At 43.1% G+C, this 144,179-nt stretch overlaps 2 protein-coding genes and 1 pseudogene across 2 annotated transcripts; all 3 read right to left on the bottom strand.

Moving 5' to 3' along the window:
* Positions 1-19,431: 19,431 nt before the first annotated feature.
* Positions 19,432-20,517, bottom strand: LOC147901392 (uncharacterized; annotated as a pseudogene).
* Positions 20,518-43,063: 22,546 nt separating this feature from the next.
* LOC147901391 (aspartyl protease family protein 1-like) lies at positions 43,064-48,050 on the bottom strand. Its single transcript, XM_087376377.1, has 10 exons — positions 47,289-48,050; positions 47,046-47,187; positions 45,408-45,652; positions 44,927-45,154; positions 44,662-44,797; positions 44,488-44,555; positions 44,281-44,383; positions 44,081-44,138; positions 43,460-43,531; positions 43,064-43,364 (listed from the first exon to the last, which is right to left on the bottom strand). The coding sequence occupies exons 1-10, from the start codon at positions 47,633-47,635 to the stop codon at positions 43,159-43,161; spliced, it is 1,605 nt and encodes a 534-aa protein (XP_087232503.1). The 5' UTR covers positions 47,636-48,050; the 3' UTR covers positions 43,064-43,158.
* A 25,369-nt stretch (positions 48,051-73,419) lies between these two features.
* Positions 73,420-135,215, bottom strand: LOC147901390 (uncharacterized). The gene is made up of 7 exons (XM_087376065.1): positions 134,820-135,215; positions 128,991-130,259; positions 128,698-128,790; positions 100,905-101,005; positions 100,718-100,764; positions 74,182-74,258; positions 73,420-73,942 (listed from the first exon to the last, which is right to left on the bottom strand). The coding sequence occupies exons 2-7, from the start codon at positions 130,227-130,229 to the stop codon at positions 73,583-73,585; spliced, it is 1,917 nt and encodes a 638-aa protein (XP_087232191.1). The 5' UTR covers positions 130,230-130,259; positions 134,820-135,215; the 3' UTR covers positions 73,420-73,582.
* Between the last annotated feature and the right edge of the window lie 8,964 nt (positions 135,216-144,179).

Raw genomic sequence — 144,179 nt, 5'->3', positions numbered from 1 at the left:
TAGGGTGGGTTTGTTGTAGCAGTGCACCCCCTGAGGCATAGATACAATACAATACAAATATGCAAATACACTTGTATTAATGCAAGAATTCTATTACAGTACAAATGGTTCGTGGTGGCTGTAATACTAGAACACAAGACTTACACTCTCACTCCAACTCACTCACTCATGACTCACCTCGCCTTGACACATGAGTATATGAGCATAGCAGCTCACACTCAATCCTCATAGCCTCTACACAACCAAACTAGTGTAATATGGGGAAGAGAAAAGTAAACATAACTCTCTATTTATATATATTAAGGCACTCTACTTTGATTGAGGTAGTTGAGCTAACGGCCTTCCTAACTCATTTTTCACAATTGCTGGACCACTCCTAGTGATTGACTCATGTTTGCTCAAGCTAAGGGGGCGGTAACCCCCTTAGTTCACCACCCTCTCCCCTCCCCTCCCAACTAGCTATGCAGTAACAAGGAGCCCCACAGTCCCCTGTTCCATGCTTAATGGTTTTTATTTATTTTTTCGGGTCCAAGAAGGGAGGGGGTTGGTGAGGGGATTAATCCCTTTATCCCCCCCTGCCCCTTGCTGCTTCTCCTTGCCCTTCCCTACCCCACCCCATCTTTTTAATTAAATTAAAAAATATTTTACAACTAGTTTTTATAAGTTAAATTTTTACTTTAGATTTTTCAATTAAAATTCTTATTTATTTTTAAATCTAAATTAAGGCTTAATTTTCTTGTTTAAAATTTATCTTTAAAATTAAATTTAGTTTAAATTTAAATCCAACGGTCCGCACTTAGAGGTTTATGCCAACTTCTAGCCTACAACGTTCCTCTGGCTTCTCTCAAAATAATTTTCAACACAAGCTGATAAGGGTCACAGTCTCGCCTAAATAGCCAACCTCGAAGAGCTCATTGAGCCTTTCACGAAAGGTCCAAGAAACGTGTCAATCCAAATCACGTGTGAAAGTTATGCTCTCTCAAATAGTCCTCACCATGTCCCTCATGCACATGTAGTGAAGTGAATCAGGCACCCCCCTTGAGATGGCCTCCCAGCTCAACCTACCCCCCTCTATTGTCTACTCCCACAACCCCAGCCCTCCCACTTTAACATGTGTGTAGGAGTTTCCAACCAAAGGCACAAATGGGACACAAAATATAAAAGAAAACTGGAAGTTTGTATTGAAAGGCATACAACATGAGAAGTTAGAGCCAGTCAATTAAGTTTATTTTAAACTTTAAATTAACTTTAGTTTTAATTTTTTAAAAATAATTAAAGTTAAGATTAGTTTAAATTTAGATTCAAATATAAGTATAAATTTAGATTTATGTTTAAATTTAGTTTAGTTTTTAAAACATTTTTAAATAGTTTTTTTTAATATCACCATGTCCCTTTTGTGAGCACTTGTCACCACCTTTAGGCCTGCTTTTACCTCTCCTTCTCACTGTAGTTCTGCTCTTTCTTTTGGCCTCCCCTCATTGCCACCCTCTCCCCATCATTGCCGCCCATCCCTCCTTCCTCGATAATTATAGTCATCAAGTATAAATTTTATATTATTATAATTTATTTTATTTTTTTTTAAGTTTTAAAATTTTCAAGATAACTGTTTAATTCATTTTTCTATGTTAACACTTGTTGAAAATCTAAATATTTAATCTATTTAAAAAATCTAAGTATGAATTAATTTGATTGTTCTAAATTTTTGTAACATGGCTTTTTAAAAATATTTAAATATCCCTTTTGGTTAGTGCAATCACCTTCTTTTTGGCTCCGTGCCTCATCTCTCTCCCTTTCACCTCTCTCCCTCAAGATGACTTACATTTAAAGAGACTTATTGCGATGGTTGGTCATTAGTTAAGGTAGGATTTTGAGAGTGCTCTGCACTCCATTGACTTTCTCCCTGGATTTGGCCGTGTATATGAAACTCACAATTTGGAGTGTGCCTTTTTGCATTAGCTGAGAAAAAAACATCATATGTTTGAGTTTCACGAAGCATTTTTTGCCTCTTCTCGAAAAAAGGTGGTGTTCAAAAACACCATTTTAGTTTAGTTGGAGAAAAAGTAAGAATGCAACACTAGTCCTTGATATTTTGTCGAGTGTGCAGAACTTGCAACCACAAAGCAATGGTTTGCAAAAAAAAGATAAAGAAAAAAGATCAATGTCATACCTTCCAAATATTTGTCAATATTCAATTAAATTATTGTTGTGCAAGGAAAAAAAAGTCATGCTTTTCAAGTACCTTCACTCCATTGTGGAGTCAGCATCAGAGTCAGAATCTATTCTATGAGACAAATTGGATAAAGCTCGCTTGCGTGCAATGGTTGGTATCTTCACCTTGATGGGGAGGTTGCTGCTCTTTGAGGAAACCTTCTTTGAGAGGTTACATTTTGGAACCCATGACCATACAATAGCATCAACAGATTCCCAATGTGGAGGATCACCTTTATTGCACATCCAAATCTTGTTCCAACAATCTGCATACACCTCCTCAATTTGTGCATTGTGTCTTTTGCATATAGGTGCCCAATATTGTATGAAAACCTTCTTGAAATTTTTAGATTCATTATCCTTCTGTACATCAGTTTGAGCAATGCCTAACCAAATTGGGTAAATTTTTTCTGCTGGTCGGACCAAAAGAAAGTGTCCTTTTTGTACATCAACCATTGGATCAAATGATTGTTTTGGCTTTTTCCTTTGAGGTCCACAGTAATGATCATTCAACTCTTCAATTCCTTGAAACTCATCGTTTTCATTATCAACTACTTGCACACAATCAATATGTTGCGTCTTTGGCCAAAATCTCTCGTACATGCCCTCTACACTATTGTTTGGTTTATCAAGCTCATCAATCATGCTCTTCCAGTACTTCACTACTGGCTTGTAAAACTTTGTGAAAGATGCTTCTGGACCTTGCAAATGTGCCCATTTTTCCCAAAAGCGTACATACTTCTTCACATACTTGAACATGGTTACATAAGGTGGCTCTCCACTTGGTAGCATTGGATGACCATCCGGATGTCTCTTCCACAACTCAATGCCACCTTCACTTGGTTGCCAATCTAATGATCATGGATGCACTTTATATTGCATGATAGAAACTTCATTTCACATAAAGAACTGAAATTGGAGAGGCTTTGAGTGTCCCACTAAAGAATCTTTCCCATCACATAGGCATCCATCAACATAGCTCTTGAAATCAGGGACTTCCGTTACCAAAAATGGCATTGGAGAAGACTCCTCACATTGTCTAAAAGTATCCATGAGATGTGCAAATGTCAATGTTTGGCTAGTTCTTAACCTCTCTGAAAACCTGCTAAACATTGCATCAATATCCTCATGTGTATGCCCAACCATCAAGAATCCCAATTGAATTGACTTGAAAATCCCTCGAGCAACAAGTAATGATAGGTATGCAAACAAGTACCTATTCTTGTTTTCAGAACCACAATTATCCAACTGCAACAATAGGTGTTCGGGTAGTTTCTTATAAGGATTTTCTTGATGGGAACTTCCAAGTCCAAGGTCTTTGAATGTTCCACCCACTGCTCCAAGATGAAGTTGTTGCTTGCCATTAGAAACAGAGTGAGAATCCAATGCTTCTCTTGAGGTTAGTGCGTTTAGCAGAGCATTGTCAGACCTTGGCATCCCATCATGTAACAAATCTCCAAGTGCATGGTTATCAAATCTTTCAAGATTTCTCAAACACAAAGCCAATGAACCAATTGTGAAGTTAGGATCCGACGGCCACAAGGATAAAGAAAAGTGGCCATAACGTCCTTGACCATGTCCATGTGTTATCATGCCAATCAAAGCCACTGGGAGCTAAAAGGATTTGTCTGTGTCCTTTGAACAATTGCGTAATCTAGGGATGGATGTCTTCTTTTGGTCCATCTTATCATGGATAATGCACAAGTATGTCTGAGGATACATTTCAGAAAATCCGCGCCAAGTGTAGTACACATTTCTACAACTTTTTTGTTGTAACATGTGCTTTCTTCTATCTTCCATCAACTATTACGTTCATTTTGGCATTTTGTCGCTGCAAGCTGAGCCTTGATTGCACTACATAAACCACACTTAGAGAATTCACTTGTTTTTGACAAAGTTACATGCTTGAATTCAGAGTTCCATATGCGGTTGAATGTGGAAGTTGACATCTCCTTACAACCCAAACTATGCTTTAATTGCATGTTAACTTCATAGAGAATATCAACTTGCTTGTATACATCCGATATCACCAACTGTGTTTCCCTTGATCCATCCTGAAGTGTTCTACTTTTGTGTGGCATACGCTCGGAATTGTTATCCACAAAATCTTGGATTATGGCTCTACCCAGTTTTGTGTGGTCCCAACCTCTCCGCACGATTCCTTTATTACCATGTATGCACCTTCGTATACCAATTTCAAATTGCTCCCTGTATCGATAAAATGTTGTTTTTGGAATACCATGCATTTCATACCATGCTCTACAACAAACTTGAATACCATTCAATGAAAAGACATATTTGAACTGCCCATTGTCATCTTTTCGACAGGCAACCCCAAGAGTGTCATATACATAATTGGTGCGAGCCTCCAAACTTTGGCCCAAATACTCTATGCGTAATTTGGATATCATTTGACGATCGGCAAATTGACAACAATTTTGTTTACAACAATCAATCATAGATACTTTTATGACTGCATCCCTTGTGAGTCTAGATGATGCTAATGGCATGCCATGTTTTTTAGCTTTTCTCTTTATCATGCAGTAATGCCTCTTTTTTGTGGATTTTTCCATTGGGTCCTCATCTTCCATGTGCTTTTTCCCAGAACCACTTGAAGAATTCATGGTGTCATCGATTCTTAATGAAGTTCCATCTAAAAAGGTTATTTGTGCAATGGGCCATTTTATTAAGTGGATGGTATCAATGCCTGATACATCATTGTGATACTTTTCAATTCCCACACCTAGATTACCTTCACCAAGCATCTCAAAATTTATAGGTTCAAATGGGTAGACATACAAAACAACACCCTCTGCAATGCTCTTGGTTTTCTGCTCATCCCATATTAAGACTTTCTTGTCCTTCCATTATTCTCGAATGGAAAACTCATCATATTCACATAGAGGTTCATCGTCAATGGTATCTAATGTTATATCATTCATTGGTACAATAGCTCCATTGACATTGTCCACACAACTCATTGATCGTGCTTTCCAACGAACAACACTACCCAAAGCCTCATAGACTAAGAATGCATCCATTGTAGGAAATGGAAGAAGTGCACGTTCATCCATACAAATATCGATCGCCACCGATACATTGTTTTCTCCCAAGGGCACACCTTGGCACATGTCATCATGTGATGTAGAGAATATTGTCCCAATGGCAACAATCTTTCCACTGACAAGCAAGTTGACTTTAACCCCCACTTTCAATGTGGCACCTGCATAGTACATAGCATTTGTTATAGTTCAATATTGATATCTGATGGTGTGACTTAGGATGAAAATGCTTTACAAGATTTCATTGGAAGACCAAATCTTCCTAAACCTTGGTGCTTTGAATTTTAGGCAGCAAAATTTGGCTACATGGCCAAATCTTCACAGACCATGGTGCTTTGAAAGGGAGATAGCAAGATTTGTCCACACAACCAAATCTCTCGAGATGCTGGTGCTTTCAAGAAGCCATCAAGATTTATCCACACATCCAAATCTACTTAGACCTTGGTGCTTTGAAAGAAGCCCACAAGATTTGGCCACATGGTCAAATCTCCCTAGACCCTGGTGCTTTGAAAGGAGCCAACAAGATTTGGCCACATGGCCAAATCTCCTAAGACACTAGTGCTTTGAAAGAAGCAATAAGATTTGGCCGCATGGCCAAATCTTCTCAAACCTTGGTGCTCTCAAAGAAGCTAGCAAGATTTGGATGCACGGCCAAATCCTTCAAGACCTTGGTGACTTCTTTCAAAGCACTGAGAAGATTTGGTTGTGGCGTTCTTTCAAACTTGGGGAGATTTGGTCGTGTGGCCAAATCTTGTAGGCTTCTTTCAAAGCACTAGGGTATGGAGAGTTTTGGCTGTGCAACCTCCTCTTGCATGCTTCTTTCAAATCACCCGGTTCTGGGAGATTTGGCCGTGTGGCCAAATCTTTCAAAGCATTAGGGTTTGGGAAGATTTTGCCGTGCTGCCAAATGTTGCTAGCTTCTTTCAAATCACTAGGAAGATTTGGCCACATGGCCAAATCTTCTTTCAAATCACTAGGAAGATTTGGCCACATGGACAAATCTTCAAACGTTAAATTTAAAAATTGAAGATCCAGATTTTAAAATTTAAAATTTAAAGTTTAAAATTCAAAATTCAAAATTTAAAATAAAAAATTCAAATTTCAAGTTTCAAGTTTCAAATTTTGAAATTTAAATGTAGAGATCCTACTTTCAAAAAAATCGTACATGCTTTTCATGATTCATGCTATTATACTTTAAAATCATACTATTACTTTAAAAGCAAACTAGAAAGTCTAAAACTATTAAAAAACCAAAACTTTAAAAGGCAAAGCTAAACAAACCTTTTAAACCAAGCATAAAAAGTAAACCTATGAGAAGGAATTGAATTAGTCTTCATGGGGGATCAAGTGCTAGGCTCACCTTGTTCTCTTCCTTCCTAGATCTCCAATGTGTACCTAGGGTGGTTTGAGAGCTTTAGGACGTCTTAGATGGGGTAGTTCTTGGAAAACACTCCTCCACCCTGCTTAGCTAAGTGCAAGCAAAAAAGTTCAAAACTATGTCAAAATAAGAGGTCCCGGGAGGCTCCCCATCCCAGTTTTGTCCTAACAATGTGTACTTAACTATGTAGGTTTTAAAATTCCATTACCAATTCAACTCTCCATAGATTCCACACACAATAGTTGGATTAGAAAGAGGTCTTTTTTTTTTTTTTTTTTTTGCTCTTCATGCTTTTGGGGGGATTGCTCCTTCCCCCCCAAAGCATGCTTTTTTGGGGGGATTGCTTCTTCCCCCCAAAGCTTATTTTTGGGGGATTGCTTTTTTGGGGGATTTCTTGCCTTATCTTCCTTCCTCCTCCTTGTCATCCTTCCTCTTTTCCTCCGCACAGGTTTTCTTCGCAGTTATTCAATGGCAGGTTCGTAGCACTCAGCAGGCCCATTCTTCTTCGCCAGCGTGACTGCCAGTGAGGCTTCCGTGTCGTCAACAACAGTCTGGAGCTTCTCCTTTTTTGAGTTAATCTCACGAAATCCCCTCTTCACGAAATCCCCTTTGGGCAAAATCCCCTCAGCTCCTACGATTGCTTGAAATCCAAAGAGCACAAGCTCACAAACAACAATGGCTACTCAATCATCCAAGTAAGAAAACGAAAGAAATGGAAAGTGTACCTAATTCATGCATGTTCTCCATTTTCTCCATTTCAAAACACCACGATTTGAAAGAAAGAGTCTTGTAAAAGTAGGAATCTCGAAGTGTGATTTGAAAGTAGGGTCTTTAGTATATGATTTGACTTTCATATCTTCAAATTTGAATTCTGTATCTAAGATTTTGAATTTTGAATTTTAAATTTTGAATCTAAGATTTTGAATTTTTCAGATTTGAATTTTAAATTTTAAATGGGGAGATTTGGCCATGCGGCTAAATCTTCTGGCTTCTTTCAAAACATACAACATTTGGCCGTACAGCCAAATCTCCCTAGACCTTGGTGATTTCAAAGAAGCTATAAAGATTTGGCATCACAACTAAATCTTCCTAAACCTTGCTGCTTTGAAAAGATTTGGCCACACAACCAAATCTTCCTTGACACTCGTGATTAGAAAGAAGATAGCAAGATTTGGCCGCATGGCCAAATCTCCCTCGACCCTCGTGATTAGAAGAAGCTAGCAAGATTTGGCCGCATCTCCTTAGACCTAGGTGATTTAAAAGAAGCTAGAAAGATTTGGCATCACAACCAAATCTCCCCAAATCCTGTTGCTTTGAAAAGATTTGGCTGCATGGCCAAATCTCCCTAGACCCTTGTGATTAGAAAGAAGCTAGCAAGATTTGGCCGCACAGTCAAATCTCCCTAAACCCTCGTGACTTATAAAAAGCTAGAAAGATTTCACATCGTAGCCAAATCTCCCCAAACCTTAGTGCTTTGAAAAGATTTGGCTGCATAGCCAAATCTCCCCAAACCTGGTGCTTTGAAAAGATTTCGCTGCATGGCCAAATCTCCCCAAACCTGCTGCTTTGAAAAGATTTGGCTGCATGGCCAAATCTCCCCAAACCTGGTGCTTTGAAAAGATTTGGCTGCACGGCCAAATCTCCATAGATCCTTATGATTACGAAGAAGCTATCATGATTTAACCACACACAAATCTCCCCAATCCCTGGTGCTTTGAAAAGATTTGGCTGTATGGCCAAATCTCCATAGACCCTCGTGAATAGAAAGAAGCTAGCAAGATTTGGCCGCACAGCCAAATCTCCCTAAACCTGGTGCTCTGAAAAGATTTGGCTGCACGGTCAAATCTCCCTAAACCTGGTGCTTTGAAAAGATTTGGCCGCACGGCCAAATCTCCATAGACCCTTGTGATTAGAAAGAAGCTACCAAGATTTGACTGCACACAAATCTCCCCAAACCCTCGTGCTTTGAAAAGATTTAGCCACATGGCCAAATCTCCATAGACCCTCGTGATTAGAAAGAAGTTAGCAAGATTTGACCACACGGCCAAATCTCCCTAAACCCAAGTGATTTAAAAGAAGCTAGAAAGATTTGACTGATTTGAAAGAAGCTAGCAAGATTTGGTCGCACAGCCAAATCTCTCCAGACCCTAGTGCTTCGAAAGAAGCCCACAAGATCTGGCCACAAGGCCAAATCTCCCCAAACTTTGGTACTTTGAAAGAAGCCCATATGATTTGGCCACACATCCAAACCTCCCCTTCCATTGCTTTAAAAGAAGCCCATAAGATTTGGCCGCACGGCCAAATCTCCCTAGTGCGGCCAAATCTCCCTAGAATCTAGTGCTTTCTCAAATCTACTACTATGTCTAGTGTCAATTCTAGATTCTATTTCAGATATGTTTATCGATAATGTGTTTTGTCTAACATTAAAGATTATAAAGATGATAGTTTGTATATTGCTTGGGTCTTTTACAGGAAAGACACAAATGTGAAGAAGGTTGAGAAAGTTGTAAGTGGATTTGCAGAAAAAAGCATACCTTGGTACTTTGACATATATAGTATTGAGGGAGCACAGTTGACATGAGTTCACTTATTTGTTTTGTTACCTAATAAAAGTGCATACACTTGTGTTGGATCGATACATCAAATCACTGAAGATGTGGTTGGAAAAGATTGATGCCATGATTCTTGATATTGAAGGACGAGCTATGCAGATCAAGAGAGATGCTGCACTACAAGAAGAACTTTATATGTTTATATCGACAGAACAGCCTTCTTTAATGTTAAAAAATTGGGATGAGTGCAGATTACATTTTAAAATTACTCTAGAATTGTATCATCGGATTCGTGGTTGCTCTGACTCATCGTTAAAAGTGAAGCTTCAACAGGGCAAGGAAACTCCACCATTGCCTGATGTTGCAAAGGGGAATCTGAGGTGGATTATGGGACAAAGTGAAGGTGTAAGTCATGGACCGAATTCCACCCGGCCTTGGAGGTTCTACATAGTCGGTTCAAACATGGAGGGAATGGAATTTATACATAATGTGTACCAAGAGCCAATGGCAATAGGGGTTGCCTTTTTGGATGTAATGTATGGACCAAGCAGAAGTAGAAATCGGAATGAGGATCGCTTTGAGTGTTTGTTGAAAAGCTTGATGACAATCGCTTCTCCCCCAGTGCAATTCCTTCTTGTGGTGTTCTTGACCATGGATCATGTATCATGTTTGAAGAATGCATTAAATAAGACATGCGGACAATATAAAATACACTTCAGTTGCCTTAATTTTGAAACTACAGATATATTTGTCACTGGATCTATGGATGGCTTAATTGCCTGTGTAAGCAAGGAAAAGCATTTCAACGATATTGAGCGCTATACCAATGCACAATGTAAGCCATCAATATATGTTGCAGATGAAAAATATGAAAAATCAAGTGGTGTAGAAGAATCAGGTGATGAGGATGATGATGACAAGGAGGAGGATGATGAATTTGACATTGAATTATCCTTGAAAAGAAAACGTTCAAGTATCATGAAAGACATGATCATGGGTTTCTGTCGAGAAGATGAGTATGTATTGGACTTGTTCTCTGAGGGGTTTGCTGCAATAGAGTCTCTTTCTTGTAAGAGGCGTGTTGTTTCAGTTGTTGAGACTTATGAGGAGTTGGCAAAGGTTGAAAGTATATGTTGCACGTATGCTTACAGTAATCATGAAATTCGACAATGGGCTGGCTTGCAAGAACCAATATTGGCAATAGAGGGGGTACCAAAAGAAGATGATACAATTGAAGGTGGAGGGGATAAAGAAATTGATACCATACCAGGACAAAAAGAGCTTCAACCCTTCAATGAAGAGCAGCGTGAGCATTTACAAAAACACGCTTCAAAGTTTTGGGAAACAGAAGAGGAAGCAACAGGTCCTTGAAATTGTCCTTTTATATGGTGTTCGTGTTTTCCATATGTTATCTTGATATATTCTCCATATGATGTATTAATTTTGTTCCAAAGATCTTTTAATATTACTTGGAAATTTCTTCTATCTCATTGCCATAATTCAAACATTCATATGTATTCTTGAATATGTTTAATTTTTTATATTTCATGAAAAGATGTGTTTGCATGTTGTAATACCTTTGGAGTGTGATACACATCCAAATTTATTTATGAGTTCATAAATGTTAAAAAGTGTGTTGAGTCTTGATCGTGATGAATGAATTAGTGTAAAATGTTGTTTCTATCCTTATTCACTTCATATGAATGCTCAAATATGTTTTGGCCGCTTGGCCAAATCTTTTCTTAGTGGGAATACTCGGGCAATGCTAGATAATGTTGGACTCCACTCTATCTATTATGCAAAGGTTTTTGGCATTATAAGGATATGTAGTTTTGGGGATTAAAATAACTTGAAAGGGTATAGATTCAACAACTTTAGGGGGTATACTAAGCATATGAACATGAATGCTTTCTTTTTTTTAGTATTCCAATTTTGTTTTGAAAAAGAAAAACATGAATGCTTTCACACAAACAAATTGCATTGAGAGCACACAACCTAAAGTTTGACAATTTGGTTTTCCATCTCAATATTCTGTTTGTTTCTACTTATGAATTTCATTTCCTTGTTTATCAACAGATATTGGCCATCTCAATTTCACATCGCTAGAAGCATTGCCTGTACATGTGACACCTGATCCAATGATTCATTATGTGCCTAATTTGAACATTAGCATGCAAGTTCCAAGCTCAACATGGTTGATTGAAAATGTTGAGGATGCAATGTCTGCAGTTAATGTTCCATTGACAAATGTGAATGCAAGCTTAGAAGGTAAAGGAGAAGATGCAATGTCATTGTATGAAGCCAAGGTGCAGGAAGAAATCTTAGAAGGTAAAGGAGAAGACATAATGTCACCCTCAGAAATAATGTCAAAAGAGGTGATAACAAAAATAAGACTAGCAGTGATAATAGATTTGAAAGGGTTATTGCTCGAGCGTTGTTTTTCGAAGTCAAATAAACATATGAGCTTGCACAATGGGAAGCATTGGCTTGTTCTCCAGGCTTGTTCTCCATCCTGGGTGTTTAGAGTTTCTACAATGGTTGCTCGATCACTACCATGTTGGCATTTGGTCCACTGCAGGAGAAAAGGGCATGGTGCAACACATGCTGGACACTTTGGAGCATCATGTTAACAAAAAGTTACATTTCTTCATGGTTTGGGGTGCAATGGCATGCCACAAGCATACAAAGAGTAGAATCATTCGACCAGATAGGATGAATGTGGACGCGGAGTTTAAACCATTAATGAGAGTGTGGTGTTGTTTTAAAGAGGAATGCAAACCAGCAAGAACAGTGTTCATTGATGTTTCGCCTTACACGGGTTGTGTTAATCCAGCAGAAAATTGCATTTTCCCTATAAAATTTGATATAGATTGTGGTGATTCTAGTTTGCTTCATGAGTTATTACCATACCTACAGATGCTAGATAATGCAGTAGATGTGCGCAGTGCCATCTCTTCTAACAGATTTGGTCAAGCTCTGATTGTCGAAGGGCATGATATGTTCTATTATTTTCAACCAGTGATCCTTGAATTCAAAGAAAAAAACAAAGAAGTTCTCGAAAGGATGAATGTCAAATCTCATATGTCTACTCGTAGTTCAAAAAAAGACACAGAGAAAGGTATTACTTCACCTATAACCAAAACCAGAGTGAGAGGGACTTGTCCTACTACAAGAAGTATGGTGCATGCTCAACATGTTACATTGAATGAAGAGGAAGAATGCATGCTAGGAAAAATTGCCAAAATGGGGCCATTGAAAGATAGTGAGGCAAAACGCTTTGCTATGGTTCTTGGATGCAAGGAAAGGGGAATCACTGCCGATGCTACAAGGGCATTCGTAGCCAACTTGATTCAATTTTATTGCATAGACAACCCTTAGGGAATGTGAGTGATCTTGTTAATTAGAGTTGTAGACACAAATGCTCAACTAAAACATTTGTACCTACATTCTGATTTATATTTGGACACTATTTGGTTAGATTCGATTAGCAAAACATTATGTTTCAATTTGTTTTGTGAAAGAATTAATAGACATTGAGTTAGTAAATTGTCCAAAAAATGTTATGTGCTTTGTGATGTGAGTTTGTATTCCTCCACTAAAATAATGATTCTTTGATTTTAAACATATGATAGGTGTTGCAGATTGTCCTGAAAAGTTGAAGAGCTATCTTATTACAAATTTTGATCCTGCATCCAATGGCTTATGGAAACATAAATTGCCCATACCCATTGAGCACGTGTTCGAAATGGATGGCATCCATTATGAAGTAAAGAAATCAACAATACCTGGGGCAGGATATGGTCTTTTTGTACATACAAGCATCAAGAAAAAACAAGATTTGATGGTATATAATGGTCCAAAGTATGATTATGATACTTGGAGATCTCTCCTCAAGTTTTTCCCAAGGATGAAGACTTATGGAATGTTTGAAGGTCCATTCATTGAGCCATTGACAGATGTGAAATGTATTGTGGGAGATGTATTGTATGGAAACATTGCTAGATATATAAATAGCTCAATGTATTACAAAGAAAGAACAAATGTTATATTTGTATACATCCCTAAACTACCACCTTGGGCTCAAAAGTCACAAGGAAATTTGAGTGCCCATGGCTACATTACTGTGCAAACCATAAAGGATATCTCCTTCGGAGATGAGCTACTTTGTGAGTATGAATACTAGTATGGAATTGTTAATGATTATGTTAAACGATGTGGTGCAAAATTGGCTATGTGTCAATGGTTTTAATTATAGCTCTATTGTGATGGAGATTTTCATGAGCTCTATTGTGATGGAACGGTGTTTTTGAACACCACATTTATATGATGGATGTCAAAGCTCTACCATAATCCTATTGCATATGTCAATACTACAATTTATCAACATAGAAACATATGCATTTGACATTAATTTGATACATCTAATATACCAAATAAAAATTAACAGTTGTTGCAGGTTTAATTTTGTTTTTGAAGACCACAGTTATATGATGGATGTCAAAGATCTATAACAATTCTATTGCATATATCAATACTGCAATTTAATTTACTCCAATGAATCTTCCTAACGCAACATCTATAAATTGGCTTTTGTTTGTGGTTTTGATGCATACGAAACAACAAACATCTTTCTTTCATTAGCAAATCAACAAATGTTTTGGCCATGGAGCCATGTTCACATCTATTAAGGCCTTTTGCCATAGCAACATACGGAAGATTTTTGCTTGGGTTTCTAGGAATTGGGAAAGTATTGTGCATGGTCCTCAATGGAGCTAATGTTTCAATAAAAAACATCAAATTTTACTTTTGAAGTGACTATATTTTATTTCGTGGGAATTGGTATTTTCCCAAATTCTCTAATATAGTGTTAGAGACCAAGCAGAGGGAGAGGGAGAGAGGGGGGGGAGTAAGAGAGAGGGGGGGGGATCTTGCTGGAGAGCCTGACACAGAGAGAGAGAGAGAGAGAGAGAGAGAGAGAGAGAGAGAGAGAGAGAGAGGCTTGGGGGGAGAGAGAGAGGGAGAGGGAGAAAGTGTACAAAAGAAAGCAATATGGAGGGTTGGGAAATTCCCAACCCTCCATATCACGTTCTTTTGTACACACTCTACACACATACACCCACACACACACACACACACACACACACACACACAGAGGATCATGTCTGGGGAAGTCTAGAAAGCTCAATTTGAGGATCATCAGATATTACTGTTTTGGGGTTTCATGGAATAAATTGATTTGCATCTCTCTCTCTCTCTCTCTCTCTCTCTCTCTCTCTCTCTCTCTCTCTCTCTCTCTCTCTCTCTCTCTCTCTCTCTCTCTCTCTCTTTGTCTGTGTTTGTCTCCTCTCTGTCAGTTCTCTGTAAGCTTCCTTGAAAAGGGTTTATACACACATTCAGAACTTGGTTTCATCTAATAAAATGATTTGCATCTCTGTCTCTGTCAATCTATCTCTCTTCCCCTTTGTCTCTCTCTGATTCTCAAATCCCCTCTGCCTGTGTCTGTGTGTGTGTGTGTATGTGTGTGTGTCTCTGTCAGTTACCTGTCAGCTCTCTGTTAGTTCTATTTCTCTCTCTCTATCTCTGTCTGTTAGTTCTCTATTTGTCCCTCACTTCTCTGACTATTAGTTCTCCCTCTGTCTATCTCTAACAGAGAGAGAGGGGGGAGGATCTAGTTGCTGAGGAAGATAGAGAGAGTGGCAGGGAAGATAGAGAGAGAATGAGACAGACAGAAAGGGGGCATGGGGGGGTCTAGCCACAGAGGGACACTGTGAGAGGGACACTGTGAGAGAGGGAGGAGAATCTGGCTACTCAAGAAGATAGAGAGAGGGGGGGAGATAGAGATAGAGGGAGACAGAGAGAGAGGGGGTGGGGGAGGTGGAGCTAGAGACAGAGAGAGAGGGGGGGATCTAGCTGCTGCAACTGCATAGAGACACACACACAGAGAGAGAGAGAGAGAGAGAGAGAGAGAGAAGTGAGAGAGATATGGAGAGAAGTGAGAGGGAGGACTGAGAGGGGGAGAAGTGAGTGAGAGAGAAAGAGGGGGAGAGAGAGAGAGAGAGAGAGAGAGAGAGAGAGAGAGAGAGAGAGAGAGAGAGAGAGAGGCAGACAGGCAGACATACAGACATACATAAGTGAGGGGTAGACAGATAAATGAGAGAGGGATAACTGACATCCATAGAAGTGCGGGACTAAGAGAGAGAGAGAGAGAGAGAAATAGACAGAGAACTGAGAGAGAGAGAGAGGGAGAGAGAGAGGGATATGGAGAGAACTAAGAGGCAGAAGTGAGAGGGAGAGAAGTGTATGAGAGAGAGAGAGAGACAGAGAGAGACAGAGACAGAGATGAACAAAAAGAAAGCGATTAGGAGGGTTGGGAATTTACCAACCCTCAATATCACTTTCATTTGTACATTGTATATGGTTTGTAGAGAGAGAGAGAGAGAGAGAGAGAGAGAGAGAGAGAGAGAGAGAAGTGAGGGATAGACAGAGAAATGAGAGAGGGAGAACTAACACCCGGAGCGGTGAGGGACTCACACACACACACACACACAGAACTGATAGCCAGACAAATAGACATAGAACTGACCTCCATACAAATAGACATTGATCTGAGAGAGAGAGAGAGAGAGAGAGAGAGAGAGAGAGAGAAGTGAGGGAAGGAACTGAGAGGCAGAGAAGTGAGAGACAAACAGAGAAATGAGAGAGGGAGAACTGACTGCCAGAGGGACACAGAGAGAGAGAGAGAGAGAGAGCTTCAAAATTGTGCACAGGTAGAACTTAGAGAGAGAGAGAGACAGAGACAGAGACAGAGAGCATTTCCTTTTTATGGTGTTTTATTTGCTCAATTGGCATTTTCTTTGCTCAACTTTGACATCTCTAATCTGTGTTACAAATGTGAATAAAGTAGTTCAAATAAAAATGATTTGTTCAACTGGCATTTTATTCATTGGCTTCTCTCTTAAGTATAGAGACTTTTGGCATTTTATTTGCTCAACTTTGACATCTCCAAACTATGTTACAAATTTGAATAAAGTAGTTTGAATAAAAATGATTTGCTCAACTGGCATTTTATTAATTGGCTTCTCTCTTAAGTATGGAGACTTCAAATTAGTTGACTTTGCTTTTTTCTCTCTCCCCCTTCTTTATCTCATTCAAGAGAGGGAGAGATAGACAGACAGGGATAGATACAAATCACCTTATTCCATGAAACCCCAAAACAAGTAGCAGGATAGAATTGTTGGGTGGGGATGCTAAGGAAGGAAGCATAGCAGCTTCAACCTAGCATCTGCAAGTGCCCATGTATTTGTCATTTGGCCCAAGCGTGTTGACCTTGATAGATTAATAATGCTAGAACTGATTGCAGAGTTTACTCCATGCTATCCATCAATAGTTGCATTAGAGCATAGAGGGGATAAAAGTACATAAAACTTGATACCCTTTTGTGTTCTATTCATGCCTGCATTGTGTTCTGTCATGCCTTTCATGAGAGAGAGAGAGAGAGAGAGAGGACTTAGGACTTATGTTTTATGATCTCAGGTGTAGTTTAGCATAAATTGCAATAGCAAGGACGAAGGCTATTGTCAGGAAGATGGACAAGGGTTTCCCGATAGCAAAATTGGCAACATCTAGAGGACGGGATTCACATCCAAGAAAAGGAAATCCAATGCATCTTCTCCAACAAGCAAAAAGAGAAGATTTACACAGAAGGTCAATACTTTAATGGAGATAAGAAGGGCCCAAAAATCCATGGGACTGTGTATTCCCAAGGCTCCTTTTCAAAGGCTTGTTAGGGAAGTTTGTAATGATATGAACTTTGTGGGCCTTGGATACCGGTGGCAAAGAACAACTATTTGGGCATTGCAGGTAGCTGCCGAGGACTTTTTCATAGAATTTTTTCAGGATACATTTCTTCTTGCAGCCCACAAACATAGGGTGATAATCATTGCAAAAGATATCACCACTTAAAGATCATGACATGGAGATACGACAAACTTTTGAAGGCTACAGATATGACAAACATGAAGATGAGAGACATTTTGCTTATACCACCTACTCGAAGCCAAAACAAGATGAGGTGGCTATAGAGGAAGTCACTCAAGTGACTCATGGAATAAAAACAAGAACAAAAACAGCCTTCGAGAAGGTGCAAAGGATGAAATATAAGGACACCAAGCATCTTCGTACCTCTGGAAAAATATAGAACTGCAAAGCTAGAGCTACATGTTCTCGAGCATCTACATACACTGGGACCTACTGTAAGGATAAGTTTTGCAGATGCAGAGTCAATCAAAGAGTTTATCCTAATAGAAGATTGTCTCAAAGCAATCACAGACAGAGCAGGACAAGTTATCGATATAGTTATCCTTGTAGGACTCAGGTAGGTTTTTATTTTTATATATTGATTTAGACAACCACTTATTTTGAACACTATTCTGAATTCCTCTGTTGATTTGCAGCTTACTTAGAAAAAAGTTACATGAGGAGATTCAAGGTATGGTTCATATTATAAACCCAGCTATCTCCTTCAATATGAGGGATCCCAGGGAGCTAGTGGACTAGCTTGCGAAGTGGTTCACATATTACAATTTTGAATCTGTGACCCTAATTATCATCCCTTACCATTCAAGTAAGTGAGTAGTAAGTACATTGCGTAAGGAGCTAGATTGTTATTTTCAATCTACAAATGCTAATCTTTACTGCATTTGTCAAATAAAGTCGACATTGGAGTTTAGCTTGTATACATCTACCATCAAAAGAATGCTTCTGCTTCAATTTAGTTACACATTCTCATCCAGAGATCAATTTGTAAGTGAATTTTTGAATGCATAAAATAAGTATCATAATTTTTTTAAATAACATATTATTTATTTTGTAGAAAGTTGTTCACACTCACATATGCAACTTGTAGTGGTCTGAAGAGACTATCTTTTGCAATCAATTTCTGCGAAAAAAATTCATCTAAGTTGGGAGCAATTGAACCATTGCACTTGGACGTAAGACATAAAACCCTTTGCCCTCTCAGTAGTTTTTTAAAATTTATTAGAATAATTTTATGCTTACAAGTGACTAGATGGTTCACAGACACCACAACAGTACGATGCCGACTCATGTGGATGGAGGGTCCTTATAAACACCAAGTACATTTTGGAGGCTTATTTGTCAGGAGATACAGTGGGTTCTATAAGTACCATTATTGATGCATTTAAAATTTATACATAACATAAATATAACACAAAACTTGAAACTAAAGTCTTGTTTGTGTTTTTGTAGATGATAGAACAAAGCTGTGATGATCAATTTATATTAAACTTCAGAGCTAGGATGATCATAGATCTCCTTCAATATGCCTCCTCGTTACCACAAGAGAAAAGCACCAAGGAGGAAAGCTCTAAGAAATTAGATGAGGGACAAAGCTCAAAATTGATGGAGGACCTCACTCCAAGCAGGATGAGGACCCTTTGACAAGACTAAAGGACCCTGAGGCCCAACCTCAAATGCCTCCACAATCCACTAAACTTGGACATGAGGCCCCTCATGCAGCCCCTCAATCTACTGGGCCTAGACTTGAGGATCGTGAGTCCCTTCCCCATCCATTTATTGATGTTGGACCTGAGAATCCTGTACAAACTTCAGAGCCTCCTAGTTGAGTCGAGGAAAATTGTACTCTTGGAAGTTTGTAATGCATAATGACGTTTAATGAAATTCATCTATATACCAAACTCTAGTTTGTAATCCATAGAGCAAGAGAGAGAGAGAGAGAGAGAGAGACTGACTTGACTCATGAATATGGATGTATCTATTACAAACTTTGAATGACAAATTGTTACAATACCAAAGGAACTTATTCTCCATTGTTTTTGGTAAATAATAAAAAATATAGTTACAATGCTAATTATGCCTATAACTTTAGAGCCAAAACTATAGTAGAACTTCTCTGATTCCAACAATATGATCCTGGAAAGGTTCAACTACTAGAGCGAAGGTGAGATCAAAACATGGAAGAGAAGGTGATGTATGAGGAAAAGGCACAATAGAAGCTCCTTGGTCAACCTTCTTCATAGGATCATCCACAATTGCCTGAACGGCACTGATTGTCTTCGAGTCATAGCATCCACCATCGCCTCAACGACACTGATTGTCTAAGAATCATCAGTTTGTTTGACAATATAATGTATAATGTTTATCCGTTGCCTCACAATTGTATACTATGAAAATAATCATTTCGTACTTGTAATCATGAATTTTGAATTATCTCAATAATTCCATTTGGGATATCTCTACACAGAATTCTCCTTTCCCTTTGCTCCAATACCTGTCAACATGTAGTGTAAATCAATGATTTGTTCAAGAATAAATAAAAAGCATTGAGTCACATTCAACTCTTTGTTTACCTTCTTATTATTCAGAATGAATGAGAATCTTTCTACAACACTACCCTCTGTCTCCACTTGAATGTCCTGGCGTAATTGAGCGAGTGTGCAGCATTGTCTGAGTGATATAATTCCCAATAAATTATCATTCTCGTTAATGGTGATATTCAGTGCTTCATTCTTAGGACCAAAAGAGTTCAAATCTGGATCCATTGGAACTAATTGGTTCCCAATCATTCTACTGTGTTTATAGTAAAATGTTAATATGAAAATTTGAGTGGCAATCATGTACTTAAGTTTAATGGAGTTGTGCACAACCTCACAGTATACTTGGTTGGATGTTATCATGTCCCAACCATAATCCAAGAAGTCAAGAATTATTTCAGCACCATTTGCATTATAAGTGAGCATCGTCTTGCAAATCTTGATAGAAAATTTATTGAATAGATCTACAAAGACTGTTATTGGCATGCAAATAGTTATTTTGTTGATTCTACTAGCAATCCCTAGCCGGATCATTGTATCTCTGAAAACCACCTGGTTTTATACAACTCTGTTACAGCACCATGAGGAATTGGCCAATCAATGGTATTCCATACTGCAAGAGCTAGTTTCTTCAACACACCATGGGTGTTGGGTTTATCCAATATTTGGTAAAAATGATCATCGAAAAAGACTCTTGACTGAGCTAATTGTGCTGCCGATCTACCTTGATATTGCAACTCTCCTATGGACCCATGTAACACATCCATGGATCCTAAAATGCATTCGGTAGGTTGCCACTGCTCATCAGATGAAGGATATATATCTAAAAATAAAAATAAAGACATTGAGGTTCAGGAAATTCTCTGATTATGAAATAAAAATTTTCAATGAAGTCACTTACAATTTGGCCTGTGTTGTGGAAGATAAGTTGGATAATTCTCTCGCAACACAAGCTCTCTATGCATGTACACATGTTGAACCAATATTTCCTTTATTGATTTCATCCCCTCCTTGGTTCTAAAGCCTTTCACCCTACCCTTCCAAGATGCCAAAAAGAGATTACTTGAATGTGGCTTCTTCCTTTTGTTTGGTTGCATGAGCACCCAACTTCCTTTTGATACATTAACAGGAGCCATCCAGTGTAACCTTGTTGGCAACATCGATGGACGATATAGAGGAAAGAGGTCAATGAGTGAGGGAGCTCACGTCTATAGCTTTGTCCTCGATAGTCTGATCAACATGATGTTTGGCACAAGAAGGGTGTTGATTATCGATGTATGCCATTGAGACTAGTATCCAAACTTTTACTCGAACACCTAAAACTCAATGGACATATCAAAGAGCACGCATTATACTCTAGTCTTGCATAAGCATGAACTTCTTATTCTAAACTTAAGAATATTAGCAATAAGAGAGATTGATAAAGTAATGAAATTGTTCTCATACCTTGCACTTCGATATTATGATCAACAGAGCTTCCTAAAAAACTAAGACCATTAAAAACTTTCAAAAGTTACATTCCATTCTACCTTTAGGGTGTCTTTTGGTCAATGCACTTCTCATGGGTTTGGACCTTATTCTTTTGGTCAACCTCGCTTCATCCCACATTTGCTTTGCTAGGTACTTTTCTTCAATGAAGCCCTTTGTTTTGGGGCTCAACATTGTTCCAAACTATTATTAGAGTTGTGTCCTCATGGCTTCAATCTCCCTCTATTAGTCATGAGGGCCTTCAAGTTTTTTCTCCTCCTTGCAATGGATGGTTCATCGCACTTGTTCAATAGATCCCAAACAATGCATGGCCCCAATCTTTGTATTCAATAGTATTGGTACTTAGCCAACTTGAGGCCAACTGGTAGTATATTATCAACTTTGTTTCTAGTTGGAGTATCACTATTTTCATGGGGTGTAGTAAGTGTTGCTCAAAATATGTGAGTATTATATCATGTGAAGTTCTTTCTCTTGATGCTCCAAAAAATTACCAAAATAATCCAAACCCTCGAGCTCAGCCCAAGAAAAGCTTGTGAAAACATGAAAAAGCTTGCAATCAAAGCTCACAAAAATAAAGATCCCATTTTCATGATTTTGTCCAAGAGCGTGTTTTGGTGGTTACCTACCACCAAACCACCTCTTTGATGGTATCCAAGAGATGGCTTGGTTGTGGGATACCACCAAACCACTTCGTTGATGGTGTTCAAGAGACTAATTTGGTGGTTTGCTACCACTTCTTTGTTGCCTTTGCAACACAAACCTTGATGGGCTTTTCCCTTTTTTTTTCTATCATGGTTGGACTCTTGTAAACACTAAAGTGTTAGGCAGTATATATAAATATTGGCCTATCATGTTGTGTGTGGTGTGAAAAGAATGACATGGACACAATTAGGAAAATTTGGGGCTCATTTTGGGGCCCTGTAAGAATTACACTAGGAGAATCTTCTCTCAAAAAGGTGGGCATGGATATTTTTTTGCAAATTAGCTCAAAACTTGTTGGACTCGACATATTTGGATCCTACTTGTTGAGAGGTTTCTAGTGGTATATACCATGATGGGGTTTGGACATGGGGATGGAAAGATACAAGGAAGATTCCTTTCTTCTAGGAATCTTCCAATGTAACTACCAAGTCTGACAAGTTTTGAGCCATGCCCATCTTTTTTGAGAGAATATTCTCAAGTGATATCCTTACAAGGCCCCAAAATGTGTCCGAAATTTCTCTAATGTCTCTCTCTCTCCCCCTCCCCAAAATTTCATAAGATGCAAATGAAATTCAAACAATTTGCGAGGAAACATGATAGCCAAATTTTGGCCTACACTATTGCAAGACTACGTATGATGTGCTCCTCATACTATGTGCATTCTCTCCATAGCTACAAATGTCCTTCTTGTTTGGAGAAACTCGCATGTTTTTGTGCCAGAGCAATGTCACTACAATGATGACTTCCTCACTTCCTCTATGCAACTAGCTAATCTAAGCTATGCACCCATTTCACATTATCGATGCCATTCCTCAAGTTAAAGAGTATGATCTCCTAAATGACCGTTATGTTGCTACCTCAAAACCACAGCTCGTGTTAAGGCATTTTTCTTGGCATTGTATCTCCCTCCACATTTGTTGCCAATGTGTCTTCCATTGCCATTTGGATATTGTATCATCGATTTCCATGGCCTTCAACATCCTCCTTGCACCTTGACCAGTTATATCCACACTTCTATCTCGCAACTTCTGTTTAGTCCTCTTGCAACCCATGACAAACCCACCATACCGTATGGTTTCTTATATTAAAAAATGTAAAGAGAACAAAAAATGAGAAATGATTTCTGCTATTAAACAAGCTAGCTTGTGAAGAGAAACAAGGACTCACCTGAAAGCTTCATGACATGAATAAAAATTTGTGCATGTTCTACCTTCCAAGAGAGCTCGAGCAGCATGAAGAGCCACAAGGGAAAATGCCCTTGAGGAGCACAGGAAAACAATTTTAAAAAAGAATCAAGGAGGGATGAAGCCAAGGTCATGGATGTATAAGCAAATCAAATTCTGGGAGAAATCAAATTTTGGGACAATGTTCAGGTGACACGGTGATAGGGTAGGACAAAGGTGACGTGTGTGGGAGAAGACAATTTAGTGAAAATTTTGAATGCAATAGCTGGAGTTATCAACATTTTAAAAAAAAGGGAAATGGCTTGCTAGAGGGTTTGATTCTATCAATTAAGAAATGGAACCACCTTTGACATCCTTATGTGCCTCATTGCTAGGTAGTGACTCAAAAAGGAACCACTGCAAGATTTGAATATCTCAAACCCATTTTCCCTAGTGATTGGTTCTCGTTGGGGTACGATGGACATAGAGGGTGATGGCGATAGTGATAGAGGTGATAGTGATGGCCACCCTCATTCTGCATCTCCTATCAACCCCCTCAACATCGCCTTTGATGTGCCTTGCCATTTTCATGCATCACCTGACTTCTTGTCTAAGTTTCCTTGTGCCTTTATGGATCATGCTCCTCTTCGTCTATCAGTATGCTTAGATATCACTGACGAACTACCTTTCCTAGCATTATCTCCTAACTCCTTGGAAGAGTGTGTTCTACCTCCACCGAGATATGGAGCTTATCCCAGCACCCATGGTGGGAGAGGAGGAAGAGGAGGAGGCATTGTGTGCCCCTCTACACACATGTAGCTCAAAAGCCACAGGGGGGATTCTTCAACTTCCCCCCAAGATCGCATTTTGCTCCTAGCCCTTCCGGTGCAAATGGTCCCTTGGCCTCAATAGAGCTACACAAAGCCAATGCAGCTCCTTCTCCCCAGCACAGAGACGGGATTCGAGGTAGCTATGAAAATCAAGCTCCCTCAAGATCCATTAGTAGATCAGCCACTTCAAGTGGTGAAGGAGGAAGCAAACATAGTGATAAAGATGGAGCTAGTGGAAGTGGAGCAGACGCATCTAGAATTGGGTCGACAGAGGTAATTCAAACAAAAATGAACGAACAGCAGATCGTGTCAATCCTAAGCAAGCTCTGGGAGAGTTGAGGTTCTCCCTGTTGAGAGTTCACGCTCAACATCATGTGATCATGTGTGCATAGCACCATCACGTGATCATATGTGCAAAGCACTAACCTTATAGAGTGCTATAAAGGAAAGGGTTAGATCCCCTAACCCTAACCCTAAAAGGGTTTGTATATATTCTATTTTTTCAACTAAATCTAGTGTACAGTTAGTCATTTGTGGTGTGCTCTCTAGCTATGCCCTCTCTCCTCATTTCCACTCTTCTCCTCTCCCCTCTTCATATTTTGTCATGGTATCAGAGCACCCTTGCCTTCCGCTGAGGTATTGCGATTCTTGAGAGTGCGAGAGAGATTGTGAGATTGAGAGTTCTCTTGAGTGATTGTGAGATCCTTCCCTTCACTTTCGTTGAGAGAAATTTCCGTCGATTGAGAGGAAATTTCCGTCCATTATTCTTTCTTTGAGTTCTTAAGAGATTTCATTCTTGAGAAAGAGAGATTTCTTCATTCCATTGCAAGAATCCAAGAAGTTATTCTCCGAGTGAGAGAGAGATCATTGAGGGATTTCATTAAGTTTCATGAGAGATCTATGCTGAGAGATTTCTCTGAGAGAGAGAGTGCTTAATGCTCTTACATTGAGAAAGAGAGAGGTGTGACAGTCTGGTTCTAACTATTTCTCCAACAATATTAGGCCTTATGCCATCAACAATATCAGCAAGGGAAGCTCCAACATCCGGCTTCCAACAATCGAGACTAAGATCCAAAGCGGCTCCAACACATGCTTCTCCACACAAAGTTTAGGCTTGCATAGCGCATCCATAGCTGCCTCTACAGGAGCCAAGCTTTTGCCAAAGCCTCTCCAAACATCTCGCTGCTCTGGCTCCTGTGCTCAGCCCTTCACCAACAAAGCAGTGCCCAGCAACTCTCGGATTCCATAAACGAGCACTCCATCCACTGCTCCAGCTGCCTCCATCGCCATTTGCTTCCAAAGCAAACGACCAGCTGCAGCTCAGCCTCAGTGCCAACGACCGGCTCACATGCGATCAGCGACTGACTCCTTCAGCATGCTCCCTCGATGAGCCTCCCTAAGGCAGCTCCAACAACCATAACCTTGGTCACGCTCCAGCCAACAGCCCCTACTCCAACGCCAACAACCAGCGCCAGCGCATTCGACCTCACAGTGCACCTACAAGCTGCTCCAAGCCTCACCCGTCAAAACAACACGGCCTCTCAACACTCGGAGACAGAGGTGAGCCCTCCGCCTTGGTCTTTTTCATAGCGGGGCTGCCTCTCCATCATCCATCACCAACGCTCCAACGAATGGCACCTTCAATGACTGCTCTCCTATGCATCACACACAGCTCCCTCCACAGACCACAAGCGAGCTCCTCTGATCAGCCAGTGCTCCCGAGCTCCAGGCTCCTTTGATCAACTCCTGCGCGGCCTCGACGGTAACGAGGATGGAATCTATAAAGATTCTATCAGAATCTCAAAAGATTTCGGTAGCCCTTCTATTGACACGTGGCAGATTGAAGTTAACCCCGGTTAGATTGGGGTAGAGGTCTCTAGTCAACAGAGTGCCATGTGGGAGATAAGCTCCAACCTAGGTCAGGGTAAGTTAATCCTAGTTAGATTGATCATAGGTCAGAGAGCTTGGTCAACATTGTGACATGTGGCAGACCTTATCTGCCATGTCATTGCCCTCGCTCAGTGTGCCACATCAGCTAACATGTCATCATTGCCACATCAGCTACCACGTTAGCTTACCCACATCATCGTGGCCATGTCATCAACCACATCACCTGTGCCACATCATCATGGATTGCCACATCATCATTGACTGCCATGTCACCATTGCCACATCATCTGGCCATGTCATCAGTGCCACATCATCATAGCCACATCAGCATTACCACGTCATTTGCTAACGTCATCATCTATGCCAGCCCAGCTGTCTAGTCAACACTGACCTCTGCAGGCACACACAGTGCTTCATAGTCACTGCATGTGACCACTTCTACCACCTCAGCATTGGGCTCCACTGGCACACCTCTTGCTAGGCACAGTGCCACATCATCACTACATGTGACTCACAGTGACACATCATCATTGAGCACATTTGCACTCCTTTTGCCCCTCCACCTAGATCAAGTCATATCTCTTGATCCAGGAAGAATTTGAGGTCGCTCCAAAAAGGAAAGTCGCTCGTTTTTTTGTGCTCTATGCGCTCGTCACATCATGCGCACATTTTGGCACAAGTTACACTCACATTTGAGCCTCTCCAACAAAACCACTTCCTTCACGCACATTTGCCTCTACATCGATGCATCTGACCCAGCACTTAAAAAGAACAAAAGAAAAGAAATTATTTGCTGTTCTCGATCGACGGTTGGTTTAGATCTAGATCAAAGTAGACTAGATCGCCATAGAGGGGACGCTTTGAATCTCCCCAAGTTGCCAATCTAAGCCATGCCCGAAATTCTCGACTAGTACCTACTCGGAGTCAGTCCATACGCTCACATACGGCTTCACATCATTACATTACCTGAAACCTTACGTTCATCAATTCAGTGAGCAGACTTCAGAGAGTACAAAGGCATTGCATATTGTTTCAGTGGGCAGATAGCATTTGATTTCATGCACACATGCCACCATTGTAAAGCCTATTCGGCTATCTCATGGAATCGTGCACATCATTTCAGCCTTGTAAAGCCTCTTGGCTATTCCCGGCATCATTGCCACAAGCCTTGTAATACAGATCAGATTTTATATACTGCAGTTCTATCTTCACCGACAGTTCAGAGATTTCACTTGGCATAGTCAGTGTATTTGCAGTTGATTCATACAGAGATTTTCACGACACTTTTGAGTACATTTCTTGCACCATGTCGACTAGCAACCTCAATTTGGAGGCATCTGCTAAGCTAGACAACTCCAATTACGGTACATGGAAATACCGAATGGAGACCATTCTTGTACTTCAGGACAAATGGGAGTATGTTGATGGGTCTACACCTAGACCATTGGACGATCCAGCTACCAGTAGCTCTACTCCATCTGTTGTCACAGCACCAGCAATAGGATCTACATCTACACAAACAGTTTTCGCACCAGTAGCAAATCCTGCCATTGCCCGAGCTCAGGCAGAATGGGATAAGAAAGACAAGTATGCCTATCACCTGATCAAGCAGAATGTGCAAGATGTCATGCTAGGATAGCTCAACACAGTCAAGACATCAAAAGAAGCATGGGATATGTTCGCAGCTCTCTACGAGTCCAAGAACACATCCAAGATTCTCACCCTGAGAAACCAGATCAACTAGAGTTTCTGCAACAGTAGTGAGATTGGTCATGCTTATGTACTCCGCATAAAAGACTACAACAATCAACTTGCAGCAGCAGGAGAGACTATGAACCCCGCAGAAATGGTTCAAGTAATCTTGAATGGACTAGGAGAGGGATATGAGAATCTAGTCTAGAGTATTGCCATCCAACGGCAATTTTCGACACTGGAAGAACTTCAGTCAGTTCTACTTGGTGAAGAACTCAGGACTCAGGCCATTCAAGCACGTAAAGGTCATTCTAATGATCAGGCATTCACAGCTTCAGATAGAAGCAAAGGCAGAGGTAGACGTAGATCATACCAGAAAAGTGGTCATCATCAACAAAATCAAAGTTAGAATCAGCATCAGCATCAGCATCAGCATCAGCGACATCAGAATCAGGAAAGAGGAAATCATTCCAACCAATGAAGATTCCAAGGATGAGGGAATGCATCCACCAATGTGTGAAACATTCAGTGCAACTACTGTCACAAGTTTGGACACTATGAAAGAGATTGTTGCAAGAGGCAGTACGACCAAGGCGGTCAATCCAGCAGTAATCGAGGGAATTCTCAAGGTAGAGGAAATCATCATGGTGGACATTCTAGTCACAGTCATTTTGCAAATGAACATGGAAATATGTTTCTTGCAAGCGAGGAATTGCATCAGACTGATACAGTGTACCTAGACACTGATTTCAATCCCAAAGAGGATTACAGCTATCAAGTCGACCAAGTGGAACAGGATCCTTGGTATATTGACAGCGGTGCATCATCTCATATGACAAATCATCAGGAATGGTTCACAGAAATGAAGCCATTAGAAGGATAGAAAAATGTCATCTACACAGCAAACAATACATCGAATCCAGTTCAAGGGATAAGTGTTATCCCTATGAACAATTTCACTGGTACGAAAGGATTAGTCAAAGATGTGCTCTATGTTTCGAAGCTCAGTAAGAACCTTTTGTCAGTAGGTCAAATGACGGAACACAATTACAAAGTCATCTTCGACGGTGATGAATGCACTATCAGAGACAAATCCAAAAGATGTCAGCTAGTAGCAAAAGGTGTCAAGGAAGGACGCTTATACAGAATGCTAGCTACAGTACCAAATAAGCATGCCATGTCAGCTCAAATGCAACAGATGCCACTATCTGCAAAATGGCACAAGAGATATGGTCATGTCAACTTCAAGTACTTGTTAGATCTCAAGAATCAGAATATGGCAATTGGGATTCCGAAGCTACAATTTCTTGGAAAAGTTTGTGAAGCATGCTGCTTTGGCAAACAAAAGCAAACCAACTTTGTCAAAAGTACCTCTCGTGCACGAGGTATTCTTGATTTGATACATACAGATGTATGGGGTTATGACCAGAACCGTAGCATCAATGGTTCACTTTACTACTTGACTTTCATCGATGACTACAGCAGATATTGTTGGGTCTACTTTCTGAAAGAGAAATCTGAAGTGTTTTCCAAATTTCAAGAATTCAAAGCCATGGTAGAAAACCAAACATGCAGAAAGATCAAGGTCATGAGATCAAACAGAGGAGGTAAATACATGTCTTCAGCATTCATGAACTTTTGCAACAATCACGGTATAGGAAGACAATTCACATGTGCAGATACTCCTTAGCAAAATGCAAGAGTTGAAAGGAAGAATGGGACTTTAGCAGACAGTGCTAGAGTAATGCTTAGTGAAAAGCATCTTTCGAATCAGTATTGGGCAGAAGCAATAGCTACAGCAAACTACTTGCTTAATCGGCTTCCTACAGAACCGATATAGGGTATGACTCCTTATGAAGCATTCACTAGACACAAGCGACACATTGGGCATCTCTGCATATTTGGTTGCATAGCATATGCCCACATACATGATGATCATCGCAGGAAATTGGATGCAAAGTCACGCAAATGCATCATGGTTGGCTACAGTGAAGAAAGCAAAGCATACAAATTGTATGGTCCCATCAACCGCAAAGTCATTATCTCCAGAGATGTAATTTTTTATGAGGAATCAGAATGGAAAACCTCACCTACACAGGAGATAGAAGCATCGACTTCATAGTCATCTACAGAACAGGTTGATGAAGAAGAGCAAGAATTGTCTGCAACACCCCAAGCAGAGCCACAGCAGCTGAGACGGTCTACTAAGGAAAGCAGACCACCAACCAGATTGACATATGCTCAGAAAGGCAAAGCAATTCAGGTGGAAACCACCAACTATGCTCTTATGACTACCATCATGGCTACAGAAGAGCCAGTGTACTTCGAAGACGCAGTAGACAAGCCAGAATGGCAAACTGTTATGAATGAAGAAATGGATGCTTTGTATAAGAATTATACTTGGGAATTATGCGACCTTCCACTAGGAAAGAAGGCCATAGCAAACAAATGGGTATACAAAGTGAAGTACAATCCAAATGGAAGTATTCAGAGATACAAAGCCAGACTAGTTGCAAAAGGATTTGCACAACAATATGGTCAAGACTATGATGAGACTTATGCTCCTGTAGCAAATATGGATTCCATACGGTTCTCGATATCACTAGCAACACTCAGCAAATGGAATGTGTATCAGCTTGATGTCAAGAATGCATTTCTCAATGGTTATCTACATGAGGAAGTCTACATGCAACAACCAGCAGGTTATGTTGAACCAGGAAAGGAGAATAAGTTTTGCCATCTCAAGAAAAGTCTCTATGGCTTAAAGCAAGCACCCAGAAGTTGGTATAGTAGAATTGACAAGTATTTTGCTGATTTGGGATACATGAAATCCAATGCAGATCATACTCTCTACTACAAAGTTCAAGGGGAAGACATTACTATTGCACTTTTGTATGTAGATGATCTGATTGTGACAGGAAGCAAGGATAGCTTCATCAGAAAACTGAAACAAGACTTATATGCAGAGTTCGACATGAAAGATCTTGGACTTATGCACTATTGTCTTGGAATTAAGTTTTGGAGAGATTCAGATAGCACATTCATGAGTCTCAGCTCAAGTATGTTGACAGTCTCCTGAAGAAGTTTCATATGGCAAATTGCAAGATTGCAGCCACTCCCATGGAATAGAGTTTGAAACTTACTAAAGATTCAGAAAAGCCTACAATCAATGACAGATACTACAAGCAGCTCATCGGGGATCTCTTATATATCTGAAAATCACACGGCCAGATATTTGTTATGCAGTAAGCTCACTAGCACAGTTTATGGCAAATCCAAAACAGTCTCATTAGAATGCAGCCAAAAGAGTCTTGAGATACATAAAAGGTACAAGACAGTTTGGGATAGAATACAGAGGAAGTCATCCACGGTTGCATGGATATTGTGATATTGACTATGCCAGAGATCATGAGACCAGGAGATCGACACATGAATATGCATTTTTCCTTGGTCAAGGTGCTATATCATGGTTTTCACACAAACAACCAATTGTTTCTTTGTCTTCGACTGAAGCAGAATATAGAGCACTCACTACAGGTGCATGTGAGGCTATATGGCTCAGAAGACTATTGTCAAAAACAGATTACTTTGATGAGTCAAAGCCAACAACAATATACTGTGATAATCAATCGGCTCAAGCATTGGCCAAAAATCCAGTATATCACTCCAGGACAAAGCACATTGATGTCAGAGAGCACTTCATTAGAGAGAGAGTATTACTTGGTGACATCACACTACAGCATTGTGATAGCAAAAAAAATGTTGCAGACATCTTTACCAAACCACTCGGTAAAGAGCTATTCGAGAAACACCGACTAGCTCTTGGTTTGACACAAAGGAAGGACATTCCCATTAAAGGGGTGTGATGGAATGTAATGCTCAGTCCTTCTTCGATTCCCCAAAATCATCATCTTGAGGGAAGGCCTACTTCATGATGTTGATCTTGAGGGAAGGTGTTGAGAGTTCACGCTCAACATCATGTGATCATGTGTGCATAGCACCATCACGTGATCATATGTGCAAAGCACTAACCTTATAGAGTACTATAAAGGAAAGGGTTAGATCCCCTAACCCTAACCCTAAAAGGGTTTGTATATATTCTATTTTTTCAACTAAATCTAGTGTACAGTTAGTCATTTGTGGTGTGCTCTCTAGCTATGCCCTCTCTCCTCATCTCCACTCTTCTCCTCTCCCCTCTTCATATTTTGTTGAAGGTGTCACGCTGCCAACAATCCCAGAACCCAGGCATGCTCCACAACAAGATGCTGGTAGAACACAAAAGCTTGATGGAGAAAATTAAGCAGCTAGAACAGGTGAGATAGTAATGGTCTTCCTAGATGACTCCCTATTGCATGACTCTATGGTATGGTTGAGAACAATGCTTTAGTTGGCTTCTTGCCTAGAGTCAGACCCCCACTTACCTTTATTGAGTCCTGGATCAAAATAAATTGGATTAGAAAAGGAATCAATGTTTTGAATGTGAGATTCTTAAAGAAAGGCTTCTTTGTTTTTCTTTTTTAGAAACCTAAGATGGCTTCTAGAGCTATGCAACATGGTTTATGGACCATTAGGAATCAACCTCTTTATCTGGAATGGTAGTCCAAAGATTTCTCTCCTGGTGCCCCTAGATCTACCAGAATCCCTGTTTGGGTGCAACTCTACCTGTATTTGTGTAATCAACTTCCCTTTCTATGTTGTGGGTTGGGAGAAGTGCTGGGTGTAGAACAAGAGGACTTCATTAACCCAGGGGAAATCCTTAGATCTGCATTAAGATGGATATAGCTAAGGAGACTCCCAAGACTCATACCATTCTTAATAGAAATGGTAGTGTTTATAGGGAACAACCTCTGAATTACAAAAACCTTCCCCGATCTTGCTTTTTGTGTGGGTTTTCCACCCATGTGGTAAGAAATTGTCCCTTGAAGAGGGGCAAGGTTAAAGAAGATGAACCCTTTGCTGCTAAAGAAGATACCCCTGCTGAAAGGTGGATTCCTAAAGCTCAAAACCCTCTTGTGAGCAACCAGAATAGTGATTAGAATGGCACAAGAGTTAGTGGTAAGGGCAAGGATCACAGCCTACCACAAGTAGCAAACAAAAACTCCTTTGAACCTCTCTGGATAAAGAGGAGAGGTTAGAGAATAGCAACAAAATCAGTCAAGAAGATAATATGGTGATTGAAGCTGGGTGGTCGAAAGAGTTTGAAGAGGATGTTAACAGAGAGGATGCAATGGAAGAGATGGAAGAGAGTGAGGAGGAATCAGAGGAAGATCAAGGGAAGGGTACTCCAGGCATCTCAGCAATTCAAGAGGACACTAGTCAAGGTAAGGCCTTCACTTTAGTTCAACAGAAAAGAAGGCAATCCACAGCTGCTACAGTCCAAGTGAACAACCCCAACCCCAGGGCTAAAAAGGGGTAGAAAAAGAATGTCAGATAAAGTTTTCACTTTCTTGACTCTAAATGTTAGAGGGTTGATGGAGCCTGATAGGAGTGAGGAGCTAGCTTTCTGGTTGAGAGCTAACTCTTTATCTCCTCTCTTCCTAGCATTACAAGAGATCAAGGCGGATGCGTCAATTTTACGAGCAAAAACCTATGAGCAGGTTTATCCGAGCGTGTTTTTCAAGAGATTTTTAAAAATGTTTTTCTTTAGGAAACATGGTTTTTACACTTTTATTTTCACTAGAACTAGATCCCTTTATCATAAAAATATACAGACTAGTCACTCATTCATTTTTACACAACATAATTTTCTTATTTAGAGACATCCCTTTGTACCCCTGTTATTACCTTTAAAAAGTGTTGATTCCTTTAAGAAACATTCCTCATAATCACTCTCAATGTAATAATACTATGCATATATAATTACTTATTAACACATTTATATCATATGGAAATATCTTTTTAGTGTTTTTATAGCATATTTATGGACATGTTTCTAAAGAAGTTTAAATTACTATAAATAAGTATTAACTTGGGCTTATATATCACTCTCATAAAATACATGTAATATTTAATACTATATATGGAAGATTTTCCAAAATATAACTTCATATATGTGCTCAAATGGGGTGTTCCGATCAATTTGAGTGGTTGAATGACTATATTTGGACATTGGATATGAAAGTTATGTCACTTTTAAAAGTGCTGTCCAAGGTAGTTTCGCCAGCGAAACTACCTTGGGAGACTTGCCTCAAAGGGGTTTCGCTGGCGAAACTACCTGGATGGCTTGCTTCAATGAGTTTTCTTTGAACAAACTCTTTCATGAAGATAGGTTGAGAGAGGGTTTTCAATGTCACCCCCTATTAAGTAAAAGTTGTAAGAAGGATCATAAGGGAATTTTCATAGAGAAGTCTGCTCTACATGTGGGTTTCTTCAAAAGCCATCCCATTATGCTCTCACCATTCCTATAGATTCACCTAAAGATTTTTGTATAAAATAGGCATTGCTATAATACTTTGCATATTTCTAAGTGAAACTATGTTTTCTTCTGATCGATTTTTGCCATATTTATGCATAGTTGGAAGCTTTTTTTTTCCTTCGCTCGGACGCTCGGAAGATTTCGCTCAGAAAATGCTCGTCCCCAGATCAAGGCTTGTAGAGGTACTCTAGAAAATAAACTAAAAGTGATATTAGATAGAAGAACTTGGTACTACACTATGATGAGGGTAAAGGGGGTACAACTATTGGAATATTATCTCATTACAATGATGGTATCCATAAGTTATTGTAGATGACCACAACAGATGGATAATGCTTAAGTGTTGCATGAAGGAGATTAATTTTTCAGTTATTTCTCTCTATGACCCTAACTCATCTTTGGAAAGGAAGGGATTATGCGAATCTTTACAGTGTGCAGATGTGCAGATGGTAACTGTATTACAATGGGGGATTTAAGTATGGTGGAATGCAAGTTAGATAGATGGCTGGGAAGGGAACATGCATCAGAGGCATTAAATTACTGTCTTGGGAAGATTGCAACAAGGCGCATTGATAGTTGGTCAATGTGGGATCAGTTAGGATTTCACTCTTGAGAGAGTGAGTTTGGCAATGCCAAATCATTGGGGGTGAGAGGTGAGATGGTCACATATGATTGTACATTAAGGAGGGGTGTTGAAATGTGCAATGTCCAATTGTTGGGATATTGTGTTGGTACCCTAGAGGGGTATGTTTGTGGGAATTATGGTAGCCACACAAGAGGATGTGGACTACATGAATGGATGTGGGACATTGGGCACCACAAGTTGGATGTGGATCAGAGGATGCCACACAGTAGGCTTATGCCTTGAGACTCTCTATATAAGAGGTCTATCATTGTATTGGTCATCAAGCATTGGAATACATTGTTGAGTGTTTCCTACGTTGTTGTCTCCCCGTTATGGATTTTCTTGTATGGTTCAATCCTCCATACTTGTTACACTGATCTCATGTAGCCCTAGGCTTAGTGGCGGTCTCATTCAGTTTCTTAACATGGTATCAGAGCTGGTAGTCCACAAGCTTAGGCAGATTAGTGTGTTTTCTTTCATGTCTTCTGTATAGAGAAAAATAATGGCAACACTCTATCATTAGGGAGAGTTTCGTGTGAGATTATGCCTTTGCTGGATTTGGAGTAGCCCATGAAAGAGCCAGGCTTGAATTGAAGTTTTCTACTATGAGAAAAGAAGACTGATGCAGGTTGTTGCTGCAAAAGATGTTGCTGCTTATGGAAGATGCAAAAGAAGATTGTTGCTAGGAGGAGATTGCATTGCTTAAAGAACATTTTGCAAAGTTTGAAGAAGAGAAGGACACGCTGGTCAGAGAAAAAGAACAGGTCTTGAAGCAAATGAAGGACTTCGAGAGGAAGACGGAAGAGCTACAGGAGGAGATTGCATTGCTTAAAGAACATTTTGCAAAGTTTGAAGAAGAGAAGGACACGCTGGTCGGAGAAAAAGAACAAGTCTTGAAGCAAATGAAGGACTTCGAGAGGAAGACGGAAGAGCTACAGGAGGAGCTTCTTATGCTACGGGAGCAAAGAAAGTGCCTCGAAGAAGAAAAAACTGGAGGTCGTAGTGAAGATTGAAGCTGCCCAAGGAGGAAGCTGCTGTCATCATTGAGTTGCAGCAACGAAGCTGCATAGCCCATTCCGGAGAGATTATACGACTTGATATCGGAGCGCATCTTGTATCGATTCACAACAGCAGCAGAAAGTAGCCGAAGCAACACAAGGAGCTGCATCAAATCTTTCTCGACATGGTTGTGCTTGTAGAAGCCCAGGGAGAGCAGCTGAACGACATTCAACATCACAAGAACAAGTGACGATCTGTAGTACGAAGGCCGCAGCGCCGACCAAAGCGTAAGCCGAGCAAAGAGCGAAATAGACACCATCTTGCAGGGAGGTAGAGATGTTGATAGTATCCCACCAGCTACTGTCGAGGAGCTACCGAGGAGCCATGGATGGGGAAATGCAGGCGCCCTTCTACATTGCAGGAGGGAGCTCCTCGCACAGATCTTGCAAGAAAGAAGTAAAGAGAAGTGTAAGCTATGAGAAAGGCACTGAAGAAGAGTCACTGAAGAAGAGCATAACCGCAGATTGAAGGAGAACTCGACATGACGGCACGAGAGCAGCTGCAGCAGGAAAAAGATTGATGGTAGAAGATTACAAACATGGAGCCAAAGTCCTTAGGGTTGGAACCCTACCTATTACAGCCACATGCACATTATCCTTACTTTATGCACCTTAAAGCACATTATCCTTACTTTATGCACCTTAAAAATCCCTTTTGTACAAGAAATTTTTTCTTACGCCTTGAAAAATTGGCTCAGCATTGTCTTGTATGGCAAATCATGGATATGTTGTACTATGACCGAGATTACTGTGGGTGCCCGGCATAAAATGGATGTAATTTTCTCTCACCCATGTTTATGAGGGTCCTCTGCCCGAGCCCATGGGTACTCAAAAAGATATTTGATTGTGGTGTGCAGGAGTAGTGGACATTGATGATGCACTACTTGGGTTGGTTCCTTCTCCCTGACACATGGGGTGTCTAAAAAGCACTTGGGTGTCCCGCCCACACAGCATGGTGTGTAAAGTGGATGATAAGGTGTTTAGGTTGCTAGACACATGCACACACATTTGTTGAACACTCCAATTTGTCATTGAGGGGGAGTGTTGAGAGAGTGAGTTTGGCAATGCCAAATCATTGGGGGTGAGAGGTGAGATGGTCACTTATGATTGTACACTAAGGAGGGGTGTTGAAATGTGCAATGTCCAATTGTTGGGATATTGTGTTGGTACCCTAGAGGGGTATGTTTGTGGGAATTATGGTAGCCACACAAGAGGATGTGGACTACATGAATGGATGTGGGACATTGGGCACCACAAGTTGAATGTGGATGAGAGGATCACATAGTAGGCTTATGCCTTGAGACTCTCTATATAAGAGGTCTATCATTGTATTGGTCATCAAGCATTGGAATACATTGTTGAGTGTTGCCTACGTTGTTGTCTCCCCCTTATGGATTTTCTTGTATGGTTGAATCCTCCATGATTGTTACACTGATCTCATGTAGCCCTAGGCTTAGTGGCGGTCGCATTCAGTTTCTTAACATTCACTTGGTGCAACAGTCAATGTGGGGACAAAAGAAGGAGTCTAGATTGGACAAGTTATATGTCTCTCAGGGTTTCCTGAACAATCACCTTTCCTTTAAAATAGAAACTTTCTCTTCTTTAAGTTTATGATATCATAAGCCTATCTCACTTAGATGTGATTTTGGCTATGTGAAATGAGCTCTTCTTGGTTTAAAGCTGACCCTAAACTCTTCTTGTTGAAGAGTGTTCAAACTCTAATTGGCAAGGCTTGGAATAATTCTTTCTAAATTTCAGCATCAGAAGCTTGGGCATTGGCTGTTCATGATAGTCAAATCATTTTAAAAACAGCTAGAAAGAAAAGAGCCAAGATTAGGGCTCAAAGAATGGATAGAATTTTGAACAATATCAGTATTTTTGAACAAAAAGGCAGAACTGGAGATGTGGAAGCTCAAGCAGATTTGGTAAGTGCTAAAAAGGACCTCAAGAAACAAGAATAGATCACATTAAATGATTCTAAAATATTTAGGGACTGGTGGGCAGGAAAGATAGATAGAGCCACCAAGGAAACTTTCAGAATAATCAAAAGAAAGAGACTGCAAGAGGAGATCCCCCTTCTTAAAATAGCATATGGCTCCCACTCTGCAACTATAGAAGACAATGCTGATTTTATTCAGCAGCATTTTCAAAACTTACTATCTAGTACAATCACCCTTAATGAGGACATCTAGAGAGCTAGACAGCTCTGTCAAATCATAAGAGAGAAGGATGTCAAACGTTTTGATATACCCTATTAGAAGAACGTAAGGAAGCTGTGTTAGTTATGGAAGATGGTAAGACACCTGGGGAAGATGGGCTACCTATTGAGTTCTATAAGTCCTTCTGGGAACTTAGTTGGCCCTTATCTTTTATTGCTATGGCAAGAAAGCTTGGTGGAAGGTGTTGTCCCCCTTCACATTAATGGGGGCATTATCAAATTGATCCCTAAAGAGGGCCCCAAGGATGAGCTTAAGAACTAGAGACCCTTAACAATGTTAAACTGCAGTTATAAGATTTTTGCAAAAGCTCTAGCTCTTAGGGTACAAGGCAAAATGAAAGAGTGGATTCTCTCTGAGAAAAAAGGATTTATTAAAGGAAGTCGCCTTCTTAAAGCCATCATTAATATCTGGGAAGGATGTGAGTATGCCAAAGAAACTAAACAGGATATATGCTTTCTTAAAGTAGACTTTGACAAGGCTTATGATAAACTGGAATGGGATTTCATAATCCAATCTTTATAGGACATGGGTTTGGGTCCTTATTTTGTGTCAGATGGCAAGCTTCTTCTCACTAATGCCATAGCCAAGGTCAATGTTAATGGCAAGATGAGTGATCCCTTTTTTCTGAAGAGATCGATCAGACAAGGTTGTCCCTTAGCTCCTCTTTTGTTTGCAATAGCAGCAAATTCCCTTGGGTGGCTCGTCAGAAATCAAATCCAAGAGGGAATCCTTAAAGGGAGTGAACTTATGAATGGTAAACAACTGGTCAGTCAGCAGTTTGCTTATGACACCACTTTGACCCCTAGAAATACTGATCAGGATATCAATTGTGTGATGGATTGCCTTGAGGTTTTCCGTCAAGCCTCAGGATCCTCAATCAACCACTCCAAAACGGGATATGACACTCTCAGTGGTAAGGAGCAAGGGATTCTTCAATAGTTAGGATGTCTCAAAATACAAAAGGGTACAATCTTCAAACTTTTGAGCATTCCAATGGTCTTTGAGGTCACAATGAAACAAAGGTGGGATTGGGTGCTGGATAGATTTCAAAAAAAGCTAGAAAAATGGAGGAGCTTCCAAGCAAACTTGGCTAGAAAAAAATTGGTTCTTAATCATTGCCCTAACCCCATAGCTATTTTTTATCTTTCCTGCTGGTCTCCTTCCAAAACAGGTCTTGACAGATTTATCAGGTTGTGCAGATCATTCTTGTGGGGAGGTAACAATAAGATATCTAAAGTAAGGTGGGACTACTATATCATGCCCAAGGAAGAAGGGGGGCTAGGGCTGATAGACATCTCATCTGCTACCAAAAAGCTTTGTGCTACATGGATCAAATCTCTATTACATCCAGATGTTGACTGGGCTCAGCTATTAATGAGAAACATGAGACACATTAACATTAGACCCTGCAGGGCTCCCAATTGGAAGAATTATCCTTTTACCTCTGCATTTTTAAAGCGTGAACCCTGCAAGACCAAGGGTAGCCCCCTTTGGAAGTCTATCTGGGGTGCCTTTGAAGATACAAAAGCTTTTCTACAATTCTCTAGCAAAGGGGCATTTATGGCCATTGCTTCAGTATGGGTGTCATCAATTTTTCAGAAGCTGCACATTGACAGATGAGTAGTTTACAGTGGCATCCATTTATACAAGAAGGGAATTCAATCTTGGGGATGGTTGTGGAACAAAGAACTTTTCAGATGGAAGACATGGCATGAGATCAGAAGGGAATTAACCCTAACATTAGGGATTGGTCATGGGGAGATTGGACTTATGGAAAGGAGAAATTAGTTGGAAAGGAGGTTTTGTCCTTTGCTTACATAAACAAGTCAATTGGGTAGGGTGGTACTCATTATTGCCAATACCTACACCTAATATTGACATGGATGATTTATTTAGAACTCTCAATGCCATATGGAATCTGAAAGATGATAGAGCTAAGTGGTGTGCCAGGTTCCATAGAATTTGGGTCAGAAATGTGCCTGAGAAAATGTGTTTCCTTACTTGGCTTATTCTTCACAAAGCAGTGTGGACTAATGCTAGAGGACTCAGAATTGGTAAGGGAGATGGTAAATGTATGAGATGCCTAGACTCTATGGAGGATGTTTTTCACTTATTTGTTGCCTACCCCCATGCCAGAAGAGTTTGGAAGTTCATTCAGATTGAGTGTGGAGAACTTGTGAATTGGAAAGCTATTTTACTAGGTGATGCATGCAAAGTAAGGCATTAAGGCATGAGCCTTGGTTTTAAATCCTTAAGGGCCCATGCTCTGTGGTTCATATGGATCTCTAGAAATAATTTTTAGTTTAATCATAAAGATTTATGTACTGATGCTCTGTTTGCTTCGGTGGGATAGGATAAAAGATGTCTTGACTTCTTCATTAGTGCCTACAACCTTGAACACCAAAGATTGAATGCAGACATTTCAAGACACAAATGCCATTGTTTTATTTCAGATGAACATTCCAAGCTGCCTAATTTCTTACAGAGGAGAACATCAACAATTGGACCTTCCACTCAGACTCCCTCTTCTACTTCTGGCCCTTCCTCACAATCTTCTGATGGCCCCCTCTAGGTTCCTCTTGATTTGGCTAGCTCCTCATCAGCCCAAGTTCCTTATACTACTACTATTACAATTACACAGAGCCCCCTTGCTGTTGGTACTTGTTCATAGAGCCCCTCTACTCAACCTCTGCTACTACCACTTATACACATTCCCACTCAGTTGTTGTTGGTCCCTCTCTTCATTCTCATGTGGATAGCCTCTCCAACCAATCCCCCTCTATGGATGTTGACACTTCAACTCAGCTACCTGTTGCTTCTCCTGGCTCCTGCATTCAAGTTCCCTGTGATGGCTTCTCCATTCAGTTACCCTCTACGCTTTCCAAAATTAGGGACTTGTTGTGGTTTTACCTATTTCAAAAAATGATTTGGATGATATGTCCATTGACCCTTCTCAAGGAGTTGCTGCTGCTCCTAGTCATTCTATTGATAATATTGCTGTTGTTGCTACAGATTCAGTACACAATGACTCTAAGGAGGAAATCTTTAGCTTCTCATTCCACTTCTGAGAAGCTCCTCTCAATCTTTTTTGAAGAATTGACTCTCTTTGTTTTTTGTCTCTCTTGTTGTAAGAGAGGATGTACTTATGTCTCTCTTGTTTTTTGGGTGCTACATTATGATGAGCTTTTTCAATACGAGTTTGTGAGTTTTTTTTAACTTAATAAAGTATAGTTGGCAATCATCTCCTAATGCAAAGTATATTTCAAGATTGAATTTAGATCCTTTCTTTTTTTTTTAATAGAAGAATAAATTACAAACAATGCATAAGAAATATGCTTAAGAAAAATCCTAAGAAACCAATATTGGCAAAAGCATTTTCTATCGTATTAAAGGTACCCTCCAATGGAACAAGTAGCCAAACTAGGACTAGAAATTGAGGAATAGTAGAAATCAATATAGTCAATCATTCCATTGGATAAGTTGAAATGATATCATTAAACACATTGCAAGTCACACTTTAATTCATCTAATGGATGGTCCATTTTTTAAAAAAGAGACATGCAATTTAATATCTCTTCATAGAGAAATGATAGGAAAGCATTGCTATTATGGTTCAAGTCTGATGATGTACAAAAATGTTATAAATTAATATAATCACTTTTTCTGTCCTAAAATAAAATAAAATAAAAGGAACCACTGCAAAATGATAAATAATGTGGGATTTATTCAAAGAGTATTGCACTATGAATTTAGCTTTCTCTAGTGCATCCATGGGTGAATTAAGCTACAAATTTCACCAAATATGAAAGTTTTAAGACCAACGTGCACTAGATCCGTAAGTCTGGAATAGATTTTTTCAAAAAGGAGTCCTTTTCGACCAAATGAGGAAAAGTTATTGAGCTTTCCCCCAAAGATATGCGCACAATTGCAACATGGTATTGGAGACCACATAAACCATTGCAAAGGTTCTTAATTTGTTGCCACCTTTGGATTGTGAGAATGTCAAGTAGTGCAATTTCAAATAAACAATTGCTTCCATATATATGTAGAACAACTATTTGGTGTTTTTAAAACTTTTTGGATATCCAATACAGTCCAAGATGCATGCTTCATAGTGATTTTAGCATTTGCAATAGTTCAAGGATCTCATTCAAGATGTCAATTGTGTAATTTTTTTATCTCAAACTCAAGTTAATAATTTGCATATTAGTTTAGACACGAAGTTTGTCGAATTCCATTGAGAAATGCATAAGTTATGAATGGAGCAAGCTAGCCACATGCAATATATTCCCTAAACTTCACAAAAAATGGCTACACCACCCAATCGTGCATTGTCCCAACCAAAAAGAAGAAATTTTATATATAAGTAGTCCCATTGCATGTAATAGTTAATACTGAAGTCTTTTTTGAATTCCTGAATGGTTTTTTATTCTTTTAAAAACCCATTTACACCTTCACTTTTGTGCTTTTATGGCACATGTCTGAGACACTATTATTTTGGACACCTTACCATGACACAACATAAATTCATTATACTATACTCATCTTTCAAAAGCTCATGCATGCGTGGTTTATATTATCTAGATTCTCTCGAGATTCTTGTATCCTAAAGGTTTTACACACAATTTCCATGCAATAGGTTGTGAAAAAATGAGAATATGTCTTCAAAAAGTGAGGCATGGAAATTTTGTAAGGTTGCAACAAATTTTATTTTAGAATAAGCAGGGTTTAAAATCACAGATACAAAGCATTGAAAAATATCCCATTTTCTAGTACTGCATAGGACCTGTATGCTAAATTATAGCTATGGACTACATGCAGTTGAAATGATAATAACCAAAATGTTGTGAGATACACCTTTCGATCACAACGTAGCATTCTTTTATCACAATGTTAATTTAGAAAAAAATTGATACTTGCAAGGGGTCGTGGTAATATTTGCGAAATAAGGCAATTTTTATTGGCCCTCTCATGATATGTTGATGCACATGTTATCATTGGTTCTATGTGAGCGATGATCTATGTAAACCAAATTCCGAGAGCCTAGCTTGTTCTTCACTTAAGTGCAGAGCTTAAAATGCACATTTGAGCATAATGGATAGATGTGAGTACATATGGCATTATTTTGGTGTTTTACATTACCTTGGGTAATGTCCATCATCATGTACTAAAATCAATGAAAAGACACTTGGATATTACATTAATCCAAGTTTGTCATTATTGCCAAGATGATAGCAATGGCATAACACTTTGGCATCTACTTGTAGCTTCACATATGGGATGCATAATTAAAATTTGTGTTGGGATAAAAAAGGTTATACACATTGGAATATAACAAGATTATTACTAGATCAAATAAACTAAGTTTGCATAGAAACCAAAAGAGTAGCCATAATAAGAGAAAAAGGACATGGATCCAAATCATCCATTTAATATTGAATTTTAATGTCTATTCCAAATTAAGGAATGAGTCTCCATCACAAAAGTGTATATGGTTCTAATGCATCATCTTCTATGTGCAATTTCACCTACCTATGATTGAAATGATTATACTAAAAATGCAAATAAGAGATATCAAGAGATTAACCTGTAAAGATTTTGTAACATTAGATGTATTGTTAATAGTACCCTGACTTGGTGGTGGAGATACATGTGAAGCTGGAGGTATGGAAGCTACGTCAATTGGAGATTGTTGTGGGCTTATTCCTACACTTGTAGTTAAATTATAGCCTGCATAAAGTCATATTCAAGATTTTAGATAAAATGGACTATCTCATATTTTAGATTTTAAAAACTCATTATCTTTGAAAGCATTACATACTCACAATTTGATTGTGCCCAACTAAGTGACATAGCACCTTTATCAAAAAAGAACTCATATCCTCCCATGAAATTATCTGAGAAGGTGTAGGCCGTTATAAAATACATTAGTACTCTATTCCAAAAGTAGTTATGGGTCATATGTTCATATGCACATGCATTCATGCACACTCGCATGTGCACCCACGCTCATGCGCACGCACGCACATACACATGCACACGCAACACACGTTTGAATGCATGCACATCCATGGTCATCCACACACATCTATGTGTAGGTGTTTGTGTCCATATACAATGTTTATACTCATGCATGCATGTATGTATGTGCAGATACACCATTCCAAATATCCATGCTCATACAAAGACATGGAGGATGCAAACATGTTCCAAAAAATGGACACATGCATCCATCCATGCACATAAAAGCACTCGTAGATACACACTCACTTAGGTGCATAGGTGTGTGCACACATCCAAATGTGTATGCATACATAACCACATCAAGAATATATATATATATATATATATATATGGTATATGTATATACATATACATATACATACATACATAGAGAGAGAGAGAGAGAGAGAGAGAGAGAGAGAGAGAGAGAGCGAGAGACTTACGAGCAATGATGCTTGTTGAGTCTTCTATAATTCCTAAACATACTAGAGCAATAGTATTCTGTATACAGGTAACCAAATGTTTGTTATATATAATGACATAAGAAATATACATCTAAATAAAATGAAATATTAAGGGAAATAGATTTTCCTTTATTGGAAACAACAAAATTGATTTGACTATATGAATGGGATCTCCATACCGTAGAAGTCACAATTGCAACATAGGGAGATTGAATAGTCAAATTACTTCCTCCAACAAAAACTATGCTTAAAGTGGGAAGACCACTTAGGTCATTAGCATTACTGCAAATGATCATGAGAACATGAGAAGATACACCTTGGGGGTAGGTGGTGTAAGTTAGAGTTAACATATGAATGAAAGAAATAAAACAGAATGATGCACAAACCTTACACTCCAACAATATTCAAAGGTATCGCTAATTTGACTTGTTGGTAAATTGATTTTCTTGTTGAACTACGTCATCACAAACCATTACAATATAGTTAGCTATCTGTGCTACCTACTTACAACACTCATTTGACATAAACACATAGTAAACATCAAATAAAGTTTTACTCACAATAGCACCAAGAGCTTGATATGTAGATGTTGGTAGACGAGTGATCGAAGTTCCTGTGTCAAAAATAATGTCCTTTGAAAAAGACAAGGTTTGATCTTCGACGACTATGGTTGTTGCCTTGATAACATAGTATAGACTGTCATACGGTAAGATTTCTTAGTAATCTTATACATGTTTCGATATCAAAAAATCATGTATAAATTTTCAAAGTGACACCTTACAGAAACGTTTTTGGAAATACAAAGCAATGAAAAGTAAAGTATACCTTGGGGTGATGGGAACAAGTGGTACACTTTGAAAGCTTGCATTTGCCTTCCTACCAAAGACAAGCCTTCCCGATGTGTCTACAAGTGAAAAGCACATTGAGAAAGAATTTGAGCCTATTCCTGATCTTGCTAGGGTACTTGGTATAGATATGTCCAATGGTCCAAGGCCTAGAAGACCATTCGGAGCAACACCAGCAAGAAAATCACCTGTTTGTACTTCACCACATCTACAAAATAACATGGCAAGATATTCAATCTTTGTGTACCATAACTGCAAGAAAAATGTCCATAGTAGTTCAATGTGGATTCATAATTGATACCTTATAGGCTACCAATTCACAAATAGAATGATTGTCTTGGGATAAATTCATGCAATGGAGCTCCTACCAAGTTTATCCTTAATATACGAAGCAAAATTGCTCATACTAGTTCATGCTATTTATTAAACTACTAACACATAAAGTTCAAATGAGGTCATACCCAAAATATATTGGCGTGCTGATGGCTCCACCTTCTACAGTTTCAGAGTTCAAATAAAGCAAATCTTGTACAAGTATTCCTGCTGTTGAAGTATTTGCCGAAACATAGGTCACATTATAATTGCAACTTTGATTTACATCATTGCAAACACTTGTTGAAGATGCATTTGAGCATATTTCATTACTACATGAAATAGATTTGCTCGTACTAGATGTTGATGGATTGTACACCGAAAAGTTACCATTCTACACAAGGCAATGCAAAATCCCAAGACCATTTCAAAGATTAATACACATTCCATCATTAAAAAATAACGTCAAAAGCTTTGCATGATTGTTTTAAAGAAATAATCAAAGGTAAGAATACGCTCAACTGGTGTTTGAATTTTATTTCATGACTCTTTAAAAATAGATAAATTAGAGTTACTTAATTCAATGAAAAAACATGCATATGATCATATGAGCTCTATACATGTACATGGAAAAAAATACATCAAATATTATATCTTCATAAGGTGCATATGCGACAAGAGTAGGAAGGGTTTGGGAGGAGATGCTGGTTTAAAGAAGGATATTTGGTGGGGTAGAGTGATGGTCAAAGAGGGTAGGGCTATGGCCTGCACAAACCTACTAAGAGCAAGAGGAATGTAAGGGAATGGCATTTGGTGTTGGGAGTAATTGTGGGATGTAAGAAACACTAATTGGAGGTTGTCTGTCTAAGATATGGTTCAAACTTAGTGCAACTTCAGAGTCGATGGTTGGCCGAGGATAAGTGGCCCACTAGCTACATCCCATGCAGTAGTCCATGGATTGACCAATAGGGAGTCTTTGGGGCTAGGTTTTAAGCAATATTACTATTTGCAAGTCTATCTAAAGGTGCTTGGTAGAGCAGAGATCTTTGATGGAGGGAATGAGTGCCATGTGGAAGCTAAGAAGGAGCTATAGAGGGCAATGAAAATAGGTTTGGGGATATCTAGAAACACTCGCGTTTTGGTAGTGTTAGCTTTCTGTTGCAAAAGGTTCTTGACAATTGGTTATTATGTGCAAGTGTTCTAAAGAAAAAGTGCAACATATGTTGGGGTCCTGTCCAATTGCTACGGGCTTGTGGTTTTGAATCTAGATTGCGATGTAAAGAGCTGGGTTAATAAAATCCTCTCTCTTGTACAAAAAACTAGAAGGCGGTTCTGTTATAGGTGACTTGCTCAGGTTCACCTTTCGTGGCCCAACTTGAGGGCATGTGGTTTTTTGGATGTAAGGTATGGGTTGGTGTTTGTCGAACTCTAACCTGGTGAGGGCGAGGCTGAAGTGAGCCTTGTGTATGGCTACCCGAGTTCATGAGGGGTAGGGATTTAAAAGTTCTTGGCCAATCTCTTCGTGAGGTTAGCTTTCATATCTAATGGAGACGGTTCAGCTTAAATCACTCTCAAGTGGCAGAGATGGGCCCCTTTTTGTCTCTATAAGTCTATTTCATCTTGTGTGACATATTTGAAAAACTCTAAAAGGCTAATAAAATATTGCGTTCTTCCCTCCTCCAAAAGAAAGAAATCTTCGTGTGTGATACTAATACTAAAAAGTAAAGCGTAATTAGACACCAAAAAGTAAAGCGTTCATCCCACTCAGAGTAGAATTATGGACGTACCGATGACAATCCATAGCTGGCTTCAGAGGTGTTTGCGCACTCTTGACATTGGCAGGGCACCCACAATAGATCGCTTCCCGTGTCCAGTGCTACCAAGAAAATTGAATTGGGCGTCCCTAGAGTCAACCGAGAGTAATGCAACCTGCTTGAACGAACGGTACAAATCGTCAAGTCACGTTGCACCAGGGGAATGAAAGAGAACCCCTCCCCTTCCGCACTAACAACGGCTTTAAAACAACTGACCCGCCCAGGGTTTCATAGCTCGTGGTCTCATTAGTCGGTGCAAAAGAATAAGATCCATCCGAAGTAGTGATCAAGCTCCTGCCCGCATGCCGCTGACGGTCGTGATAGATCAGCTTCTCGTAGTATTCCTGAGTTCCTTCGCTCGGCCAATCAGTGGTCACCTGTCCGGCATTCATAACCTGCATTATAGATTTGAACTCCTGGGAGTACTTGTGAATCATCTCCAGATAGAAAGTCTCCCCGAAGGAAATGTCCACCCGTAATAGGAGCGCCAGAATACAGTAGCCAAGCCACACTTTCGCTTTTCGAACGCCATACATGATTGGAAACAGATTCCAGGAGCGCATACAACGATCTCTGTGAAGCTACAAGATCCGATGAAGAAAGACTAGAGAAGAAGCTATAGGATGACGTAGCCGGGCTGCGCATTTAGCATCTGTTCACAATTGGCAAAGTGGGGGTGAAACAGATCATGTGTATGTCGCAATTGCAAGAAATGATGCTCTTGCAACACTTGCTGGAATATGGAAGGGGGCGTGAAGATGAAGGTGGACTATGGACAGGAGATCAGATGAGGCAGAACACAGCAAAAAGAGGTAGCTATGGGGAGGATGGAATGGATTGGCGATGTACTTGGAAGGTCTTTTGCGCGAAGAAAGACGAGAGAGGCACGGAGAAAGACGAAAGCGCGTCGTGACCGGGGGATTGAGCTCGATCGTAAGACTTTCCCGGCAAAACTGAAGTCGACAATCCTTCATACCCACCGCAATGCCTTGTAGACCAGGGATATTGGGCATTGAATGCTGGTTGTAGATAGCCTCTCTCTCTCTCTCTCTCTCTCTCTCTATCTCTCTCTCTCTCTTCATTTTAACAAGAGAGATTCAAATTTTATCAGAGTCACCCATCCACTAGAAAATAGAATTGGAGGATGGTTGGCACATGTGGTGGTTCACAAGAGTCGGTTGCTAATTTGTGTCAATTTAGATTGGTGTAGCGGTTAGAGGAGATGGAATGGGCCATTCATGTAGTGATTGGAAGAGTTGGCCATGGAGTAACTAAGATGGCATCCCTTCACACCACCTTTTGGCGGATGGTTTTCTCAAGGAAAAATCATACTAGAACAAACACACAGGACAAACAATTGATCCATTGCATTACCTCTTTTTTTTTTGTGTGCATGCCCACACCTACTATTGCAAACATCTTTGGAAGATCTTACCTTGTAACTTCATCCAAATTGCAAATTCCATTGAAAATAGGTGTTTTTTGCTTGTACTTCACACGCTCCAATTTTTGAGTCCACTCATGCAAATGTACCCCTTTACAAGTCATTAATTTTGCTAACCTTATGTTGTTTCAAAGATTAGGGAAGTCACTTGGGCTACCATCCATTAGGCAATGCCACCAATGTAATGTGGCAATGTAGTCGATCAAGGTTACAACCTTAGATTATTTCAAAGATAACAAAGAAACTTCGTTACCTTTACCGATATGGCTCCTGAGATTTGGGCTCTTCAACCTCCCGAACAATGGACTCATGGGATGACATTACATGCTCTGTTGCATGCAAAATTTATATCTCTTTGGAATTTGGAATAGTGAACCAAGATTATGAGCCAATTGACATGAAGCCATCTTTTTAAAGAGAGGGTAATTGGGTGTGCATACAACTTGCTAAGATGTATGCATTTTTTAACTCTTTTATTTTTTAATGTAGGAATTTAATGTGGGCATACCATATGCAAGAAAGATGGCTCGAATGGAGGCTGTGTGTGAATGAATGGGTTAACAAGCGAAAACGGTAGCCTGGTTTCCATTTAGGTGTCATGCCTAAGCAGAGCGAATTCCCAAGCTTTATCACTAGGTCCTACGAAAAATACATGCTCATATAAAGAATTAGGAAAAATAGATTCATCCCTTGGTCTCTATTATGATAATGTGTCTAGGCTCCCTCTCATATGTAGCTAGTTTTTGCTCACAACCACCTACTGCTCATGGTTGAAACTTTCCCCTTTATTCAAGTTGAGTTTTGTCTAGGAACACATTCATGTGTCTCGAAGCATGTCGATGGAAATCAAGGCCTAAAGCATGCCACCTTTCTCAGGATGTTGTTCAATTATGTCTGCACAGCTCCCCAGACTAGTTTTTTGAGGGGCGGCGTCTAGGCATTGCATGAGGGTGGGAGTTGGAGATTACAGGAGATGTCGTCATATTTGGAGCAAGCAGCGTTGGAAACCAACTAGGAGTTGACGCCCCCTACAAACATGCTTAACAGCGACTGAAATCCCGATGTAAATGCAACTAAATTGAAGCTCCTCATACATAGCATGCCGATGGAGTTTTGGTGATGTGGGGTGTCATTCAGAAAGAGTTCAAAGAGTGGGCAAAGGGACTATTAACACATACAAACATGATTTGAAATGGAGTAGTGTTCACATGATGGAGTTGTTGCGTCGTAGTTCTAGGAGAGGCCGAACGTTGACGGTTTCAAACGTAAAACGTCCGAAATCTTTTCCGTGTATTTTGAAATTTGGCCTTTAGTTCAAGGAAATTCCCGGGAGGAAGGTTTCAAACGAGGTGGCAAAGATTCCGCATCTTTCCAAATGTCTATTTTTGGCCGTCTATTCGTGGGCTCGCTCAAAAGTGGTTGAACGATCAACGTTTGACTAGCCAACATGCACAGCGTCGTCGACGTAAATCGCAGGCAACTTCCTCGCCAGCACGCCAGCCTCTCTTATTAGTTTAATCCTGCCTTGGAACAACAGCAACTGGCTTCTATTCGAAGGTCCAACAGGTCTTAACGTGGGATGCCGATTTAACGATAGCTCTTGTTATTATTATGAAATGGCTGCGCCCTGTCCCGAGAATATTGAGGGCCCACGACTCTCCCTCTAAAATCCAACCACTGGAACGCCCTTCACATGATTTGATTCTTGACACTTATCCCTCCACTACCTACCCTGCAATCGAGAGAGAGAGTGAGAGAGAGAGAGAGTGTGTTTTCTAAATTGATTTGTTAAGTAGCCAACTCTATTAATGTCAAACCCTTCACATGACTTATCAACCTCGACCCTTCTATCCCTCGACTTGTTTTTCTACCTACCCTTCAATCTCGATTCTCACTTCTTATCATTCTTAGGTTCATCTTTTGGAATAACAGTCTATTTTCAAATTTTGTGTGTGTGTTATATGTGTATATGTGTGTGTGACAATCTCATTTCTTATCATTCTTAGGTTCATCTTTTGGAATAATAGTCTATTTTCAAATTTTGTGTGTGTGTGTGACAATGTGTGTGTGTGTCACACACACACACACACACACACTCATCATAAATTGACTTATAGCTTATTTTTTCAACTAGCCACCTTTTTTAATGTTGGACCCTTCACACGATTTGATACCTCCATGCTTCTATCCCTCCACTTGTTTCCCTACCTACCCTTCAATCTCGATTCTCATTTCTTAACATTTTTAGGTTCAGCTTTTGGAAAAGCAGTCTATTTTCAAATACAATCTTATTTGGATTTCAATTTTCAAAATTGACCATTGAAGGGTCATCTTTTGGGATAACACTATTTTCAAATTATGTGTGTGCGCGCATGTGTGTGTGTGTGCGCGGGTGCGTGCATGCATAATTTTTTCATGGATAAAAAGACCCCTTTACAAACTTATGGTTTTTTCCCCAAAAATCAATAGATAATCCCCTTATGTAAATACATTTCTATAAATTTACCTTAAATTTTGGAATTAAAAAGCCCCTCCATTTGAACTCATGTGGTATACTTACATATTTTTAAGTGAACCCCCCGATGTGTGTGTGTGTGTGTGTGTGTATGTGTGTGTGTCTGTGTCTGTGTGTGTGTGTGTGTGTGTGTGTGTGTGAGAGAGAGAGAGAGAGAGAGAGAGCATGGATGATTTTTTCATGTTAGTTTCATTAAAAAGTGAAACTTTAATATTGGCATCAAAAGTTTATGTGCCCTAATTTTTTTTAAAAATTCATGTTAGTTTCGTTAAGTAGTGAAATTTTTATATTGGCATAGTTTCTGTGCCTTAATAAAAATAAAATTTGAAACATTCGCCAAGATTTGAAACTTTTATGTAAAAATCTTAAAAGTTTTGTCAGGATTTCCACAGGGAACTACCCAGGCGCGCCGCAACTGCCTGGCAACTCCACCATGTGGGTGAGCACTGTGGGCAAGCCCTCGCTATGCCACGAGGGGGGGGTGTGGTCAGGCGGAGCAAGAGAGCGTGAGACGTGCAACTAGAGAGAGAGAGAGAGAGAGAGAGAGAGAGAGACATACATGCATGCATACATACATACATACATACATACATACATATATATATATATATATAGAGAGAGAGAGAGAGAGGGGGGGGGGGTGATGGAGGGGAGATGGAGGGAGGGGAATGGGGGAGAGAATGCGAGGGGTAGAGAGAGAGGATGGAAAAAGGAGGGGGGATTGAAGAGTGGTGGCAGAGAGAGGGGATAGAAGGGGGTGTGGGATGGAAGAGGGGTGAGAGAGGGAGAGGGAAGCAAAAAATGGATAGAAAAAAGAAAGGAATGATGAAAAAATCATCTTGATGGAAAATAAGAAAATTTGATGAAAGGAAAGGTGGAAGGGGAAATTGATTACCGTCAAGCATTCTCCAAATACTCTCTTGATGTTTGAGGATGGTTGAGTAAAACAACGGGGATGGCTAGGTCTTTGTTGCGACAAGGGTTCGATGTATAGCTCGATGGATGAGGATGGGAGTAAGGTGGTTTTTGACATAGAGGGAGGAAGATCTTGCGTGGGGCTTGAGAATTTGGAAGAGGAGGGAGGCCAAATGAAGAGGAAGAAGAACGAGGGAGGTGGGTGCAATTTAATAGGAATGGAGGTGGGAGCGGTGGATTTAGTCAACACTTGTGTACCCTCCAAAGTGTCCACGCAATGGATAACATGATATATTGGATTATCAAATTCCCTTTTTTTAATGTGGAGAGGGGTTACCACTTAACCTGTCACTGCCTGTAACCACTTAACTTGTCACTTTTCATGGGTATGTTAGATGTATTTTTAGTAAAAAGAAGAAACGTTTAGAATTTTAAGCTCTACACATTGGTGTCGATTTGATTGACTGATTTGTTCTTTAAGTGGCTATTTTTTAAGAAACATAAAATTCCTCAAGCTAGTAACTGAAGGTTTCTACTCGGGATTCTTATTTTTGGCTAGATTTGGAAATATGTTAGCTCTCCTAACCCTTGAGTGATATGAAAATAAGAGTTTTGTTCTATTCATGCATGCTCATGCATATCTACATTCATTTTAAGAAACTCATCTCCCTCATAGATCTTGGAGAACAAGGGTTAGGAACTAATCTAAGAGGGTAAGGGTTTAGGAATCGCATCTAATATGTGCATGTAGGATTCCTATGATAGAATCTTGAGAGACTATTTCTAGCATCATCATGTAAGTACAATCGAATAAGTTGCTACTACTCTATGCACACATTCTTTGCTACTTGAGTCTATTTTGACATAGAGTTAACAATGATCAATCTGTCAAGGGAATCCAAGGAAAGGAAGGGAGAAATGAAGGTAAAATAAAACATTCATTGGCTCAAGTACACGTCAGTGCTACGACCACTCACCTTGAGTTTTCCTCCAATTTGGGAGCTAGACTAAATCGACTAAGGGATCTGATAGGATCTCTTAAGGGCAAATAAAAGCCCCCACAAAACAGTGAGACTTCAAGAGCTAAACGTAAGAGTACTCCTCCTATAAACTTGGACCTGGATGAGGATGAGGATGATAAAGCCGACCTATGCCAAGTCCCAAGACATTTAAAGTCATACATGATCCAAGGCCGTACGATACTCCTAGAGCAAGACAAAAGGACAGTGGAGGAAGGAAATCAGTAAGGTTTTGATGGATCAGCCAAGGTTAAAGAGGTAATCCTAGTGGCAAAAGATGAAGACCCTAAACCCCTCTACATCACCAATGATCTTATGCGAGTACAATAAGAGGACCTAACCTCACTCCACCCATCAAGATCATTACCCACTCCCATTTACTGAGCATATTCTTGAAAGAGTAGCTTGCAAGGAGGCTTATAGTTTCCTTAATGGATTTTCTTGCTACAACCAAGTGTTCATCGTGGTTGAAGACTAACATAAAATGGCATTTGCCATGGAATGGGGAATATTTGCATTGAGAGTCGGGCCGCCCGATAACAACATAACGATGTGGCTTTCTTTCTAGGTCTGCACTAGGCTTTCGCCTGCCCATAGGATCTGCAAGGACAGGCGGGTTGATTTCTCGATTTTCTGTCCTCACCGAGTGTATTCGTCAAGAATAACATCCGAGCCTCAGCTCACCCCAAAGCAGCAAGCAAAAAGGGAAAATCGAAAGAACTCTGATTGATTATTATTTCCCGGGTAAGCGTGTAGCGCTTACCCTGTCCCCCACCCGGGGACCTGTAGAGGGCCCGGGAAATGGCCTGCCTGAAAGGAGGGAGAAATTGCATTGCTAGGAAGGGCGGGGCGGGAGAAATTACTCTCAGGCCACCCGATAACAACATAACAATGTGGCTTTCTTTCTAGGTCTGCACTAGGCTTTCGCCTACCCATAGGATTTGCAAGGACAGGCGGGTTGATTTCTCGATTTTCTATCCTCACCGAGTATATTTGTCAAGAATAACATCCGAGCCTCGGCTTCACCCCAAAGCAGCAAGCAAAAAGGGAAAATCGAAAGAACTCTGATTGATTATTATTATACGATGATGCTTTTTGGACTCACCAAGCTTGACCTGCATTCTAGAGGTCAATGAGAACGGCCTTTAAAGAATACCTAAGGAACTTCTTAAAAGTGTTCTTGGATAATCTATATGTTTGCTCAACATGGGATGACCACTTTGGACACTCAAGGCTAGTCTTCGCAAGGTGCCGACTGTAAAAGATTTTCCTTAACCCCCTCAAATGCCAATTTTAGGTAAAACATGGGGTGATATTAGGACATGTTGTGTCAATAAATGGTATTACCATGGATTGCATCAACTTAGATTAAGCTCATTCTCGAGCTTCCACCCCCACCAACACCACAGGGTGTGCAATACTTTACTAGGCATACACTCTATTACATAATATTTATATATAGATACGTCGAGGTTGCACTCCCCTTGTATTATGGTATTTATTTGGATGAAGGAATGCCAAGCCTCATTTGAAACTCTTAAGCTCACAGTATCTTTTACCTCCTATATTGTGGACACCAGGCTGGAGCTTCATATTCCATGTACATATAGATACCTCGAAAGTTGCAGTAGGACGTATGTTGGCAGAGGCAGGCAATATAACTTAGATTACTTTGTGTACTTTGCAAGTCGCCAACCTAACAATGCCGAGGTGAATAATACACCCAAAGAAAGGAAAGGCCTTGCAATAGTTTATGCAATTAAGAAGTTTTTCCACTACTTGTTCGCAAAACAAATTTGTGTTCTTTGTGGACCATCAGGCATGATTGCTCTATCTAGTCAATAAACTATGTATGACCAAAAGCATCAAGTGGTGGATGCTAATAATATTAGAATTTGATTTCACCATCACAGTTTGCAAAGGGAGAGCCCGCTTTTTGGTAGAACATATGCATAGGATCCCAAACAGAGAGCCAACAATTGGAACCGATGATGATGTCCCTAATGTCCCATTATTCCTTATTATTGATATCATACCAAAATGGGAACAAGAGATTGGTCAGCTTTTGGACAATGGGTTTCCACAAGCTAGGACCTTAACAAGGATAGGGCCCAAAAATTTATTAAGGATGCACCACCATTGCCAGTCAATTGTACTAAATGGGAAAGGATGACATTATGCATTGCTATGTTTCTGAAGATGAGTTCATTGAGGTGTTGGAAGAAGCACACTCAGCATAGTAGGAGGTCATTTTGCAAGAGAGAGCATGGCCCACAAGGTATTGCAAGCTAGGTTATTGTGGCCCACACTTTTCACAGATGTGGCTGAATTTGTTAAATGTTATGACCCCTACCAAAGAGCATACATACCTCAAAAGAAAGACTGCATGCCCCTCACGAGAATATTTACATACCAACCTTGTGAAAAGTGGGCTATTGATTTCATTGAACCTATAAGTCCGATAGCTAAAGAGATGCAAGCACAATATATTATCGTTGCGATGATTGACTACTTTAGCTACCCTTGGAAATTCAAGCAAGGGACACCAAAGTAACATCCCATCCACTCCCCACTCAGTAGTACCACAAGAATCTATCCCTAAAAAGGGGGTAGCATTACAAGAATCTATTGAGGTGAATGAGCCAGTGATGCTGGAAGTGACATTGCTACCACAAGAACAAATGAAGTATTGACAAGAGTCACCTTCGACAACAATAAGTTAGGTCAGAGTCAGTAACATGTCAAAAATGTCACGGAATGTCCTAATAGTCCAAAAACGTCCAAAAATAGTTAACATGTAAAAAATGCCAAGGAATGTCCTAATAATCCAAAAACTTTCAAAAATATTCATTTAATACTAAACCTTGAATTATAGCTAATTCAGCGCTTGCTAAACTTGTAATCCAATGCACGCTGAATTGCCAATTTAGTGCTATACTCAAAATTTCGCATTGGGAATATTTTAGCGTGCATGAAAATTCTAACTCAGTACTTGCGGAGATATATTTGAGTGCATTGTTAATTTTGTGCATGCTAAATTAAGCTAATTCCGTGCACTAAATTCAATGCATACTAAATTTCGAATTTAGTGCTACACTGAAATGGTAATTCAATGTCGGGAATATTTTAGCACACATGAAAATTCTAACTTAATGCCCATGGAGATATATCCTACTGCATTGTTAATTTGGTGCATCCTAAATTAAGTTGATTTAGTGCACACTCAAATAGCAAATTCTATAACCCCCCTCGGGCCAGAAATGTTAAATTAGTAGTTTTAACTAGGTTCTATCAAAATTCACCCAGAGATTTTGTGCAAGCCCATGTAGTCCAAGGTGTCACTACAATGGCTTTTAGAGTTGTAGCAATGTGAATCCCCAAGAGAAGAAAAGGGAGACGGAGGAGGGAAAGAGAGAAGGGAGAGGGGGAAAGAGAGAGGAAGGGGAAGGAATACATGAAGCAAGAAGGGGGAAGGGGGTAAGAGGCACTCACAACTTATACATAGCACCTTTTGATGGGAGGGCCAACCCTACTCCTCCTCACCACTATCCCTATTCACATGTTACAAGAACTTCGGCCATGCCCCAAGTCAACATTTCATTCTCCTCCTAGAATTTCCTCCATTCTATCTCCTGGCCTCCTACCACTCCTTATGGGAGAAATGCAAGGCCATGCAATCCAAGGTGTCACTTCGATGGCTTCTAGAGTTGTAGCAATGTGAATCCTCAAGAGAAGAAAGGGGAAAAGGAGAAGGGAAAGAGAGAAGGGAGAGGGGGAAAAGAGAGAGGAAGGGGAGGTGATGCAAGAAGCAAGAAGGGGGAAGGGGGTGAGAGGCATTAACAAAGGCAAGGACAAGAGAAACATAGACAACCCCTCTTGGAAAGAAGGAAATCTTCTACTTCTCAAACTTGCATCCATAAAACTGAAGACCAAAGGTCAAGCTTTCTAGTTTTAATACATAGCACCTTTTAAACGGAGGGCCAACACTACTCCTCCTCACCACTCTCCCTATTCATATGTTACAAGCACTTGGGCCATGCCCCAAGGCAAAATTTTATTCTCCCTTTAGTCTTTCCTATTCTCTATCTTCGAGGGGTTAACATGCCCCCCTCCTGAAGTTGATCCATCCTTGGATCAAGTAGTGCAAAGTAGGCTGGTTGTCAGCATAGACTAGATGAGGGAGTGGCAGTCAAAAAGCAATTGGAAAACTTGGTAAAAGGGAAAATGGGGCTCCCAAAAATGTGCGGCATGCATGTCCTTGAATGTTCATATATGGTGGGCAAGAAAATTACGAACTCGTAGGTACATGCGTATGACTTGCTTGAAGCTGGGCCCTTCATCCAAGTTAAAGACACTCATGGCGGATATTCAGGTTTTGCTCCTCATGTGTTGGGTGCTGCTTTGGAATGTCTTGTAACAAAATGATCAAGAAGCGAAGAAAATGAATTGCAGCGACCACCATTGGATCTGGGACTTCTGTATTCTTGTCAGTATAATATTTCATTTACATTGTAAGGCCGTAAGAAGTGGCAACTGGAGGAAAGTTGAAGAGGGGAAAATTGTAAATGACATTGGGGTCATTCTCCCACATTTCTAATAAAAGGGGACCACTTCCATCGACGAGGCACTAGCATATAAGTGGGATGGATATGGCGGGAGTAGCACACACTACAATAGCTAAGCCAAAACTCTTGCTTCTTCAAAAACGAGACTCTCCAGGCTAAGTGTATCCATGTGGTTGCATCTATAGTTGGCACTATGTGGTGATCGGGCTCTTGATAGCCGCCTCTTTCCTCGGTCTTATGGGACGTTCCACTTTTGGAACATCCACTCAATAAATAGTGTTAGAGCTTAGACCTCCATAATATCTACAACCTTCAGATCAAAACTTTGGAGTTTGCCTTTCCATAGGCTGAGGTTCATCATGTCCTCGAAACGTTGGCATTTGTGGAGGATGCGGTACCACTTAGGATCCTTGATTGGAATATCTTCTATTTGATCCCCTCCATCCATCAGGAAGTGGTCTCACTCTATGGAAGGCTATTGCTAGGGTGAGATATGTTGGAGGTACAAATGTTGGCCGCAAAATTTGTTGGACCAAATTGAGAGTGAGATCATTTGAAGGGTCTTGTATTGTACTTGTAGATGCATTTGTTGACCCCATGTGTGTGGTGGTGGATGGCTGTAAGGAAGACGGTTGTGTAGAAGGGGTGGAGGTGGGTTAGGAAAATTGAGATAAGTATTAAGAGGGGAGGCAATGGGGCGGTTGATATTATCGATGGGGTAGCTGGGAAGTATCAAGGTGGGCGGTGGAGTTAAAGATGGCTATGGCCATGTGAACAACTTCTTCGAAGAGAGATTAAGGATAAATGACATGCTCTATTTCTGAATGGCTTAAGCCTTTGTCGAGCATGCGCTGTATAGCTATGTAGTCCGGGCAGTGACTCACGTGTTGTGGGGACCTTGGAAGAATGCCATCAAAGCCTCTACTCCGAAACAACTCCCTATGGGAGCTTCATATGTGCAAGCCTCACGCTTGTGTCATCCAATTATGTAACGGATTGTGTGAGAGTGATTCCATGATGGGGAAAGATAGAGGGCGAGGGGAGAGGGAAAGGAAGAGAGGGATGAGAGCAAGGGGGAGGGGACAATGGGGGAGGTGGAGAGTGGCAAACAATCACAAGACAACTTAGTAAGGGAAAACAAGAAGACTCAATGCAATAGAATAAAGAGAAAGGGAGAACTTCTATTCCAAATCTTGCAAGTACACAATGAAGACCAAAGTCACTTTTGGCCTTATATATATTTCCACCTTTTGAAGGGAGGGCTAACCCTTGTACTCTCATGTACCTCTCTCATTCTCTTTTAACAACCCCTTGGGCCCATTTGGCTCCAAGGAAAATATTATTTACTAATCCTCACGCTCTCTCCTACATCTCTGCTTACTTCACATGGTACATAAACTATTAACCATGGCGGCGGTTAACATGCCCCCCTTCCTATTCACAATCCATTCCTAGATTTTGTCCTATGCAAGATGCTAGTCTTGAGGGCATTGCTCATGATGCAATACCAATCGAAGATTCTATGGGAGATGCGGCAAAATGGATGGAGAGGCTTCCAAAAGTGTCTCTCAGAGATATCTTTGAAGGTCTGAATATGGTGACCATGAACATTGTAGACATGTACATAGAGGCACATTACTTGAGGGAATAAGGGATTCTTGTTCAAGTTGAAAACCATTTTTGTATGCAGCCACTGATGATGATTTTTGGTCATCAAGGTGAGTGTAGGTAGGTCCCATAGGCAAAAGGATTAGCAATCAAAAAAGAAATGCATTATACCTACCACTGCAGGATCAGGGAGCAGGATCAGGGACTAACTCCTCCATCTGAGCTACTAGGGATAAGGAAGAGCCAACTTCTGAAAAGTCAAGCATCAAAAGTTGGAGGCTTCATTTGGATCTAGATTCTTCTGCCCACACTCATTCAAAATTCGGCCAGCTCCATCGACAGCATAGTGGCATGTAAGTGGGGTCGATCCACCATTCTAATCCTACACAGCAGTATGTTTGCCAAAATGTTCCATGGGGTTGCATGCTTAAAAAATGGAATCCCCCACTGGGGTTGTAGATCTACATTGGCATCTATGTGGGGTACTTGGTTGTAGTCTAGTCAATTGTATTCGCCCCATGTATGCCAATCATTCTTGCACCACCACTTTCAGAAGCTGTGTTGGATGAGTTTGGTGAGAGCTCGCACCTCTAGGCAGATCAATCAACTGTGACATCTACGTAAATTTAAAGACATTCATCCATGACAAATAAGAAGTCTAGGGAGGTAAGGGATCATAGGAAAACAAGCTCCTAGTGCAACAACGCTAATCCTTGATCCTGACCATCCACATCCCTTACACCCATAGGAAGGAGCTCAGAGATGGACCTAGGATAATCATAATTGTTCAAATCCAGGCCTCTAAGAAGATGAGTATTCATGAATATCAAAAGTATGCTCTCATTATTCAATAATCATCACGATAGGAAGGCAAGCCCAAAGATGGGACAATGAACAAACATTTGTACCAACGAATACATGATGGGAAGACGAGAGAGTATGCATAGAAGTAGAAACACTTTGGAAGATAATCATGCTTTTCCTAGTCATCTCCCTCTCTTGAGCAAAATGGTTATCTTCTATAAGGTGAATGCACCAAAAGTCTTATGAGGTGGACAACTTGCCTTTCCATCTGTTGACATCCATGGCATCCTCGACCATTCAGAATGACTGATAGCATCATACCATGTGTTGTTGGTTAGGAGTGGCGTCTTGTGGCTATTGACCTTCTTCTTCATGCAGGTGTTGGTCAACATCTTCTTCACCTTCTTCTTCATATGGCCCCTTGACGTATAAGAAGAGCATGGGCTTGAGTATTTTGCATTAATGAGTGGTACCCATGTCTTTTGGTCCCTCCTATTAAGAGGCTGCTATTGTGTGTCCCTTGTGCCATGCTGTGATGTGGAGGGCTGTGAGGTGGGGCTTGTGCTTGTGTGGGTGCCTACTGTGATAGTAGAGATGGGGCATGTGCCAGGAGTTGTGTCAGGATGTGAGGGCGGTGGTGGTTGTGGTGCATAATTAAAAAGGTTCCAATCACATACATATCATCGGGCTATACATCAATTGGGTATACCACATGTGACTACCTTATGCCAATTTGAATTATATTCTCAAGGGCCTAGAGTATATTATTGTACAGTTTTATAATGCCGGTAGGGGGATATCTTTCACTAGCAACCCTAAATAGGTGGTGGAATATATACTTGGCACCATTCCTATGATACCGTTGGATCCATTCAAGAATTTTGTAGGGATTTTAAGGTTGGTCTTCTAAGGCTGATGGCTTGATAAGCTCTAGAAGAGGCACAACCATGGTGAAGTCTATGGAGTCATGTAACACTCTAGTCCATGCCATGAAATTATATACAATGGGGTGGTGAAAGAGTGCAAGGATTTCCGTATCAACATCTAAGACTATAACCTCATGAAAATATGTCATGGTAATGATCTAATGGGCTTGGGTGGTAGTGTGGAACAAAACCTCATCGAGGTCGTGCAGTGTGAGGGTGTTGTCAAAATTTATGTCATGGGGGAAAACATCGATGGCTATTGTGTGCAAAAAGTAGTGGAATGTGTCATGGACGATGCGCAAAGTAAATAAAGCAGTGGAGGCATGGGATGATGCTTCCAACAGCCTCTCATGGTGGATGAAACCTATTTCCTATTGGGAAGGGTTTGATGCTCAAGCTACATGCAGATCCATCTTAAGTGTGAGCATTTGATGTTCACTTGTTGGGCTACTACATGAAGTTGGTCAACTAGTGTGGCCTCTTGCTACACTTGAAGCTCCAAGGCCCTTTTTCCCTCCTCTACTTTGGCATGCTACTCTTGATCTAGCGTTGCCTGTCTCTACAAAGCCTCGAAGTCTTCCTGGAGGGTGTTGGTTCAGGGCAGCATTCTTTGGTCAAGGCTTCTTGAGTCCATTGTATCTCCTGCTCTAGCTTCTTGCCTATTTCAATTGCTTGGATCCCGCTACCTCTGCCACTTGGCGCTTTGATTTCTCTTTTTAGAGGGCTACTTCCATTTGCTAGAGCCTTTGGGTGGTCTATAATGCCATCAAGGTGTGTCTCGTGAAGATTTCCTACCACTGCCATTGAATAATATTTTTGGCAGCAACTTTTAAGGGCGTGATAGATTTTATGAAGGCCATCTCTTTGCACCCAGTTTGGCTATCCTCCATCAAGAGTTGTTGGTACCCCTCATTAGAAGAATAGGCATTGGAGGTGAAGAACAGGGGTTGGAGAGGCTACTCGTCTCGCCGAGGGTAGTTATTGGATGTCAAGGGGGGTTGGGCACTTTTGGCTCCTATGTTAGATCAGTAATCTCTTCTACATTGCCAATGGGCCACTTTAACCAATGTTTAGGGTGAAGACGTTTGGGTTTGTTCGCCGCTTTCCTTTGCTCTTCCTCTATATTGAGCCGATCGATATCCTATTGTTGTTGGCAGAGGTCCCGGCATTGTTTCTCTACTGCTTTCCTTTGTCTTTGGGCTTCCACTTCTTCCTGGAGTTTTCGTGTAGCCTCTTCTTCCTACTGTCTTTTAGTAGCTACTTCCTCCTGTGCCTATCTGCTGTTATGCTCTTCTTTACTTCTTTTCGGTGAGGGCTTCATCAGTGTGGATTTGGTGGAGGGGGCGGCAAGTAGACCAATGTATCTTTTCTATCATAACCTTTTGAAATAGTGTTGTTAGATAGGTGATGGATGATGGGCATCAAGAACAACGAGTTGCCAAGACTTTCTCCATGTCTGCACATGCTGATTATTTCTTGGTAGAAGAAATCCTCCTAGTTCATGTCTTTGGGTGTGTCGAGGTGAGACGAGAAATTGGGTAGCACCATGCTGTGATGCTCTGTAAGTTGGATTTGCATGAGCAAGGTGATGGCACAAGCTGCTCCATCTAGTGGTGCATCCTTGATGAGGTTGATGGGGATGCCACCCCTATGTACTTTTGAGTTATAGTCGACCGCCATTGTGGCCAACCTCTTCTCCATGGCCGGCGGCTTGGTAAATGGTTGGGAGAATGCCGGGAGATTGAATGCACGTTGAACCGTGTCTACCATGAATTGGTAGAGTAGTGATATGTCTATGTGTATCCAGCTGGTGGTACGTGTAGCCTGATTGTAACACTCGATGAATTCCACTACCTAGCGGAGATTGAGGTGGCAAGGGAATCTGTCAGCGGCATCTAACTTTTTCCAATTGATAGGAGGTATGGTACCTCATCTGAGTCCTAGAGTTCTTGGTAGGATGCATCATTATGGTAGTATAGTTGGTAATCCTTTGCATTGCATTTGAATTGAGAATGGATCACCACCCTCTGGGGCTGTTTGAGCCAATCTTGTCTGAGGGATGAAAATCGGGTGACTTGGACTATATGCTCCAAGAATTTCTAGACGTCAATGGTATCCAGGATGCATTTCCATGCAAGTGGTTAAATGTTGAGATGAGGATTCTGGCTTGTGGGTAGCCTACTGGGCTGACTGCTGTTCTTGATCCATCTGGTCAGATAGTGAAACGGAGATGGTACATGAAGGACATTGCAAAGTGGGGGATGGCAAATAAAGCTTCATTGGTGAGCTCTTTTACGAAAAAGAGGTCATGGACACTGATGGAGTGCAAGGAGGTGGTGGATTTGTAGAGTAATGGGAAGCAAGATTGATCCTTATAGCATTTGAGGGTTGTGGAAATTCAAAAGAAATTTTGGTAGAGTTTCAGAATGATGACAAGTGAGGTCCTGTAGAATGAGTTTCAGTATGAAGACAAGTGATGCGCTCATAGTAGTGAGGGAGGAGATCCAAAAACTAGAGCTTACAGATTGGGAATGAGTTTCAATATGATGACAAGTGATGCGCTCATAGTGAGGGAGGAGATCCAAAAACTCATAGATGTAGGATTCATCTATGAGATAGAGCAAACAGACTTGGTGTCGCCCATTGTGATAGTCCTAAAGAAGAATGGAAAAATCCGAGTATGTGTGGACTTGAAAAAGGTCAATGCTACCACAAGGCGCAACCAACAAAGATAGCCATTGTCCATGCTGGTGCCACCTCATCAATATAATCAAAGCCAATTAGCCTTATAAGGAGCCCCTCAAGCCAACCAAGGCCATTACAGGCTCAAAACTTGCCATTGCCTCCACCAATTCTAGGTCCACAACCCCCATTGTGACAAGTTCCACCCATAAATCAGGTAATCATTGAGGAGCTACCAAGTGAGTGTGGGGGTTAAAGGTCACTGTGCCTTTACCCCGGATATGTACAATACTCAAACACATATATAAATGAATGGAAAAGAAGATTAGGGTGGTTTTGCACCCACCAAAACTTGTGTGGCTCTTTGTTTCTCTCTCTCCCTCTTCCGTTCTTGCTTCCGTTGAGAGCACTCTCAACTGATATCAGAGCTCGGGTGATCTAGCTGAGCGTGCATGAATGCTTGAAGCTCAACAGCTCTGTGGGAGGAAGGAGATGCTCTGTGGGAAGCTTTGTGGGTGACTTTACTTGCATCCGAGTGTGTAGAGACCTTGGAGGAACCTTCGAAAAAGTCATATTGACTTGTAGAGGCAACTATTGCTTGCTTTTGGTGTCCACTTCACTTCAGGAGCTTGGAAACACCTTCATTCTTGAATCTGGGATCATTTCATTGGATTTCTAACTCACTGTGTCAGTTTCTGAGTTTTTTTGCCTGGGTGTTGGAACTCAAGTTTGGAGCAACCATTTGCAGATCTGTCAGTTTCGGTGGACTCAGGAGGTCCTAAAACTTCTATGTTGCTCATCATTCGTACTCCGATGGAGTTTACAAACAGCTCTGTTTCCAAAAACGTTTTTCAGTCCGTATGTTGGACCCAATGATTGAGACCACGGTTTCCAAAACCGTTATAGATCTCTGTGTATTCGATTTCGTCTCTCTATTATGCATTTTTCATTCTAAGGTTTTGAAACCTTAGATTTATGCCACATGGCAGTGGATAAGTGTTGACTCCCATTTCTCACTCATCGATTGGGATTTTGCAGTTCCAGCAGAAGAGAGATATTTACAGATTTTCTTGCTGAGTTCGATTATGCAATGGCACCCATGTTTTGAGGCATCTCAGGTTCTATTTTCAGTAGCGGTCATTACCGTGGGACTATGATTTCTTGACCATACCAAATCCAGGGCACGGAAGATTGAGTGTTACCACTGTGGCAAGAAGGGCCATATGAAAAAGGATTGCTACAAGCTGAAAAGAGAGCAAAAGGATAAGAAAAAGAATGCAAATTGGGGTGCAAATTAAAAGGAAGAGAGTCCAAGGGAGGACAAAGGAAAAGTGAAGATCGAGGAGATCAATGCAGTCACACATGATAGTGACAATGACATTCTCTTCATGTCTAGTTTATCTGCAGAGTTGCTTACCACTTCAAATGATGCATATTCCCAGGATTGGATTTTGGATTCTGGTGCTTCATTCCATGTTACTCCCCATAGGGAATGGTTCTCCACTTATGACAGTGGAAAGACAGGTTGTGTGCATCTTGGAAATGACTATGCATGTGACATAGTGGGAGTAGGTGACATAAAGTTTTCTTTTGCAAATGGGTCTACATTTGTTTTGAAACATGTGAGACATGTGCCTAAGTTGACCAAGAGTCTTATTTCAATGGGTCAGCTAAATGATGCTGGTTTTCACACCACTTTTGGCTTTCAGAGTTGGAAAATTCAGAAGGGCTCTATGCTTTTGGCCAGGGGTGCCAAGTGTGGGACTTTGTATCCCTTACATGTATCAGGGGTATTTGATCATGTTGTTGCAATAACCGAGCAGCCAAGCACTTCTTTGTGGCATTGCAGGTTGGGGACATGAGCCAGAATGGAATGAAATTCTTATGCCGTTTGGGTTATGTACCGCATTTGAGTTTCTCTGATTTTGAATTTTGTGAGCACTATCTCTCTGGGAAGCAGACTAAATCAGCCCATAAAAGAAGGGGAAAGAAAGAGTTTGAAAAGCTTGATTTGGTGCATTCAGACGTATGTGGTCCCATGCCTACACGGTCATTAGGCGGGGCTGAATACTATGTGACATTCATTGATGATGCAACTAGGAAAGTGTGGGCTTATGCTATAGCTCAGAAGAGTGATGTGTTTCAGGTATTTCAGAAATGGCTGGCCTTGGTTGAGAATCAGTCAGGTAGAACGCTTAAATGCCTACGGACTGACAATGGTGGAGAGTATCTCTCTCATGACTTTCAGCGTTTCTGTGATACACGTGGGATTAAGAGGGAGCTCACATCCCCTCGTACTCCAGAGCAAAATCCAGTTGCAGAAAAGATGAATCGTACCATTCAAGAAAGGCTGCAATGCATGCTTTCCAATGCAAGTATTTCTGGTGGTTTTCGGGCTGAGGCAATGAAGACTGCAGTGCATGTGATCAATAGATCACCTAGTAAGAGTTTGGATGGTGGTATTCTTGAAGAGGCATGGAGTGGCAAGAAGCCCTCTTACTCTCATTTGCGTATATTTGGGTGTGAGGCATATGCACATGTGCCAAAAGAGCTTCGAAAGAAGCAAGATCCTAGGTCTAGGAAATGCATCTTTCTAGGTTATGGTGAAAGTGGAGAGATGGGCTATCGTCTCTGGGATCTAGAAGCAAAGAAGATCATACGCAGCCATGATGTAGTCTTCAATGAAAAGAAGATGCATAAGACATCCATGAGGGATGTGAAAATGAGGAGAATCACTTTCCAGGATGTGAATCCACCTACATATGTTGATAGACAGCAAGCTGTCCATGCACCAAATGTGCAAGAAATGGTACCACCAAGTACTCCCACAGGTATACAATCAAGGGTAGATGATGGATCATCTATTGGTGGAAATGATGAGCCAAATGTGGCTGATATGCAAGTGGGACAGCAAGCTGAAATGCCCTCCACCAGGGGGGGCATCTTCTGCTCCAAGTGGCAGACCTTCACAAAGGGTTCAGTCATCATGGGGACCCCAAAAACAACCCTGATGGCATCAATGTTCAATTGAGAGTGATGCATAAATCCCCATTCATCTATGAAAGAGTGCAATTTTGTTGAATGATTGTAATTGTCAATGAATTGCATGAGTAGATTTAGCTCGAAGTAACAATCTACAAGGGGCATTAGGCCAATAGATTTGAGATAGGGCTTGACTTCTACGTCATGGCAAGCCTCGTAATAGGAATAAGTATGGTAGGAAACTATAAAATTGAGATTACGCTTGTAACAGAACAAGGAATGGATGGAGAGTCCATTAAGAGAATTAAGCCAGTCGTGGCCTAGGGGAGAGGTATTGGCAGTGGTCATAGAATGTTCAGTATAGAGAGGGGGTATGGGGATGACTTTCCTTCGTTTAGTGGGGCGAGAGGTAGAGGGTTGGCCAGATTCTTTAGGGCAGGGCTGAGCTTGGGTTTCCTCTATTATCTCGTCTTGGGTAACATTACCAGGGAGGGTTAGAGAGATGGGAAGAGTGGACAACAAGGTAGAGAGAGGGAAGGATGGATTGGCAACAGCAGTGTGGTAGGAGTGGTGGATGGGCTAGACAAGCTAGGGGTGTGGTGGACCTAAGTTCAGTTAGAATCCATGGGGCAAAAGGAATGATAGATTGCAAAAAGGTCACTAAGGTCAGAGCTTTTTGAAGAAGGACTCATGTGAAAAGTAAGAGCTTAGGGGGCTAGAAGGCAGGTGGGATGGCTTGGAATTCAAATTTGGTAGCTGAGAAAATTTTGGAGAAAATTTGTAAGAGTTTGGTTACAAATGTTAACACCGGATTTTTGCCCAAGGGTCCTATTTTAATAGAAAATTAACATGGTGCACGCTGCATTAAGTACCCCGGCAAAAGTGTTAACAAGCCGGTGTGCACAACCATAGTATCCCAACATGTGTGACCTTAGTAACCCGGCATGTGTGACCTTACTATCCCCATGTGTGCTACATTAGCAAGCCGACATGCATGACCTTGCTATACCTGCATGCATTGCGTTAGCAAGCCGGCATGGATTGCATTATCAACCCAATCAGTGCATGGGGTTACTGTTAATGTATCATTTTTTTCTAGTGGGACATTATGGAGTTCTCCCTAGTTTTTTGGACATGTCTTGACATTTTCCAAAGGTGTGTGAGGTTCAGATCAATGAGGGGGGTGATTATTTGGAGATCCCCTGATAGTGCAGATGAATGTTCCTAAAACTGACTGACAGCAGGATGAGGCCTATTCACCTAAGGTGCTCCATGAGTGTGGACTCTTGGGGGTGCAAGTGGTTCTCTATTCACCTAGGGAATGACAATCCGTGAAGGGGACTCCTCTTTTCACCTACGTTACAGACTTCCTATTGTCACCTAGATCCAAGAAACACGAGTGGACTCAATCTTGTGGAGGACTTAGGCAAAGAGGGTGGACAGTTGTGCCTTGGAGTTATGGACAGATTACATCCTTAGCTCATCTTTGTTGATTTGCATGGCTTGGGCACCAGCATCTATTACAGCATTATGGCTTGAAGGTCCTGATAAACTTGAGAAACTGATTGGGACTCTGTGGCACTTATGGAAATGTTGGTGGTTGTGGCTGGTACCTTCCCCATAGGGGCACGGTGGGTTCTTGTAGTGCTGCTCTCTTTTTAGGAGTAGGTTCTTGTGTATCCACCGGGACAAATGTCGATGTGGGAGTAGAAGTAGAGGCGACACTTGGTGACTTTCTCTTGCGCACCAATCGGGGCACCCTGGGGGCTTTAGTTTCCCCCATTGTGACAATAGATTCTTTTGCTTGCTACTCCCTTTTCAAGAGTAAGCTCTTGTGTTACAGCCACATTTGTTGTGGATAGTGGCCTTACTTGCAACATCAGTACTCATTGGTAGAGTGGAGTCTCTTGTGAGTCATCCTGGATGGGCTAGCAGTAGGTTCTTGTGATTCTACCCTCGTGTTAGGGGTAGGTTCTTGTGGTACTATGGTTGCCTTGCCATTGGATGATCAGTCTCAATGGGTGCTCCAAGGGTGGGTGGACTAGTGAGGTTGGAGGTTGCGGGTCATAGGCACCTAGATATACTCATTACTCTCTAAGTAGCCTTGAGTTTGGATTACCTGCTTAGGAATCCATCTAACCTAGCTTGTTGTTTTTTGCCTTTTGATGCATGTCTTCTTGCCCAAGTTTTCCTTAGACTTGCAACTTGCAGTTGATTCAATGTGGGGAGTAAGGGTGGAAGCGAAGGTGAATGTTGAAACTAATTTTCTGAAGATTGTAGACTACAAGCTGGAGGCACTCATTTGGAATACATTAGGATTCCTCTGTCTTAGAAGAAGAGGCAGAGGGAGGGGCTATTGGTGTGGAAGGTACAGTTATGGGTGGCCCCTTTACTTGTCCTCTTAATGCCATGATGGTATTTCCACTAAAGGGTGCGAGTACCACTTTGATATCAGCAAAGCAGTGGCAAATGAGGAAGCTTTGGTTGTATTTCGTGGACCGGTCGCATGGGCCCTGGATGACTGGGGCTGGTGCATTGTGGGACTTACAAGTTGCCAATGGGTATGAGCTCCTAAAGCCAATTGAGATGATAGAGAAGCATCTACCATTTGTTAGTGTCAGTTCTGTCACACAAGTCAATTTGGCAATTGACCGCCTAGCACCAAGTTTGGCCGAGAATGACCTATTCATCCATGGCACTGTAGGCATAACATAACACCTACTAGCCACGCTATGGCTCTTCACCAATATGGGCAATTCCAGACAACCTATTGTGGGCGAGATCTTTCCATTCACTATGTGTACCATGACATGACTGGGTTCCAAGGTTACCTTAAATGCCAGGAGCTCGGTGCACATCTCGTAGGATATCAGGTTGTGGCTTGCTCTAGGGTTGACAAAAGCTTCCATGGAGCAAATAGTTTCCCTGCATAATTGAAAGTCCTAGTGTACCCTAGCCAGGGCCATAGTGAGATTGTCCATGGGACCTAATTCCCCCATGGATTCTCTACAAATTGTTATTAGCCCTAAGTTTTCTGCCTCTGCTTGTTGGGCTCTAGCTCCCTCTATCGCTTGTCACTTAATACGATTGACTTTCTTCTGTAGCTCTCTCTCAATGGATGGCCTACAACGTTTGAAGCATTAGGCGACCATAATACCATTTGAGCTTGATGCCGTTGATGTAACCATCCATCTCAACTCTATCAAGGGTTGCGATTCAGCACGACCCTTGTGGTGTAATTTCCACAACTCTGTACAAACTCATACCATGATATTTCAATTTATGTTTCATGTTCCTTATGCTATATAATAACACAAGGTCTTCCTATTTTAGGTCCTTGTTCCAGAGGTTGCATTCAAACCATTTCTTGTGGCATAGTTTCTCAACCTTAATGCCATATGCCGCTCTCAGTCTTGTCTCATTGAGCTTTTTAAGCTCTACTAGCCTTTCTAGAATCGTCTCATCTGATAATCTATCTCTAATTGCAACTCTGAGGCTCTGGACTATGAATTCATAGGTATGACTGCCTTAACCCCAAACACTAGGCTAAAGGGCATGTAGTTAGTGGCGACCTTGTATGCCGTTCGATATGCTCACACTGCTATGATTAGTTACTAAACGAGCATCAACACCCATGCTCAATGCTAAAAAACCACAATACTACATAGTCATAATATCAACATCATCATCATCACCACCACCATCACCATCACTATCCTAACTCATCAATATCCACTGTCCAATCTGGTCTGGTATAATAGATACAAGAGCCCTTCCCTCTAGAAAAGGGAGGTCATGATGGATCTAGTGGCCGGTGAGGTTGTGGCAGTATAAAGTTTGAGAAAGAGAGAGAGAGAGAGAGAGAGAGAGAGAGAGAGAGAGAGAGAGAGAGAGAGAGATCTATTAATGCATGCAGAAGACCTCACGGGTCTATGAGACAAAGAACAACCTTCAAAAAGTGACTGACTACATCTAGAAAACTAGAGAGGATCACGGGAGTGCACAAAGCTCGACTCCTCCCAAATGCTCGACGACTCCCAAATTATTATGGGGCATAACTACATTCGAGTACTATCATAAGGTGGCCTTTATAACATGAGTTTAAGACTGAGAGTCTTTGGGTTTAGGTTTGAAATTCCTAATCAATGCTTGCCGATCTCGATAAACTGCCCATTTGCTTGCTTTGCGTGCTTCCTTTACTTTAGCGAGTTCACTATTTCTATGTTTGAGCTGGGTCGGCGTGAGCTCCTCAAATATCCAAATCTGTGTGCCCTTGTTTGTCTTAGGATCTTGACTCTTGTTGTCCTTCCTCTGAAGTAGACTTGTGCTTGAGTGCCAATTTGACAAATATTGCTTATATCGTTCCCATCCCATTCAACTTGCAGTATCTCCTTCTTAAGGCATATGATTATATCGTCTATGTCTTTCTCTTCATCATTGTGAAGGCGTCCATCTTTTAAACCCCAACGCGTAAGATCATTCTATTATTCCCTCTAGATTCTTGTCCTTTCAATTCCTTGTTTGTTCATTTTTCTATTTACATCAGCAATCATCCCTTGCTTCATAGATTTCACTTGAGTGGTGACCATGTCTTGCACGTTTGAAACCGATTGCGTTGCCGGTGGAGATGAATTACATTTTGGTATTGCCTCATGGATGACTTCTTGCTCTCCATTACCCTCCATATCATAAAGCCTTCTTTCTAGAGTTACAAGCTAAAGCTTGAGCTCTCGAACTTCAAGCTCTAGCTAATAGATGTGATCCTGTGGATTTGAGATGGTCTTCATTGGGTGGTATCTACTCTAGGAGTTGGGGAAAAAGCAGCAACAGTCGAATAAGAGATCCTACTAGTCGAGGTCAAGGTTGAGGTAGCAAACGACATCTTGGTGGGCTCCATGCTGACCTGTACAAAATAATTGCCTACCCCAATGTTGGTCCTAACCTCTAGGTTGGGCCAGGGGTTTAGCCCAACCTGGGATCAATGGATTGAGTTGAAACTGAGCTGGGTTGAGAAACACTAAAACTCAACTGAACCGGACTACTGGGTTAAGTCGAATTGAAACGAACTAAAGCGAACTATACTGAATTGAAATATAAATCAAATTGGCGACGACCTGTAGAGGAACCTTAAGACTCGAAACCTTGGAGAAGTCTTGGAGGCAAGATGAAACAAAATCAGAGACAAAGTAGAAACAAGGTAGCAGAGCAGCAGCAACAGGTGCTACAACCAAATAAGTAGAGCAACAAGAGCTAGAGCAAGAGAGGACAGAGAGAGAGGGGACACAGGGCAGAGAGAGAGGGGACATCCCAAAATACAAAAGGAGGGAGAAATAGGCTAGACCAAAGCAATGGGCCAGAGAAAGAGGGGCAAACCTTGCACGAGAGAGGGGCAGAATCAAAATTCGCCCAAAAGAGCCTACCACCACCTTGAATGACATTTAGGGCTGATTTGGCGAGGAAGGAGGATCAAGCATGGATTAAGGGAGGGGAAAGGATGGTTTAAGTGAGGCAAGAGGATGGTTTGGGTGATCCCTAGTGTAAGGGGAACAACCAATAGGGGTTCTTTGCAAGCCTACACACCCTCCACCTCAACATAACATTGTCCCATATTTTGAGGCACTCTCGTTGGTACACCTCAAATCCCATGAAATTAGGAAATACTAATTGGAGAGCCTTTTGAGACCCCATTTCTCCCCTAATGATAATGTATCATTTGTCGTATATTTTTTGTTGCTTCTTTGTTTTACCTTCTTTACTAATCACACTTACACTAAAAGTTGCACCATAATAGCCCACCTATTTTTGAGGTTGGCATTTGCCAAACGGTTTACATGCAAACCAATAAGCCTTACCATTGACACAAGATGCAAAAAGTGACATGCGTAACCTAGAGCAGTACAAACACCTATCTACGAAACTGATAAGATGATGGCAAGGTGAATCACGCATTAATGACAAAGGAGCAAAACCTTGTCATTTACATAATGGCAGAGAGCCTATAGATAGCAAGGATGGCAAGGTGAATCACACATTAGAAGAGGCTATGCCATTGTCAGTATTAAGAGCTATCATGACCAATTGTACATAGATAGAATATGCAATATGCAATGAAGGGAATGGGCCAACAAGCTCGAGAGAGAGGCCTAGAAAAGTGACCCTAAGGAAATGAGCCAAGGCCTTGAAGCATCTAGCATAGAGGCTGACAACAGACTAAGGTGCACTAGTTAAAGTCTTCATGGAAGTATTCAAGAGAATATAGTTAAAGTATTCATGGAAGTATTCAAGAGAATACACCATCAAAACCTCACTGGGCCAAGAAAAATCCTTTGACATAAAACTGATGGTGCCAAGCAAGAGAGCATTTCATGACAAAGTGCTCAAGATCTAAAGGGCTTATTGCCACCGATGCCACAATTAGTGGTAGGTCTTGAAAGGCCCTTGATTTTCTATGGCATGGAAGCACAAAGCCCTAATCTTGGAAAACAATGCAAAATCTTGCTGCTAGCTTGTTTTTCTTATGTCAATGATGCCTTGTGAATTCATTCTATTCTCAATCACGGAGTGAGCACTTAATGTACAAATTTCAAGTTGGATGGGGGCGTCCTCATATAGATCATCTGCATTGTCTACAAGGAAAACATATTTAAGAGTACACGACCACCACTGAGTAAGAAATCCTTCAAATTAACCTCTCACCAACACACCCCAAAATACATACCGTACTCTCCCAAAGAAATGTGATTTGGGCTCACACGACAATAGACACTTGGATATAAAAATTATCACTTCCGGAGCTGACAGAACAGAAGCACTGCATGGCCATCCACTCCAATCTGATCAAAATGCATTAATTTATATCATATATTCTTTGACATTGCAGGTGTAATGATCTCTCGGGATCTACAGTGATGTATTTGGGTTTTGGGGGGGAGGGGGTGCTGGGGGGGGCAGGTTTCTGCATTTGCGTTTTCTAGCAGAATGATCTTTGCTTCGTTTGTGTTTGAAAATTACAGGTCCATCTGGAGATCATTACAACAATACAGTGCATTTTTATTTGTCAAAGTCAAAAATTTCATCAATAGACCTGTTATCAGCCTCAAAACTTGAAAATTCCTGGATCATCTCTTCTTCCTCCAGATCCTTATAAGATCCTTCTGTTATATCAAGATTTTTAATTGTCGGCGCACTGCAAACCAGGAGATCTGTCTGTCTTTCATTGACATCATTAAAAAATGTGCAACGATCATTGCTAGTATTCACCATTGCTAAATCTTGTATTGTTTTTTCTGGATTAAGAGGAAATTGTAAACCACATTCATCTTCACCAGATGAAGAAATCCCTTGCTGTGGATTCCTTTTCAAAGCCTTTGACAAATGTCTTAAAGATCTAGCCTTCTTACCACTGATCATCTGCAAAAATGACCATTTCAGAGCAAGATGTATGTTAGCCCATTAAGACTACAACTGTAATCCAAGCTATTACGTTCAATAGACTGAATTTGGTCTCTATGGTGAGATTCAGGACTTTCTGGCATCAAAAAACTTAATTAATCGTCAAGAATCTGCAAAGGAAATACACAAAACTGATGAAACTACTTCGGGAAGAGAAGAGATGTGCTGACTTCCTTTTGATCAAAAAGCCAACTTACATATTTTCCTGTAGCCGAATGCTTGTACAGTTCTATAAAATCTCCCTCTTGAAGGTGGTGATATTTAACAAAGTTGCCTGTGTACACATCAGACAATGCCACTCTTAAAATCTTATCGTCTATGTTTGTAAAAGTAGTCCCCTCCTCCCCCCTTACATGTCAGAGCAGAAAATGCCTTATGGTCTAGGTTTGTAAAAATGCCCCCCCCCCCCCCCTTCTTTCCATCCTCCAACAAAAAAAAGGGCTATATCAGAGTGAATGAATGACACAACTTGCATAATTTAAAAGAAAGCAATGGACCTCTAGAGTGGAGGATGGCTAATAAAGAATATGGCTTGTAGCAGTGGAGGAATTAGTGGGCAAATGAGCAATTTTACTGAAAGAAAAGTTGACCTTTACAAGCACGCACTTCCTCATTTACAATCCCTGCCTGTTGTTTTTTCTAACGTAGTACTCCCTTTCTTAGAACAACACATCTATTGATATGTAGAGGCAAAAATATTAATAGCTCTTCAGATTATCAGTCCAGAGCATGCATACCTTCTTAGAAAAATAATGGTCTTCTCTAGTAAAGCAAATGGCTCATGGCAACGGAGAAACTAGTGGGAAAAATGAGCAATATAAACTAGTGGATAAAAAACAACTCTGGTTCTTTTCTCTGTCGCAGATGCCCTAGGTCTCCATCCCCCATGCTCTCCTCATTTGGGGGCTTACAGATGGGGAGGTGGCCTTTCCAACATTTGGGTCATCATGATATAGATCTTAATATGATCCAAATTCAAAATGCAAGGTCTAAATAATCCATTTTGGACTTGTGAATCTATTACTAGGTTCCAAAAAGTCTTTTAAGACTTTCTCTTCTCTTCTCCCTTTAAAATACTAATAGGGGATGCTAGACCTGTCACATTTCAGTACAAATAGTATTTTGAGGGGGACAGTCAGGTATACAACTTGACTCCTCGCTGTCAATCCTTACATCAAGTGAATCTGAATATAAACATTGGATCAAAGAATTTCATTGTACTAGTCTGATTGGCTCTCCTTTTATATGAAGCACCTGATATATTACAAAGTGCCAAAGATTAAAAGTATACTGCTAGATAAAATCTGCAAGGATTATCATGATTAAGGCCTAAAAATTATAAGTCGTCTGCACAAAAGCTCCACAACTGATCAACAAGAATACAGAGGCAATGCCATTAGACTTGGATGCATCCTTTCCTCCTTGATTTAATATGATATAAACTGCCTTTTTCTCAAGGCCCTACCATCTTGGTCAACACCGTGGCATATTTTAAGGCTAGGTTCAAGACCAACATATTTCACGAGATCTTGTCATTTTCCTTTTGAATTGATAAATCCTATGATCCAATAGAATGGTACTTTCCGAAAGTCAATGCACAGGCAATGGGGTCACCTAGCTCTATCACTCTATTTACAACAGGGCAAGGACCTCCAAGCCATTTAGCAGTAGAAAACAGGACATCTCTAGAATCTCTGGGGGTAGGAGTGGAGCCTGATCCCCCCCCAAAAAAAAAAAACTCTCAAGCTGTGCTCCAGCAGTCAAAAAACTTTCCTTGTCATCAAGCCGCCTCAGTGGTATCTTGACCTCGTATAGGGTCAAGCGAGTGCATTCATAACATCTCACGCACTGTGCTATACTGGCATAGCTCCACTTACTGAGGTGAGCCACTGAAGATAGTGCAGTCCTATACATAATTGGGGGCCGTTTTCACAAGGCCAATTTTTCTGATGGCTCATGCAGCCTAAGCATGACTCACACGTGGACATGGAGCTTTGGCCCGACTGGAGAGGCAGTGCTTTCAAGTGCACTTTCAGGGTTTGCCAACGAAGGGATGGCTTTTCGACACACTAGTGAGGCCGACTGCCATGTATGCAGCACCTTTCTGGGGGAGCGACCTTCCAGCAATAGAATGGAGGAAATTTGAGCGGCTACAGGTGATTATGGGTTCTAGTATGATTTGGAGTAAATCCTCAATCCCCCATCAAATTGTACAAGAAGAGTTCGTCATGACACCTCTCCAAATTGATGCCATTTTTCAGACTGTGACCTTCCTCCACAGAGTATGGGCCTTACCTTATATGAGACGACCGAGGCACTGGAGTCATCCATGCGACTAGCAGAGAGTGGGGCCAACACATGGTAAGTGCGCGTATCCACATGGGCAGGAGGAGCTGCGTGAATTGCCACTGCAGTGTCCCTTTCAATACAACATGGATGCACCGCCTGAGACGATCCCTCAAGATGAGATCAACCGTATGATATGGCTAGATCTCCATACATCTCGGACTTGGGGAGGGGCCCAGGAGTTCCGAACCAAGATCCAACTCTACTGCAATCACTTCTGATGGATTCATCATCACAAGACGGATTCATCATCAAACCCCAATACCTTGAGAATAGAGGGGTTTCACAAGCACTGAGGATTGCTATTGGACAGATGCCGTCTCATCACGTCAGCTGTGGATCGAGGCAAGGAGAGCTGCAGGCATACCTAGAGAGCAGCGGATCTTCAGATTATGCACATTGGGGGCAGTTCAGAAAAAGAAGCATTTCTTATGTGTTTTCCCAACCTACTTTGTTTACTTGTTTCATTTCTTAAACCAGGCTTGGACTAAATGTGATTGTCCTAAACCAGCCCAACATCATGCAACCGTAGGCTGGTTCAGCTCAATTGCCAGTTATGGGTGGTTGTTTGTGATTGAGCTTTGGGAAGTCACCCAATCTCGCCTTGACTTGAGTGCCTTTATGCAGTCAGTTGCCTCTTATAGGTTCACTCTCACGCCTAATCCACTTCCAAGACCAGGTCTGCATTGGGTTCTCTCTCATCACTATGACGGATCATGCAGCAGCAGGCAGAGATTGAGCTAAGGGATGCTGAGACTACTGACTAAGCACAGCGAAATGTCACGGACTTCTATGCATTTGAGTTGACTCTAGGTCACAGAGAGGTGGAGGAGGAGGGGCTATTAGACATGCGGGAATCATGGATCAACAGAGAGAGTCGACGAGGTATTGCCACTTTGAGGGACTCATAGTAGTGAGACCGCCTGAGACGAGGCGTCACTCTTAACATGGCCCACTGAATACAGAGATGGAGGAGACCTCATCCCCCGCCACCACAGCACGAGACAGCTGAATAGACGCAAATTCCAAATATTTTCGCAACTCATCGGAGAGCCACCAAGATGCCGGGTTTTGGCTTTTGAGTTTACATTTGAGTTTTGCTTGAGCTCTTAATCTCTTTAACTTAGCATAGTACTCAGCAAGGGCCTTAGCACGCCCTTTGCTTCAGCCCACTAAGGCTTGTATGAGTTTTTTTCTTTTGGTATACTTTGTCCCATAGGCCCTCGAGGCCTCTTGAGGACGTTAATCTCTCTCTCTCTCTCTCTCTCTCTCTCTCTCTCTCTCCCCGTCGACTACACAATCGGAATGCACAAGATCATGAGGGTCTACGAATGGAACACTTTGCACATGGGCAGGAGGTCCTAGCTCCGGTGCTAGCACACATGTTCAACCAAGCTATTTGTCAGGGCTTGCCACCCACCACCTAGAGCAGCACCACTACTGGACCGATACAAAAAGCAGACGACCCTATGGAGATTGGGAATTCCTGCACCCTCATGATTGGTGATACTCTGGCCAAGATTTATGGATTGGTTCTAGGGAGGGAACTCAAAAGTCATACAGAGGCTCGAGGGCAGCGAGCGGTAGGACAGGCAGGATTCCACAGGCAGCATTCTACCTTAGACCACATAATCACCCTGAGAGCTATCATTGAGGAGGCGAGAGCCAGACACAAGAAAGTCTACACATGCTTTGTAGACTTTTGGACACGGTCCCGCGTTCTCGCATGGTCAGGAGACTACAGGAGATGCAGATTCCAAAGATGTTGATTTGGGGTTTATATGAGTAAGTCAGAGGCAGAGTACGTGCCCCAGGTTGGTCTATCAACCTGGGTCGAGAGCACGATTGGAGTGAAGCGGGGCTGGCCACTCTCACCGACTCTCTTCAGACTCTACATCAATGAGATCACATCTTTCATAGATCGCCTAGGAGGATCGCCTAGGAGGCGAAGGTTCACTCTTGGGTGACCTCGATGACAGTGTTCTCATATCATCCTCAGCGGAAGGGCTACAGAGACATCTGAAGGCACTAGAGGGGTTTTGCAGAGAGAGAGACTTGACAATCAACCTTGGGAAGACCAAGGTTATGGTCTTAAATACCTCACATGCAATAAGTCGTCGACTCAGCTTCACCTATCATGATGAGCCAGTGGAGATACTGCAGTCCTACACATATCTGGGAGTAGTCTTCACAGGACCATTGCCTCTACCAGGAGGGGAGCAGCTTCAGCCCACTCTCACGATTGATCCATTTCCAGGATCAAGTTTGCATTGGGCTATATCTACTTGAGATGCGCCGACACAGGGAGACCCTACTACGACAAATCAGAGAGCAGCAGGAGGCAATCAGACCACAGGACAGGGAGGCTGACAAAGCACAGCACCACGTCACAGACTTCTATGCATTTGAGTAAGCTCCAGGACACAGTGGGGTGGAGGTGGAGGAGATAGCTAACATGCGGGCAGCCTTGATTACTAAGAGAGGGATGCAGAGACCATCTGCAACACGGAGAGTGACCATAGCACACTCTATTGAGGTCTGTCCTTTCACAGCTTTCCTTAGAGGGGACCGTTCAAGGCAAGGGGTTAGTCTGCTGAACATAGCCTAGTGGGTTCAGAGATCGAGGAGACCACGTCCCCCTCCGCCACCACAGCATGGCACAGCTTGACAGATGCAAATCCGAGACATTTTCACCGCTCACAGGCAAGCCACCATGGTGGCAGGCTTTGGCTTCTCAACCTGAGCCTCAGCTCTCGGCATGCTATAGCGCTCTCAGATAGATGCTAGTCTCCAGGTTATCCACGTCACAGACTTCTATGCATTTGAGTAAGCTCCAAGACACAGTGGGGTGGAGGTGGAGGAGATAGCTGACATGCGGGCAGCCTTGATTACTAAGAGAGGGATGCAAAGACCATCTGCAACACGGAGAGTGACCATAGCACACTCTATTGAGGTCTGTCCTATCACAGCTTTCCTCAGAGGGGACCATTCAAGGCGAGGGGTTAGTCTGAACATAGCCCAGTGGGTTCAGAGATCGAGGAGACCACGTCCCCCTCCGCCACCACAGCATGGCACAGCTTGACAGATGCAGATCCGAGACATTTTCACCGCTCACAGGCAAGCCACCATGGTGGCAGGCTTTGGCTTCTCAACCTGAGCCTCACATCTCGGCATGCTATAGCGCTCTCAGATAGATGCTAGTCTCCAGGTTATACCCGATTTTGCTTGAGCCATTGAGCTCTGTAGAGCTATCAGTTTTTCAGGTTTTTTTTTTCACTTTAGCAATCTGCAAGGACCTTAGTGCGCCCTTTGCTCCAGCCCACTGAGGCTTTTATGAGATCATTTGGTGTACTTTGTACCTTGTCCCATAGGCCCGTGAGGTCTCTTGCAGACGTCTCTCTCTCTCTCTCTCTCTCTCTCTCTGTCTCTCCCTCTCTCTCTCTCCGTCCTGCTCCGCCCTCTTCCCGCTGCTGCCCCACTCTGCTTTATGAGATCATTTGGTGTACTTTGTACCTTGTCCCATAGGCCCGTGAGGTCTTCTGCGGACGTCTCTCTCTCTCTCTCTCTCTCTCTCTCTCTCTCTCTCTCCCCGTCCTGCTCCGCCCTCTTCCCGCTGCTGCCCCACTCTGCTGCGCCACTGCTCTTGCTCCACTGCCCCACCTCACTGCTTCGCCCTGATCCACCGTTGCTCCTCGCTGCACCCCTGCTTCGCTACCATTTGCTGCACCCGCTCCCATTCGTTGCCCCCCCTTCGCCTTGTCTTCCCACCCTGCCCTGCCTTTCCACCTCAGCTTGCCTCTCCACCCCGCCAGCCCCTCAGCTCACCCCGCCACCCCCTCAGTCCACCCCGCTAGCCCTTTGCCACCTCCACCAGCCCTCAGCCCACCTCGCCAGCCCTCAAACAGCTCCCCAGGTCCTCAGCTCACCCCGCCATTCACTGCACCTCCACATCTCGATCCATTTGCTCCGAGAAAGTACCTCAAGCTGCAAAAAACAGGAAAAAGAAGGCTTCAGCCACATTACAATGCATCTATGAAAGAGGGGATGTGAAGGGAAAAGAAGTACTACCAACATGCTTGGAGATCAGCCACACACAGATTACTGCACTATTTTTTAATTGGCTGAAACACCATGTACAAGAGCGGGAGTAGAAGACACATTGGGCAAACTAGCTTTGGAGACAGCCATGGCAGCCCTCTCTATAGGGACAGCTCACAAAGGCACTACAAAGGTACTCACATGCCTCAACAAAATCTGCCTCGTGTTGATAGAAAAAATAGACAGCTTGGAGGCCACCAATGTGGCCCTATTGGCTGAGAAAGCACATGTGGATAAAACACTGGCTGAGATTCGGAAACAAGGCGGGAAGGTACAAGAAGAATGGAGGAAGGAGAAGGCAAAGAAAGAAGAATGGGAGAAGGAGAGAGCAGAATGGGAAAATGAGAAGACCAAGCTACAAGACCAAGTGCACGCATTGGGGACTGAGCTACAACAAATGAAGGGCAAGCAAATAACATCAGATGGTGGTTGCAAAGTTATGGATGAGCTCAAAGCAGAAAATGCAGCCTTTAAGAAAGAGATGGAGACCATGCAGACTATATGAATGGTAAGCATGCCGAGTTCGCACAACAGCTCAACAAGGGAAAGAAGTGATGCTTGAATGGACAGAAGTTGTTAAAAAGGGATCAGCAGCTCCCAAAAAAGAACTCATTTCTGAGACACTAGAGGAAGAGAAGAGGCGAGCCAGTAAAGTAATGAATGTTCTAGTTAGAGGTTTCACAGTGGGAGATACCCCAATGGTAGATGCTCAAGCCCTATTTTCCAAGATGGGAGTCAACCTCACATGTGAGGCAGCTTGGAGGGTCGGGAAGACGGAGATACCATTAGTGCTGAAACTCCGGACAGCAATTGATAGGTCCAACCTCATGAGCATGCGAGCATCCTTGAAGGGGACCAAAATCTACTTGGATGATGACCTCACCCTTCTACAGCAGGAACATAGAAGGGAAGGCATGACACGGGTAATGGCAGCAAGGGAAGCAGGGAAATGGGCTGCCTACAGGGATGGCAAAGTGGTTATTTGAGAAAGAGTTGACAGAGGGGACAAGGGAGAAGGGGAGAAGGAAGAGGGGGAACTATGACGGTGTCAGAACCAGGAGGGGAGTGCACAAAACAAGCTGAGTATGGCTGCATGGAACTGTAATGGTACCCTTTGGTCCGACCCAGGTGGCTTCTCGGAGACATACACAGGCAGAGACATCATCTTCTACATTGAGACATATGAGAGCCCAGAGAGAGGGCTGCCCACAATGACAGGGTACATTTGGGAGTCAGCTCATAGGAAAGAACTGAGGAGAGATAGTGGAGTACGAGGCTCTCGAGGTGTAGCTGTCCTTTTCGAAACACACTTGAGACCACTCATATCAGTGGTACGAAGAGAGGAACATGCACGTCACATGTGGATACGAGTACAGCTACTAGATGCCCGACCAATCTTCATTGCAATATGTTATTTCCTTCCAAACACGTCATCATATGTCCATGATGTCACTACAAAGGGACACAGTTCTCATGAGATGATACATGATGATATCATGTAGTTCTCCAGACATGGAGACACCCCAGGACGAGAGATAGGCAAGTGGGCTTACTTGACTTCACATATGAGAGAGACCCCCACATGATGCCAGAGTTAGATGCAGCAGAGCTTGGGATTCGGAGACTTTCTACAGATACTTCACATGTGACAGCATATGAGCGACGCTTGCTTGAGTTGGGAGCTGTCCACGACCTCATCATCTACAATGGACTTCAGAGATGTCCATCATCTAGGGGATTCACATGCTTCCCACATGGAGGTGGGACTAGCACAATGGACTACCTAGGTCCATTTGCTTTTGTCTCACGGATACATGACCTCACTATACCCCCACCCCCACTTGGAGCCGAAACCACTCATATATGGCCTTCGATGTTCTTGCTACTACGCCAGTCACAGGGAGAGTTCCTACCGCAGCCCGGACCCAAATCCACTTTGACCGTGCCCTTGATCTAGTGTATGTGTGTCACTTAGCTAGAGAGCTTCCGGCCCTATTGGAGGGTGATTTAGACCTCGCCCACGCCTCAGCCACCCTTGTCACAGTGATATAGGATGCTGCCACCACATCCTTTCCTACGACCCAATCCTACGACCCGATCTTCATGGGTACGAGATGGGAAGATGCCTCGAAACCCCTAGTTTGATGATGAGTGCAGAGAGATGCGAGCCCACCTCACACGAGAGTGAGCCTTGGGTTAGTTGACGTCACATGAGGCACACATGATCTTTCAGTAGTTGACACGCTGCAAGAGACGAGCCTTCCTCACACATAGGGTGGATGAGATCATCAGATCATTTCGCGGAGGAGACCCGACCACTGGATGGGGACTTCTTTCAAAGGGGAAGCCACCCCTCCCCATCACTGATCCGGGAGTGTGGCACACTTATGCATGCTCCCTATATGATGTCTTGCGGCAGACACCACCAGACATGTCCTCTATGCCCAGGCCCACTACCTGCCATCTATTCACTACGCAGAATGTGCGCGCTGCACTTCGCCGGCTCCGCAACCAAAAAACACATGATCATTGCACATATATTTAACCTTGTAGTTTGTCAGGGCTTCCCACTAGCATGGAGCACCACCACTATCATACCGATACACAAAGCAAGAGACCTCATGGACATCGAAAACTATTGCACCCTCATGATTGGCCACACATTGGCCAAGATCTATGGATCGGTACTAGAGAGGGAAATCAACAGTCATACACAGGCACAGGGGCAACGAGCACTTGGGTAAGTTATCTCTATGTTGTGTAACTTAGTGCCATGAGTAAGGCCACTCATCAACCAAGACCACAAAACTATTTCATTTTGCATGTTCTCGAGCTTATCGGTCAGCATTGTCAATCACATTTACCCTGCACTAGGGAGCATTGTGACACACAATCTAACCCAAGATAGTTTGTCATATGCCGTGACCCCTTTGTGATCCCTAGAGTGAGGTTCAGCAATTGGCTAATAGAAATCGTCATGTTTGGTTCCCGAAACTTTTGAAAACCATGTTATCTCAATGAGGGGTTCTTTTTGCTTGAGGTCATGCTTGATGACCTTAGCTATTTTCTTTTCTTCTTTCTAGAAAACCCCCACACTCCATTGACTTCTTTGGCTCATCTGGACTGCTGCTTGTGATCTTATCCACCTCTACCTGTGCGGTCATCTTGGATGCATGCTTCCTGGAGCATGTTGAGTTGTTTCTTCCACAATTGGCATTTGCTCTTCTGGTGTCCTTACTTGCTACAAAAGTAGCATGTCGTTTAATGGTGTTCTTCAATCTATCTCCTTGGTAGGGTCTTCAACACTTCGTGTCTCCTTTTCCACTTGGTGGACATCCGCCGCTCGTTTGTGCTTGTTGAGCTCGGTTGTGGCTTGAGCAATTGCAGTATTGGCACTTGCTGCCTCCCGTGGGGTGTTAAAGTCACCATTCCTCCATCACCTGCAAATCAAGAGGCCCCTTCTCTTGTCTCTCACCTAGCTCCGGCCACGACCTGTGATGATGTTCCTTCAAATCCATCTCCAGATCCTGGCCTTCCTTCTTCGGATCCATCTCCAAATCTTAGTGTTTCTTTCGAGCAGCCCCCTTCCGCTTTAGTATTACAGAGATCTATGATCGATCGAGGGAAGGATGTGGATCTTGCCTCTACAGCTCTCTTACAGGTAGGGATCTTACGAACTCCAGCACTGTGCTTGGTTCGAAGGAACTCTTCTCTCCTTTGGCTGATTCTAAAGAGGCAGAGTTTGTGCCCTCTACTTTTGGTGATGTTGTTCTTGGTTTTTCTATCAATAGAGAGTCCTCGTCCATAGGTCTACGTAGGGTTCCTTTCCATCAATTTTCCTCCTCTCCACTACTCCCATCTTTCGACGAATGGCCACCCATTCAATCAATCCTTGCCCATTCCACCGGCCGCAAGAACATGTACGTTCTCAAAAGACGAGTTGTCGGAGCTTCAGAAGGATGTGGAGTTTGAGAGCTCCAACACCCTCTTTGCATGCATTCATGGGTACCACCCTTCCAGACCATAGGCTAGGGATCGGATGCTTCTTGTCCCACCTTCTAACCACATCCCACGCCTCTTTGCACCCTCTTTGCATGGATTCATGGGTACCACCCTTCCAGACCATAGGCTAGGGATCGGATGCTTGCTGTCCCACCTTCTAACCACATCCCACGCCTCTTTGATACTTGATTACTAGGATGGGTTTCTTTTAGGTGGACTTTGATTCTCCTGGAGCTGCGAGCATTGTGCTTCCTTTAACGCTTTGTTCCGAGAAGATCTTCTTCAAGCCCTTCTCTTCAAGTTTCAACCTTATAGAGGAAGATAGGTGAATGACCACTCTCCATTAGATTCCCAAGTATGCCGCAAGTTTACCATCAATTCCTAGCCACGATTGGAGCTTCTTTTCGGCTGGCCATAGAGATCTCCCCCCTTCTCCTCGGTTTATCATCTCTCGCAAAAGGCGAAAAGATCGGATGGGGATTTTCTACATCATAGTTCAGCATTCTGATGGCTCTCTTTTTTGACAGGGAGTCGAGATCACGAGTAGACAGGATCCATGTTAGATATGCATGACCTTTGGGCATTTTGCTAAAGATTATCCAAAGAAGAAGACAAGGTCCAAGAAGTCTTTTGGTGCGGCCCCTCCTTGTCCTCATCAAAGTGTTCCATAGGCACTTTCCTGCACCTGCTGCCCCATGTTGGGTTGCTGTTAGCGTTGCAATCATTCATCACTTGCAGATCAGGAGCCTCTTCTCTTGCCTTGGACCTTGCCTTGATATATAGTTTTAGTCACGGCTAGTGATGCCCATGACCTAGTTCAAGTCACGGTGGCCAATGATGCTCCGGATTCAGCCTTAGATGAGGCCAGTGATGTTGTTCCTTGAGATCCTTTTCTAGATCCTATCCTGCCATCCAAGCAGCCCCCTTCCACATCTGTTCTCTAGACACTCTTCATTGATGGATGTTGCTCCATCCTCCTCAGCTCTATTTCAGGCAAGGATCTTACAAAATCCTGTGTCGTGCTTTGCTCAGAGGAACTCTTTCTCTCCTCTGGCTGATTATGGAGAGCTAGAGTTTGTGCCCTTTGCTTTTGGTGACACAGTTCTTGGTTTTCCTACCGATAGAGAATCCTCTTCCATAGGTATGGGGGTTCTTTTCTTTTCGACTTTCCTTCATGAACATTCAAACAATCATCATCATCATCGCTCCGTTACTCCTGGAGATCTTCTACATAGGAGGAGATAGGTGTCATGTGACTAGGTTGGGTACGGTTTTTCAATCTACGATAAGGATTGTTAGCTGGAATAGTCGAGGCGTTCGTGGTATACCTCATTGCCACTGAAGACAATTGATTTATAATCAGCTTCATCCGGGTGTCTCTGGGGGACTTACTGATGTTCTCTTTATCAAGGAACACCACAAGTTGGATGTTAAAGATTGTGCAAAGTTAGATAAATTGCTTTTTGGTCATACCTTCTAGTCTCTTGCTTTGGACACTAGAGCAGGAATATGCATGTGTTACAGATTCCTTTCTTCCCCTTGTGGTTGCACATGCTATTATTATACTCTTTGGAGCACACTGAATATTACTTTTGATGGCAAAGTGGATATTACTTGTGATTGGGGACATAACGTGACACCACCCTAGCACTCCTGGAACCTCTGACCTGCAAGCTAACACAAGAACACACCAAACGTGAGGAAATTGAGCACGCTACTCACCACCCAACCATGACATCTACGGGATGCGATCCCGAATCAGGAGATGTCTCCTCCGATTGAGCTACTGGCACGAACTCCCAACCAGATCCTAACCAACTTGGTGTCCCATACCACCAAGTGGCGCTATGAAGCCTAGGATCTATGGTTGGGCCTTGGGCTACGCTATGATGCACGCGCGCGTTTGCGACTCAATCTAGGATCAGACCTAGCACATGGGAACGAGACTTGCTCCCATCGGTTCTCTAAGAACTGAACCTCTGGGCCCCTTATATAGACTCGGGCCCCAAGCGCCAAAAATAGCGAAGACCTCTAACTGGTTCGTACCCTTGCCACTCAACCCGAGAATCAAGCTTGCCTAGCTCTAAGCCTCCCCAGGCAACCTGAGCTAGTCTTGTGTACCCAGTACATGTCGGATACCAATCCGTGCACATGACATACTTCCCCTCCTCTAAGAACTCACTCCTGAGTTCGCTAAAAAACCCGGGAATGTCCTCTAGAGATTCTATAATGTCTCCCATGTTGCATCCTCCTCAACACAATCCTTCCACTTGACCTTCTATTCCATGATAGTTCTATTACGAATCTGTCTTTCACGAAATTCAAGAATACTCTCAGGTTCGTGTGGAATAAAAGTCAGATTTGTAACTTCTATTATTTCTTGAGGAGAAACAAGTTGATCATCACACCCAGTAACTCTTTCAGTCTACTAACATGAAATACTGGATGTACTTTAACATCAAGAGACAATTCTAGTCTATATGCGACTCGTTCAATTCTTTTAATAACCTTGAACGGACCACAGTATCTGCGGGATAACTTCGGAACCAAACCAGTACTTAGGCTCTTGGATTCCTTGGGAATACGCAAATACACCATCGTTCCTTCAGAGAACTCTCTAGGTGAACGATGTCTATTAGCATAAAATATGTCTCGATCTTGAGCACTTCTAATAGACTCCTTGGCAAACTGCAACATTTCTTGCATGTTTTGCAAGAATGTCTTTGCAGCATCATGTTGGATTTCCTTTAACCCAACCATAACTTCACCAGTGACTTAGGTTGAAACCCGTACATAAGCATAAAAGGACTCTAACTAGTACTCGAATGCTTTGCACTATTATAAGCAAAATCTATCATAGGGAGATAATCTTCCCATGAAGACTCTCTTAGAAACATATGCCCGAAGCATATATTCAACCAATCGGTTGACTTCTCTGTACTGCCATCAAATTGTGCATGATCTGAGGAACTCATGCTTAGAGTAGTTTCCAACTTCTCAAAAACAAGTGTCTAGAAGTTACTTGTAAACTTCGAGTCCCTGTCGCTAACTATGTCAGAGGGCAAACCATACAGCTTAAACAAGTGGTCCACAAACTCGTGAGCCAGCTAAATAGCTGAGATGGTTGTTCTAGTACATAAGCATAAAAGGACTCTAACCAGTACTCGAATGCTTTGCACTATTATAAGCAAATTCTATCATAGGGAGATAATCTTCCCATGAAGACTCTCTTAGAAACATATGCCCAAAGCATATATTCAACCAATTGGTTGACTTCTCTGTACTGCCATCAAATTGTGCATGATCTGAGGAACTCATGCTTAGAGTAGTTTCCAACTTCTCAAAAACAAGTGTCTAGAAGTTACTTGTAAACTTCGAGTCCCTGTCGCTAACTATGTCAGAGGGCAAACCATACAGCTTAAACAAGTGGTCCACAAACTCCTGAGCCAGCTGAATAGCTGAGATGGTTGTTCTAGTAGGTAAGAATCTAGCCATCTTTGTCAGACGGTCCACTATGACCCAAATGGAGTCATGACCCTTGTGCGTCCTAGGCAAACCAGTAATAAAATCCATGGAAATACTTTCCCATTTATTACTTGGGATTTACAATTGTTGTAATAACCCTGCGCTTCTAAGGCGTTCTGCCTTAGTACCTGACAAACCCGGCAACCTACCACATAGTTTTCAATAAATGCACCCATCTTAGGCCAATAAAAGGTATGCTTCACAAGAGACAGAGTCCGATGTATACCTAGATGTCCAGCACTAGGAGCATCATGACACTCCCAGAGAATCTTAGATCAAAGATCCGAAACATCTGGCACACATATCTTTCCATTCCGGAACAACAAGCCGTTCCTTATCACCCACTGGCCTCCCACCGCCTGTATCGTAGGTGGCACAATCCCTAAGTCCTGGTCAACCATGGAGCTCCCATCCTAGACTTTCTGCCAATAAAAACTAAAATGACTATCAGTTGCGCAAGCCCTCTCAAGGATTGAAATACGTCTGAGGATAATTCTGTAAATGACATAGCATTTACAAACTTGACTCGACTTAAGGCATCCGCCACACTATTCAGCGAACCCTTTCGATAACGTATTTCAAAATCAAAATCTAGCATTTACAAACTTGACTTGACTTAAGGCGTCCGCCACACTATTCAGCGAACCCTTTCGATAACGTATTTCAAAATCAAAATCTTGCATTAATTCTGCCCATCTAGGCTTTTGTCCCCTCAATTCAGACCCGTCACATACATACTTGATTGACTCATGATCGGTCAATACAAGAAACTTCGAACCATACAAGTAGTGTCTCCAAACCTTCAGAGCATACACAACTGCATAGAGTTCTTTTTCTAGTGTGGGTCAACGATATTGGGTGTCATCTAGCTTCTTACTCTCAAAAGCTACAGGTCTACCCTTTTGGAATAGAGCTTCCCTAATCGCAAAATCACTCGCATCAGCCTCTAAAACATAAGGCCGGGTAGGATCGGATAATGCAAGAACGGGTGCTTCCTTGATAGTTAACTTCAAGGTTTCAAAAGCCTTGTTCAATGCATCATTCCAAGAGATCGGCTGGGCACGACCTTTCAATATGTTTATCAGGGGTGCCGTGATGTGTCAATAATCATGCACAGACTTTCGTAGAAAAACCGTGAATCCTAGAAAAGAATGAAGTTGTTTCACAGTCTGAGGGATAGGCCATTCTAAAATCTTCTGGATACGATCCAGATCAATGCTAATACCTTCAGAAGAAATCTTGCGTCCTAAGTAAATGATCTCCTTCATAAAGAAGTCACATTTACTCATCTTGGCATAAAGCTTATGATGTCTTAGTATAACTAAGACAATCCGGAGGTGTCCAATGTGATTCTCTAGTATTCGGCTATATACCAAGATGTCATCTAAGAACACAACGACGAATTTGCCTAGAAAATCTCGGAAAAAATCGTTCATCATTTGCTCGAAGGTGGCAGGAGCATTGGTCAAACCAAAAGGTAATACAAGAAACTCGTAGTGGCCATACCTAGTTCGGAATGCGGTTCTATCTATGTGTTTAGCATAGATACAGATTTGGTTATAACCCGTACGCAAATCAATCTTAGTGAAATACTTCACTCCGGCTAAACGGTCTATAAAATCATTGGAACGAGGAAGAGGGTATCGATTCTTAATTGTCACTTTATTCAATCATTTATAATCTATATACTTTCTCCATGAATTATCTTTCTTCTTTCTTAAGAGGACAGGTGCTCCCCAAGGTGATTTACTTGGGCAGATATAGCCCATATTCAGATAATCTTGTAGCTGTGAAGCTAACTCATCCTCCTCAAGCTGGCTCATCCTATAAGATGGAACACTGATAGGTTGAGCCCCAGGTACTAAATCTATGCGATGGTCCACTGCCCGTTCTGGAGGTAAACCTTCTGGTAGTTGAGCAAGAAATACATCCATGAAATCATCCAACAACATTCTCAATACAGTGTTCAAACACGCTTAAATCATTCTTGCTATTAACAGAGACAACAAATGAAGAAAGTGGAATCAAAACACACTGATATACATCATAATGAGAAGTATTTATTATATTCCGAAGATGCATCGCAGAGGAAATAGGTCCCTAAGAAGAGGGAATATTATCACGCTGAATACAAAATTGGGTGTCCTTATCCAAAAAAGAAAGGGTATGTTCCTTCCATCCAATCCGAATATCATGGGTTTTAAACCACTCTATTCCGATTAACAAGTCCACATGCTCCAAGTGCATGACATAGCACGTAAGAGCAGCTGTGTAGTCTTGAATTTGGATAGAAAGTGCTTCAATCTTGCGATCCCAAAACTGCTTCCCGGTTGGAAGCTGCACCTCGTAGGTATGATCGCTAGGTATTGTCGACAGTCCCATCTTCTGCACAAGTTTGTAATTAACAAAGTTGTGAGAGCTGCCCGAGCCAAAGAGAATGTGAACTCTTTGGTCCCTAACTTCTCCATAAACTCCGAAAAGATCATGGAAACCAAATAATGAATTATTAAAAGTCCAATTACAAGAAAGTGGGCAGGTAATGACATTTACAGAAATACCGATCATCGAAACTTGATTAGCTCCCTTAGCTTTGGTACCTCGACCCGCATGGAGCTGCACTAGCCATGGTATCATCATAGATGCATGCGTAATTCATGGCCTCTTGCAAAGTGGTACACTTGTTGTTCTTTATCTGTAACTTGTACGAGTTAGGAAAACCATCCACAAAGAAACCTAACAAGGTCACTGGATCCATCTTTGTAGCCCTAGTTTGCAAATCTCGAAACCTCTAAAGATAAACCTCAAAAGTCAGATTCAACTTGGACATATCGAGAGCTTTGAGCTTGCCTAAGATATCGTAATCTTCCTCCTTCAGAAATTCTTTCCTGAAGAGCCCTTCGAATTCTATCCATGTTGCAGGCTTTGGTCGGAGTTCCTTCCACCACAATAAAGCCTTTCCTTACATAAACCCTGCTGCAAGCTGTATTTTCTTGTCATTCGGGTAAGGGTGAAACTGGAAGTATACTTGCGACTTGTGCAACCAAGTGTCAACAATCTGCTTGGTACGCGAATTCTGATCTCTGGGAAAAAGATCTGGAGTGATGTTCGGACCTAACACTGAAGCCATGGCATCCACATGCGTGAGCGCCTGAACAGTGCTAGTCAAAAGTGTGAGTGTAGTCTGAATCCCTTGGAGTTGCTGAGTCAACCCCGTTTGATTCGTGTTAACTTGCTCAAACTTTTCATCAAGAGCAGTGGTGAATTCACTGAAGGCCGTCTTTGTAATTAGATCATCATAGAGACCCTGGTCATCCTCTGCATGGTAGTTCATATCCTGGTCTCCCATCGCAAGCTCGCGGTCTACAGAATCAGCCATAACTGAATCGAATCGGATGAAGAAAGTATACTGAGAGAAGAGAAGGAACAGGTGGTCTCGAAACTGGGAGGCTAGAACAGAGAGAAAAGCTGACGAAACAGAGGGGATGAGAGAAAGAGAGCTGGCTGGACGGAAGGAGAAGGGGCTGGTTGAAGCGATCAATCGTTGAACCCAGCTCCTAGCTGTGCCGTACGGATATCTGCAGCAGGCGGTACTTGAGAGTGGAATCGGCAAGAGGGGCGTGGAGGGGTATAGACTTGCGCACAGGTCACGAGAAGGGGAGGAGCTGCTGCTGCACTATGCTCTAGAATGGGTGGGCGAAGCTTTTAGAGAGCTCAGCTTTCTAAAAAGCCCACCCTCCTAAGTTGGAGGGGTGGTGCTTTTTTTAGCATCCAGGCCCCCTCGAACCTGCGACTTGCTCCAACCCATGGCGCACCCCTTGACTGCGAATTGCTCTAGTGAACTGCTCCAGCATATGGCGCTCTCCTGGTCTCTGCTCAGCCCGACCGTACCTGGGTTCAACTGAAGCTCCACCTCAGCCCATCGCTTACCAATGATCAGCCCATCTCTTCTCTCCTACAATCGTTTCTCTCCTACAATCTCTCTCCCCTGCAATCGTTCTCTGCCCCTCCAAGCTACACCTCACTCTCTCTCTCACCTAACGCCTCAGTTCAACTTCGAATTCACTCACTCTCTGCCTTCTCCTACCTTCTTTCCCTAATCTAAACCACTTCCCTTAACCGATGAACCAATCAAGCACTGGCACAGTAATGAACATGAATTTCGAAATTAGGGCATACCTGGAGAAAAAAATCGTCCAAATTTCTCACAACAGAAGTTCCTACCTCAGGAGTTGGCTCTGATACCAACTCACACGACCCCAGCACTTCTGAAACCTCTGACCTGCAAGCTTACACAAGAACACACCAAACATGAGGAAACTAAGCAGACTGCTCACCACCCAACCATTACATCTACGGGATGCGATCCCGAATCAGGAGATGTCCCCTTCGAGCCACGAGCTGAGCTACTGGCACGAACTCCCAACTAGATCCTAACCAGCCTGGTGTCCCATACCACCAGGTGGCGCTGTGAAGCCTAGGATCTGCTGCTAGGCCTTGGGCTATGCTATGATGCAGGCGCGCATCCGCGACTCAATCCAGGATCAGCAGACCTAGCACCTAGGAATGAGACTTGCTCCCATTGGCTCTCTGAGAACTGAACCTCTAGGCCCCTTATATAGACTCGGGCCCCAAGTGCCAAAAATAGCGAAGACCTCTAACTGGTTCGTACCCTTGCCACTCAACCCAAGAATCACGCCTACCTAGCTCTAAGCCTCCCCAGGCCACCTGAGCTAGTCTTGTGTACCCAGTACACGTCGGATACCAATCCGTACACATGACATAACGTTGGTCTACTAAATCTTTATTATGCCACCAACAGTAGAGGGGATTGTGACTTTTTCTAGAAGAACTTCTCTCCTAGGTCCAATTTATAGACTCATGGATTGTTAGAGGTGACTTCAACATGGCGGAGTTTCCCTCAGACAAAAGGAGCAGCTTGGCAAGCCTTCTTGTTCCACTTCAGTGGCAGACATGCTTGGATTGATGATGCCTTTCACAGATTTCCTCATTCACTTATGACGTGGCTAGATATGCATGATGGGGCATTAGATCACAGTTACCACGGAACGGCGTTCCGACATCTGGAACGTCTGGAATGCTGTTCCAGGAAGTAGGCCGGAGCGGCCCCGGAACCTCCCCAAATTTTTTATTTTTAGTTTTGCTCTTTGAAAGTTTCAAATGGGTATTTTAGAGCTTATATATAAAGTTTAAAGCTGTAAAATGTTAGTTTCTTTCATTTTCTAACGTAGTTTTATGTCATATGATGGAGTGTCGTGTATGACGTGGCGTTCCCCCTTCTTGGAACGTTCACATTCCAACATCCGAATTTTTGGAATGTTCCCGTTCCTTGGTAACTATGCATTAGACAGAGGTGGCTGGATATTCATCTCATTAGGAGTTTCAACCTCGAATCACTTTTCAATGGTTATGATGGTTTATGACCTCATTTGAGACGCCACTCTCAGGATTCAAGATGCTTTGTATACAGAGGAGGGCCTCACAGAGGATGTATGACAGATTTGGGTGTCTCATATGCACGGTGGAGTGCCATCTCTTTCACATGTGGTGGCAGCCCTCTCTGGTATTAGTGTTTTCTATCATACCATGACAGGAGATTGGACTCCAACAACAGTTAGCAGCCATGTAAAGGGAAGAGCAAGAAATGGCTTACAGATGCAGGGCTCATAATAGGTTTCGTAAGGTCAAAGAGCAGAATATGCCTCTCATGCACGGGAGTCTTTTTGGATTCAGATGGAAGGAAGAGTCAATAAACACTTAACACCTCTGTCCTGTGAAGTCTCTTGTGGAAGGCCAATTCAAACAATGATAAGCTCTGTCCATCACTAAGATGCGGAGAGGGAGGTAGGAGTAGGCAGCAAAAAGAGGGGGGTTAGGGAAGCGGGGGCTAGAAGGCAGTGCGGGTAGGAGCTGCAGAGGGGAGAGAGGGAAGTAGGGAGAGGGGAGCGAGGGGTAGAGAGGCAGGGAATGGACAGTAGCAAGAAGGCAGTGGGAAGAGAGGGAAGCGGGGCGAGAGGCGTGGAGAGGACAGCGTGGAGAGGGCAACAGGAGGAGGGAGGAGGGGGGGGGGGAGGGAGCAGGGAAGTGCAGGAGGGAGCAATGGAGGCAGGGGAGGCTGCTAGGGCAGCAAGGGGTGCAAGGGAAGCTGTCGCTGCTCTGCAAGCCATCATCTACCAAGGATCCAATCTTTGACCTGTACTGGATCTACAGCCTTCACAACCTACCCAACACATCCACCAGTTGATCCTAGTGGGGATTGGTCTCAACACCATCAATAATCTCCCATACGCATTAGTCCCATCGTTCCTCACTCAGCCACCATCCAGTTTCCGGACTCAGTCCCAGTCTTTCATGCCACAGTCACCACAGTTTCAGCATGGACATGGGTGGACTGATACACCAGAGGCCCGTGAGACCCTACTCACGGAGATACATAGTTTCCGTGAGCGTGAGATGGAGCTGGCTCGCTTCGCACAGGAGCAGGTCCACTTTAACCAGGAGCAGAGCGGCATCATACAAGAGCAGGCTAGGGCCATTCAGGAGCAGGCGGGTCTTATTCATGGACTCAGACAGGATATCATGCAGCTCCGACAGGAGGTCACAGCCATACACACTGCCCCAGGGAGTACCTCGGTGGTCGAGGCACAGATTGCGAGCATGCAATCTGCTATTGAGGAGACTTCCAGATGGGTTGACGTGGCCAAACGGGAACCCGCAAGGGTCACTGTTTCGGCTACCCTCATGGAGCAGCAGCAGAGAGCCAGTAAGGCTCTCAACATTAGAGTACGCGGGATTCCACGCACTGAGGCTACACCGATGGTAGATGCAACTGCGTTCGTGACCGCGTGGCTGAGCACATGATAGAGAGGGCATGGCGGGTGGGGAGGGATCCCAACCGAGAGCAACCCCTGATCATACGATTTCATGACACTCAGGCACGACTTTTAGCTCTACGACGCAGGTCAGTCCTTCAAATCAGCCAGCGATCTCTATGGATGAGGACCTCACACCTCTACAGGTTGAGGAGAGGCGCTCTTTGCTGCAGCAGCGGGATCAGGCCTGGAAGGAGGGGAAGTGGGCAGTGGTACGAGAGAGATGACTTCTTACAAGCCCCCGTAGGACACCTGCCACCTCCCCTACATAGGGAAGCGGGGTCTATGAGACTCGAATATCCGAGACCTTGTCCTGCACCATTTGGAACTGTAATGGTACCTTATGGTCAAAACCAGGGAACTTCTCGGAATCCTATACAGGCCACGACATAGTCTTCTATACAGAGACACATCAGAGTCCAGAGCGCCCTCTTCCAATAGTCAGTGGATATACATGGGAGTCTGTCTGCCTACAGAGATGAGACGAGGGGTACAGGAGGAGTTCGAGGTTCAGGTGGAGTTGCAGTCCTTTTCAGATCCACACTTCGGGGGATCATTTCAGTAGAGCAGAGAGATACACATTCCAGATTTCTTTGGATCCGGATACGACACATGGACAGCTAGGATTTGTTTGTCGCAGTTTGCTACTTCCCCCCGGAGACCTCCCACTTTGCCAGAGATATTTGAGGTGATGATGAGACATCCCCATTTGCTGCCCTTTATCAGTCCATCGTTGACTTTTCTAGCCACAGAGAAGTCCTTCTAGTGGGGGACTTCAACACGAGGACAAGGGCCCGTCAGGTACCACTTCTTGATTTCAGAGATGATTCCACTCTTCAAGCAGATGTTGACCTTAAGGAGGCAGGTATGCTACGGGTTTCGGCTGACAGGCAAGGTCCATTCTCATCTTATGGGCAGGCCCTATTAGACCTAGGCAGGATACATGATCTCATTACCTATAATGGTCTTGACAGATGGACCGCTTTAGGTGGTTTCACATGCTTTCCACATGGGGGGGGCTCCATTGTTGTTGATTACATCATGGGATCCCCTGTCTTCACATCTCGCATTACTGACTTCACTGTAGCACCTCTCCCCCCAGGGGCTGAGCATACATACCTTTTCTTTCGCATCTCTACCTCCCTTCGCACAGCACCTTCCACCCCACTCAGTGCTTACTCCACCTACCACGATATACGCTTTGATCGGGATCACTCACCTTCTTACTCTGGCCGTTTGTACATACTTCTCGCTTATATTGACTTCATACCCCTTTTAGAGGATCGTGTTGCCCTTGTCACCCGCTCACTACACGAGGCTGCCATTCACGCTTTTTCCCACACCACCCGCTCCACCCGTCAAACATCCCCTGGAACCGTACCCTGTAATAGTTGGTACGATGATGAGTGTAAGGCCTTACGTCGTCAACTCAGATTCAAAACCAAAAACAGTCTTCCGAGCGCACCAAATATGCTACATGAATACCGTAGACTGGTACGGAGGAAGAAACTAGACTTCGTTTGTCGAAACGAGGAGGAGCTACTCAACATTTTGTTTAGTAACAACTCTAAGGACTTCTGGCGGAGATTTCTAGAAGGACAGTCCCCTCCGTCACTCACTGACACCCAGATCTAGTTTGATTATGCACGCAGACTTTATGACATCCCAAATCAACCAGTCCCTAGCCTCTCACACATGTCTCGTCCCACATCCTGCACCCTCTTTACTAGAGGAGGGATAAAGGATGCTGTAATGAAACTTCATAATGGTCGAGCGAAGGATCATGAGGGACTATGCACTGAGTTCATTGCATATGGGATTAACCTCCTAGCCCCAATCTTAGCAAAGCTTTTTAATGAAGCGGTTTGTTTGGGATTTCCACACACTTGGACCATTAACACTATCTCACCCATCCACAAGGCAGGGGATCCCATGAGCCCGGAGAACTACAGGACCATTATGATTGGACATGTCATGTCCAAGATTTATGCATCAGTACTTGACTCCGAGGTTAGCAGACTTGCAAAGTGTCGAGGACTCAGAGCAGCAAGATAGGCCGGATTCCGATGTGATCATGGAACCATGGACCACATTCTAACACTCAGCTGTATCATCGAGGAGGCGAGGTCACGGAAGCAGAGGGTTTATTGTTGCTTTGTGGATTTTCGCAAGGCATTTGACACGGTCCCGAGAGCCCGCCTCATACGGTGCCTACAAGACTTGGGTTATGACCAGGAGATCATTTGGGCTGTCATGGCACTTTACGAGAGAGTTTCTGGCAGAGTTCGGGCAGGATTCGGGTGGACAGACGAGATCATGAGTACCATCGGGATCAAACAAGGGTGTCCTTTGTCGCCTACCTTGTTTGGCCTCTACATTGACGAGCTTGAGACAGTGATGCAGACATAGGGGGTGTAGGTTGCTCTCTTGCGGGCACGCTGATCCAGATTTTGCTCTATGCAAATGACGTGGCTCTCTTGTCTTCCTCAGTAGAGGGGCTTCACAGACACCTAGACGCACTACAATCCTTTTGTGAGTCTCATGATTTGAAGGTCAACCTGGGTAAAACCAAGGTCATGATCTTCAATACATCTCGAGCCATCATGCGTCAGGAGCAGTTCACATTTGCGAGGTCATCTGTTGAGATAGTTTCATCATACACTTATCTTGGGGTTATCTTCTTCGGACCGAGCTTCACTATGAGACCCGCGATGCAGGCATGCTTGAGTAGAGGGTATGCCTCATTGGCCAGGCTAGAGAGGCAGTGCTTCCGCTCACACTTTTAGGATCCACGCACCAAGGGGTTGCTTTTTGACTCCTTGGCTCGCCCAACGGGGATGTACGGCAGCCCTTGTTGGGAGCCAGACTTGTTGGATACAGAGTGGGCCCGTGTAGAGCGGCTACAGGTTCTCATGCTATCATGGATAATTCGTGGTAAGTCATCCATTCCTCACCAGATCATTCAGGCTGAGTGTGGGTCACCCCCTTTACAGCTAGATGCTGCATTTCAGGTCATCACATATCTGTATCGAGTTAGGGAATATGGGGATTATACCTCGAGGCGTAGCAGGCTACCACGGACAACTCTATCCTCTTCTATGGCACTTGCAGCAGGAGGAGATCAGAGGTGCTGCTATGCACGTACAGAGAGATGGTTTGAGCGACTAGGGCTCCACATGGATAGACTACCTCCCTTCCAGTATAGCATGGATGCTCTGTTCTCTCCCCTCTTATCACACGAGGTCAACGAGGTTATCCGTGAGGATCTACTACAGCTACACACTTTTCGGACCTGGTTGGAACCGAGTGAACTCCCAGTGAAGCTTAGCTTCTACAGAGATCACTTCTTACATATCACAGCAGAGGGTTTCATTGACCCACCAGGATACACACAGATTCACCTACCCCACTCGATGAGGATCTCTCTTGGGCAGTTCCGGGTCTCTTCACACAAACTTCGCATCAAGAGCGGCAGAGCAGAGCAACTACCCAGGGAGCGGCGCATATGCACACTATGTGACATACAGGAGGTTGAGATAGAGGAGCATTTCATCTTCAGGTGTCCTGTGTACTATGAGATCCGAGGACGTTTCCATTGCCTCTTCAGAGATAGTTATGGGATTTTAGCCCATTTCCTCTCCTACCCAGACCAGCGGTGTTTGGCAGGTTTCATTCATGAGGCACTTAGACACCACGAGAGGATACTCCGAGCACGGAGACAGGAGCAGACTTCTTCCTCAGTTGATCCCTCTCAAAGCTCTATCACGGAGTTCTTTCAGCTAGATCACATGGACCCCAACGAGACGAGGCCTCGACATGACCCTGACCCAGAGCCCGTGACCCGACAGCTCAGACAGAGGGTCGACACACAGATCACACTTGGAGACATCCCCTCCTTGTTTAGAGTCGGAGCCCGACCGACGGGGGTCACAGTAGCCCTGGTTAGACGCAGAGCTACGACCAGGAGACGTGCCAGGACCGCACCTCTGAGTGGCCGACAGCACTCTATTGCCGACTTCATGCCTCCACTGCCTCATCCATCCTAATATCTTGCTGTTGCTGGGGATGATGATGATATTGATGATGATGCTGAGATTAATATATAGTCGACCATCGACATGACTATGTTGTACTTAGGACTTAGTACTGCCATTCTGCATTTTTGCATTTTTTGCTGTTGCATTTTGCATTGGTATGGACGCTCGTTTAGTAGCTCCACTACCACAGCTCGTTGTATCAGGAGTTTCACAGTCTCATAGACCCATTGGTCTTCCAAAGACTTTAATAAACTTTCTTTTTTTCTTTCTTTCTTTCTCACCAAACTTACGAACAGGCAGACAAGATGCTATGGATGCCTATGTAGACTCCCTATCAATTCCATCAATGAAAACCTTTCTCACTCAGTAAAAACCTTCAATTGATTACAGCAGACCTGGCAGAATTCAAGTCACCCTCCTCTCTGAGAGAAAGGGCCTCCACCTTCAGTCTGTCGTGTCATAGATTCAGTAGCTGCTCAAGGATGAGCTCCCATTGCTCAATATCCTCACTGTCTATGCACCTTCAGTTTTTCTCCAATAGAGTGTTAGTATACACACTGAAGTGTCCTAGATTTTGCCATGTCAAATATGCATCCCAGTTGCTCTCCAGCCATTGATCTGCACATTGGAAGACTGCTTGGCTGAATGCCAAATGACCTCCAAGTGAGGTCCCTTTTGTAGGAGATAAACTCCTCCAAAATTTAGGCCGGCTGGCCTAGGGGCTAGGCGACCAGATGTGAGGGCTGACTGACCCCCACTGTCCACATGTGCCGACCTGAACTGTCAGCCAAATAGCCTACACATTGGCCAACCTGATGGCGACCAGTGGCTGCCCTTATAAACAGAACTTCCAGCAGTGAGCACCATTCTGCTGGGTCTTTCCCAGCCCCATTTGCCCACAACTAGTGGCTTATGGCTGGGCACATACCAGCCCCACTGCCTGCCGTACTGCCAGCCTGAGTGATAGCCTGGGTGTAGCCCCCGTGGCTGCCAAACATAAGGATGATCTGTTGCCGCCCTTGTCAGAGGTGGTTGGCTGCCCACATAGTAGTCTCTGTCACTCTCTCCCTTCTACTAGTCTCACTCCCCCTTGTCCTACTCCATACCGGGGCTCACAGGTGGGAGTTGACCTCTAGAAGAGCCTAGGAAAGAGAGGCTGCATGGCTACAAGGAGGGATCATGGAAGCAGGACTTGCGGCGCAGCATAAGGGGAGAGATGCACAAGCTGTGAGACGGAGATGGGGAGAAAGTGGCGGCTGTGTGCGCAGCAAGGAGGGGTACAAGGGATCGGGTGGTCCATAGCATCGAGTGCATGGGCATGGCCAAGGACAGTAAGGACTGCAGAACCAGGTGGCAGATCAAGGAGGCAGCCAAAGAGATCAAAGGGATAACGATTTGTACTCAGTATGCAGCTCGTTTTTACTGTACACAAATAACAATACCTATTCAATGAACCACCTCTGTTGTAAAAGAAATGTGTTACAAGACACTCACACTTTAGCTGTTTCTGGGCTAAAAACTTTTTTGTTACCACTAACTTCAGCCACTTTAAGAATTCATGCTGTGAAGATGAGTGCTTTGCATCTTCTATCTAATATTTTGTGAATCTTCTGCAAGATCAAAGTCATGAGGACACCCCAACGAACCCATCTTGCTCTAGAAACTAACCCTAATGTTCCCTCAAACAAGCTTCCCAGCAACAAGAATATGTTAGGTGTCATTGCTTTATTCTGAACTACTTTGACAAATATTTCAGGTGTCCTTGCTCTATTCTGAACTCTTTTGACAATCACTGGAAATAAGCTGTGTTACCACAATCCCGTGCATGTTCTGACCTGTACTTTCCAGTAGATACATCCGAGTTTTGTTGTTTGGCCAAAATCTGCAAGAATTCAGGCAAAAGTCACAAGAAACCGAATTAGATCATATACAAACTCAGTATAAAGTCAATAACTTTTTTATCAAACTTTGCATGTTCATCCGACTCTTCCTAAGGATGTTAGAATCAACTTTATGTAAAACCTGAATCGCAAATTCCAAATGCATGATGTCTGCAAGTCTTCGAATGAAAGGGTCAAACCCTCCTTTGCATCAAGATGGGGAAGATGTTCCTCTGCCTGCCTCTGTACAGTCAAGGAAAGAGTAAAGAACTTTAAGAAGCATAATGTTCATTCACACAATGTGACCCTACTCATTCTAAACAAATTTTTGTTCCTCTTTTTTGACATAAAATGATAATTATCATATTGGGTTAGTCTAGTGTCGATTCTAGCCACAAACCAGGTTAGACTTTGACCTAACCTAGGCTTTGGATTGACTTAAGGTAGAGGTTGGAGCTACCAAGATGATAGCGAATCCAAGAAAAGCGAGCTATTTTGGAGAAAACTTCCTTTAAGCAACAGTAATGGCCCTTGTGAAACATGAGCTACTTAGGCACGGCTTCTAGAGTTAGGGCCACACGCTAAAGACAGACATGGTAGGCTTATAAATAGGGACTCCAATATCCAGGCGTTCAAGCAGCAGGTGGTTCCTAGGGGCATGGACCTATTGGCCAGGTGAGCTCACTAGCTCAACCCTTATTATAAAATCTTTGTGTTGCTTGCACTTATATGTGCTTGATTAGTCTGAGGATTCTAACTCAAGGTGATTACCTTGGGGATTAAAATTCTGTCAAATCAAACTTTGAGATCTAAGGGAATCATGCTAGTCTATTTGGGAGACATTGATTCTGCCAGGATGTATTAAAGATGACCAGCCCTTTCATGAGAAACTGGAAAAAGCATCTCATGTAGAAGTATGGCCTTCTGTTTAGATGCATATAGTGAGCTGGAAAACTTTGACATGGAAAGCTTGCTGGGTTACTCAAGACGAATGTAGACCAAACCTTCATTGGCTCATTCCGCCTACCTAAACTAGAGCAAGGCGAATTAGTTTCACTAGAAGATCTGAAGCATAGATGTGTTGACCGATCGGGAGCCCAGCAAATTAATTTGCCAATTGGTTAAGAACGTAGCAATTGAGTTTCTTAGCTGAGTGCGGGCCTTAGTACTCTAGACTGAGTGATGCGGCTGAATTTGGAATTTGGGCTATCCATGTGCCAACGATGAAAGGAGCAGACAGGATGTTTTTAGAGGATTGGATTTGGGACTGAGTGTCACGTCATGCATATTGTTAATATAAAATAATGCACAATTATGGAGGAATACTGTGTGCCATTAATGATTGAATCGTAACACACACTTTTAATAGACAAGATAAATTACTTAATTCATGTAGAATTCAATATGGTGGACAAAGCCACCCAACACAAAATGGTAGTAACCCCACAAAAATAGGCTGAAAGAATCACCCATTATGGAGTTTGGGTGTCACATCTTGTTCTATAGGCTAATAATCTTTGATCTGAGTTACCAAATGATTCTGCAAGATAGTCATTCCAACCATCTTTCATGGGAAAGTTCTATCCATCAAAAAAGGCCTCTTGAAGGATCTTCATTATGTGTCTTCGACATACCCAAATCATGACACGGGCCTTAAAATCATCCTACATGGCAAGGTCATCCTTGTGTTGGTAATGTCCAAGATCCTTCCCCAATCCCTTCATCGCACTGAACTCCCTTTCAATCCTTTGGCCTTCTCATTTCAATACCTCTAGATTTAGAGAGGCGGTTACTTCATCTTCCAATTCAATCAAAGAGTAATCCCATTATCGAGTGGTATTGCTTTTGCTGGATTTGATGAAAAAATCTTTACTTGTAAAAACAGGAGGGCAATCGACTACTCAGCGGTCAGCTTGCTAAAGTGATCAACTACCCAAATGGTCAGCTAGACAAATTGAGAAGCAGAAGATGAAGTAAGCTATTGATGAGAGTAATAGACAGCATAGTGTATTACTCTAATAATATTCTCGTCTTAGAGATCATCCTTAGGTGTGGATTCCTACTTTAGTGGCCCTACCTTAGCTTTATTTTATCTGGTTTTCTTTGGTCTCATAGACCTTCGGACAAAGACATTAATAAACTCTTTCTTTCTTTCTTCCTGCTAAAAGAAATATAGGGTTTCCCTAAGACCCGTATAACATCATGATACAGTGGCCTCGAAAGACAGAGGCAAAGGGCTTTATCAACTATTCTATGTCCATTCATACATGAACTTCATACTATGTCTATCCAAACATAAGTGCCTTTGCCCACAAGGTTGTGAAAGTGGACCCTCACCTATGTCAATTGAGTATTGGCCTTCATATGGGTCTTATCCACTCATGTGGTTTACACACCCTACAAGTATCCTAGTATCTTCAAACTAGGCCTTGGGGATGAGCCTAGGCAATAATGCTTGGTTTACGAGGATAGAACAAGATTATATAGTTTAAGCTATAGGGAAAACATAATCATCGGAACCAACAATCTTTATCCAAGAGCCATTCATCCTATGACACCACAATATCTTGTCCATGGAGAGCTTGAATTATGATTCACCCGGCAACTCTCTCAAGCAAAGGACATTATCTTTTACATGAAAACACTAACTAAATTCATGAAGGGGGTCTCCTAGGAGTACATTAGTATAGATGGAATTCCACATATTGAGAAGAAACTCACACATCATGAGATTTTGCACCCAAACAATGACATGTACGTACATATGATTCTTGTATGTAGTTGCATTAGGTGACCAAACCACTAGTATCAATATTGATAGCTTGCTCCTATCCCCATTCTTCTCCCCCTCCCCATGCAAGTCATCACCAAGTCGTCAGGTCTTGCAAATGATACCTGTAGGGCATAGATCGAGGGAGGGGAGGACTGTGTTCGTCATACAAAAGGGGACATTAGAGTCCCAGGATCATGCTATTATATTCCCATCTAAAGATACCAATGACATGCATTAACAAATAGAGACACGGGCCGAAGAAATAAATGTCATCCACATAGTGGAGGCCATATCAAAGGTTGAATATGTACTATGCTGTCATTCCACATGACAAGCTGCCCAACAATCTCTTCTAGAGAAGAGGGAGAAATTCCCAAAAATTGATCATGAAGCTGCCCCAAGCTTCCAAGATGGCAGCCATAAGAGGGGAGGAAGCAACCTTAAGATCCGTCGAGGCCTGGTACGGTCCATCCAATCACCACTTGAGGAGGGAGAGTAGGATCGTATGCAACGAATGACGAAAACTTTCCAAGGCTCTTTAATAAGCGTCCCTGGCTAAATATGGCCATGTAACATGCAATGGTTCATGACCGTGTAATTGTATTGAGACCTTTAAACCTTTTTGCGAGGCGTATGCGTATGCACCACACACACAGAATGTAGACGACCCATATTGAGTCCATGTACCCACTGAGGGCCCTCTTCCCCAAATAGAGAAGAATTTGCTTTGTACTTGGAGAACTGCAAAATATCAAATAACACTCCTTCAAAGAGCACGGGATGCAACTTTGAGGATGGTCCTTTGACCCTAAGAGATGACCCACGAATACCTGAGAAACAACCCAATCTCGACTAAGGCCAACGCTACCCACATCGTAGATCTAGACCATTGTGCAAGGCTATTGAAGAGGCTTGTGCTTTCCCTGGGCACGTAGCGGAGCCACATGAGTGAGATAGATGAAGGAAGGATGGAAATCGGAGATGCAAAGGTTGAGAAAACTTTGTGAAGCTGAGGAAGAAAGAAAGAAAGAAAGAAAGTTTATTAAAGTCTTCGGAAGACCGATGGGTCTATGAGACTGCGAAAATGAGCTGTGGTAGTGGAGCTACTAAACGAGCGTCCACACCAATGCAGAATGCAATAAAACCTGAATACAATGAGCTGTGGTAGTGGAGCTACTAAACGAGCGTCCACACCAATGCAGAATGCAATAAAATGCAAAATGGCAGTACTAAGTCCTAAGTACATCATAGTCATATCCCGACTATATATATATATCAATCTCAGCATCATCGTCGGCATCACCATCATAACCATCATCATCATCATCGTCAGCAACAAAACATCAAGATGGATGAGGCTGTGGAAGCGGATGCATGAGGTCAGCAATAGAGCGTTGTCGCCTCCTCAAGGGTGCAGTCGTGGTACGTCTCTTGGTCGTAGCTCTGCGTCTAACCAAGGCCACTTTGACCCTCGTCGGTCGGGCTCCGACCCTAAACAAGGAGGGTCGTCGGCATCACCATCATAACCATCATCATCATCATCATCGTCAGCAATAGAGCATCAGGATGGATGAGGCTGTGGAAGCGGAGGCATGAGGTCAGCAATAGAGCGTTGTCGCCCTCTCAAGGGTGCAGTCCTGGTACGTCTCCTAGTCGTAGCTCTGCGTCTAACCAAGGCCACTGTGACCCCCGTCGATCGGGCTCCCGACCCTAAACAAGGAGAGGATGTCCCCAAGTGTGATCTGTGAGTCAACCCTCTGTCTGAGCTGTCAGGTCACAGGCTCCGGGTCGCAGTCATGTCGAGGTCTCACCTCATGGGGGTCTATGTAATCTGGCTGAAAGAACTCCGTGATAGAGCTCTGAGAGGTATCAGTCAAGGGAGAAGTCTGCTCCTATCTCCGTGCTCAAAGTATCCTATCTCGGTGTCTAAGCATCTCATGAATGAAACCAGCTAAACATTGCTAGTCTGGGTAGCCAACATCCCAAAACTCTCTCTGAAGAGGCAGTAGAAACGCCCTCGGATCTCATACTAAACAGGAAAGGTGCTACGGTAAAGTCAGTGATGCGAGATGTGAAGGCAGGGGATCCCATGATGTTGTCCACAACACTGAAGCCTCCCCCATGTGGAAAGCAAGTGAAGCCACCTGATGCAGGCCATCTGTCAAGACCATTATAGATAATGAGATCATGTATCCTGCCGAGGTCTAATAGTGCCTGCCCATAGGATGTGAACGGTCCTCGTCTGTCAGCCGAAACTCGTAGCATACCTGCCTCCTCAAGGTCAATGTCTGGCAATAGAGTGGAATCATCCCTGAAGTTGAGGAGTGGTACCTAACGAGCGCATGTTCTTGCATTGAAGTCCCCAACTAGGAGGACTTTGCTGCGGCTGGAGAAGTCAACGATGAACTGATGAAGAGCAGCAAAGAGAGAACCACCAAACCTCCCTCGTTCACTGGTCCAAATCCCTCCTAAAGTGTTGCGTATACTTAAGGCCAACCACTAGGTCTGAGGGCTATTCTTATGGCTGGAGATGAGACGAGGAGGCTGGGGGTTCAGTGAGGAAAAAGGGGTTACATGGCTGCTCGCCGACCAAGCTATTGGCCCCTACCTATAAAGCAAGGCCCCTTTGGGCCATTTCAGGAAGGCATTGGGGGCTGCCTATGCAAGGTGCCCTCCTTCCACACTGTGTGCTACCCTTTGGGGGGCCTTCTAGGGCTCCTATCATGGGCTGGCACTCAATCTACCTAGTCCTGAGAAGGACCTAGACTGTCCTTGAACAAGAGCTAGCAATGGGGTCACGGCATACGACAAAATCTCTATAACAGGGATCTATTTGCACTTTGTCAATGAAGCCAGTTGTCACCTTGCACCCAAGTGCAAGGGTGCATGTGAAAGACATTATGCATTGTCTAATTGTCTGGTAGCTACAGCTTCATAGAGACAATGCTGATCTTCTCAATGATGAGGAATGGTCCGAAACTTCTAAAGGATAACTTAGGGCATCACTTGCCCATCTGCTTTAACCTTTGCTTTATGATCCCAGATAAACCCAATCCTCTCTTTATGGTTGACATCTCGATGGCGTTTATTGGCTTGGCACGTGTCCGTTGCTTGTGCTTTGGCAAGGCGGTCTTTAACTGGATCTGTGATCTCGGCTATGGATTCTGTAGTTTTATTGACTATAAGAGAGATGGAAATATCATCCTAGTGAGGAGTGAAGAGAACATCCTAATAAAAGCTGCTTCATACGGGGTACGGCCAATGCTCGATCTTCTCAATGATGGGGAATGGTCCGAAACTTCTAAAGGATAACTTACGGCATCACTTGCCCATCTTCTTTAACCTTTGCTTTATGATCCTCAGATAAACCCAATCCTCTCTTTATAGTTGACATCTCAATGGGATTTATTGGCTTGGCACATGTCCGCTGCTTGTGCTTTGACGAGGCGGTCTTTAACTGGATCTGTGATCTCGGCTATGGATCCTGTAGTTTTATTGACTATGAGAGAGATGGAAATATCATCATGGTGAAGAGTGAAGAGAACATCCTAATAAAAGCTGCTTCATACGGGGTACGACCAATGCTCGATGAATAGGTATCGTTCAATATGGCTTGTACTACTAGAAGAAAGTACTGCTCCCACTTTGACTGTGCATCATGACAATAAGATTTTAGTACATCTCTGATTGTCCGTCAGTTTGTGGATGAAAAGCACTGGACATTTGGAGCTTGGTGCCAAAGATTTTGAACAAAGCCCTCCCGAGATGCGAGGTGAATTTGGAATCCCTGTTAATGGCAATCCTCCAATCAACAAGCGAGCTATGTCTTCTGTGCTGGCCGTCAGCTTGCAATGGAATAAGCATACAAAATTTGCTAAAAGGATCAACAATGGTGAGACATTGAGTGTTTCGTGTACCTACAGATGCGGGAAAGGTACCCACAAAATCCATTGTGATGTCCTGAAAAGGACCTTCTGGGATCGATAAGGACTGAAGCAATCCTGCCGCATTCTCATGGAATACTTTTACTTTCGGGCAAATTTGGCATCTCTGCACATAGCTATATACATCCTTCCGCATTTTGGGCCAGTAAAAAAATCACTCTAGGTTCTCCAATGTACTATTGATGCCTCTACGGCCAGCTGTGAGGGCATCATGGACATCATGGAGCAGAGCCTACCGCTTGGCTTTAATGTAGGAAATCCTATATTTACTATATACCTAGATGAATCCAGGAACATTCCCAAACTCATCCTCTAAAAACACAACATAGTGCAGTTTCAATCTCATGATAGTCACTCACAAGGTTGAAAACCATAAACTCCATCATGCATAGCAGGGACTAGCTACTATGACATCCCCACTGACGTCATCAGGGCCCAACAGTGGGTGTAGACCATAGTATAAAAATATGCTCTCACACATACAAATCCACACACCCACACATACTTGAGCATCCATTTATACAAAGTCTTCGTACTGAGTTTCTGTCGGCACTCCGGAGGTGAAGGGCAGACTCAGCCATGATGAAGGCTAGCACTAAAGGAGAAGGCTAATCAAAAGGTAGTCCAAAATCTCTTCATTCAAGCTACAACTGCTTGTGAAGTCTAAACATTTTCATTTTAGTCCAAAATCCTATATTTACTATATTTAGAAATGTGCTAAGGAACAAAAAAGAGACTGAAATAGCAGAGAACAAGGAATATTTGTATTGCTTGACTGTCTGTAGTGTGTCATCCATACAGTTGAGAGTGAAGAGTCACACATGAAAAGGTGTGTACTCCAAAGTGTATAAGCATGAAGAGGTGTGAACCCCTTGTGAAGGGTGTGACCCTTGATGAGAGGGTACATTACAATGGTGTCTCGTCAATAGAATGTGTCTCTTGTGAAGGGTTGTGCCTCATAGGAAGTGTCCTGTCGAAAGGGCATAACCTTCCACAAGTGTCCATTCATCAAACTATCCATAAGTCTAAGGTATAGAGAAAGGAATATGTCATAGATCGTGGCATCCCCTCCCACTTAAAATAAGACCTTGGTGGAGATAACGAACTGGTGTAGAAAATATCATGGTAAATTCTGAAAATATTGCTGTAATATGTCACGGTACTGCTATAAGTCTTCATCAGATTGCCAAGCAGCGTCGGAGTCGTCCAGATCTCACCAAAGAACAAGGAATTTCATGATAAGTCGATGTCAAGTCTCTTGCTGTCGATGGTCAAGAATACGCTCAGAACTAATGAGAACATAATCGTCTTCGATTTCTGGGACATAGTCACCTGCAGGAGGAACTCCTTCATCACCTGGAATATAAAGAAATATGAAATGTCAGATGGATTTTACCCCATGATGATGGTAATTCCAATTTGTAACTTAAAGGTGAATTTTTCTTGATGATCCAGAAAGGTCCATAGTATCTTGGTCACAACTTAGGAAACACAGACCATCTTGTAGCGATGTGGGGCTACAAATAACAGCACCATGTCACCAGTTTCAAATTCAAGGTGACGTCTACATTTGTTGGCGGACCGTTGATACCGCTCTTGCACTTTTCGCATATGATCCCCGACTTGGAGTAGAATATCTTGCATTTCTTGAACCAGTTGATCAACTAGGGCCACTCGATGTTGAAGTACAAAATTCATTGGTACAATTGGAGTGTGTCCATAAGTTGCTTGGAATGGAGTCATGATGATGGCACTATAGAAAGAGTTATTATAAGCACACTCAAGGAGTGGTAAATACTCTTCCCGAGCTGCTAAGCGTGACTAAATATAATGTCGGAGCATTTCTTTCAGAACTTGGTTGACTCTTTCAGTCTGGCCATCTGATTCTGGGTGGTAGGCTGAACTGAATAGTAGAGTTTTAACCAAAGATTCGAACAGAGAAATCCAAAAGTAACTAGTAAACTTAGGATCTTTGTCGGAGACGATGTTCTTGGGCAATCCATGGTGTCAAAAGATATGTTGTATGAAGAGTTTGGCGATGCCCGGAGCCTGTGCACTGCTTTTGCAAGCAACAAAGTGTGCCATTTTGGACAATCGATCAATAATCTGAGTGTTACCTCTAGATGATCGTGGTAGTGTTGTAATAAAATCCATGGAAATACTTTCCCACCTTTCAATTGGAATTGGAAGAGGCTGAAGAGGTCTTGCTGGAAGTCGTCGGCTTGCTTTCATTTGTTGACAAGATAAGCAAGACGTGACCATTTTGATGACGTCGCTTTTCATCTTAGGCCAGTAGTATGTTGCACTGAGGAACTTGTAAGTCTTGTTGATGCCTGGATGGGCAGCATAAGGAACTACATGATGCTCTTTTAACAAAAGACGTTAAACATCCTTGTCATGTGGTACACAGACGCGATCTTGATAGTACACAAGATCGTCCGTATAAGAATAGGATGAGAAGATCTTTTGTTTGGAAGTTGACGGTTGATCTTTTGAAAGAACTTGTACTATTGTGCCGAAGTCTTTATCATGGAGATACTTCCCTTTGAACAAATTCTATACATCCACAGATAGTGTAGAGATTGCCATAGTTGATGCTAGAGTTAACCTGCTGAAAGCATCTGCAGCTACATTGCGTAGTCTTGGAATGTACTCAATGGTCATGTGAAAGTTGGCTAGAAACTGAACCCAGTGTGCTTAACGATCATTCATTACTGGCTAAGTAAAGATATACTTTAGAGAGTGATGATATGTCTTTACCACCGAGTTGGCTCCCGAAAAATAATGTTTCCAAGAGCGGTAAGCATGTACAATGGCAAGAAACTCCTTATCATAAACCACAATGTTTATGGCTGTTAAAAGCAATAACTCTGCCTTCTTGCATCAAGACTGCTCTTGTAGTAGCGATGTCAGAAGCGCCGGTCATGACCTCAAACAAAAGGTTTGGGTCAACAATAGCCATAATAGGTGTGGTAGTGAGTGCTTGCTTGAGTTGTTGGAAACTATACTCTGTTTCGGGAAGCCACTGGAATTCGAACATCGGAGCTGCAATTTCGAAAAACTGATAGACCTTTGTATGGCAGAAGTTTGCCAATCCGAAAAAAGAGCAGACATCATGAATGTTCTTAGGAGTAGGCCAGTTTCGGATTACCTCGACCTTCTTGGGATCCACAGAGATGCCTTGGCTGAAATAACATGTCCCAAATATTCGAGTTGGGTTTGAAGAACTCACTCTTCCCAACGTTGATGTAGAGAGAATTTGCACGGAGAACTTTAAAAACTTGGTGAAGATGTTGTTTTTGCTCATGTAAGAATCTATTGAAAACGAGGATGTCATCGAGGTAAACGATGACGAACTTATCGAGGAAATACTTGAAGATGTCGTTCATTATTGTTTAACCCAAAAGGCATGACCAAACATTCATAGTGTCCATACTTTGTTCAAAAAGTTATCAAGTACTCACCGCCTTCTCATATGCGGATTTAATGATAACTTGAATGAAGATCAATCTTTGAAAATTGTGTCGCGTGCAGAAGTTGATCGAAGAGGGGTCATCAATGCTAGGCAATGGATACTTTTTTTTTATAGTGAGCTTGTTGAGGGCTCGGTAGTCGATGCAGAGGTGCATTGACTTCTTCTTGTTTTCCACAAGTGTCTTCTTGCCTTCAGTGAGGTCAACAGTGTCAAAGTACATGCGCATTTTGATGGGTCAACTGTTTGGCGATTTCGTTGACTAGTGTAGGCTTCCGGTAGTTTTATGTCAAGTCTTTTAGTTTTGGAAGCTTGCGGTAGAGGGTACGAAGTTCAATGTTTTCTACCTCTGGTGGAATCGGGTCCACATAGTCGTCGGGTGGCATCACGTCATCCTCTGTATGTGTGGTACTACGAGAATCCTGGAGTTGTTGGACTTTCTGGACCAAATCAGAAATGCTGTCCTAAAGTTGAGAAATTTGAAGTTAAAGTAATGCTTCGCCGTGTATATTTACTTCAGGGGTCTTTTTTGGATTAGAGTTGCTCATCTCCGGAGAGGTTGGACATGAGCAGTTCAGCATGTCTGAAGAGCACGAGACTGCACTCTAGTTCGTACCATTCCTAAAGAAAGATCCGGGCTCCTCCCTGAGATTGCTCATGTTGGATGGGGCAGGCGAGTCAGAGGCATCCTACATGCCCTTGAGGTCCGGAAGGATTTTGCAAAGCACTTCGAGCTACGCTCAGCAGCCCACCCTCCGTCCTAGTTGGGGGTCCGGAAGCTCAATTCCGAGCCTCCATCGTTCGTAGGACCCCGTCCAGAAACTCCATCTAGTTCAGACGAAACAGAGAGTCTTGAAGGAGTGATGCAAGACCCCACGGGCCCAAGGGCATCGGAAGCTCCCTTCACGAGTGTAGCCTCTCCCAACTCTCCTGCATCTTCGGTTGCATCCAGGCTTAGAGGGACGTTCTCTAACATGTTCGGTCACTTAGGAAGAACAGAGTCGGCGGACATGGAGAACCCCTTTGCCGGCATGATCCGGCAATCCCGATGGAGTCAAATATTTCAGTAATTCAGGGCATGATTGAATATGGCCTTGGAAAGCATAAAGCCATCGCCAACGCTCTGCTAGAAAGCCTCCATTCAAACAAAAGAAAAGGCCACGCTGCTAGTGATTCTACAAAAAGACCTTGACTCTATGAAAACACAGTACGCGGACTCAACAGAGTTTGGCACTCAATATCAGTTTGCCTTGACTCTCTCTCGGCCATTATTCAATCCAAGATGGATGATTATTCTATATGAGCATAGACTTTGTGTGCTTAAATGTCACGATCTGTGACATATTCCTTTCTCTATAACTTAGACTTATAGATGGTTTGATGGATGGACACTTGTGGAAGGTTATGCCCTTTTGACGGGACACTTCCTATGAGGCACAACCCTTCATAAGAGACACATTCTATTGAAGAGACACTACCATTGTAATGTACCCTCTCATCAAGGGTCACACCCTTCACAAGGGGTAGACACCTCTTCATGCACATACACCTTGTGAAGGGTCAGACCCTTCACAAGGGGTACACACCTCTTCATGCACATACACTTTGGAGTACACACCTTTTCAAGTGTGACTCTTCACTCTTATATAAGAGAGGCCCAACTGTATGGATGACACACTTTAGACACTCGAGTAATACAATATTCCTTTTCTCTGCTATTTCAGTCTCTTTTATGTTCCTTAGCACATTTCTAAATATAGTGAATCTAGGATTTCTTACAGTGGTATCAGAGCAAATTTTGCTCTGCCTGTAGGAAATGCCCCCCACCTTCTAGCGCCTATTTGATATCTCTACTTACGCTCAAAAACGGCCATACGGATTTTGCCCCCCTCTCGCAAGTAGGCCGTGGCCTTCGAACTAGTTTGCAACTCCCGTTTCTCTCCTGCTCATCCTGCCATACCTGCCTGCAATCAGCAACCCTTACTGCCTATCTCTCACGCATGTCTTTGGGATGGCAACGTCAAATATTCAGACCTGATGATAACCACTCTTACAATCTATCTCTTAAGTGTTGCTCTTTTGTGGCTGAGAAGGTCAAGATATCATCTACAACGATGGGCAAACTCCTATATGATCAGCAGACACCTATGACATCATCTTATTGAATGTTAGTAGTGCATTCTTGAGATCAAATTGCAAGACTACAAACTCACAAAGAGCTCACCCAGTCCTAAATGTTGTCTTTGGGATGTCAGCGTCGAATATTTGGACCTGATGATAACCACTCTTAAGGTCTATCTTCAAAAAATATTTTGCACCATTTAAGCGCTCTAAGATATTTTCTATGTGGGGTGATCGTAATCTTATTGAGTGCCCTGTAGTCGACGCATAGTCGTGCCGACTTATCTTTTTTTTGGACAAATAAAATTGGAGTCGCAAAAGGTGATGAGAATGGCCGGATAAATCCAGCACGCAATAACTGAGTGAGCTATTGTTCTAACTCTGCCTCCATTGACTTAGATAATAGATAGGGAAACTTAAAGATTCAATCAAATGGTCCTCGAGACTATGAGGCGGAAGATTGTCCCAAACCACAATATCTTGAAACTCCTAGATTAGATTGTCATGACAAGAGAAATCACTAATCCGTGATTAGTAGATATTAAAACATTATTATATATAATACACCAATGATGAAACATGTATTTGTATTTATGATGGACACCGACCGATTTGTTATGGTGGTGAGTAGATAGGACTAGTCGAGCTAGAGCCCCTGCTTCAGACGGCATCAAATTTGGACATGTGACACTTATTCTATTAATAAAACTATGCACACACGTGCCTAGGTCCTAGCGACAATAGGAAGTAAAGGGTGCATTAAGGTGCATTGAATGGTGGATGCATGGGTCATAGGCTAAGGGTAGGTGTAAATGGGAAGATGGAACTTGAGTGATCTCAAGGGACATTAATGAAAGGGTATCACCCTTTCATTGTGAATCTCACGTAGCATTCTTCATTCACCTTGCATTCATCCACTATCTTTCTCCCACCTTGCATGTAGGTCGAAAGAGAAACAAGTATTCTCACAAGAGCACTCTTCCCCATTGGAGGCCAATTGGCATTCAAATTCTTCATGCATTGCACACGTTTGCATTCTCGAGAAGGTTGGTTCTTCACATTTGGTATCAAAGCTTCGATGGTCCACTACCGGGACGGAAAGTGAAGGAGAGGAAGCGAGCACAAGGGAGAGCACAAGCACACGGGACATCAGCCAATGCAGAGCGCACAGAAGGGAGTCGCACGTGAAGGCAAGGGGCGCAAGGAAATCTGTGCTAGAGGGACGTGTACGACCAAGGCTGCAGTGATGTGGCAGATCTGTGCGCGAAAGAGGCCTTTGGCCGGACCCTGTGCAAAGGCTGAGGGCTGCTGAATCTCCCAACAGGAAAACATGGATACAGAAAAGCTTTGCACGATTCCAGAGGCACGAGCTGTGGAAAGGCTGGAATTTGGAACCCCTAAGGTAAGGGCTTTCTCTAATTTTTTGGTCTTTGGATGGGGAACGAGTGTCCTAACAAGATGACACCCCCCCCTTCTCATGTGAATAGACCCTTAAAACCCTTAAACCGCGAGGAAAAGAGATCCCCCCGTTCTCCCAAACAGAAAGTCGGATTGGAACAAGATTTTAAGGGGGTGATCCAACCACCAAGTACCCCCTATAACGGTATGTAGAGCTCCAATCCACTCAAAACAAGTAGCTCAAATGGAGTGTACCAGTTTACAGCAGAAATACAAGAAGAAAAGCCCAAAAGAGAAGGAAGAAGAGGTCACTTTAAGTGGTTTTTCGACACAAGTGAAGCGGGAGTCGGATAAGTAAGACCAACTCTACAACACTTGACTTTTGCTGTAAAATAAACCCCTTTTCTGAAATTTCAGCAAGTCATTTTCTCTCTAGTATTACTAAAAGGAAAGAATGGAAGGAGAAGGGATATTTAATAATGAACTTGTCCTTTTTCCTCCACTACCACAAGGAGATAGGGAGAGAACACCATCACCTCCTCTTGAAAGGGATAATGCAGATGAGAGTTACACACCTTCATCTCTCCTTCAAGAATCTCTTGATAGGGAGTTTTCCTTCAGAAATGAAGGGAGAAACAAGTCCATCCAAGAGCAAAGCGCTGAGTTTACGTCTTTAACTCAAAATCCTGTACATATGGATTATAATCCAAGTGTAAGAGGGAGAGAGGAGTCTCACGTTGATAAGCTCTTTTCTCAGCTTAGCCATGTGATTGAACAGTCCATTATGACAAAATTTGGGACTAAGAGAGTGCTGAATTTTGGGGATGATGATTTAGGTACACCCTCGAAGAGAGCCAAATTTCAACCTCTAGAGAGAATAGAGTTCCCAAAGTATGATGGAGCAAGAGAGGCGCATAAAATCCTCAATTGGATTTGCTATTTTGAGCTATATTTGCCCATCAAGATAAGACCGACCACAAGAAGCTTGCTCTTGCCACATTGCATCTTCAGAAGGATGCTTCGATGTGGTGGTCCTTATTATAAATCGGAAAAGAGCCTATTCTTCAATGATAGAGCAGCTTAAGGCCACTTTCATGCCTCCAAGGCATGAAGAAGAATTGACCTTCCGCTGGGAAAGGTTCAGGCAATTCAATAACGAGAGTAACGCTGAATTTACAGCTAGGTTATGGAATCTCTCTTTCGAAGAGTGAGGATGATAAAAGGAAGAAGTATTTAGCAGCACTAACTCCAAAAGTGAGGTATGAGGTTGAACCCAACCACACTCAAAGACCTCACTAAATTGGCTGAGATTGCTAAGAGGAAATTGAATCCTCATAAACCCTTCAACAAAGGAAAGGAGAAAGCAATTGTATAAAATGTTAACAGCCAATCATGTCCTAGATGGATACCATTTCCTTCCATGTTTGACGCTAAGAAGAACAAGTTAATTAAGAAGGGTAAATGTAAGAAACATAAGCCAAGGCATCATGGCGTAAATGTCCTACTCTATTAGCCAAAATTGCCAAAAACAATTCTGTAAAAGGGAAAGGCAAAGCATCCAAGAAGGAGGGTGATAGCGGACATACACCAATGCGCATACTGCGCCTTTGTGAACAACATGAGCTGCTAGGATGTGGGAGATTAGAGGCATACCAGCAGTACTTCTGTCCCTGCGGACAATGGCTGGCTCAGGTAGTCCTACTATAATTGTGAAGGAATCCTACCGCAATCAAGCACAGGTGAATATTCTCGGAACCACTGGATCCCTAGTATCATGTCACATCCTAATAATGGTATGAGGATGAAGTCCCGCTGAAAATAGGCCTTCTTAACAGTGAAAGAAAATTTTTTGGCCTTTTGTGTGTTTTGAGTACATAGCTCGGGTGTGAACCCTCCACCATAAGCTCATGAGGCATTAAAGTGCAACCCATCTTTTTGGCGAGCTGAGGGAATATAGCGTCTTTTGAACTCAACGAACTGTTGTCTAATGAGGACCTTCTTTTGCTCGTCTTACCTTCAAAGACCACCGAGGATACGGCATTCAAAGCAGGTAGAACTGTGTTTTTAGCTAAGGTAGGCGGAGCTGGGAGTACCAAAGCAGTGGCAACGGTAGAAGTTGGCGCTTTCGTAGCCTTTTCGGCCAACTATTTGGGGCAATCTTTCTTTTCATGCCCTACAATATGGTGGCAATGGAAACAATGGTGCTCCTGTTCATCGGGCTGTAAGTATCCTTCCGTAATGCCCACCTTGGCTTTTCCATCTAGAGTCATCTTGGGCTTAGAATCTCTTTTCTGACCAATTGACTGCTGGTTGTCTTTCTTCTGGAAGCTATTGTTGTTTTGCTGAGGGTCGTTACTAGCTGAAGTTGAAAACTGTTGCGGACCATTTCAGGAAGGCCTTGGGGGCTGCCTGTGCAAGGTGCCCTCCTTCCACACTATGTGTTGTGCCCTTGGGGGTCCCCTCTGGGGCTCCTATCATTTACTGGCACTCGATCTACCTATTCCTAAGGAGGACCTACACTAACCTCATGTTCTCCAGTGGGTACTAGTGAACAAAGACTTGAGTTGTGACTTGACATAAGGCTGAGAGATTGACCTACATAGCTCATGCCTGACTATCCTTGGATAAGGGCTCAACAATGGGACCACGGCATACAACAAAATCTCCTATAATAGTGATCTATTTGCACTTTGTTGATGACGCCAATTGTCACCTGCACCCAAGTGCAAGGGTGCATGTGACAGTCCAACTAGCCCCTTATTATTGTCCAAGTCCTCTAGACCACAAGAGCCTTCTTTCCTTCAATCTCAGATCCCCCTAACCCTACTCAGGTAGGTCCACTAATTCGAGGATTAGCATCCAAGTACATGGAAGTTTCCTCATGATGCTCACTTCTCCACATGGTTTGCCAGTCACGATATCCAGATGGATCGGCTGCCCCCTTTCCAGTACAGCATGGACGCCCCACCCGAGTCGATCCCTCGAGATAAGATTAACCGTATCATACAGCTAGATCTCCTCTAGCTATATACATATTGGACTTGGGGAGGGGACCAAGAGTTCCCCACCAAGACTTAGTTCTATCGCGATCACTTCCTGAGAGTATTGGATGATGGACTCATCATCAAACCCCAGTACCTTGAGGATAGAGGATTCTCACATGCTTTGAGGATTCCTATTGGACAGATGCGGGTCTCATCAACCAGCTGGAGATCGAGGCAAGGAGAGCTGCAGGCATTCCTGGAGAGCAACGGATGTGCAGGTTATGTAAACTAGGGACAGTTGAGACAAAGGAGCATTTCCTATGTGTCTGCCCAGCCTATTATGAGATCCGGGGATGCTATCACTGCCTCTTTCAGGAGGGGCATGGCCTTGGTCCACTCTCCCGATTGATCCACTTCTATGATGAGGTCTGCATTGGGCTCTATTGTTCGAGATGCGACGACACAAGGAGACGCTACTACGACATATCAGATAGCTTCAGACATTAACAGCGCCACATGATGTTGAGATAGGTCGATCACAGCAACATGTCACGGATTTTTATGCATTTGAGTCGGCTCTGGCACACAGTGGGGTGGAGGAGGAATAAATTAGCAGATATGTGAGCAGCATGGATCAGCATAGAGAGACTACACAATACTGCTGAGCGAGGGGCACAGAGTAACGCTCCTATAAATCTAGGTGATATCAAAACCAATTCCCCAATCTAGCGTGCCATCATCGCTGATCCTGGAGTTATTCCAATTAGTATATGCATCTGCTGAGGTAAGAGTCTTTAGAGTGGCATCCAAAAAAACAGCAGTGTTGTCTGCTAGCTCCTCATCCTACTTAGCGGGAAGTCTCACACCAATAATACTGCCTAAGATCTCAAGAAGATGCTCATGGCTTCAACAATGAATAAATAAAGAAAGGGGGCTAGAGAGCATCCCTGATGATTGATCTGGAAATCTGAAATCTCTCTCTAGCCCTCGAATAAGCATCTGGTTGTGGAATGATCTATAAAATGAGGAACCCAGCTAATTCAAGCATCTGAGAAACCATGTAGTAGAGTACATCTGAGGGAGAGCGGCTGTATGCAACAAATGAAGAAGTCTTTCCAAGGCTCCAATCCCGATTGAATATATGTCCCTTGCTAAATATAGTCAACTAGCCCTTTGTTATTGTCCAAGTCCTCTAGACCATATTAGCCTTCTTTCCTTAAATCTTAGGGCTCCCTAACTCTGCTTGGTTAAGTTCACTAATTCGAGGATTAGCATCCAAGTACATAGAAGCCTCATCATAATGCTCTCCAGCAATACTGCGACGGGGAGATGTCCACACTAACTTGACAATTGAAGTACCTAGCAATATCCAAAAAAACAACAATGTCATTTGCAAGCTCATCATCCAGAAGCTCCTCATCCTGCCTGAGGGAAAATTTCACACCAATAATATTTGCCTGAGATCACAAGAAGATGCTCATGGATTTAACAACGATTAAATACAGAAAGGGGGCTAGAGCATCCCTGATGGATCGATCTGGAAATCTGAAATCTCTCTCCTCTAACCCCCTAATAAGCCACTTGGCTATGGGCTGATCTATATATCCCAACTAATCCAAGCATCTGAGAAATCAAAATGCAGCAAACTACCCTCTAAGAGATCCCAATCCATATAAGGAGGAAGAGCAAAACAATATGCAACAAATGAAGAAATCTTTCCAAGGCTCCAAGTGCCCTTGGCTTTAATATAGCTAGCCAACTAGCCCTTTGTTGTTGTCCAAGTTCTCTAGAGCCTTCTTTCCTTAAAATCTCAAGGCCCCGTAACTCTGCTCGGTTAAGTCCACTAATTCAAAGATTATCATCCAAGTGCATAGCATTCTTTTAACAATGCTCTCCCTCCCTACCCGCCTAGCCTCCCTCCCTACTTGCTGCTCCGCCCTCACCCACCTCCCTACCCTCCTAGCCTCCCTTCAGCCACCTCTCCCGTCACCCGCTGCCTCCCTCGCCTGCTACCTCTTCCAATCCTCTGCTCCTGCTGCAGCTCCGCCCTCTTGCAACCCCCCCCCTCCGGCTGCCTCCCCGCCTGCAGCTCCTCCGTCCGCTGCCTCTTCTGATCCTTCGCCTGCTGCCTCCCCGCCTGCAGCCCCTCCGCCCGTTGCCTTCTCTCCCCCATAATGAAGGACAAAGGGGGATGAGGACAGGGGACTCACTTAGGCAGGAGCCCCTTTGGTCCAAGTATACATACACGAGGAGATGGGGAAGGGGAACGGTGACAAGGGAAAAATACAAAAGCAACTCAACCAGGAGGACTTCAACAAACGCAGCAACCGGAGCGGTTTGACAGTGGACAGCACCGCGACCCAGAAGAAAGGGGCCCGCTCACCACAGCCTCGACCTCTATGATTACCACCACCACTTCCCCACCATCATCCGCATCCGCCTCATCATCTACACCACCTCTCCCCTCCCCCTCTCCTGCATCATCATCACATGCCTCCTCCCCAGTAGCCCCATCACTAGCCCCATCAACCACGGCTCCACAGTAGTTCTCCCTCGTATCCCCTCTACCTCTCAGTCAGCCACCCTTCATCACCTCGTCCAGTCTCGCTACTCCTACACACCACTCCCCTGCCCAGATCACGTTGTCCCCACCCTCAATACAACCTCAGCAGCCCACCTTCATTCCAACCCCTCTCGAAATCCAGTTCCCACCCGGACCAGGATATCTTAGGCCACAGCATCCGGGTCTGTCAAGCAGATCTAACACATTACACTCAGGAGCAGGTCCGATACACCCAAGAGCAGGCCCGCATTATACACGAGCAGGACACCCTTATCTAGGGGCTCAGACACGACATCACACAGCTCCGAGAGGAGCTTAGGACCCTGAGAGCAGCGCCTAGAGGGACCCCAGTCACAGAGATGGAGGCACAGATAGCCATGATTCATCAATCAGCTATAGCAGAGACGACTAGATGGGTGGACGTGGCGAAACGGGAGCCCACAAAGGCAACCGTTTCGGCCGCCATACAAGAGCAGCAGCAGAGGGCTTCAAAGGCTCTCAACATCCGAATACGAGGGATCACGTGAGACAACACCAGCACCACGACGGCGCCCATGGAGGAGGCGATCACCTTTGTGACCACCACCATGGGGGTCCCCAACCACGGCATAGAGGGGGCATGGTGTGTTGGGAGAGACCCCAACCGAGAACAGCCCCTAGTCATCCGCTTCAGAGATTCACATGCTCGACTAGCGACACTCCGACGTCGAGCCGCTCTACGAGAGCATCCCACCCTGTCCATGGATGAGGATTTGATACCACTATAGATTGAGGAGTGCCAAGTTCTTCTCCAGCAGCGGGATGTTGCCCGCAAGGAGGGAAAATGGGCCGTGGTTCGAGACGGTAGGTTGTTGACTGGTACTTATCGGGCTCCCACCCGTGCCACTTGGGGAGACGGGGGCTATGAGACTCACGTTTTCGAGACCCTTGCCTGCACCATTTGGAACTGTAATGGTACCTTATGGTCAGACCCAGGGAACTCGGAATCTTACATGGGATGAGACAGTCTTTTACACTGAGACACACCAGAGCCCAGAGCATCCACTACCAATAGTCATTGGCTACACATGGGAGTCAGCCTTTAGGGATGAGACAAGGGATACAGGGATGAGACGAGGGATATTGGAGGAGTTCGAGGATCAGGCGGGGTTGTAGTATTGTACAGGTCTTCCCTCGCTAGAGCCATCTCCGTTGAGAAGAAGGACGCACACTCCCGATTCATGTGGATCCGGATCCAACGCACGGCCACTCGTGACCTTTTCATAGCGATATGCTACTTCTCGCCAGACACGTTCCACTTCGCCAGAGTTGCGCGGGAGGAAGGTGAGACATCGCCATATGCACCCTTACATCTGGATATCTTGGACCTTTCAGCTCGCGGGGAAGTTCTCCTTGTTGGGGACTTCAACGCTAGGACGAGCACGCGCGGAGCACCACTCCTGGACTTCCGAGACGACTCTATCATGCTACCAAACATGGACCTAGACGGAGCAGGTATGACCAGGATCTCATTGGACCGACACGGGCCTGTTACACCATATGGACACGTGCTCCTTGACCTGGGCAAGATGCATGATCTCATCATCTACAACGGGCTTGATCTATGGCCCTCCTCAGGTGGTTTTACTTGTTACCCACATGGGGGGGGCACTAGTGTAGTAGATTACCTCGTGGGATCCTTTACCGCCATCTTTATGATGTCCCACACCAGCCTACTCCAGATCTCATACACACACCTCGCCCCACCACTTGCACGTTGTTCACCAGAGGGGGAGTCAAGGACGCGACATTGAAACTGCACAATGGCCGAGCTAAGGACCACGAGGGGCTATGCACTGAGTTTATCGCATATGGGATCGACACGTTAGCCCCAATCCTAGCAAAGCTATTCAATGACGATGTTTGCCTTGGCTTCCCCCGCACTTGGACACTCAACACCATCACCCCCATCCACAAGGTAGGGAATCCCATGGACCCAAGTAACTACATGACTATCATGATTGGACATGTGATGTCCAAGATCTATGCAGCAGTATTGGATGCGTCAGTCAGCCTGTTCGCAGAGATGAGAGAGCTCAGAGCAGAGGGTTAGGCCGGTTTCAGGTGAGACCATGGGACTATGGATCACATACTCACACTCAGGAGTGTCATAGAGGAGGCCAGATCACGGAAGGAGAGGGTATATTGCTGCTTTGTGGATTTCCGCAAAGCCTTTGACACAATACCTCGAGCTTAACTCATCACACACCTATAGGCACTGGGATAAGACCAAGAGATCATCTGGGCAGTCATGGCACTTTATGAGAGTCTCGAGTACCATAGGGGTCAAACAGGGTTGTCCCTTATCACCAACCCTGTTTGGTCTCTACATCGATGAGCTTGAGACTTTCATGGGGGCTACTTGAGGGACCGGTTGCTCACTTGCCGGGATCATCATCTGGATTCTTCTTTATGCAGATGACGTGGCACTCTTATCATCCACACCCGAGGGGCTCCAGGTGTACCACATCATATCATTCAGGCCGAGTTTGATGCTTCTCCACTCCAACTAGATGTAGCCTTTCAGACCATCACATATCTACACCGGGTTAGATCATATGGGGACTGCACATCAGGGAGACAGAGGTTGCCATGGTTGGCTCTCGATTCCTCCATGAGGTTGGCAGCAGAGGGAGACGAGCGAGGCTGGTATGCACGGACTCACAGATGGTTTGTGAGACTGGGGTTTCACATCGATAGGATACCTCCTTTTCAGTACAGTTTGAATGCCCCTCCGGTACTCCCACCCACCATCCCCATCGGTATGCAGAGGGAGATGAGCGAGGCTGGTATGCACGGACTCACAGATGGTTTGTGAGACTGGGGGTTTCACATCGATAGGATACCTCCTTTTCAATATAGTTTGGATGCCCTTCCGGTACTCCCACCCACCATCCCGATCGAGCCACACACCAACCAGATCATTCGAGAGGATCTCCTGCAGCTACACACCTTTAGGACTTGGTTGGAGCCAAGGGAGCTTCCAGTGAAGCTGAGCTTCTACAGAGATCACTGTCTTCGTATTTCGGAGGAGGGATTCATCACGCCACCGGGGTACACTGAGCTTCACATGCCTCACTCACTATGAATCTCCATCGGATAGTTTCGGATATCGTCACACTGCCTCTACATAGAGAGTGGCAGAGCAGAGGGGATTCCTAGGAAGCATCGCATATACACATTGTGCGACTGCCAGGAGGTTGAGTCCGAGGAGCATTTTATTTTCAGGTGCCCAGTGTACTACGAGATCCGAGGTTGCTACCACTGTCTCTTCACAGACGGCTTCGGGCTCCTTTCCATATTCCTCGCCTACCCAGATCAAAGATGCCTAGCGGCCTTCATTCATGAGGGGGTCCGACAGACAGAGTACAAACTCAGGCGATGGGGCTTGGCCACACCACCAGACACCTCTCAGAGCAGGATCACAGAGTTCTTCCCATTGAATATTATTGATTGTCCAGTCTCTAGACACAGACATGACAGAGACCCTGACCCGACGACCGTAGCACGACACAGGAGGCATCGAGGGGACACACAGATCACTCTAGGGGACCTCCTGTCATTGTTTAGACCCGGGGCACGTCCCACGGGAGTCACGATGGCTCTGGTCTTGCGTCGAGCCTCCTCGAGGAGACCGAGATGCACGGCACCCCTTGACAGACGCCAACGTCCAGCTATGCACCAGCCAGGGCGACATGACATACGGAGGATTCCGCTCCCGCTCCAGTCTTTTTTCTTTTCATTGTCACACTCAGATGTATTTAATTGTGTATGATCAAACTTAGGACTCAACACGAGTGATGATGCTCGTTTAGTAGCTCCACCCTTATTCTAATTTGTATCAGGTTTTCTTTCAGTCTCATAGACCCATCGGTCTTCCGAAGACTCTAAAAAAATTCTTTCTTTCTCCAATACTACTCTGCAAAGGAGACATGGCCACACAACTTGACAGCCCAAGTACCTAACAAAGATGCCCCTCTAAATCCAACATGAAGCATAGATCAATTTCCCAATCTGGGATGCCATCATCGGTGATCCAAAATCCACTGGATTTGATAAGTGGATCTCCTGCAATGCAGAATAAATACAAGTCTATCCTGAAGGAGGTTAGAGTCTTTGGAGTGGCATCCAAAAAAACAACACTGTCATCTACAAGCTCACTATCCAGAAACTCCTCATCCTACCTAAGGGAAAGTCTCAGGCCAATATATATGCCTGAGATCTCAAGAAGATGCTCATGGCTTCAGCCACAAATAAATGTAGAAAGGGGGCTAGAGGGCATCCCTCACGAACGGGTTTGAATCTAATCCAAGCACCTGAGAAACCAAAATGCAACAGAGTGTGTCATGTGCATGGACCGTATCTGACATGTGCTTTAGGCACATGGACTAGCTAAGGTAGCCTAGGGGCTAGGCAGGCGATTCTCAAGTTGAGTTGCAAGGGCAACGGACGAGTTAGGGTTTCTACTATTAGGAGCCCAGGGGTTCAGTTTTCAGCCATGCAAGTCTAAGCAAGCTTACCTCTTCCTTGCTGGTCTGGACCTTGGATCGTGTTGCGGACGCTTCTAACACAAGCCAAGGCCTAGTATAGATCCAAGACCCTTGAGGACACCACCTGGTGGTATGGGATGCCATATTGGTAGGGATCTAGTTGGGAGATGTGCTAGTGTGCAAGCAACTCAGCCTGTGGCTCGGAGAGGACATCCTAGTCCTCATCGTTGTTTTATGGTTGTGCAGGCCCGGGTTCTCAGGAGTGGTGGGGTCGTGTTAGTTGGTATCAGAGCCAACTCTTGAGGTACGAATCTCTATAGAGAGAAGGTGTGGACAAATTTTCCTCCAGATATGACTCAAATTCGAAATTTGTTGTGGTACCCTGCAAGAGCTTGTGAATTCGCTAGTTAGGGCTATGAATTCGTCATGATTGGGATGGAGAGAATTCATGAAGATGGTGCATGTTTAGATCACTAAAGAAGAATAGGAGAGATAGACTAGCAGTTATTAGGGTTTCCTATTTGAGTTGGTGGAGAGTTAATTCTGTAGAGGACTGTGCAGATGATTAGGGTAGGGCCTGTCTGACCTATGCTGCTGCCATCCTGTCTGCCTCAAATTTTTCTTGTTCTTGTTGAACCCATTGCTTCAAGGCTTGGTAGCGCGTCTTTTCAGTTTCAGCATTGGGGTATGCTTCCTTGGCTCCTTGGGTGGCACTTTCTGTGGATGTGCTAGACAGTGTTGTGGGATTGGCATGGCTTGATTTGCCAAAGGGCTCTTTGCTTTTTGAGCGGAAAGGAGTTTTTGCCGTGCTACTTCTTTCTGTTGTCTTGTTATGATCAAGACCGGGGCTGTGATGCCACACTGTGATTTTCCACACTTATCATCCCCAGGGGTACTTCGGGTTTTACTTCCATGGTTGGCTGAGGCTTTGTTCTTAGTGGGCAATCCATGCAAGCATGCCCAACAAATCCCTAGGACAAGCTGGGCGTGGCAGCGAATTTGCTGGCTGAGGATTTAGGGGAGGTGCTACAAGGAAAGGGGAGAAGGAGAAGTGCGGTGGAAGCTGTCCAAGACCAAGACCTGGCTGTTCCAATTTGAGTTGGTGGAGAGTTAAGTCTGCAAAGGACTGTGCGGATGATTAGGGTAGGGGCCTGTTACGAATCCCTAGGACAAGCCGGGCGTGGCAGCAAATTTTCTGGCTGATGGATTCAGGTTAGGGGAGGCACTACAAGGAAAGGGGAGGAGGAGAAGTGCGGTGGAAGCTGTCCAAGACCAAGACCTGTGGCTGAACGAGATTTGGTGTGCCTTGCAACCCTAAAAGCAAATTGAATGGTGGCTAAATCAAGATAGCTTCTCGAAAGCCCCACTTTCCAAAAGCAAGGATTTACCACAGCCTATAAAACTTTCAGCCCATCCTTCTCCAGCATCATAATTTCGCCCAGTATTGGCACAGCATGGTCTCATGATCAGCCTGTCCTTCATCGATTTCCATCAGCCACAACGACACCCTGCCAGCTCCATAACCGAATCAATTCCCCCCATCTCCTTTATCAGCCCTGCTGATTTGCTACTTTCTTCTTCTCTCTGGCAGCCCCTATTTCGCTGCTTGGTTGCCACCTCAATCCCCCCTGCTGTCTTCTCTTCCCTAGGCTGATTTTCCATTTTGAATTCAACCTCAGCCCCTTCTTTTCTCTGCCACGAAACCCTCATTGCTGATGCGACTGATCCTGGATATTCAAGTTCGAGATGACAAGGAACTTTATGATGATCTGGTTACCAAGGATGCTTTCAGCGACTTCATGACCACTCTTTATGCGAGGTTCACTCTGGTTACTTCGAATCATTCGGAGTTGACTGACTTCAAGTGATTCAAACTCCTGTTACTCGAGCAGCACAACACTCACGTGGATGCTTTAACTTCAATGTTGGTGGGTCCGAATATTACACTAGATCCCTATCTTGGAGATCAAAAATCCAGGATGAAGTAAGTGGTGGACACAAGTGGCAAGTGCACTTCCAGTTCCACCCGTATTCTGCTGATAAGAAAATTCAAGTTGCAGCAGGGTATTTATCTGTAAAAGCATGACTCTTGGACCGAATTTGAAGAAGTCTTCAGGAAAGAATTCTTGAAGAAAGAGGAGGATAAAGATATTGTAGGGAAATTCAAAGCCCTAGACATGTCCAAACAAAATCTCACCTTCAGTTACCTAATTCATATAAATTGCACGTCAAGAACAAGTGCACTTCTTTGCAAGAGGCCATGAAACGCGTGTATCCATGCTGACACAATGGCCACGACAAAGGGTGCATCCACCTCAGATACCAGTGGGAAGAACAAGTGGAAGTTCTTCCAACCTTCTACTGGCACTGAGGGCAAGTCTTTGGACAACCCCTCCAAGAAGAAACCGAGGACCATATTGGCCACCTCAAGATCATCTTACTTCTTTAAGACAGCGTCATCTATATGCCAAGATGAGTAAATGTGACTTCTTCATGAAGGAGATCATTTACTTAGGACGCAAGATTTCTAGGGAAGGTATTAGCATTGATCTCGATCGTATTCAAAAGGTTTCAGGTTGGCCAGTACTCAGACTGTGAGACAACTTCGTTCTTTCTTAGGGTATACTGTCTTTCTCGGGAAGTCCGTCTGAAATTATTCCAAGATCAAAATTCCTTTGACCAATGTATTGAAATGTCGTGGACGTAAGTCCAATCAGCCTAATCTCTTGGCATGACGATTTGAACAAGGCTTTTGACACATTGAAACTCTGTGTCAGGGAAGCACCTGTTCTTGCACTCTTGATCCTACCCGGCCTTATGTTTTAGAGGCCGATGCGAGTGATTATGCGATTTGGGCAAAATTATTCCAAGAGGATAGACCTGTAGCCTTTGAGAGTAAAAAGTTGGATGACACTCAATACTAATGGCCCACAATGGAAATAGAACTTTATGTTGTAGTGTATGCTCTCAAGGTTTGGACACACTACCTTTGTGGTTCTAAGTTTTTCATATTGACTGATCATCAGTCAATTAAGTAAGCGTGTGATGGTTGCGACTTGAGGGGAAGAAAGGCTAGATGGGCTCATGCAAGACTTTGATTTCAAAATACATTATTGTGAAGGTTCCTTAAATAGCGTTAGAAATAAGAAAGCTTTTGATGTTTGAAATTATATTGTAGAGGATGGATAAATGGATGGATGGTAGAAAGCAACCCAACATTAACTCCTTTCCTGTCTTAGATAGCCCCACTCGTCGTAGTAGCTTCCCCTCTTTTTTTCAAAAATAGAAATAACAATTTGGAAACCCACTTTTACAGGACCTACTGCCAAAGAAAAGGAGCTTATGGAGGAGGGCAAAGGGAAGAACATATGTGTACCACTAAGTTAAGCTGTAGGAAAACTGTGGGGCAAAGGTTACCATGAAGGAAGATAAAAATGTCACCAGTAATCTTGCATAGGAGGGGGCCTTTTACATAGAAGGCAGTTGGGACGTCTAAAAACCCTGGCGCAGTTTTATCAGTCTGCACTAGATTAAAGGACCTCTCTAAGAAGAAGCTGCATAAGGGCCGGGGTAAGGCCTCATGCAGGAAGGCAAGGCTAAAGTGGCAGGAACGGCTCACGTAATGAGCAATGAAGACGATAACCTCGTACAGCCTCAAACCTGCACAAGAAGGAGAAGAGATATGTGCAGTCTCAAAGCTTGTGGAGGGCAACTCAAGCTCATATAAGGATTACTGCAAGCAAAAGCAAGGAAGAAATGGTCCAAACAGGGAGAAAGGTGGGAAGCACCAGAGGGAAGGAAAGGAGGCTAGGAGGCCAGGGAGGCCCAGGAGCTCTTAGCTAGGTTAAATGCATCAGTTGTCTATTTATTCCGATATGTGCACACAAAGTACATCAAGATAAGTCTGCAGCAATGTTCACACACTTGTAACATATGCTGATAACATGCTCAGAACTAGAGAGTAGAGTTAATCGAATGAAGTCCTTACTAGCTATTCAACAGCATCCTCCATGGAGGGAACTTTAAAAATATAAAATGAAGAAACTCTGAGGAAAATACTAGCAGATAATGGATGATTTCGAAAATTGCAGCACATTGTTTAAAGGATCTGTAGAGGAAACCTCTGTTCAGAAGGATGATCTGCTCCATACCTTGGGAAGTATTATCCGGCCAAGGTTCCCCACATCGCTAGGTCTCAATTGCTTTCGAAGAAGAAATTGTAGATTCTTCTCTAAACATTTGTTCTGCATGCACATGTCTGCACTCAAATAAGCACATAATCATACTAATTTATCTTGTATCAGAAATTATGCATATCACACGAAAAATGGACATTGTCCCTGTGCAACAAGGGAGCATTCAAGACTTCATCAAACATCTGCTAAACCTGACATTCATATCAAAATTGAACCTTAGTGTACATAGCAGAAATCTCTATACTGACCTGTACCTTCGATGGACTATCCCATGCAGGACACCATGCCAAAGGTCGTGGTGAAGCGCCAACCATTGTGTAACTGCGACCCAGATTCATAGACTGCCGCCGTTGTCGTTGCATTCGCCTCTTGCATGCTCCACGGACTGGACGCTCATCAGGATGCAAGTACAGGCCCGTATTATTCATGGAGGTCCTTTTCCAAGATTCCTGATGAAATTCTGCCAAGGCCTGAACACTTTCGTCTTTTGATGAAGGATTGCAGTCGCTGAGATTATCAAATCTGTTTTGTTGAACGCAAATTGGGGACGACAGACAACCTTCATTGAAATCATTGAAGCCCAAAGAAGGCATAAGATCGCCTTGGATATCAAGGATTGCTGAAGCTCCAAAGTCCAAGTGACCTATCCTAGAATTAGCCTTCGGAGTGGCAGGTTCACGAGGGAACTGTTGAGGGACCCCCTTCTCTGGGATATTAAAAGGGGTTGAGCACATATGAGGGAAGTTTGGTGATGTATAAGGGACAATTGCTGACAGCGCACAGGAGTCAACTTGATGTGACAAAGTAAATTCTTTTAGTTCTTCTGCAGATTTTTGGATTCTTTTTGCAAAGGAGATCTGTGCATTCTCTGGCCCATGATCTTCAAGTTGTGGGATGTCACGATCTAAGGAACAAAATGTTTCAAGAAGGTTAGCAAACTCCAAGAAGTCAAAACTAAACCTCTTGGCCATGGACTGAACAGAAACCCAGAAGCTATCTTCAAATCCGTTTGACAAAAATGAATCTTGTGTAAGATTCTGCTCAAGCTCTGCAATCACTGATTTGAGTAGCTCAGACAACCCTTTGATCTGACTTGCAAGGTCTTCTTTCTCTCCGTGCATAGACGCTAAGCAAGTCTCCATTTTTCTCATTTCTGATAGTAAGACTTTGTACTTTCTGCTTTTCTCTGACCATGAGAGGAGTTGCTGGTTTGAATTCTCCTGTTCCCCAGTTCTAAATCTTTTGCATTTTGGTACTACGCCAGAAGCATTATTGTCAGACATTTTGTAGGAAGAAATTTCAGGAACATATGAGAATGGCATGAAGCCTCCCCTATGTACAGGACCCTTCCCCATTTCCATTTCTCTATGCTGCAATTCTCCTGGATTGCTTGTGTTTAGCCAATCTGTGAGGATAGTAACACTGGAGTTGTTACTCATTGACACGCCTGAAGCTGATTCACTTAGGTTGGAGTGCCACAGGTCCATACTGCATGAGTTCTGAGCCTACTTAGATATCTACACATACAGAACAAAGGGAACAGATATTCACAAAATTAGAATGCCGTGTTGTAGGATATATCAGATTTCAATTCAGAAGGACAGTTCATAATTCGTTGATAGTATAAAACAAGCTGGTCAACAGCCACATAGCATTCACCAAGGAGCATCATCTAGGAAGATGGGCATAATCACTAATGACCCAAACAAAGAATCCTCTGAAGCATGGCATACACCCCTGCAAACATAGGGGGGGAAAATCCCATGACAAATCTATTGAATGAAAGAGCCAACCGGATTGAATGGGACCATAGCTCAACCTGCAAAGTATCAAAAGAAAAGAAAACACCAGAAGCCCTCACTTGAAAGTACAATGTTCCATAACCCAACGGAGACATAAAAATGACAAGAGGGCTTCAGCTACAAACCCGTCAGGTGGCACAAATGTAAAGCTTCACAAAGGGCAAGCATGGTATGCAGTGTGTAACGCTACTGAAAAATTCTCCCAAATGGGTTTTCACGGCCTACTATACCAGAACAAAGGCCTAAGGAATTACATGCAGAAGAAACGTATTCTTGTACCAACTCCTTAAACAGAAGTGACAGTGGCCATGAAAAGCCCAAAATAAGCATCCTGAAGTGAAAAAACAACAAAAGTGGCAAGAACACATTAAAGACAGAAAAACCTGGACTACTGCAAATAAGCCAGCAGCAACAGCTGGCGCTGCAAGACGTCCAGTAAGGGCCGGGAGTGCTCCCCCATGATTCCCTGCTTCACAATGCTTTCTCGGATGCATCAAAAGTCTTAGAATAGAAAGCTTCCCAAAGGGCAATCATGGTATGCTGTGTGTAGCCCTACTGAAATTTTTTCAATAGGGCTTTTCATAAGTATCAGAACAAAGGCCTAAATAATTACAAATAGAAGAATCTTATTCTGGCCAGGAAAAGCCCGAATAAGCATCCTGAACATTAAAAACGAACACGTTGAAAATGAAAAAGCCTGCGCTATTGCAAATAAGCATGCAGCAAGAGCTGATGCTGCAAGACCTCCAGTAAGGTAAGAATACTCCTCCAGATAGGAATAGGAGCCAGGGCCACACCCATGAGACGTACTGCTTCAGAACATCCAAATTTGATCACTTGATTCACATGATAAAGGGAAGTAGCTTCTCGAATCGATGTTACATCACATTGCAGAAAATATTGCAAGCCCAAATTCACAAGCCAAGTTTTCTAGAAACCCCAGGCCCACACAGATAAACACAACCATTTGAACACATAATTTGGCATAATATGTTTTGAGAAGTTGAAGTATATTTTCTGGCCTAATCAGATCATCAATAACCAAAATACCATCAACCTACAAAAAGCAAAGCAAAGTCACTTCTTGCCAGTTGTTCAAATCAGCTGTGAGAATGCTCAATCTTATCATTGGCATAGTATGTCTCGTGTCCCCGAAATGCTCCTATTATATTGTACCACATTTCCACCTACAGTCTATGACCTCAAGAACAGGAGGTCTGCTCGAAAATGTTGATTCACACCGGTGGCCATGGGCCATGGACACAGTTGATTGGAAACCCTAGTTCCTAGTTTCCTGCAATAGACCTCCAACTTCCTTCTTTCAAATCTAGATAAAATTTTACCTGAGAGATTATGATGCAGAGTCTTCAGAATAGTGGCATTGGAGTGGGATATATATTCTCTGGCCTAATCAGATCGTCAATGACCAAAATACCGAGTTTTTGAATGTAGTTCGCACAGCTTGATCAAAAAGAGCGCAAAGTAATTGATTTTTGGCCAGCAAGGCAAAATTTCTGAGCCGATAAGATAAATACGTCTCCCATACATCTTGTGTTTTCACCAGCTCTCCAAATCTTTCTCATCTCAATCCCGGTTTCTTAGACGTCTGGCCTCCAGCTAGAAACACAAAAACGTCTTTGTTGGTACCATAAATTGAAGGATGATTTCGTTCATTCTCTCTCCGAATGGGCTATCACACGGAGGATCAGTTTTCTCCATTCTCACAGAATAGCAAATCGAAGGATAGGAGAAATGTACATATCTAATAGCGCAGACATAGAAAACAGACTATCGACCTACAAAAAGCAAAGCAAAGTCACTTCTTGTGAGTTGTTCAAATCAGCTGTGAGAATGCTCAATCTTATCATTGGCATAGTATGTCTCGTGTCCCCGAAATGCTCCTATTATATTGTGCCACATTTCCGCCTACAGTCTATGACCTCAAGAACAAGAGGTCTGCCCGAAAATGTTGATTCACACCGGTGGCCATGGGCCATGGACACAGTTGATTGGAAACCCTAGTTCCTAATCTCCTGCAATAGACCTCCAACTTCCTTCTTTTCAATCTAGATAAAATTTTACCTAAGATATTATGATGCACAGTCTCCAGAATAGAGGCGTTGGAGTGGGATGTAGGCCACCTAGGGCTTAGATAAGGCCATGGAGAGTAACAAAACATCCCAAATGGGCGAGCTAAAAGATGCAAGAGAAGCCTGGAAAGTAGCAGGAATGACAGCAATTGGCGAGAAAGGGAAGGAGTCCCTCCTCTACTTTGAGGAGCATCCATAGTAGCCACCTTTCTTTGGCATTCTCCCAAGCAAATTCTTTTGACTGAGGCTGGAAAGACTTGCAATGTGTGGCTGTGAAATGTATGTGAACAAAAAGGTTGTACATGTATGCTGAGCATGAGCCCGCATAAGGCCAAATAATGTGTGGCATTATACAGGCACACAAGAAGGGAACCAACTACAGGCCGGGTCTACAGTAATCTGCTCCACATCTAGCAGACCAGGGTCGTCCAAGGCCCAATGGACAGACCTGCGTAAACCTGGTTCGTCTGCTCCAAGGTCCAATCGGCCTTTTTATTCTTTTTTGTTTTTTTAGAAGCGGGGGGTGAGTCACCATTGAAGCCTAAAGAAGGTGTAAAGGATATCAACTGACCTGGGGTTGAAAATGTCGAATCAAAGGGCTCGACCTCATAGCAACGAATTCCATAGAGTGCCACCCCAATTGATAATGATCAGTTATCAACAGCGATTAAAATCAGCTGAGTGCAAGCCCAGAGACAATGCTTTGCATCAATTGAGTGAGAATAACATTGCAACGCACTGTAGGTGTGTGTCTTCTGTAAAGATGTGCCCATTGCTCGCCTGCAATGTTGAGTAAGCCAAGGGCTTAACGAAACTTTCTCCCAGTGATGATGGCAATGTAGCTCCTTCTGAATGATCCCCTGATTGATTCATCAAGGACGACTGCTAGGATGATGAAATTTAAAACACTCTGAGGAATCTGCAAACTCTTGTCCTAGAATAAATCGATGACCCCTCACTTACCACAACAGCCAATAACAAAGATCACGTGCCAGTACAGATTGTCTAGCTTCGTAAACTCATATATGCAATAAGGTGTAAAATCAGGCTGCAAAACAAATACAGAAGAGGGGAGCTTCATTGACAGCTTACAAGAGGCTTTCCTATCTTGACTGTTCTCTGTACAAAAACCTATAGAGCTTTCCTATTGAAGCAATACTTTTATGTGGTCGTTGACTATAGCCTAAGGCAAATAATTGCAAATATAGACATAGCGAAAGGCTTTGTCTTTTCAAGATATTCATGTAGTTGTTAATGGAAGGTTAGCTAATATAACTTAGAACGTAGCAATAAAGAGGGCAGCAGATAATTGTTTCCCAACACAAAGAAACCTTTATAGAAGTTTTTCCATGAAGAAGCAACCAAGAAGTCATGCTCTGAAAAATTAAGCCGAAGAACGGTACAAAAGAGTGTTAGGGGAAATGCATGTTTAAATGAACTGTTCCAAGCAAAAGAGACCTCGTAATATTGGCCTTCATGAGGCTAATGTTAGATTACATCTTAGTAGCTAATAATCATTCTAAATGGAAGGTAAATATGGATAACAAAGGGTCACCCGAAGAGATAGCGTTCCTTAGGTAGTGACACTCTTTATTCTCTTTCTGGTTCTCCCATTCTATGGAGATCTGTATGTTAGAAAACGAAAATTCTTGTGAGTGAGTGCACGCTATCAAAACGCTACTCACCCAAAGAATGAAGAGAGACATGATTTCCGCATCGTCCACTGTAAGAACGGGTCTAAAACTGGATACAAATCTCTCCAAAGGCTTGTCTCTAAATCTTCGCTGGAGGTGCCTAAAGCATACGAGGTTGTAATGAGAACATTCACGAAGGTTCAAGAAGAGAGAGAGAGAGAGAGAGAGACAGACAGATTGTATAAGGAGGAAACAATTCTTATAACAGCGGACACAAAATTACAAGCTACTATCTGAATCGTACTATGCAACACGATGCTTAGTTATTTAGCCAACCAAAGGGACCTCTCTCTCTCTCTCTCTCTCTCTCTCTCTCTCTCTCTCACACACACACACACACGCATACAGGTTGGGAGAGAACATACGGACAGCGTAAATTGGAAAAGGAGACAAAGAATTAGGGAGAAGAATAAGACGCTAACGATACTTCATGGCAGCAGGCAATGCAGGAACTCGGGAATTCCATTTGTAGCGGGATGACGGGCCGCTACCTTTCTGAGAGAGGCAAGCCTGCGAAACGAGAGAGCTATGGCAGTGGAAACTCGTCGCAATGTCTGGAAATTCACCAAATCGGGGGTGCATGGGAAGGCGCAGGTAAGGTGGAAGGGGGAGCTCGCTCATGGACGTGCTGCGCTTGTAGTGGTGGTAGTTGTCGTCGTTCTCGTCGTGGTCCTGGTCCGTGAGGGCATCGAAGCAGGAGGAGGAGCATTGAATTGAAAGAGTGAAGTGGGGTGACGGAACTGAGAGAGAGACAGACAGAGATACTGGTGTGTTTGGCACGCTCCAACGCTTTTAAAATAGAGACGAGAGAAGAACCCGACGTGATGATGAATGAAAAAGATGAGCACAAACACACACACACACACACGCACGCACACACGCGCAGAGAGAAAAGAGAGAGAGAGAGAGAGAGAGAGAGACAACGTCGTCCACCACCTTTTGTTACCGTTCACCCCTTTTTTCCCCCTTTTCCCCTTCCCTAAAATGGTTACCTCCCCTTTTTTGCCATTCCTATCCCTTTCCTCCTCGCCCAAGAAATGCACACGCAAATTATATAATTCTCTCATATTTTTCACGGTTTTTCGTGAGAATTCGTATAACTAAATTTGCCTTAACTTTTGCACATTTTACAAAATTTAGATCATGGAAATGTTGCAAGCTCTTCCATCCTCCATTCAGAGCTTCAAGGATCTTTTTTACTTACCTCCAAAGAGGCTTGCCCAAAGTAAAAAGATACTTACCGCCCTGTTTAGGAGCCTGCTTTGTCTCTTTTACAATTTACGATGAAATTTCCTCTCTTTTTCTAACCCAAAAAAGAAAAGTTACTAATTCATCAAAAATAGTTTACACCCATCGCCCCCCCACCCCCTGCTTGAAATATGTCCGAAATTCATCCGACCATCTCTCCCTCATCCAAGAGAGGTCTCCATGCTCCACACCTCAATGCTCTTTCTCCCTCGCCCTTCTCGTTGCTCTTGTGAGATTCTGCCAGAGGTGTTATGTCATGAGGTATAGGAAATAGGTCCGAAAAATGGCACTCAGTTGGAAATACGCTGGAAATAAGACGTGCGATTTTGATGTTCTTCCCCTCCATGATATAAGGCCGTAAGAGACTACCCCCATACCCTTCGATAGCACTTTGCATTGAATGGGGCCCATCCCCACTGCACACAATTCAAGGGTACTGCTCATCTTCAAGAAAAGGCTCTATATGCCATCGAGGATGAAGCAAGTGACATGCCAATCACCAAAAACACCACATTCACCTATAGCACCTTACTCTCAATACTTTGCATCCTAGAGGTATGGGGACAGGGTGCCTTCCCACCTACTCTCACTACTTTGCATCCTACTCTTACTACTTTGCATCCCACTGACAACACCCTACTCTCACTACTCTGTATCCTCATAGGAAAGGGTAGGGGGGAAGCCTCTAATGCCTTAAAGATGGCACTACCACCTAGGTGGCCACATGCGTCCCGACCCTCTTCCTTCTAAGGGCCTCCCTTTCCTAGTGTGGTGAGGGAGCTCCGACAAGGGGGGTGGGGGTAGGGACGAAGGGGGTTTATGTGGGAGAGGAGAGCACTCACACGAAGGGATAGGAGACACCAAAAAGTGGTGGAGCAAAAGCTACTCCAGCTTATTCCTCTATCATATAAATATAAGTATACATGGGCACTGTACAAGTGGGTGGGCACACTGCCCTTTACCCCAACAACCTCCCACTTAAAGGTAGTGTGCCTTTAAGGGAGTATGGTACACATATAATACAATCAGCCATAGGCTGAAAAACAAGATGACCAGACCGTCATCCTATGCCCATCGGCACTTTACAATGTGCAAAGTGCATAGAGGATAAGCTGCTAGCAGACATCAGGCTTGCAGGATAGAAAATGACAAGCTGTAGATGCCTGTCAACCAAGATCTCATGCCAGATCTCACTGGGAGAGTGAACTCTCACCACCACGTGCTCCTGTGCTAAGTCCATAGCACTCGAACTATCACTGTGCAGAGAAAATGTCTCTATACCACCTGTGACCATAAGCACATAACCTACAATAGACCTCTGCTGGTCTACCCAACCTGCATCACCTGCATGCTGCTCCTGGAAGCATAAGGACCTGATGTCCACAACCGCTTCCCTACTGCCAAAATCTACCATAATCATGCTACTAACTCCCATTGCAGCAGAAGCAAGAACCGGAAGTGTAGCCCCAATGGCAAACATGTGAGAACCAAGTCTCAACACAGTCATGGATGCATGAAGTACTATCGCTGCCATATCAACCATAACTTGCTGCTCAACTGATCTGTGATCGTCAAACCTACTGTGTTTCAAGTATGGAGCCAATACAAGCAATGGAGTACTCAGTAACTTCCCCCTCTCCATACTGAAACAACCAAGTATCTGAGAAACATCATCAAGACCATGCAGCTCCCACTGCAAAGCATCCCTGTCCATAAGGAACCATATGGCAAGTAACCTCAGAAGGATAGCGACCTCCTGAATACTGAGACCATAACCTGTCTCACTGCGCATCACATCCTGAGCTCTCATAACGGTATCAAACCTATGAAGCCAAGCTCGAGGGGATTGCTTCTGGCCATGGAGGCACTTACGAAGTAAACATATCAATGATTCCTGCCCATGCGCAATATGACCCGAGTCAATAACTGCAGAAACCACATCTGTCCTGGCATAACCAGCCAAATGGATCATACCGGGCATCATTAGCCAAGGTATCCTCCTCACCATGCATAGCCTCATCCTCATCTGCAAGAGGCACTCCGCATCCTGGGAGTAAACTGTAACTGTCCATAGAAGATGCATCAACAATCTCCATAGGAGTATAAACATGGGAATGCTCGAGACATCTGATCGTCTCTGACCAAAATCAAGAAGTAATCGTGGCTGTCCCAACTTTATAACCTGCTCACCATGGGAAAAACCTCCCACTCCAAGGGATATGGGCTGTCCCTGAATAGAATTCGGAGGTATCAGTGCACTTACACCCTCCTGGACCACCACTCTCCTGCTATCCATAGTCCTGGGTTGTCCAAACATAGCATCCTCTCTAAAATAGACATTATGGCTGCGTATCAACTCTCTAGTTGAAGAATCCCATAACCTGTAGTCCTTACTGGACTCACTATATCCAAGGAAGATGCACCTCCTCGATCGGGAACCATGAACATAAGCCTCGCAGCCAAACACACGTAAATGCTCATAACATGGTGCCCTGCCTGTCAAGAAGTCAAATGGCACTCTACCATTCAGAGATCTCCTGGGTGACCTGTTAAGCAAGTATGCAGCTGTCTTACATGCCTCAGCCCAATAGCATTCGGTAAGACTTGCATACCGTAGCATGCTACCAATCCTGTCCAATAGAATCCGATTTATGCCTTCTGCCAAGGCATCGTGAGCAAAAAGATGAGGAGTGATCAACACCCTCCTGATACCAAGTGTATCACATAGATGCTGAAATCTAGGAGAGGTAAACTCTGCATCACCATCAGTCATCAAGCCCAATAGCTTCTTTCCTGACTGATTTTTAGCATTACCCAAGAAGCGCTGAAATGTATCATATACATCATGCTTCTGCCGAATCGGATATACCCATATGTACTTTGTAGCAGCATCAATAAATGTCACAAAGTAAGAGGCGCCACCCAGTGAAACAGTAGGCATAGGCCCATAAACTGCACTATGAACCAATTGCAATGGCTCAACATACCTCTCACTGACTGTCTTCCTTACAAACGAGGATCCTGATTGCTGATCATCATCACAATCATGACATAAAATTTGAGAGACATCCATAACAGGAATGTATCTCAATGTTGTAAGGGCTTTCATACCTGCAGTAGACATATGTCCAAGTCTGGCATACCATAAACTAGCTGATGGCTGCTTACTAATCATAAGCATCTTATCCTGGACACTTGATACATGCAATGCATAAGAGAATCCAACCCGTGATCCCCTAGCCATAACCAGATTGCCTTTAGCAATCTTCCATGCATGATCACCCAAAGAGACATGATAACCTGCCTCAACCAACTGTCCAGTACTGATCTTGCTTGTAGCAACTCCTGGTATATGTCTAACCCTCTGTAGAGCAAGAATAGAGCCACTAGGCATAACAAGGTGGATATCCCCATAACCATAGACATCCATAGAATGATCAATGCCCATCAAACCACTCTCCACAATGCATTCCTGATATGCACTGAACCATGACCTATGAGGGGTCATATGACATGAAGCACATGGATCTAACATCCAATCACCAAGAATGGGTACATCAGTGGCCAAGAAGGAGGTGTCAGACATAGACAAAAGAATGCCTTCATCACTGCTACTGTCAGTGGAAACCCTGGCATCCACGCCTTGAAGCTCAACATGCTTCTTCTCCTTCTTCATGTCATTCTTAACCTTGCTCTTCTTCTTGTATTTTCTCAGCCATTTCCAGCAATACTTTTTCATGTGGCCATACTTTCCACAATAGAAACATCTAACACAAGTCCGAGAGCTAGACTTGCTCCTGGAATTCCCCCTTGAACATGACCTGTTTCTACCAATAGATCTACCTTTGGAGTGCATATCAAGGCTGTAATTCAGCCCATCAATACATTTCAGCCCATCATGCTGTAACATAACACTATCATGGTCATACATCCGGCATATACGAGTATAGAACTCATATGCATGGTAGTCTACACTCTGTACACCATCCTGTACCTGCAAGTAGACTGACTTCGAGAGTGATGACTGAATGATAGAGCATGCTTGCTCATCCATGTCATCCCAATCACTCTGTTTAATGCTATTAGGCTTGACACCTTTGCATTGAATGGGCTTATGCTGCCTCTTCTGCACTAACACATCATAAATCTGCTCTTTCCAATACTGAAAGTTTGATCCATCCAACCTCTCAATATCAAAGAGGGCACTACCAGCTGTAGATGCCATATCTGTGGCACAATAGGTCACAACCAAAGAGCAGTATAGTGCAATAGGCAACCCAAATGACTAGCAATCCAAGTAAGAAATGCACTGAACCAAATGAGCAATGCCTGCTCAACCAATGGCAATAGGAGCCCAGCTCAACTATCCATAAACATCAGTGCGGCATCCACCAATGCAAATCCATAATGCATCGAAATGGCATTTACTGCATCACCAATGCATCACCTCAAGCGCGCAATCCTTTGGCAACAAAATCAAGCATTCACCACTTGCCAAATGTGCCAAAGTGACTTGCCAAAATGCCAATAATGCCCTTGGACTGAAGTGAGATTCCAATCACTTTCTGTAATTTACTGTGAGTTCCCAATTCACTGTTGTGCAAGAGAAATTCCTACAACAATACCTCACAGCCACTTTGGGCAAAATAACACGCTGTCCCTGTTTTTGAACAGCGATATCTTTTCACTGAAAGATCGGATGCCAAAACTGTAAACAGCAAAGTTGTAGCTGATAGAAAGATCTACAACTTATCAGTTGACCTCAAGAGCCAAATCCTTCTGGATTCTCAGATATTCTCACCTGAAAAACAGCTTCCTGCACATTGGTCACAAATAGACAGTAGACTGCAACTTTTTGTGGTTTTGCAGAGGCTGTAACTCCAGCAGCTTATACCGGATCAACTTGCTTCCAAAAGCAAAGTTGTAGTATTTTCTGTGAACTACAACTTTCCAGTTCGGCACAAAGTGCAATTCCGCACCAGGAAAGAGATATTCAGTCCTGAAAATGACTGTTCTGTCATTAAAAAAAAAACAGCAGCAACTATTCAATGACCTGTCAGTCAAGAATATCAATCATTTTCTCGCGGGCTTCAAAGCATAACCAGATATTGAACATCCAATTTTTGAGCAAAATACTTGCATTTACTGTGGCATCCAATGCATAAACCGCTTTCTGGAAATTGCATACCAGAGAATAAAAAATGCCTTTCAAGAGTCCCCAAAATGCATTTACTGCATGTATATGGCCTCATTATATTGGCATTCAAGTGAACATCAAATTGTATGCATTTGCCACTCACTTATGCATCCAAAATGCATCACCAATGGCATATACCAAGTGACATTTACTGCATCATTTTGCCAAAATGCATCAACTTGCCAAAGTGTATCAACATGTATGCATTTGCCAATATACAGTCTGCAAAATGGCTGTCTGCACACTGATCATGAACTGTCCCTATTTTGGATAGTAAATAACTCTGTACTGTAAACTCGGATGACCGAGCTGTCAACAGAGAAAATGTAGCCCTTCCAAAGTTCTCCGACTCCTCTGTTGGGCATCGAGCCTAAATCCTTATGGATTTGCAAATACTTGCTGTCGAAAATGGCCTTCTGCTCACTTTTACTGTCTGAAATACTGTCAGATTTCCAGACTAAAAACAAAGAACTCACTCTTTTTCTCCAAAGTGGATGTTGTTGCTATCACTGGGCTGCTCTTCCTTTGCTCACGGGAAGGAGAAGGGTATGGAAAGAAAGAGACTCCTATCTACTCCATCTAAGAGCTCGCAGTGGGTCACGAGCCATCTGCAGCAGCTGCAGCTACAAAGAGCTTCCCTACAGCCCTCTCCAAACAACGCTCTCCAATGAAGGCTCAACCTCAACTCCAGCCTGCAGCACACCCCAACGTAGAAACCTCTGCATTGAGCAACTCCTACAATGCCAGTCGCGCGGCATCACACCTCTCCAATCAACGTCCTAACAACAACGCATCGCTCAAAGCTCTAGCCTTAGCAGTAGTAGCAAGCCTAAATGACGCTCCTACGATCGGATCTCCGAGTCTCCAAACACTTCACAAGCAAGCCCAAGCCTACGGCCGTCAACGACCTCCAGCAAGTATCTACGAAGCAATGCCTCCATCAACGAGGCAATGAAGCTCCCAAATGATGTCTTCTCCAACCACTCCTACTCACGGCTCTACAAAAGTGTCCTGCAACACACGCTCATGGGTGCCTCAATAGCTTGGGCCCCCTCGATGGCTCCATTGAACTCTCTCCTTAGGCTTTTCTCCTCGAGCTCCCCGTAGATCGAACGCCATGAGCTCTGATACCAGTTGTGGGAGAGGAGAGCACTCACACGAAGGGATAGGAGACACCAAAAAGTGGTGGAGCAAAAGCTACTCCAGCTTATTCCTCTATCATATAAATATGAGTATACATGGGCACTGTACAAGTGGGTGGGCACACTGCCCTTTACCCCAACAGTTTAGGGGGGAAGGGTGGGGGGGGGCAGGGGGGGTTCCCAAGTCTTTAGAGATCACCTAAATTCACATTTGATTATTTCATCCTCCTTTCCGATGCAATCCAATGGCCCATTCAATATCCAGGAGCTAATGGGTTTTGAATCTTTTGCCACATGTTAGACGTCTGTTACTTTTGTTTTGAAAGCTATAATACTTGGAAATTGAAGGTAATATAAGCAGTTTAGGGTTTGGGGGGGTTTAAGGAATTTGGATAGGTTTAAGGGGTTTTGGGTTTTGGAGAAGGGGTTTGGAGGTTTCTAGGGGATTTGGATGTTTGAGTTGACTTGGGGGGATGGTTTTGGATGTGCTCAAGTGGAGAGGATGAGTAGTGAGAGCTCATTGGAAGGGGGGCCACCTGTCGAGAGTGTGGAGTGGCTCCATGAGAGATTGCCTTGTCCTTGCATGCATTGCAGGTGAGGGATTCATCATTAACAATGTATTGTCATGCACCACTTGCAGATGCATGAAGAGGTGCCACCAGAAGAGAATATTGGTCATCATGCTATATGTATATGTATATATATTGCAACCTTCATCCATTACATTTATTGTATATAGGATGTACACTCTAGAGTCTACATTGGTATTAAAGCTTCACAATCTTGTCTGTCCATGCCCTCTTGTTGCTCAAACTTTTCAGCTTTGGAGAGACTTCTTGCTTGGTTTTGCAATTTGTATTTGGTGAAATTTGATTGCACATAATCCTCCCATCTCTCTTGCTCTCTTCCAGTAGCTACCTCTACTTTAGCATGTTAAAGCACCATTCCTAACAACCCTAAACTTGTGCATGCGTGGACTACATTTTCTTTTTTATATGATGATTGGATTTTGTACGTGTTCAATAAGTATATAAGAAATTTGCAAGTATATATCACTACATCCATTTGCATCATTTACAATGATTATTTCAACGGAAACAAGATTTTGATTTTTGTAAAAGAGTGACAGTGTCGATGCAATGGCTAAGATATGTGGGTGCTATGATGGTACATCACGAGTTCTCATCGAATTGGGGAGCCATATTAGATAGAATAAAGGCCCCCCTCAGTTCCCTTAAGGAAAATGAGGCTCCTCCAAAGATGCCTCTTGTGGAGGATAAACCACTCCAAAACACCAAGGCCTCAAAGGCCAAGGACACTAAGACCCCCTGCAAGGGGAAGAAAATTGCTCTAGAAGCTATAGAAGATGATGGGGACGAGGAAGAGCTGATCTACATTAAGTACCTAATAACTTCAAGGCTTACATAGTATAAGACTGCATAATACTGCACAAACAGGCCAAAAGGTGACAAACAAGGAGACCAACATGGGTATGAGGGTCCTCCTAAGGTAATTAATTCAATCATTTAGATAGTTATTACAAAAAGTTCATATGATAAATAGTTTGAAATTTTTTCTTAAAAAATAAATTGAAGTAACTTTTGACAATATTGCAATCCCTTTTTTTTTTTGGTAAGGACCTGAGCAATAGAATTTTTATTTATATTGAGTTTGAAATTTAAGCAAAGGATTTGTGCAAAACCCTCAAGTAAAATTAAAGTCCCATCTCTCTTTTATGCACAAATAAGGATACATACAAATTTAGATAGGGGGGTTAATCCGCAACCTTGACCCTTGAATACAGTGATGGAATAAAGAAGCATCAAAAACTTTTTTGCATAATGAATTAAATTTTTATTCATTTTTAAATTTTAAATGGAAAATAAGACACTATCTAGAAAACAAATGCATAAAAGTTTAGAAGGGTTAGGCTTAACATAAAGGGAAGGAAAAAAGGGTTTAGGAAAAACATAGTAAAAAAGAAGAATGTGCTTGCTGCTTAAAAGGGAGAGAAGTATATATATATATAATTTAACGAAAAAAGTAAAGTAAAAAGGCAAAGCAAATTAAAAAATTAAGGAGCAAAATTTTTATTAAAAGAAAGGGAACATTAATGTAATACATTAAGAGAATAAGAGTACATTAACCTAGAGAGAGTAGACTATAAAAAATAGAACAAAAACAATGAGGGTTTGATGGGCATAAAAGGGTTAAGCATAATAAATTATAAATGTACATATACATACATACCTACATACACACAC

Source organism: Dipteris shenzhenensis, chromosome 6, assembly GCF_047967505.1.
Source record: "Dipteris shenzhenensis isolate YYH24624 ecotype China chromosome 6, Dip_SZ_1.0, whole genome shotgun sequence".
In the NCBI taxonomy this organism is placed as follows: domain Eukaryota; kingdom Viridiplantae; phylum Streptophyta; class Polypodiopsida; order Gleicheniales; family Dipteridaceae; genus Dipteris; species Dipteris shenzhenensis.
Note: the sequence above shows the minus strand (reverse complement) of the source record. Positions and strands in the feature narration are given on the sequence as shown.

Coding starts and splice junctions, on each gene's coding strand:
- LOC147901391 (XM_087376377.1), bottom strand. CDS start 47,635: ATGCGCTCCTGGAATCTGTTTCCAATCATGTATGGCGTTCGAAAAGCG. Junction 47,188..47,288: donor AGCTATGAAACCCTGGGCGG/GTCAGTTGTTTT, acceptor TCGTTCAAGCAG/GTTGCATTACTCTCGGTTGA. Junction 44,556..44,661: donor ATCAAGCTCTTGGTGCTATT/GTGAGTAAAACT, acceptor GTGATGACGTAG/TTCAACAAGAAAATCAATTT.
- LOC147901390 (XM_087376065.1), bottom strand. CDS start 130,229: ATGGACCTGTGGCACTCCAACCTAAGTGAATCAGCTTCAGGCGTGTCA. Junction 100,765..100,904: donor ATTTGGAATTTGCGATTCAG/GTTTTACATAAA, acceptor GAATTCTTGCAG/ATTTTGGCCAAACAACAAAA. Junction 74,259..100,717: donor GTATCTACTGGAAAGTACAG/GTCAGAACATGC, acceptor ATGTGTACACAG/GCAACTTTGTTAAATATCAC.